Genomic DNA, 144,179 nt, shown 5'->3' with positions numbered 1-144,179 from the left:
GCCGCCAGCCTACACACCATCTTCAGTTCAAGACCAAAGAGACATGTGGGGGGTGGGGATGAGGAGGCAGTGAGGGAGGGTGTCAGGACAAGCACCATAAACAGGGTGAGGTTGCTATGCAGATCTTGGTCCTTGTTTTCTCTAGAGATTTTGTTACTCCTCTTCCAGGTACCCAGAGGGAGACACCCCTGCAAACAGAGACTTTCTTATAAATGTAAATGCCTCTTACAAAAGGGTAGCTTTTACTATTTACTTGGGGTTCAGAGCTTCTCCGTGTCTGCTGTTGTCTTGAAGCTAACCATCCCAATGTCATCCATCAGCCAAAGGGGCATATTTTGGGGTCATATGTTTTGCTCCGCCTTCAACATTAAGAATGAACATTTTGTCATGAAAGAAGAGACCTGTGAGGTTGAGCCCCTGAACTTGAATAATAAGTGTCAGCAGTCCTGTGTGATGTATTTTAACTTAAAATATATTTACTCAAGCAGTGATCAGCCACATGACAATAAACACCCTTAGCATTCAGTTTGGGGTTTTTAAATACGACTTTCCACTGAGAGAACATTTTCCAGTGAGGAAAGTGGCTGTTTCAAGGTGAGGGGCTGATCCTTCTTAGAGCAGATGCCCATAGCAGAGAACACAGCGGTTACCCAAAACGATGGGTCTCAGAAGCTGGAAGCTAAGTGGAGCCCCGTCAGCCAGGGATGGGACAATGTGGGTGTCAGTAGACTGCAAGGGACTGAAACACACAAAATCCATGAGTTTATAATAAGACATTCATGAGTTTACAAATAGAATATTTTATCTTTTTTATGTTTATTTATTTATTTTGAGGTGAGGGAGGGGCAGAAAGAGAGGGAAGGAGGGAATCCCAAGCAGGCTCCTGGCTGTCAGCACAGAGCCCAGTGCTAGGCTGGATCTCATGAACCATGTGACCATGACCTCAGCCGAAATGAAAGCAAGAGTCCAATGCTCAACCGACTGAGCCACTCAGGTGCCCCTATAATAAAATATTTTAAAAGATACCTCACAGCGAACCTTTGGAGGATGCTAAGAAACCAACTCTTTGCTTTTAAAACCTATATAAAGGGAAAGCATCAGCATTTATTCTGCCTTTCTTAGATAAACTATCTTTCAGGCTTGGGGCGCCTGAGTGGCGCAGTCGGTTAAGCGTCCGACTTCAGCCAGGTCACGATCTCGCGGTCCGTGAGTTCGAGCCCCGCGTCAGGCTCTGGGCTGATGGCTCAGAGCCTGGAGCCTGCTTCTTATTCTGTGTCTCCCTCTCTCTCTGCCCCTCCCCCATTAATGCTCTGTCTCTCTCTGTCCCAAAAAATAAATAAACGTTGAAAAAAAAAATTAAAAAAAAAAAAAACTATCTTTCAGGCTAACCAAATGGTTGAGGAGAGGGATTTTCTTCTCGTTTCGTCATTGTTCCAAAGGTAGTAATTGGTATTGTTCCTAGCTAATGAAGAAAAGAGGTCATAGAATTGGAATAATACTGCATTGCAAACTCCAGTGAATTAATGGATCCAGCCAATGATCATCAGTGCTTGTTCATGTTGTAGAAAGAGCCAACTACAAATTTTCATCTCCTAAGGAAAGTATGCATATCATTTATGACATAGTCTTGGAAAAATGAATGAAATCTGGATCTGAGCAAACCTTTAGCTTAAACTACCAATTTCTAACAAACACGGGAGGGGACATAAGTCTGTTAAAGAACACAAATTCAGCTGAGTAAATTCAAAAATCTATATTCAGTGATTGATCAACCCAGGAGCATCCCATCCAGGAAGCAGAGGGGAGCTCAGGAGTTGTAGGAAATGGAAGGTTTTTATGGAAAGGAGGGTGGGGCAAGGAAGTTATTAGCCAAAAGAAAAAAAGGATTGTTGCAGGCAAGGTCACCTACCCTTAGGGGGAGGAGCGGGGGTTCTTACCCTGCAGATGACCTCATCTTCCTTTGGAGGCTTGGAGAGGGCCCCTGTGACAATACCTCACTGGTGCTTCTCAGAAAATGCCAGACTGACCAGTGAAGACTACATTTCTGGGGGTGGTTGTAACTGAAATCAGATTAGGCTTTGAGCCCCAGTTTCGTGATTTGGCCTCAATGACTCCAGTTGGGACCTGTGGTTTTCTTTTTAACACCACCACGGGAATGCCATCAGCAAAATCCAGACGGTGAGAAACTGAGAAAAAAAACCCGGTTTTCTCAACCAATGAAATAAAAAATCGGAAGGGGAACCTATATATTCAAAGAGATAAGAGTCATATTATCTAATCATAATATATGGATCCTGTTTGTTTCTAATTAAAAGAAGTAAAATTAAAATAAAACATATATGCAAGAATTGTGACTATAGAAGGGACACTTGATAACATTAAGGATTTAAAAACTTTTTCTAGTGTGATGATGGTATTGTGGATATCTGAAAAGGACAGTCCTTGGCTTTTAGAGATACTAAAATATTGACGCGTGTACTGACCTGATGTCTGGGGAGGAGGGGGGCCAGTTCTCTTTAGAATAATCCAGGGAAACGAAGTCACTGGTAAGAATATGGACAAAAAGCAAGATTGTCAGACACTGAAAATTACTGAAACCAGGTGATGGGTATTGATGAAGTTCTGGGGTGATGGTGGGGAGGTCTGGAGCCGACGACCAAGAAAGAATTCTTGAAGATGTCTTTAGTGCAAAACGGGGAATTTATTAAAGCATGGGGACAGGACCCATCGGCAGGAAGAGCTGCCCTGGGGTAGAGCCAGGTAACTCATTATATACCCTCAGATTGGGAGCCGGTCAGGGGTAGAGTAGGTCTCTAAGGTATTTTGGAAGCACGGTTTCTAGGACCTTGAGGGGCTAGCTGTCGCTAGGAAAACGTCATTTATTACCGTTTAGTATAACCTCAGTCATGAAACCCCTCGTGTATATGGGGTGGGGGGGAGGCATAAGCTTGGAGTTTGATTGCCAGCATATAACTTGGAGCAGTTGAGGTAAAGGAAGTAGACTTTAGAGGCTCCTCAAGGTTGGGATAATTTTAAGCCAAGATTCTCTTTTGCTCCCAGCCAGGTGTCATCACCGAGGCAGCTGGGCTCCTAGAGGGAGGTCACTCTGCCGGTTTAAAGGACTTGTCAATGGGCTGCAGGCATTAAGGGGATTTAATTTGTCATATGCCTTAGTTTCCCACATTACCGTGGCAAGCACTTAGCCCCCTTCCTTTATTCTTGGGTAGCCAGGAGTGTTAGAGGAACACGCTCCCTCATCAGGTATGTGGGAGTTCGTTACAATATTCTTTCTCTTTCCCGTGTTTGCCATTTCTCATCATGGCAAGTTTAAAAAGAGTATAGTGACCTGAGTTTATGTAAATGTTCCTGTAAACGACTTAATTGGGCTGTCACGAAGCCGTGCAGATGGGTAAAAATCTACCAACCCAGTTTCTTCTCTTCGTCGCTGGAAATGCTGAACAGCGTGGCCGTGCTGCCTTCAGAGTGTAGAGAATCCAGGGAGTCAGGAAGTTGATATCAGACAACCGGATGGCATTTCCGTTTTTATCCTAATGCTAATTTGTGCATTTCCTCCTGGGAGCAGGGCAGTCACCAGGACTGGTATCTTTTCAGTCTGCAGCTGTGTCTGCCTCTTTCCCTCCTCCGAGTCTGCGTGGGCGGAGGGACCACTGGGTGAAGTGGTCTCTGGGTTTCCAGGATCACCAGCACGAGTCTGTGATTTCAGTCTCCATCGGGTACGAGGGTGTGTGTCCCCTACATGTATATAGGGTTTTACGGGGCCCAAGTGCTTTCTAGTACACTCAGTCACTCAGTGAAGATTTATGAAATGCTTCGGTGGCTGGCACGGTGCTAGATGATGAGGCTACAGTTGAAAAGACTAGGTTCTAGTTTATTCTAGTGGAGGGAGACATCGATATGCAGGTGAGGAAGTGAATTACAGGTTTGGAAAAGTCTTATGGGGAATAAAAAAGCAGAGCTGTGGCCAAGACTGATGGGCAGAGGCCCTGTTCTAGAAAAGGAGGGCCTCTCAGAGCAGGCGACACCTCAGCTAAAACCCAAAGGATGAAAAGGGGCCGCTAGCTATGGGAAGAGCTGGGGGAAAAGCATTCCAGGCAGAGGGAACAGCCAGTGCAGAGCTGCTGAGCCGGGAACCAGCTGATCACAGCCTGGAGACCGTCGAGGTCTGTTGTGGTTAGAGTATAATCAGCAAGAGGGAGAGTGGCCCAAGGGATGGGGTCTCCCCTGGACTTCAGAATAACCACGTGGGCTGCTCTCTCGTTCTTCCCGTTTTACGGATGGCGGAAATAAGGCAGCCCTCCCGTGTCCTTGCCAGCACGTCGTAGAACAAAAGCTCGAATCCTTTTCCTCAGACTCCAGAGCTGGTGTTCCTCCCAAACAGTTACAACAAGTCCATTACGGTCTTGGGCTCCTTTGTTTGTCACAGCCAGAGAGGTCAGCTTGAGCTGTGCTTCGCGGGACCAGAGGGAGGCACTCGGGTGGCCCGGAGAAGCCAGGTGCCACGTGTGTGCTCTGCAAGCTGACATCGGGGTTTCTGCACAGGTTTTGCTGCGGGAGGAGGAAACGCGGGCACAACTTTTTAATGTCTTAGGAGTGTCTGTGGGCACATAGCAGAATTTACTGTCACATCCATCTACTGCTGTCCCTCTGTGTTGCTGAGGAACCTGCCACTCGAGACGAAGATCCAAAGACACATGTTGTCATCAAAGCAGAGACGAAGGCATCGCTCTGGTGCCTGTGGAGTCTCAGCTCAGAATACGGAGCAACTTTCATCTTCTAGAGACGCCACCTGTTGATTCCTGGTTCGCTCTCCTTCAAAGAGAAAAGTGATAGAAAGCCTTCTGGAGCAATGTTCCTACTGACATATTGTCTTCATGGTGAACTTGACCCAGGTCAGAGAGTGGGAGAACTGTGATGTTATCACTGAGAGTAGACCCTTCCTTTATGGAGAAGAGGAGGAGGTGGAGGAGAGGGAAGGAGGGGGAAAGAGGAAGAGAAGAAGGAGGAGTAGGGGAGGAGGAGAGGGAGGAAGAAGGAGAAGGAGAGGGAGGAGGAGAAGGAGGAGTGGGGAGGAGAGAGGAGGGGAGGAGGAGAAGGAGGAGTGGGGGAGAGGAGAAGGGGAGGAGGAGAGGGAGGAAGGAGGAGGAAAGCGAGGAGGAGAAGGAGGAGAAGGAGTGGGGGAGAGGAGAAGGGGAGGAGGAGAGTGGGGGGGAAGGAGAAGAGGAGTGATGGAGGAGAGGGAAGGAGGGGGAAAAGAGGAGAAAGAGGAATGGGGGGATGAGGGGTAGGAGGGGGAGGGAGAAGTAGAAGAGGAGGAGAGGGAGGAGGAGGAGGGGGAGGAGTGGGGGGGAAGGAGAGGAGGAGGGGAGGAGGACACTTAGGGAGCACTTTACATACTCCATTCATCCCTACAAAACCCCAGCCAGGCTAGGAATCGGTGCTCACCTTTACAAGCTGAGGCTAAGTGAGGTAGGTGACCTGCCCAAGTTAACACAGCCAGGAGGAGGTCAAGCCTGGCCTCTGCACCTCCGCTCCCTGCAGCACACAGCTTCTCCGTGAGCGCTTTGAGAAGTGAGGGGCTGGTGCTCGGCTTATGCCGTGGCATCATACCATCGTAGAGATGGAGCGTCCGGCGGTCTCGTGTTGCCTGCGGGAAGAGGCTCAGCACGGCGTGGTCAGGCTCCAGGGTCAGCCTCATCGAGGACACCCTGCCTTTCGGAAACGGAAAGCGTTTTCACTTCGCTTGGAGTGGGGACTGAGGCTAAAAGAGGCGTAGAGTCACCGTGGTCTGCTCCGCCAGGGAAAGCCAACCAGCTCTGTGTGTATGTGTGCGTGTGTGCGCGTTGTGTGTGTGTGCGTGCACGTGCAGTGGGGGCAGGGAGGGGACGGGGCACGTTTCCACACATACTAGTTGAGATTCAGAGGCCGGTTTGCCTGGACACGTGCTTGAGTTGGGCCCTCGACGCTCAGCCCGGGCGGGGGCGCCATACTGTGCCCTGAGCACCTGTGTGCCCACCGCTCCCCTTTGCTCTGCCTAGGCGCTCCGGTACACGTGAGAGGCTTCACCTCGCATCTGACAGGTGGCGTGCAATGAACGCAGTTAGTTTTTACCCTAATTTCCCATCCTCACTTTTGGAGTTTAGGAAATTTGAGATTGACAGATTGGGCCAGCCTCCCCAAACCACACAAATTAGCAACTGACAGACCAGGACCCGAACCCAGGTCTGCTTTGCTTTCTGAGACTGGCACCTTGGCCGCCAGCTTCACCTCGAGTGAGGGCCGGGTCACAAATTAGAAATTAATCACGTGATCGATCAATTCGGGAACTGGTTGGGAGTTAATTCGGGAATTAGCTTCCCTCTTTGTTGCTGGAAACAGAAGTAAGCTTGTTTTAAGCTTTCCCTATCAGGCCTCAGACAAAGTTCACTTCCAGCAGGGAGCCGAGCGTCAGCAGGATGAACTCCCGTGTTCCACTCGTGCGGCGGACTTTGCCCACTAAGACCTGGGCCCTGAGATCTCATTCCTCGCCTGATGAATAGTGGCCCGCCGCCCCCCCAGGGATCAGTTCACAAGTCACACCGGCCCAACAGCTTTGGAGGACGTGCATCATTTGCGAGGTTCCTGTGGGGTCTGCCCACCTGAGAGTCCCTTTCTGGAACTGGAGTGGTCACTGCTGGTGTTCTGTAACTCCACTGATGACATCAGTCGTGTTAGGAAGACAGCGCAGACCTGACTCTGAGCATTCTTGGGTACTGACTGCCGCCCACACGCTGCTCCGTGCTCGGGTCTTAATTTATAAAGGGGACCGGGCGACAATGTGGAGAGGCCAATGCCGTTGAAAGAAAATTTTCCTGTTACTTACAGAGAGACACGGCTCACCATGTAGGAGGAAGCCCAGGTTTTCATCAAGAAACAGAAGTAGTTAATTCAGGCTGGAGCTTTTACTGGGGTTTCTGGGAGACAGGCGTGACAGGACGGGGTAAACAGTTTAGGATTGGCTAATTTGAATAATTTCGGTGGCCTCTAAACTGTAGGAGTGGTCCCTAGGTGCCTGGCACCTGGTCCTTGGGTGATTAAGGCAGAGGAATGTTGTGTCCTAGGGCGCCTGGCCAGGTAGAGGAGGTAAAGCTGGACTAAAGATCACAGGTGTGCTCCCACTGAGCCCTTGGTCATCTCCAGGAATTGGCTAGCCCCAGAACGGGCAGTCTTTCCTGAGCTGGAAAGCTTTTTAAGATGTCATTTCTTTTTTTTTTTTTTTTAATTTTTTTTTTCAACGTTTATTTATTTTTGGGACAGAGAAAGACAGAGCATGAACGGGGGAGGGGCAGAGAGAGAGGGAGACACAGAATCGGAAACAGGCTCCAGGCTCTGAGCCATCAGCCCAGAGCCTGACGCGGGGCTCGAACTCACGGATCGCGAGATCGTGACCTGGCTGAAGTCGGACGCTTAACCGACTGCGCCACCCAGGCGCCCCAAGATGTCATTTCTAATATACAGATAAATTAGAAGCATATGCGCTACATGTACCTGACTCTGAGTTGGTTCTGGATCCTCGATCTTGGGGTTTTCTGTTGGCCTCTAAATACCAACTTCAAGGGGGAGTCTTCGGGTTCCCTTACTAATAGGAGGTTGAACAGGTCAGAGGAAGGAGCACTTGGGGGTCTGGCAGTAACTTGTTGTGCGACAGGAGACCAGTTCGTTCCTGCTCTCTGCACGTGTGAGGGAGTTGGGTCACATATGTGTTTCCCAGAATGTGGGATACATCCAGTGAATGAGGTGGTTATGGGTGGTGTGGCCCCAAATGGAAGAACATGAACTCACAGAGCAGGCATGGATCATGCATTAACACTCAGACCTAACAGTTTGTGTCCTTTTTTGTTTTTGTGGCGATTACCTACCTAAGCGATGCAGTCTCCCGTTTATACAAGGTTATCAAATTTACATTAAAATACCTTAATTCGGGGTGCCTGGGTGGCTCGCTTAAGCATCCAACTTCGGCTCAGGTCGTGATCTCACAGTTGGTGAGTTCGAGCCCCGTGTCAGGCTCTGTGCCTACGGCTCAGAGCTTGGAGCCTGCTTCGGATTCTGTGTCTCCCTCTCTCTCTCTCTCTCTCTGCCCTTCTCGTGATCACACTCTGTGTGTGTGTCTCTGTCTCAAAAATAAACAGTAAAAAATTTTTTTTAATTATATTTTAAAAACTGAGTTGATTTGTATACAATAGTAAGTCATTGCAAATATCTGTGATTGACATTGAAGAGAAACTGTGGAGTCGTCTACTTCTCCCTTTAATATTGTCCTACATTCTGGGATTCTGTTATTAAGCGCACACACACTTGTGATTGTGATATCTTCCTGATGAATCGACCCTTTTATCGTTATGCAACATCCCTCTGGTTGTACTCTTTGTCTTGAAGTCTGTTTCATCTGATACAGAGGCTTCAGCCTTCTAGCATTTGCTGGTTGTGCGGCATATCTTGTCCCATTAACTTACTTTCCATCTGTGTGTGTCTCTATATTTAAAGTGCACCTTGGAGAGAGCAAGGAGTTTTTGATCCATTATGATCCATTATGATCATATCTGCCTTTGTAATCCACTGCCATTTAATGTGACTGTTGATGTGTTTGGATTATATATACCATTTTCATGACTTGTTTTCCTTCCTCCCTTCTCCCTGTCCTGCTGCGGTATTTTCTATTGCTGCTGTAACAAATTACCGCAAAAGGTTGCGGGTCTGACGTTGGCACTTATTTGCGGGCTGGGGGCTGGGGACTGGTCCCTGGAGGCTGCCCACCTCCGTCTCAGACTTTCCATGTGGCCCCTCCAACAATGGCGAGTTGTGTTCCTTTCACAAACTGAATCTTTGAAAGGCTCTAGCTTCTCTGCTATATCTCTGCTTCTAGATGGAGAAAATTCTCTGCTTTTAAGGACATGTGTGATTAGATAAGGCACAACAGGATAATCTCCAGTTTTTAAGGTCCTTAGATACATCTGCAGTCTTTTTAAAAAAAAATTTTTTTAATGTTTATTTATTCTTGAGAGAGACAATGAGCAGGGGAAGGGCAGAGAGCGAGGGAGACACAGAATCTGAAGCAGGCTCCAGGCTCTGTGGTGTCAACACAGAGCCTGATGCAGGGCTCGAACTCACAAGCCGTGAGATCATGATCTGAGCCGAAGTCGGACGCTCAACTGACTGAGCCACTCAGGCACCCCTGCAGTCTTTTTTCCATGTAACCGCGTATTTATGAGATCTAGGGATTAGGGTGTGGGTATCTTTGGGGGCTGTTCTATCTACATCGCCTGCCTTTAAAGAAAAAAAATTGTAGGACATTTGAGAATTCCATTTTAACTTATTTATTAGTGTTAGCTACACATCTTGCATTTTTTTAAAGTGATTGCACCGGGGATTCCAATAAACATCCTTAGCTTTTCACAGGCTGTGTAGAGTTAATATTGCACCACTTCATGTGAACTGTGAAAAGTCAAAACCTTTCACTGTATATACCCATTACCACCCTTCCCCATCCTTCAGACGATAGTGTGATCTGTATTGCATCCACATTCATTAAAACCCCAGGAGACAATTTAAGAATTTTTGCTTTAAAAGTTCCTATGCATATGTATTTCTTAAAATCGAGGGCAAATAGTCTTTAACACTCAGATATTTAGCATTTTTAATGCTGTTCATTTGTTCCTGGAAGAATCTGGGTTTCCCTCTGTAATCGTTTCCCTTCAGCATGAAGAACTTCCTTTAGCATTTCTTGGAGTGCTGGTCTGCTGACAATGAATACTCCTCGTTTTCTTTTATCTGAGAAGCCTTTCATTTGTTTTCATTCTTGATGGGCATTTCCACCAGATACAGAATTTGGTTTTCTGTCAGCACTTGAAAGATGTTATTCCACTGTCTCCTGGACCCCATAGTTTCTGGTGTTAAGTCTGTGGAAGCTTTGAACTGTTGCTGTCTTGGTATCACGTGTCCTTTTTCTCTTGCTAGTTTCAAGATTTTCTTTTTTCTTTGGATTTTCATTAGTTTGTTATTTTTTTAATTTTGAGAGAGAGAGAGAGAGAGAGAGAGCACATGAGTTGGGGACAGGGGCAGAGAGAGAAAGAGAGAGCATCCTAAGCAGGCTCCAATGTCACCATGGACGTGGGGCTACCTCCGATGCAGGGCTGGATCCCACAACCCTGGGATCACGATCTGAGCTGAAATCAAGAGTCAGACACTCAACCAACTGAGCCAGCCGGGCGCCCTTGATTTTCATTAGTTTGACTTTGATGTGCCTAGCATGGTTTCCTTCACATAAATTCTTTTTGGGGCTCCCTGAGATGTTTGCAGCTGTAAATTTATGTCTTCCAACAAATTTGGGAAATTTCTAGCCATTATTCTTCAGTATTGTTTTCTACCCCATTCTCTCTCTTTCAGGCACTTTAATCAAAAGTGTTAGGCATCACTCTTAATTTTTAAAAACCCCCTTTTCAGATTGAGTAATTTCTGTTGATCCATCTCCAAGTTCTCTGATTCTTTCTTATGTCATCTTTATTCTCCTACCCAGTAAAATCCTTTATTTCAGATCCCCTTCTATTGGTCCCACAGTCAGAGGGCCAGTTTTAAGAGGAGGAAAGAGAAACCAACCACCTCAGTAGGGAGGCTGGTAAAAATACATGGCCACCTGTAATTCACTCCACTGGATACTGACAGTTCCTCCCTATCCCTGCCACATGGCCTTTGTCCATGTCCTCATCCTCTCTTCACAGGACCCTGAAATACTAACTTGTCCCCTTCCCTCCCTTCCTCTTTGCCTCTCTTAAATGTCTAGCTGCACCACTCCTTGCCTTCTCGAGAAAGCCTTTTCTTTATCACCTAGAGCGAATGAACTTTCCATCTCTCTGTTGTCATCAGAATCCTGAATGTACTTTAGCATTTACCACGTCGTTCTGCAATTATAAGATCTATTTGTCTTCCTCACTAACTGGTCTGACTTTCTCAGGGGAAGGAACCATATTTGATAACATCCAACATTTCTTCAGTTGAGAGTTCACCAGCCTGTAACCTCCCTAAGGCTGGGGACTATGCGTGGTTTGGTGATTATGTCCCCAGTGCCTCGCTTTGTGCTTGGCTCATCAAGATGCTTAATAAACATTTCTTGTCCTAGATCGATTTTTTTTTTAATTCACACAGTCAAGGCAGAACCAGAAGTAGATTCCAGATATGTTTTCCCTCTAAGTTAATTCCTTTTAGGGCTCTCTGGCAGCTGAGTGAGTCTAAACAATCCTCAAGGTCCATTTTCCTTCATGTATCCAGCTTACACCTTTATCCTATTCCTTAAGAGCACCTCCCTTCATGTTTGAAAATATGAACTGAGTTTAATGGGGTGGAGAGGGTTGGGGATTTTCCTTCATTGGTCTCTACCCCAGTCTCTCTAATGAGCAATGCACCAAGCATCTGTTCTCTTTTTGGCTTCACACTTGAAGAAGTCAGCCCTGAGCTCTATGACCAAGAAGCACCGTGTGCATCAAATACCAGTTACCTTGGACCACAAAACTTCCATGTTAATTTCTTCCGGGATAATGATAATAAAGAAAGAGTTAAATTATTCACCTGGAGGCCCAGGAGGTTGAATCCCAAAGGTTGACGTCATGTTCTCCGTCAGATTTTGAATTTGGGCTTCTTTATCTGTATCGCTTTCCTGATGCTGGCCACAGAACAAAACCTCAATAGATGTCTTTGACATCAGGTTGTCTCACCTAAAGGAATGACTCTCAAACTTGAGTAATGCCTAAGAATCACCTGGAGATCTCATTAAAACACTGGTTCTGGGCCCCACTTCAGAGATACCAGTCCAGTATGTCTGGGGTGGAGCCCACGAATAGGCATATCCACTAGGCTCTGATGTGGAGTTCGTCCCTAGGCTACTCTTTGAGTGACAAGGCTTTAAAGCAGTGTTTCTCACCAGTGGAAGTCTTGACATTTTAGGCTGGGTAGTCTTTTGAAATTACTATTATTATGGTAAGAACACTTAACATGAGTGTTAAGTTAGTGTGCTACATAATATTGTTGACTGTAGACATGGTGTTATCCAACAGATCACGAGAATTTATTCATCTTTCATAACAGAATATACCTGTTGAACAGCAACTCCCCGTCTCCCACCATCACCAGGCCCTGGCAACCACCATTCTACTCTCTGCATTTATGAGTTTGACTATTTTAGATTCTTCATTTAAGTGCTATCACGTAGTACTTGCTCTTCTGTGTCCAGCTTATTTCATTCAGCAAAATCCAGGTTCTTCCATGTTGTGGCAAATGGCAGAATTTCCTTTTTTTTTTAAAGGCTGAATAATATTCCACTGTGTATATATCCCACGTTTTCTTTATGTATTCATCTATTAGTGGATATTTAGATTGTTTTCGTATCTTTGCTACTGCGAATGATGCTGCAGTGATCATGGGCTTGCAAATCTCTCTTGTAGACCCTGATTTCAATAGCTTTGTTGAGCTTCCCAGAAGTGGGGTTGCTGGATCAGACAGTAGTTCTCTTTCTGATTTCATTGCAAAACAACCCTAGCGTTTTCCACAGCGGCTGCACCAATTTATGTTTCCATCAACAGTGTGCCAGAGCAAGCGCTCCCTTTTCTCCGCATCCTCGTTAACACTTGCTATCTTTTGTTTTTTTTTTTTTCAGTACTAGTCATGTTAACAAGTGTGAGGTAAATCTCACTGTGGCTTTGATTTGCATTTCCATGATGAATAGTGATGCTGAACATCTTTTTATATACCTGTTGGCCTTTGGAGAAATGTCTTCTTTCGAGAAATGTCTATTCAAGTTCTTTGCCCAGTCTAAAATCAGGTTATTTGGGTTTTTGTTACTGAGTTGTAGGACTTTCTTATATACTTTGGAAATTGACTCTTTATTAGATACATGTTATGCAAATATTTTCTCCCATTCCGGAGATCACCTTTTCGCTCTGCTGATTTTTTTTTCCTTTGCTGTGCAGAAGCTGTTTGGGTTGATGTAGCCCTGCATGTCTATTTTTGTTTTTGTTGCCTGTGCTTTGGTGTCATATCCGAGAAATTACTGCCAAGACTAATGTCATGAAGCTTTTCCCCTTATGTTTTCTTCTAGGAATTTTACAGTTTCAGGTCTTACATTTAAGCCTTTAATCCATTTTGAGTTGATTTTTGCATATGGCATAAGATAAGGACCCAATTTCACCAGATAATTCTTGTCATATGGAGTTTCTTGAGCATTACAGGGTGTTTAGCAGCATCCCTGGTCTTCACCCATTAGTACCAGTGGCACTGCCTCCTTCGAAGCTATGGAAACTAAATATGCCTCTGGATGTCACCAAATGTCCCCATGTGGGGGTAGGGGGCATAATCACTCCCTGCTAAGAACCACACCTTGAGGGTTTCTGGTCTGGATGGCCCATGGATTGATATATCATTCACTGAACAAGTTGGAGTAGTGGATTATAAGGTCAGTTTTAGAGCCTGTTGAGTTCAATTGGCTAATAGGGTACCATGAAAGCCCAGTTATTTGGATATAGAAACCAAGTGAAATGGTCAGGTCTAGTGATACAAATTTGAGATCCATCAGCAAATATTTGAAACCACAAAGAATGAATAAAAATTCCAGGTTAATGTGAACTGAGAGGAGCAATGGGTGGAAAATAGAACCATCAACTTGGGGAACCATCAACTCTTTCAGAGGTGGGTAAAGGAAGAGGTGCCTGCAAGAAGGAATGGTCAGGGATATAGGAGAAGGACAAGGAGAAGAAGTGTCACAGAAAACAATAGAGGAAAATGGGCAAGGAGAAAAAAAAGGGGTAACAGTCAGAAAAAAGATTCACCAACACCAGATCTGAAAAGGGTTCATGGAACATGTCCACCAGGAGATCATCTTGAACATAGAGACTAAAGCTATTTAATGTGATGGCCACTGACCACTTGCGGCTCGTGAACAGTGGAAACGTGGCTAGCCTGAGCTGAGATGTTCTGTAAATAGAAAATTCACATTGGATTTCACATTTGCTAGGAAAAAGAGAGAACATAAAATACCTCCTTAATCATTTTTATGGTGATTGCACATTGAAATGATAATATTTTGGATATACTGGGTTGAATAAGACACATGATTAAAATTGATTCCACCTGTTTGTGCAAAATAATGTAAAATTACATATGTGGCTGGCATTATGTTTTTCTTGTTACCTTACAAGAAAAGGCAGGACTACAGAGTGTATTTTTAGGAAGGGAGGCTTGGGCGGCGTGTTTGAGGCCAAGGGCAAAACAGCCAATAGAGAAGAAGTGGTGGTGAGTCGCGAAGAAAGAACGACGCGAGACAGGCCGAGAAATAGTGTCATTGATCAGATGGGTGGCATCGAGGGGAGATGGTCTTGTCTCTCCGTCTCTCTTCCCAACCTTGTTGAGGCTCATTCTTCTCCCCTGCAAAATGGGGATGAGGAGCCTGTAATAATAATACCTCCCCACAGGGTTATTCTGGGACTCAAATGAAATGATAGCTGAAGATCAGCCTTGTAGGCGCTGAAACACTGGATGAAAGTAGTTCAGCCACAGCCACCAAGTACCTCTGTGCCAGGTTGCTACCTCTACCTCCTGATGGACTCAGTTTATGCTCTTTATTGCCACAGAGTTGCAGGAAGAATTTACCCCAGATTTCACCCCTACTCAACCCAGGCTCTACTGCTGACAGTGTGGAACAGGAGTGATGCTTGAACAGTAATGGATCCTGGGTCACCCGCTTGCAGTGGTTCTCAAGTGTGGTCCCCAGACCGGCAACATCAGCATCACTTGGGGATAGGACCAAAAAGTACACATTCTTGGGCCCATACGAGTCCTACTGAATCCGAAACTCTGGGGGCAGGGCCTGTTGACCTGTGTTTCAACAAGCCTTTCGGGTGATTGTGGTTCAATATAAGCATTTAGAACCCTGTCCTTGTGAAAGCAGTTCACTACCCTTTTAGCACAAAACTAGTTAAAATACAGACCCTGGCCCTATGTGACTACATATTTAAAATGTCCCAAAGTTATTCTGTTGAGCTATAATAATGTATTCTAAAGCAGGGGTCTACACATGTTTTCTGTAAAGGGCCAGACAGTAAATATTTTAGGCTTGGCAGACAAAGAGACCGCATGCTTTGCTGTTGTAGCAGAAAACAAGTACTGACAATGTATTACAGAATGGGTGTGGCTGTGTTTTGGGGGCCATACAAAATAGGCTGGATGGTGGATTTGGCCTGTGGGCCAGATTGTCAACCCCAGCTTTAGAATCTAAGTATCACCCTTGGGTGTGATCCTGGTTTGCTCATCTTTCCATCAGTCATTCTCCACCCACCCATCCATTCATTCTTTAGTTCAACACCTTTTAGTGGGTCCCAGCCATGTGCCTGACACTGAACCAGGCACACAGGGAGATTGGCTGCTGATTCCTGGTGACATCCTTGCTCTCATGGAGCTGGTGGTCTCATCAAGTACGTGTGTGTGTGTTGGGGGGAGACAGTTAAACGGTGTCCAAATCTATGAAAACGTCTGGTTATAATGCAGGGAATAGAGTTTACTAGCTATCCAAAGACCCTCTACTTTGTAGCCCAGCCCAACAGGCTTGTACTCAATTTCTTGGCTTCCTAGCTGCCCAACTTTTAAGGAGGTTGAGGCAATTTGGGGGGACGCATGCTTCATTCCACCCCCCCCCCAGTGGCTGGGGGTTCTTTGCAAATGGCTCACATGGCTCTTGTCACCCACCACCAGGCCATCATCATCTGTGAGTCAGACCAGACCAGCTGGTTGATCCGGCACGGGGAGTGAGGAGAGGAATTTGTTCTTGCTGTTGGTATGGAAATGCTGAAGCACCCTCAGTGTTTGTTCTGCTAGCACATGAGCATGCACTAGATGGTACTGCATGAGAAAGTCTTACTTCAGCAAAAACTTTGTCCAAATGGAAATCCCACATTTGCCCACCTTTTGGAGCCGTTTCTGAAGACCTGAGCACTCCCAGGGTTGACAGCTAGTCTGGTTCAGATTTGCATGCTTACTGGCCCCCGGGGCTCTGGCATTTCTTTCTCCTCCTTCTTTGAGTCTGGTGTCATAATAACGAGAGTAATATCATAGCAACTAACCATTCTCCAGCACATTTTCCAAGCCGGGCGTTGTGCTAAGCGAATATGGTGTGTGGTAGGCACCATAATGGTGTCCAAGCTGTTCGTGTCCTCATCTCCAGATTCTGTGAATTTGTTGCTTTACATGGCAAAAGAGACTTCGCAGTTGTGACTAAGGTTAAGGACCTTGAAATGGAGAGATTAGCCTGGATTTTCCAGGTGGGCCTGATTTAATCACATGGGTCTTTAAAAGCAGAGAACCTTTCCAGGCTGTGGGCAGAGAGAGAGATGAGGACAGATAGGTCAGGAAGGAGCCAGGAGCTGAGGAACGCAGGTGCCTCTAGAGGCTGGAAGGCAAGGGGGTGGATTCTCCCCCAGAGCCTCCAGAAAGGAATGCAACTCTTTGATCGTAGCTCACAGAGACCCTTTAGGGACTCTTGACCTCCAGAACTGTAAGATAACAAACTTGTACTGTTTAAGCCACCAAAGTCCTGGTAGTTTGTTAGAGCAGCAAGAGGAAACGAATACACCGTGGTTGATCTCCCTACATCCTCAGTGGATCCCTGTGAGTTAACTATTAGCATCAGTCACATTTTTGGGAAGCGGAATCCAAGGCCGCGTAATTGCGCGGTTACGTGTTTATCGAGTGGTAGAGCCGAGACTGGACTGTTGGGTTCCAGAGCCTCGCTGGTCCTGAGACTTCATGTTGGTATCAAACTCCGTGTGGACCCCTGAGTGTCCATCCTCCGCCATTTGATTCAAACTGTGCTTTCGCTCTCGGGCCATTGAGGACACTCCCGCCTCCTCCCGAGACCCACCTGGGAGCTCTGCTCAACTCTCAGGCTGTGATGTGTCTCCAGAGTTGCGGTCAGGCCACAGGACCCGTTTCTCCTGTTCATCAGTAGCACCAGAGAAGTCCACACGTCCCATCACAGCACCTGCCACACAGAATGGCATCGCCTGTGTCTGTCTTCCCACCAGACTGAGTTCTCCCAGCTCCTGGATTGCAGTACCTGTCTTTATCAGAACATAGCACTAGATCTGGCCTGCCCATCGTTGCTGGGTTCCAGTGCCTGGAACAGTGCCTGGCACATAGTAGGTACACCGTAAATGTCTGCGGCATGGACGACTTAGTGAGTAGCATGGCTTTAATAAATATACAGAGCATGAGAGTTAGGAAACCTGTGGTAATTGCTTACAATCCTTTTACTTATTTTCTCAATGAGACTTTCTGGAGGTATAATTTACATAGAGTGTAACACAGATCTGAAGCACACGGCTCGTTGAATTTGTGCATGTGTATACAGCTGTAGCATCAGCACCCAGATCAAGACACAGAGCATTCCCAGTGCCCCAGAAAGTTCTCTTTTGCTCCCTTCCCATGAAACCCAAGACAACTACTACTCGGAATTCAATCACCATATATTAACTTTGACCGTTCTTGAACTTTATATAAAATTTTTGTCCTGTTCTGTGATAAATGAGTTATGTAGTATGCATTCTGTTTGTGGCAGGCTTCTTTTACACAGTGGAATGTTTTTGAGGTTCACCCGTAATGTTGAGTGTAGAAAGCTCTTGACTGCTGCTCTCCACCAGGGATCCCCATACTATTAGATGAGTCCCGGTCTGGACGGTGAGCCTCTTACTGGATTATGGCTCCTTACGCACATCTGAATGGCAGCTGGTGATTCAGGCTCAGGATGTCTTGCAAATGGGTGACAGCATCAGTGAGAAAGTGGCTGCTGGTACCTAATTGAGACTTAATGAAGGGGCCACCAAATAAGTGAGTACATTGAACAAGCTCTCACATCTGTGGGGTGTTTATTATACCACGGGCACTGTAGTGCTGCGTATTTTACATTCATTATCTCATGTAAATGGAAATAATGACTTACTCCTATGGTAGATGTTATTATCTCTAGTATGTAAGTCAAGAAATTGAGACCAAGAAAGTGGCAAGTTGGGTCCAGGTCCTGTGTTAAAAAGTGAGAGACGGGTTGATAGCAACGAATATGTTCCCGTCACCTGTCTGAGCTGTCTACTTATATTTACTTACTTATTTATTTTAAAGTTTATTTCAGGTGTATCCTGTAGCAATTCAGCAGTTTATATCTGACTCCGTGCTCCTCACCCTAAGTGTACCCTTAATCCCCATCACCTGTTTCACCCATCCCCCAACCCCCCTTTTTCTTTGTTTTGTTTCTTAAATTCCACATACGAGTGAAATCATATGGTATTTGTCTTTCTCCGACTGACTGACTTAGCATCATACTTTCTGGATCCACTCACGTTGTTGCGGATGGCAAGGTTTCATTCTTTTTTATGGCTGAGGAATATTCCATTGCATATATATCTCACATCTTCATCTGTGGATGGACACTTGGGTTGCTTCCGTAATTTGGCTATTGTAAATGATGCTGCAATAAACATACGGGTGCATGTATCTTTTTGAATTAGTGTTTTCATATTCTTTGGGTAAATATCCAGTAGTCGAATTACTGGATTATGTGCTAATTCTATTACCATACTAGATTCTATGATAATTACATGGTAATTATTTTAATTTCTTGAGGAACGTCCATACTGTTTTCCACAGTGGCTGCACCAATTTGTATTGCCGCCAACAATACACAAGGGTTCCTTTTTTTCCACGTCCTCGTCAACACCTCTTGTTTCTTGTGTTGTTGATGTTAGCCATTCTGACAGGTGTGACGATGGTATCTCATTGTGGTTTTCATTTACATTTCCATGATGATGAGTGACGTTGAGTATATTTTCATGTGTCTGTGGTTCTGTCTCCATGTCTTCTTTTGAGAAATGTCTATTTTTGTCTTCTGCCCATTAAAAAAATTTTTTTAACATTTATTTATTATTGAGAGACAAAAAGAGACAGAGCATGAGCATGGGAGGGGCAGAGAGAGGGGAGACACAGAATCCAATGCAGGCTCCAGGCTCTGAGTGGGCAGCACGGAGCCCGATGCAGGGCATGAACTCACCAATCACGAGATCATGACCTAGCCGATCATGACCGGAGCTGAAGTCGGATGCTTAACCGACTGAGCCACCCAGGCACCCCATCTTCAGCCCATTTTTAATTGGGTTACTTAGGAGGTTTGTTTGTTTGTTTGTTTATTTTGGTGTTTAGTTGTGTAAGTTCTTCATGTATTTTGGATGCTAACACCTTATCAGATATGTTATTTGCATTCAATAGGTTGTCTTTTTGTTTTCTTGGCTGTTTCCTTTGCTGTGCAGAACCTTTTAATTTTGATGAAGTCCCAATAATTTTTGCTTTTGTTTCCCTTTCCATAGGAGACATATTTAGGAAATTGTTGCTATGGCCGATGTCAGAGAAATTACTGCCTGTGCTTTCTTCCAGGATTTCTATGGTTTCATGTCTCACATTTAGGTCTTTAATGCATTTGAAATTTATTTTTGCGTATGGTGTAAGAAAGTGGTCCAGTTTCATTCTTTTCCAAGCGGCTGTCCTGTTTCTCCAACGCCATTTGTTGAAGAGACTGTCTTTTTCCCATTGCATATTCTTACCATCTTTGTGAAAGATTAGGTCGCCGTGTGACTTTATTTCAGAGTTCTGTATTCTGTTTTGTTGATCTATGTGTCTATTTTTGTGCCAGTACCATATTGTATTGATTATTACAGCTTTGTAATACAGCTTGAAATCTGGGATTGTGATACCTCCAGTTTTGTTCTTTTTCAAGATTTCTTTGGCTATTCAGGGTCTTTTGTGATTCCATACAGATTTTAGGATTATTTGTTCCAGTTCTGTGAAATGCGTTGTTGGTATTTTGATAAGGATTGCATTAAATCTATAGATTGCTTTGAGTAGTATGGACATTTTAACAATATTTGTTCTCCCAATCCATGAGCAAAGAATATCTTTCTATTTGTTTTTGTCATCTTCAGTTTCTTTCATGAGTGTTTTCTAGTTTTCAGAGTATAGGTCTTTCACCTCCCTGGTTAAGTTTATTCCTAGGCATTTTATTATTTTTTTGCTGCAATTGTATATGGGATTGTTTTCTTAACTTCCCTTTTTGGTACTTCATTATTGTATAGAAATGAAATGGATTTCTGTATATTGATTTTGTATCTTGTGATCTTACTGAATTCATTTATCAGTTCTAGCAGTTTTTTTGGTGGAGTCTTTAGGGTTTTCTATATATCGTATCATGTCATCGGCAAATAGTGAAAATTTTACTCTTTCCGTAATCATTGTGAATTCCTTCTATTTCTTTTGTTGTCTGACTGCTGTGGCTAGGACTTCCAGTACTATGTTGAATAAATGGTGAGAGTGGACATCCCTGTCTCGTTCCTGACCTTAGGAGAAAAGTTCTGTTTTGCCTCACTGAGTATGATGTTAGTTGTAGCTTCTTAACATATGGCTTTTATCATGTTGAGGTATATTCTATCTAAGCCTACTTTGTTGAGAGTTTTTATCATGAATGGATGTGGTACTTTGTCAAATGCTTTTTCTGCATCTATTGAAATGATCATATGGTTTTTATCCTTTCTCTTGTTGTGATGTATCATGTTGTTTGATTTGCAAATATAGAACTACCCTTGCGTCTCGGGAATAAATTCCACTTGATCATAGTGAATCATTTTTTAAATGGATTGTTGGATTCAGTTTGCTAATATTTTGTTGAGAATTTTCGCATCTATGCTCATCAGAGATATTGGCCTGTAATTCTCTGTCTTTTTTTTTTTTTTTTTTTTTTTTTTTTTGCAGTGTCTTTATCTGGTTTTGGTATCAGGGCAGTGTTGGCCTCATAGAATGAATTTGGAAGTGTTCCTTCCTCTTCTATTTTTTGGAATAGTTTGAGAAGAATAGGCATTAACTCTTCTTTAAATGTTCAGTAGAATTCATCTGTGAAACCATCTGGTCCTGCACTTTTGTTTGTTGGGAGTTTTTTGGTTACTGATTCAATTTCATCATTAGTAATTGATCTGCTAAAATTTTCTATTTCTTTCTGATTCAGTTTTGGAAGGTTATGTGTTTCTAGAAAATTATCCATTTCTTCTAGTTTGTCCAATTTATTGGCATATAATTTTTCATAATGTTCTCTTATAATCCCTTGTATTTCTTTTTCATTTCTGATACTGTTAATTTGAGACCTTTTTTATTTTTTTCGTGGAGTCTGGCTAAAGCTTTATCAATTTTGTTGATCTTTTCAAAGTCCCAGCTCCTGGTTTCATTGATCTGTCCTATTGTTTTTTGTTTTGTTTTTGCTTGTGTTGTTTTAGTTTCTGTTTCATTTATTTCTGCTGTAATCTTTATTATTTTATCTTACTTTTTTATGTAACTTTTTCCTGGGCTGTTATAAAGTCAGTGGCTGTGATGAATTTCATTCAATATTCATTCGACTGCTGTTTGTGGATTACTTACTGTGTGACATTATTTATTGAGCCCCTCCTGTGTACAGGGCACCATGCAAAACTCATGTTCTTCACTATTAGGCTCTATTGTCCCCTACCTGAGCCAGTGTAGTTAGGTCCCAACCGGGAAGCCACACCAGCTCTTGCTTAGGTTGTGGGCATTACTGGATATTGCCTTTAATGGATTCCTAGGTTTGCTGCTGTGTGCTACCTTTTTAATTAATCAGAGAAGTCAACCACAAGAACACCATCACCAATTCCCTGCAGATTCCTTGGGCCCTTTGGTTTGCTCACCCGGAATCCTGAGTAACAAATGGGAGCAGGGACTCCGGAATCCATCATCACAGGTGAGGAGTTCTGATACCACACACCAGGAGCTCGGGTTGCATATTTAAATACTAACAAGGCTTGCTCTGCAAATAGATTGAAGGGATTCCAAACCCCCGAGTGCCTAACTTGTTTTTCAAAATCAGGTGTGACCCGCCAGCCTATTATGAGCTTTTCCTGGGGGAACGCTTGCAGGAGGAATTGAACTAGGGGACAGATGTCAGGTTAATTTCCCCCTTGGTTCAGAGAGGAGCGTTGGTGCGTGGGTGGGGGGCGGGCCGATGAAGTTAGTCTTTTTAGCCCCTAGAGGGTTGAAGGAGCTCTTTTCCAGAGGGCTGTTGAGTCCTGCGAGGCAGATTTCAGGGCGTTGCAGCAGATAAATGCAAATCCAGCCTATTTCTGTGGCCTGGACCGCTACTCATCCTCATGATGCGCAGGACCAAACATTGGAATGGAAACAGGTACTCCTGAGCCTGCAGAGAGGCTCTGTGGCTGTACAAATGTGTGCTGAGGGGCATAACTGAACATTTGTACCAACACAGATTAGTGCTCATTCGCCTCTTTTGGTGCCCTTTCCATACCAGTTCCTCTGTATTCATCCACTCGTTAATTCGTTCGGCAGGTTGCGCTGAACACCTCCCGTATGCCCACACAGCCAGTACAGTTGTGAGCAGCACCATGCCTGGGGACTCTGTAGTCTGTTGGGGTAGAGCCGCCGCCCAAATAAATCCTTGGGATATTTCCTGAGCACCTGATAGATGGGGCTCGGGGGGAAGGGAGACGTAGAAAGCTCTTCAAGTTCTAATCTTGCCCCTCAAGTAGCTCGCAATCTGGTGTGAAAGTTAAGATATGCAACGATGCCCAAGGTGTAGTAAATACTCTTTCCTCACCTCCCTGTAATTCTTGATAGTTCATTTTGGCAAGAAGGTTTCCATCCCCTGGGTCTGTCGTAGGGCCAATTTGAGGACCAGGTGACTGAGAATCTGCTTTTAAAATAAAGATTCCTGGGGTGCCTTGGTGGCTCAGTTGGTTGGGCGACTGATTTCAGCCCAGGTCACGAACTCACGGTTTGTGAGTTCGAGCCCCACGTCGGGCTCTCTGGTGTCAACACAGAACCTGCTTGGGATTCTGTCTCTCCCTCTCTCTCTCTGCCCCTCCCCCACTGATGTTCTGTCACTGTCTCTCAAAGATAAACATTAAAATATTTTATAAAAAAAAAAACCAAAATAAATATTTCTGTGACACACCGCAGGCTCTCATACCAGATAAAATCTATGGGAATAGGTCCCTCGGAGACCACGGGTAAAAATATGGAGGGGCGTGCTGAACTTATGTGCACGAATGCATATATATGCCTGTGTGTGTGTGTGTTTGTGTGTGTGTGTGTGTGTTCGCGCACGTGGCCACCGATAGGTGTGAGGAGTAGTCAGTAATACATTTGGCACCTTGCAATCTGGTGTGGCAACAAAGGTGGCTTTAGAGACCCAACACTGCCCAGTCCAGCAAGGGGAAGCTAGAGTCCCGGGGCAAGTCAGTGTTTAAGGCAGATGGACTTGGTAGGAAGTTCAGGGTAGACTGGATGACATAAGATGGCAGGTATGGTAACAACTAAATGTATTTGGAATTCGTTGCATGCCAGGTGCTTTTGCATCATCGCCACCTTTGATCCTCCTCGTCTCTGATGCAGAATGTATAGTTGTTATCTCCATTTACACAAGAGGAAACCAAGGCACAGAGAGGTGAAGCAAGTTGCTCTCAGTCACCCAGCTTGGAGATCGCAGAGCTGGGATCCTACTATGCTTCCAGTGCAAGCGAGAGAAAAGACTCAAGAGGCACACACCATAAATGTCAAAAACAAGCCAACCTGCCCTTTGGGGAGGACCTTCATCTCACTGGCAAGTGCCTCTCATGAGGGTGACCTGTGTCACGCGCTGGAACCCTAAGAGTGTGGTTGATAGAAACCTCCGGGAAGAGGTTCAGGCGATGTTCTCCTGCCTGGGGCTCTAGAATGGTTCTCAGGCAAGGTTAAGAGAGGTCCAAGAAATACCTCTGTGCGCCACCTAGACCTTCTGAGTTGTCGTTGGTCACCTCGGTGTTGTCAACCTGCCCAGTTAAAGAAGACTTGGAATTGCCCCAACCCTTGCTGCCTTTCCAGTGGCTGGGATTTCTGGCTCCATGTTTGGGCACGATGCACTTGCATCGTTCTAGTAATGTCCTGTCCCGTATCAACTGCCTCTCAGGGTCTGTATTTGCTTCATTTTTGCTGCTCTGGTCGCTCGGTATAAGCAGAGGACAACTGTGGATTGCAGTTTTGTTCCCGATAGGAGGCGTGAAAAAGAAGGTTCCTTGAAGGAAATCACAGTATTGGATCCAAATGCTGAGGAGTGCTTTTAGAAGTGAAAAACCTTGTTCCTCCTTGGATGGCCCGTGAGGCAGGCGGTGGCTGTGCCGTGTGGCCCCAGCAGCCCTGGCTTTTCAGGGCCGGCCTGGATCCACCATTTGTGGGCGGACCCGGGGCAGAGCCTTTGATGTATCTTTCCCACGAGAACCGCGAGGGTCTGGAGCCAGGTAGTTCCGACACTCCTAGCTGAGAACAGGTGCGGGGCAGGGAGCACGCAGGGCCAGAGTGACAAGCCAGTGATACTCCCACGGTGGAGAAAGTTAAGAGCGCTTTGCAATCACAGAGAAGCAGAGTGCTAATAAGGTAATTAGCACCTTTTCTCCGATTAGCCGCCAGGGAATTCTCGAAAGAGATGAAACAGAGCTGTGAGAAGATCGTGGGCAACTGAGAAGTGAGAGAAAGCAAATAGCCTGTACTCTGTGCATAAAGGAATCAATATATGTTTTAAAAGTGGAGAATGGATCTCTCCCACTGCTGCCCTAGTGGCTTCCTTTCAGACCCTCACATTTGCCTCCCACCGCAGGACCTTTGCACACGATGCTCTTTCTTCTCCTCTGTGCCTACATCACTCCTACTCCAGCCTCCCTTCCTCGGGGGTATCACTGACCATCTAGACTGTTCAGTTTCCTTCAGTGTGGGTTCTTCAAGCACCCTAAAGCTTTCCTTCAAATTATGAATGTCAGTACTGATTTTACATTCATGTGACTATTTGATTAATGGTTGTCTCTCCCTTTGAGACCATAAGCTCTGTGGATACAGATTCCATGGCTGGTTTCTTTCTTTTTTTCTTTTTTTTTTTTTTCCACGACGGATCCCCACCCTTTGGCACAGTGCCTGGTACAGAGAGGAACAAATAATGGAATTAATTAGCTAAAGACACAGTTGAGTGATCTTTGAAGTTGGTGAAGCTGTTGCTATTTGTCATTCCCATGAAGAAACTGAGGCTCTGAGGATCAGTGAGATCAGGTGACTTTCCCAAGACACGTACATGCCTTATAAACTGGCATTTGTACAGGACCCTTGAGAATCTGAGATTTTATTCCTCTTTGCTTTAAACACGGGCATCATGTTGCTTTTTGGCGAAAGTAGAAGTTTTAAACGTTTAGACGAAAACAAGCATACAACAACAGAAACAAAAACAAAAGACAGACGACAATGGATTCTGTTCAAGCTCCATACTCCAGGATCAGCTACACGTGAAGCAGGTCTGCCTGTTGCCTTTAACTGGCCTGGTACAAACCTTGGTGTTCTGGCCAGCAGCTCAGAGGGGCTGGTTCCAGCCCCGGGAATAGTTTTGCCTCTTAACCACCACTTTGAGCCAGAAAACCTTCTGAGGATGATGCAACGACTTTCAGGAACGACGTGGAAACGGTGGTAGGAACCAACACCCAGTGGCTGCCCGAGATTCGTGAGCATGATGCATAAGGTGCCGGAACTTTCTGCCCAAAGGCCATGCAGCCTGCTAGGCTTCCTGGCATAGGGAAGTTGGAGGTGGGGAGGGAACCTGAGTTAAGTGTCTTCCTTGGTGCTGTGTGACTTGAGAACCTAATTCACGTTGACCCACCCCGGGCAAGACTCCTCGCCTCATTCAAAACAAGCCAGTCAACCAAAACAAAAGCAAAAATTGAATCAGACCCCTCTGTGTGCTGGGGATACAGTGATTAGTAAGACGAAGTAGAACAGATGAAATAAAACATCACACATGGTGCCTGCCTGTCTGCAGTCAGTGTAAGTTCCAGTGGGGGACAGACGCTCACACACACACTCACACATACTCACACACACTCACACACTCAGTCTCATGCACTCACTCAAAACAGCCTATAAATAAGTGTCAATTAACAGCCACATGACGTGCTATGAAAATACAAGAAAGAGCCTTAGGAGGGAGGACGTTGACCTAACCAAGGAGGTCTGGAAGAGCATCTCTTAACAAGTGAGAATTTGGCAATGAAATAAAGGCTCAGTGAAAATGAGAAGGTGCCACCTGAAAGTGGGTTCGTCTCTTGGCAGAAGTGGGGCCAAAAGACACAACCAAGCCAGACCCTGGGATCAGGAAGTGGTTTGCGTGCAACAAATAGGGAGTCTACTGGGGATTTTTCCCCAAACGGTGCCCTCCCCCCCGAACAAGAAAATTGGGCAAGTTTTAAGCTAAAGATGCATGCACGTTCATGACGGGCTTGGCAAGGGAAGTCTAGAATTGGGGCACAAGTCATCCAGTAAGTTGACAGAGTCCAGGTCCTGATGGATCAAAGTCCCAGGGATCTGGAGGGTCGAAATCCTGGGGTCCTGGTGGATCAAAGTCCTGGGGGCCAGCAAGAATTGGCATCATCAGTTCTCTGGCTCCGTTTGGTCCATTGTTTGCCCAAAGAGGGTTAAATCCTGCAAAAAAAAAAAAAAATGACTGCAAAATGTGTGTTGGGTCAATCTTTACTTTTGAACCAGCATCGCGAGTTTTATCACTGATTTATTGTCTCTGATATGGTTAGGGCATTTCCTGGCTTGGTAGTCCTGTTTGTTTTTACATTTTTCTGTTCCCTTAAAACCATTAATTCCTGAGGTCCATTTTTCTGCAATTGTAACATATCCCAGGAAGTTCCGCAAGAAATGTGCTCAGGCAAGTAGTGCCAGTCGGGCATCAATCACAAAATGTCTGGAGGTCTAAAACGACTTCTCTTATGTTAAGAAAACTGTGTCTCCTCTTTCTTTCTCCGGAAACCCCTGACCCTATCTGCTTACAGAGGGAGCTTTCCAAGGGAAATGGAACAGCATGAGCACGAGGGGATGAGGGGTCATCACTGTAGTGCGAGAGGAGAAAGCAAGGCAGCATGTGGTCTGGGACAAGCCTACAAGGTGACAGGACTCGGACCCTGCTGGCACCTACAGGCCACACTGTAGAGCATTTTGACAGTGAGTGGTCAGTGCCAGAGTGGAGGTAAACTCATGGGGCCAGGAGGGTGAAACTCTCTCCTGATTCAGGCAGTTGGCTGTAGGGATTTGAGTGTCCATAGGATCAACACCAAATCCTTCCCCCATCCCGACCAGACAGCCTGCGGGATAAGGATCTCATGATCCCAGGTGAGGGAAACCACATCCTTCCCCACACTCCCGCATCGGAGTGTCGGGAAGGTAGTGTCCCTTAGAGGCAGAAGGCTCATTAAAACCCCAACTCTTTTTTCGCCCCTGTGGTATCTCTGCTTTTCTGATTCGTGGGCTGAAAGCTTCGCCTGGCCAGGGATGAGCAAAACGAAGACAGTTGGGCTCTAATATCAGAACCGTCCAAACTCAGTCTCACATGAGTTTCAGGAAAGGAGACGCCTTTGCGAGCTGTGAATGAGCCGAGTGTCGGACGGCCCCTCAGTGTTCTGTCTGTCTGTCCTGTTCAGACGAGGAGGTGCTGGCAGCCATCAAGGAGACAGCCCCAGAAAGGTGATGCGGTGTGTGTGAGCTGGAACAAGCCGCCGCCTCTGCCCCCGAGGACGTCTGAGAGGTGGTCCCCCTCTGCAGACCTTCCTCGTGCTCTTGGGAGCAGATCCCAGCTAGGCTGTCTGTTTGCCCTGCAAAGAAAGAGGGATGTCCAGAGCAAAGAGCTAAGGAAGGCCGCTCCTTCAGCATCGAAGGTGTATTGCGAGCGTACATTTCGGAATTAGAGAGAATCATTTGGCGTCCTTCTGCATGGAGGAAGCTACTTTCGGACTTTTTCTGTGTTTCCTTGCGTACGTTGCTTTGCCCAGCACAACAGGAAGGGTGTGGAGGACCTGGCGAACGGGAAGAGAGAACAAGGGCTGGGACAGCCGCCTGGCCCCTGTTTGAACCCCATGATCGAGAGGGCTTTTTCTGTCTCAGAATATCTTCGTGTTTGACAAGAAGCATGGTGCATGGTTCAGTTAGGAGGTGTGGGGGTTTCTTCTGTGGTCTCCTTCCCTCCTGTGGGTCACTCTGAGGCCTGGCTTCTGTCCCCTCCAGTCATGCTCCAGTGAGCCTCTCCCTGCCCCGTGCAGCAGTACCTTCCAGTCTCTGTGCTCCCGGACCCTCGAGACACCTGTCACCCGCTCTCAAACTCATGAACCATGAGATCATGACCTGAGCTGAAATCAAGAGTCAGACACTTAACCGACTGAGCCACCCAGGGACCCCCCCCCCACCCCAGCCTCGGACCCTCTTGGCCCCCTGGCTCACTCCCTCACCGAGCCACCACTCTATGCCTGGCATGGTGCCAGGTGGCAGGGGTGCAACCATGAGGTAGGGAGCAAGGTGCGTCACCTGTTCTCCACATTTCTAAGTGACATTGCCATTCACCCAGCCGGCCCCCTTGAATCCCCCTCTCCTCCACACCCCAGAACCCCCTGCCAGTCCCCTCAGTTGGTTGCCGAAGCCACTGGATGCCACCTGCTTAGGACCCCCGGACTCTTTCTCCTCTGCTTTGTCCCCATCACCACTACCCAAGTTCAGGTGTCTCTCCCTGCCCTGAGATTGCTTCAGTGGCCTCTCCGCATGCTTTTCTGTCTCTATTATTTCGTCCTCAAGCCAGAGCTGTCCTTTCAGACAACAGAAATCTGGTCCCGTCACATCTCTGCTTAAAATTCTGTAAGGATTCTTCTCATCAACCCCAGAAAACCTTAGCTCCTTATCTTCTTTTTCTGCTCCCTTTCTGTGTCTCTCCTCCCCCACCCCTGCCTCCATACTTCTCTCACCTCCCTCCTTCCTTGTTTTCTTCTTCTCTCCTTCTTTTTCTTCTTTCTCTCTCCTTCCCCCACTTTCTCCTTAGCTGACTCCCTCCCCCCCATCTCCTTCCAGCAAGGATTTGAACATCTTCAACTCAGTGCCAAAATATTATCTACTAAGTTCCCTTATATGACAGACTCGACTGCAAATACCTTGGATACATCAACGAGCAAATGATCAGACAAGATATTCCTGACCTCATAGAGCTTATATTCTACCAGGGACAACCAGACAGGAAACAGTAAACATGGTAAGGAAGCCATAGGAGTTATATGGAACGTGAAGGTGTTAAGTGTTTGAAACCAGATCCTATGGTGCTCTACATCTGAGCCAGAAGCACGGGCCTCCCCTTGGGCCCACCTCCCCCCTTGCCCCCCAGCCTCATGCTTCCCCTACTCCAGGCATTTTTGCTCACGTTTCTTTGGCCCCAAGCTGCTTGCTGTTCTCTGTGCACGCCATATGCGTTATACTTCTGCAGTTTGCACACTGTCCCCTTTGCATGGACACTCTCTATGGGCCTCTCTGAACAGCGAAGGGGTCACCTGCTCTGGACCCTTATGCCCCCTCTCGCTGGGTCAGGTGGACTCCCTCTTTCTGGATCCACCCCGGTTCCCTGTTCATTCCCGGGTCTTGGCTGTCAGCCCTTCTGGACTGTGGGCCCCCTGAGGATGGGCCGAGCTCTGTGGCTTTGTCACCGAGTGAGTCTAGAAGGCCAGCGAGCTTCCCTCCCCTATCTCTGGTCTCGATTTTCTCATGTATAAAGTGGGAAGAAAGACAGCCATCCAAGGGTTTCTCATGGTTGCCACAGGGTTGCAGCAAATACCGAATGCCTGAGGGTGATGTGTTGGGGTGCTCCCCGCCTCAGAGACTCTGAAGAAGGGGTCCCTGCCATGCCCAACGACTCTGGAGACGACGAACCAGCCTGAGCCTGCAGAGCTCCACAGCCAACCGGGTCCTGGCCCAACGCCAGCCCTGAGTGTGGCCGGAACTGGAGCCCCCAGGGCTGAGCAGGAACACAAATGGGCCGTCATCGATTGTGTTTTCTTCCTTTCAAACAGTCATTTGGAACCCTTTCCAGAGGCTGCACGTCACTTTGAATCCACATTGAATTGACATTCAATTTTCCCTTTTATGCCAGTTCTTAGGAAAACACTCAAACCATCAATTTTTCTGTTAAAACCTCTCTCTTCCCACTCCCTGTTTACCATTTCCTAATGCCTTTTGAGCGCGGGGTTCAATGTGATGGTGAACTCAGGTCACAATGAGTCCATCCTCTTTTTCTGAGTTTCCAGCGGGTCCTGCTTCCTACTCGTTGGGGGAAACAAACGGACGTAGCCTTTGGATGCGTGCGTGTGCACACAGAGCACAAGCGGACGCGTGAGAATGAAGTGTGTCCTGTTCGAGGGGCCGGTGGCATCCATGTTTGGTCTCCTGGTCTTCAAGAGTATGAGAGATGAACAAGCTTGATGCTCTTAAAATTCCTGGGTCTGTGTATGTTACGGGAAGCTCCACGTGCTGTTAGCTTTGTGGGGGAAGCGATTAGCACGCAGAATGTTATGTCCTAGTGGAATGGGGCCGATGAGAGGTGGCTAAATCTCTTGATGTTGGTCTGGGGCTTGTTCTATCTGGAAACATCCCTTTTAGAGGAAGAAGACAGTGAAGGATGATCTTGGGGCAGTATTTGAATATATGTAACAGGATCCCCTCCCACCCCACCCCCCCACCCACCCCGTTTAACCTAGCAAGCAGGTTAAAATTCATAAAGAGGAGGGGTGCCATTGCTCGGTGGTGGGGAGCGAATGCTTTGGGATCGAACAAAATCCAAATTAATGCCCTCGGACGTGAACACTGTCTCCTGCATGTGTTTGTACCAATGGTTAAATGAGACGCCGTGGGGAAGGCGAGCGCTCTGCAATCAACAATCTGGAGACAGCAGCCAGTGTGGGTCAGGCACGATGCTGACGGGCTGTGCGCAGGGCTCATCTCATCCACGAGGCGGGTAGGTGGCGGTTGCTTTTCCTGTCTCTCCGCGGAGGAAACGGAGGCTTAACGCTGTTGAGTCAGTTTCTCAAGGCCACAGAGCTGCTATGTGGGAGAGCAGAGGTTTGAACTCAGCTCTGTCTCATCGCCAGATCACTGTGCCTGCCACCACACTGACTCCCTTCCCGCGACTGCGGGGTCTACGCTCTTGCAAAGCAGTTACAGCCCCCCTGTTACAGCGTGCGAAAGAACGGGAAGGGCCATGCCTGCTCGGTGGCCCCGTCGGGTAGAAGGTTGTTGTCATAGCCCACTAAGTTGTAGGCTCCGCAGGGTCGGGGGTGACTGATGACCGCAAGGCTGCTCGGGGACTTTGGGTCCCTGGGGAACAGAGAGGTGGGTGGCAGTGTGCTCTCTGAAAGGACCCCCCGCCCCCAGGAGCTTTTTCCTTCCACCTGGTCCAGTGCCTCAGGCCACCATGAGGTCCAAAGGTCCCCCTTCACTCCAGGGAGGAACCTGGGAGAAGCCTCTCTAGCTTCAGCTTCAGGCTCTGCTTGCTTGCTTCATGGATTTTTTTTTTTTTTATTACAGTAAAACCCATATAACGTAAGGTTTACCGTGCAATCCTGTTAAAGCGTACAACTCGGTGGCATTAAGTACACGGCCCGTGTGATGCAACTACCGTCCTATTTCCGGAACTTTTTCATCGCCCCCGAAGGAAACCCAGGGCCCGTCGGCCACGTTTCTCATTTCTGTCTCCGTCCCGGCCCCGGGCAGGCTGCGCGTCCCGCCTCTGCGGTTCGCCTGTTCCGGTCGCGTCGCGCACATGGCGTCACGCGTTTTGCGTCTGGCTTCCTGTGCCGAGGAGAGGTAGCGAGAGGGGCTTGGAAGCGAGGTGTGGACTGGGGAGGGGAGCGAGATGCCTTGTGCTCACGAGAGCCCTGAGCAGTGTGGACGTCGGATCTGTTCCCTGGGTGTGGAGGGGCGGGGCCTCCGTTCTGTGTGAACCTGTTGGAGTCCCGAGCCCTGGACAGCAAGTGGCAAGAGTGGAGACACCGAGGGATGCGAGCCCAGCCTCCCCCGAAGTTGTGCATTTGTTTCCCGCGTTCAGATTGTCAGAGCTCGGGCAGGAGAGGATTCCTGAGATCCGCCTCCGGCTCCTTCGACTTACGCCCGCGTTCGCGCCACACGCAGGCGGCCACACGTCCCCGGCTCCATCCGCGCCCCTAACTCAGCCGCTGCTTCTCTCACTCCTTCCTTCACTCTGTCATTCATTCATTCATGCCTCCGCTTACTCATACCTTCCGCTAACGCGCTCCGAGCTCCACCAGATACGCGGAGCCGGGCTGGGTGCTGTTGCTGCGGAGATGAATTAGCATGAATCTAGTTGCATGGAGACAGATACTTAAATAGACACTCGGAATACCTGCTGACGAGATCGACGGTAGAGGCCCGGACAGCGTGTTCCGCGAGCGCCGTGGGGGTGGAGCGGGAGGGGGGGGGCACAAAAGAGGAGGCGGCCGCTCCACGTGCGGTGGGTGAGCTGGCTCGTTTGTCTGCACTCCGTGGTTCACGGGGCTCTTGCCTGTAGCCAAGTCCTGGGTACCCAGCACCCCTCCAGGTAACCAGAGTCCCACTAGGTCCATTTTACAGATGAAAACGTGGAGGTGCGGAGAGACTCGGCGACTGGCTCCAGCCTGCAGCCGGGCCAGAGAGCAGGAGGGAGGGTGGCTGTGCCCCGTGCAGTCCTTTGTCGCACGGCACACGGGCACGGACACCATCTGGGTGGCGGCCACCACTCCCCTGGTTCCTGGGTGGCTCCAGCTCTCTCCCGGGAGCGGGGACGGTTCACCCTGGGGAAGCCCCTCTTCCTTGGCTTCCCCACGGTACGTTCTGACTCACGGGCCCCCACCGCCCCAAAGCCCTTTGTCAGGTGAGATACAGGGACTGACAGGCTCTGACACGTGGCTGTCTCAGCCGGGGAGGCTGGATGGAAAGAACCCTGCAGCACCACTCCTCCAAGCTCGGTCCGTGGACCGGTATCTTCATTGCCACCGTGTGCTGAATCTGAATCTGAATCTGCCGTGGAGCAAGATCCCCCAGGGATTCCTGGGCTCATTAAAATAAGTAAGGACCTGTCGATAAGCCTCAACTTCCTCACCTGTAAAATGGGAACCGAAACACTTCTCCCGAAAGATCAGTTTGCAGATTAAACGGCCGCAAAGCTCTCTGCTTAGCTGGCGAGCCATCCTGGTTTGCCCAGCCCTGCGGGGCTTGGGGGTGCTAGGCTCTCAGCGTGAGCCCCGGACGGCTTGTCCACCTGCTGTCAGCTCGGTGCCCGGCACACCGTCAGAGCGGCTGCGGAGTCGTATGTCCTTACTGGGACATTTAGGAAACACGTGGGGAGGAGCCACAGGAGGCCTCTTCGCGTTTGCATTAATGCTGCGCTGGCGGGTGGTAGTGCTGTGGGTTTCCTTGTCGCCAGCCCGGTTGATTCTTTCGCGAGGACAACAACCCCCGTAATCCGAGCTCTCATGAATCAAGCTCTTAACGTGCGAGAGCCACACATGCATTATCTCAATCACAACAAGCTCCTTCAAGGAGGGAACAAATTCCCTTCACTTCACGAACGAGAAAATGGAGCCTCGCAGGTACCCCATATCTTGCCCAGGCCTCTGACGTGAGTAAGAGGAAGGGGCCAAGGCTGAGCCCTCTGTGCCTTCAGTCACGCCTACAGACAGACCCCCAAAGGGAGAGGTAATTACCTCCCGAGGTTCAGCTCTCAGAGCTCTTTGTAGACATTTGTTAGAGAACCAGGGGCATTTTGAAGACATTTCTACTCTAAAGTTTACTGCCGGGGCCTGCCCCTCGCAAGGGTTATGGGAAAGCCTGAAATTCTCCTTTTTCCACAAACAAAGCTGCCTCCTTCAGTCCGGCAGTGGCCCTCTGAGTGTGACAGCCAGAGACTAAAGCTTAACAAACAGGACCTGTTTGTGTTTTCTCCTTGCTGCAACAGCATAACGACAAGCGATTATTGTTGGTGGCAACTTGTCCTGTCTTTCGTCTGGGTCATGGCAGCGGTGGCTGTCAGAGTCCCCGAGCCGGAGCCAGTCTCGGTGACATATTAAAGGAAAAACAGAAACAAAGGAAGGATGAAGGGCTCACGCAGGGAGGAGGGAGCTGTGTGGGGAGAGGCAGCTGATCCTGGGGAAAAAGTGCAGGTCAGAGACAGGAAGGGTGACAAGCGGAGGGACAGCGTAGTTTTGTAATCCAAGCTCAGAATGAACGCCGTTACTCTCCCACCTTTTTTTCCTAGCCAACGTGATGTCAGGAATCGTTGTTTGCCAGTGACAGAAAAGCTCATTCAAACGGGGTTAAGCAAAATGAGGTGATTAATTGGGACATGCAGTGACAACGAGGGTGCGATGGCTTCAGGTGTGAGCGGAACAAGATGCTCACCAAGCGTATCAGGACTTGGTAACTATCTTTCCGCCTCGCCTTTGGCGCTCAAGATGGTGCATGGTGGCCAATGGCTGCCAGAAATCCTGGCTGAGCATCCTTCCAGGTTCAAGTGTAACAATAAGAGAAACTGTCTTTGCCCAGTCACTTTTTCCAGAAATCCCAAGAGTCACTCTGATTGGACCTGTTAGGACACATTCCTCCCCCTGAACTGATGGCTGACACTGTGGGGTTTGGATGAGCCAGTGGGTTTGGCTGACGGCTCTCTGTGGAAATTCACTATTAACCAGGAAGGGAAGAGAGGGGATGCTCGGTGGTTGGAATAACAGGTGCCCGTCACGTGTCTCGGAGAGGCTTGTGCTTCTCTAAGAAAACAAACCTGAAAGAAATGGCTTCTGGTGCATAGAGCAAGGCCGGTAGCTCAGTCACGGTTGGGACTGGGAGAAAAAGAAAAAAGATGCCCCATACTTGGGTTTATCGGCAGCTCGGAGACCTGACTCAGTGCTCATTGGTCTCTGGTTAGGTAGAATCTCCCTGTGGCTTTCTATGTGAGAGTGGCTGGACCCAGCCTCAGACAATCCGTCATCACGAACGACCCGGTTTAGGAGCCTTGAGTCAGACACTCACCCGCAGGTTGACAGAGCACCGGGTGAAGCCAGTTTGGGCTTTTGCTGTGTCCTTGCACAGAAATAAGAGCCTCGGTCTCAGCAGGTGTCTCTTCTTGGCCAGGCTGCTAACGATCTAGAAAGCAGGGCTGGGTCCCAGAGCAGCAATCATCGTGTGGTTCTGAAGCACGTAGAGGGTGTTGGGCTATCCCCAACTAGTTGCGGTGGGACTCAAGGAATGCATCTCCCCATGCGTTTGTGTATTCTCTCCTGTGGCATCGCATCCCTTGCTAGAGGAGGAGCCTGGGTCTGGATGACAGACTGGGACTGGGTCTGGAATGCTCAGGCAGACATGGGAGTTCTAGGCACACCATTGGACGTTACGGTCCCAGTTGACTCAACAGTAGATCGTTATGTGCAAACAGTTCTGTGCCTCACTGTACCACCCATGTAGGCTCCTCTCTTGGCACAGCTCAGAATTACAAAGGAAGAAAGAATTGGGCTGCCTCACATGAAACCCCCACACCCCCAGGTCGTCTCCCAGCTTCCCTGCTAGAAGATACTCCTTGGTGCATTTAGTAGATGAATTGTTTGGAGTGAGACTGACCTGGGAATTAAATCAGACCCCTTACCATGATCTTCAGGACATGTGCTGTGCGATATGGTCTCTGCCTTCTGCCCTCATTCATCTCTCACCTTTCTCTCTCTCTGCTTCGCTCATTAAACTATAGCTGTTTTGATCTTCCTTCTGTTCCCTGAACTTGCCAAACCCCTTCCTACCACATGCCGCTCCTTCTTCTCAGATGGCTTTCCTTACCCCGCCCTGGCCCTCAGCTTTGCCTGGCTGACTCCTGCTTCACATTCTTTTGATCGGCTCCAGCGCGGCGGACCGGCAGATCTAAAGTGGTGTTCCTCTCCACTCCTGAACTGTTACATCATCTGAGTTCCTTGAAGTTATTCTGTGTGTCGATGTCATTCTTTCTCTTCTGTCTGTTCCCTTGAGAATGCAGGGACCTTCACTTTTGGTAGCCTCTTTCCCTAGATTCACTCGCCTGGAACAACGCCTGGCACATAGCTGGAGTTTGTTCAATCCGTTGAATGGATGAAAAGCAATCAATAGATGAATGTTTCTGGAGCAGTGGGTTGCTCAAATGCATAAAGCACTAGTCTCTCTCTTTCTACCCACGGGCAGCCTTGCAGATGCAGAATGATGCTTCCAGTTTTATCCCCAAAGTAGCGGCCCAGTGCCCTGAGGGTGTTAAGAGGGACTCGGAAGGACATTGTGCCCTGCCCTTAAAAATTCTAGTCTGAGGAGCCGGGCAAGATGTGTGCCTCCCAGTAACTAGGCAACCACCCACCGGTCAGGGATGAGGAGTGACATGTAAAGGCAGAGATGCTGGAAATTCACAAGTGGGAGTGCTAAGGACTCCATGATGGATGTGGGAGTCGTGGCTTGATGGTCAAGGCCGGCATCTTCACCACAGTCATGGCCAACTCAGCCTGACCGAGCCCTTCCTATATGCCAAGGGCTTTATGTACATCACCTCACAAAATATGTGCAGCAGCCCTTTGGGGTGGTGACCGTTACCGTCATTTTCCATTTCTTGGATGGGGAAACAGAGGCTTGGGTGAAGGAACTTTCTCGCATTAAGAAGCTGTTCCTGGGGCGCCTGGGTGGCGCAGTCGGTTAAGCGTCCGACTTCAGCCAGGTCACGATCTCGCGGTCCGTGAGTTCGAGCCCTGCGTCAGGCTCTGGGCTGATGGCTCGGAGCCTGGAGCCTGTTTCCGATTCTGTGTCTCCCTCTCTCTCTGCCCCTCCCCCGTTCATGCTCTGTCTCTCTCTGTCCCAAAAATAAATAAACGTTGAAAAAAAATTAAAAAAAAAAAAAGAAGCTGTTCCTGGGGTGCCTGGGTGGCTCAGTCAGTTGGGCGTCCGACTTCAGCTTAGGTCATGATCTCGCAGTTCATGAGTTCGAGCCCCGCATCGGGCTCTGTGCTGACGGCTCGGAGCCTGGAGCCTGCTTCGGATTCTGTGTCTCCCTCTCTCTCTGCCCCTCCCCCACTCATGCTCTGGCTCTCTCTGTCTCTCAAAAATGAATAAATGTTAAAAAAAATTAAAAAAAAAAAAAAAAAAGCTGATCCTGCTCAGGCTGTCCGCAAAGCCCCTGTTCCTCCTACACACCCCCTGTTCCTTGTGGTTTCTCTGTGTAGAAAACATTTTCCCCTTGAGGGCATCATGACACAGTAAAGATGGCTCTGAATTAGGAGGTGAGAGACCCTGGGTCTGTTCCTGAGATCCCACTGATTTATGTGAAACTTGAAGCAAGTCATTAAGACTTTAAAGCCTGTTTCCTCCCCTAGAAGATAGAGGAAGTGGACTCAGAGGTACAAAGTCTTGCTGAACATAAGCATATTCTGGAGAAAATACATATATTTTTTTTAAACATTTATTTATTTTTGGGACAGAGAGAGAGCATGAACGGGCGAGGGGCAGAGAGAGAGGGAGACACAGAATCGGAAACAGGCTCCGGGCTCCGAGCCATCAGCCCAGAGCCCCACGCGGGGCTCGAACTCACGGACCGCGAGATCGTGACCTGGCTGAAGTCGGACGCTTAACCGACTGCGCCACCCAGGCGCCCCTCATATGGATCTTAAAAAGCGTGTGCACAACAGGCAGGAAGAGACAGGGAGACAGAGACATCGAGACAGAGAGAGAGGCACTGGGGCTCACTTCTGTGGACCCAGTAGGGACTTAGATGTGCCCAGTGACACAATTACTCGGAATGTTTCAATGAGAACAGCAACGCCATCGTTTAGCAGCTGCTGGGAGTGGTTTTTTTTTTTAATTAACTTAAAAAAAATTTTTTTTTCAACGTTTTTTTATTTATTTTTGGGACAGAGCGAGACAGAGCATGAACGGGGGAGGGGCAGAGAGAGAGGGAGACACAGAATCGGAAACAGGCTCCAGGCTCGGAGCCATCAGCCCAGAGCCCGACGCGGGGCTCGAACTCACGGACCGCGAGATCGTGACCTGGCTGAAGTCGGACGCCCAACCGACTGAGCCACCCAGGCGCCCCAGAAAATACATATTTTAGACAAAGATTCTGATCCAGTGGGGGGTGGCCCAGAGCCCAGAGATCTGAAGGCCTGAGAAATTCCCCAAGGGAGCACAGCTACAAGGTTGGATACCAGACTGAGATTAGCGTCTTCAACCCTGCCTGCACATTACGTTCACCCAGGGAATTAAAAAATCCCAGACCCTATCCCAGACCCTATCCCGGACCAAGTCAGTTGGCATCTTTAGGTGTGGGGCTGGTGGGGGTGGGAGAGCACTAGCTTTGAGATGTGGCTCGTGTGCCTGAGAAGCCATAGTTAATTTTATTCAGTTCTTGTAAAGTAAGGCTGAATACTCACCTGCAGCCAGTAGGTGCTATACTGGAAGCCCAGGCTAGGAAGAGGTTGAAGCCCAGGCTAGGAAGAGGTTGAAGACTTGGTCATTCTAGGAGGGTCCATTCCTTCCTCCATCCCCAACCATAGAGCTCATCTTAGAATTTATCTTATGTGTTCCTCATTTCCTGCAGCCCAGTGTGAGAGCCTAGTGCACAGACTCTGAGTTAAGATTGGAGTGTCTGTCCTGGTCTTCACCCCAGAGCCCAGCAGCCACCCTAGTTGGGAACCCACCAGTCACCAGAAACTTGAGATTCAACTTCTCATTTGAAGAGAGAAGGAGAGAACAGAGAACGGTGGTGTTAGGTCATTTTAGAAGAATCATGGTGGATTGGCTTCTGGGAGAAGCAAAATGGGGGACAGAATGGGAATGGTGCAATGAGCACAGGTTGCTGATAGAGGAGTTCTGTGTTGGTGGGTGATGGGGCGAATGTGCTTTTGGGAAATGATAGTCAGAGGGAGGAAGATTTCCTTTGGTTTTCCTTCCGAGCACGCATTCGTTATCTTCATTAGCTCACTCAGCGATTCGTCTTGTCACGTGCTTATAGGGTACCTGACCTTACTCGGGGTACTCAGATGGATGCTAAGCCCCAGACCTTGAGTCCAAACTGTGATGGGGCTGTGTGTGTGTTTATTTTATCCTGAAGGTTGTGAGAGCTGCTGAAAAAAATTTAAGCAGGAGGACATCATGCTCCAGTTTGAACTTTATAAAAAGTAACTAGAGCAGCAGTGTGGAAGGTGGGTGGGAGAGGGACAGGACTGGGATAGGGACTCCACACAGGAGGTTCTTGCTGTTGTTTGAGAGAGAACCACCGTGGGACTGGAACATGAGCATGTGTAATAGGGAGAGGAAAATGAAATAAACCTGTGGGGTGATAAAGAAATAATGGATGCCTCTAACTTGAATGGTGGTTACCTGTTGTACTAAATGTGGGAAGAGATCCCTCCTATCCTGAAAGGAAAAAAATGAGGGATAAAACACAAATCATGAAACAGTTCAATAAGTAGAGGTTGCTTGGAATGAAATTTTGTGTTTGTGAATCATGAAGCTGATGTGTTTTGGGAAATGGTACCCGGGTATGGTTTCCTCTCTTAGCCCCAGTCTTCTGCACCAACTGATTGCCAGTTGATGTGAGATCATTGACAATGGTTTTCCATTTCTGGGGCATTTTCTTTTCTAGTTGGATGCCTCAAAAATGATTAAGTGGTGGTTATTTACACCCCCCACACACACTCTTCTGTTTCCTATTCTGCACACCTGAAATCAGGGTGTCCTAGTAGCTAAGCTTCCAAATTCTCCATTCAGACTGCCTGGTCTTGAATCCTGGCCCTGCCATGTACCAGCTGTATGAGTTTATGCAAGTTACTTTCTCTCAACCTGAGTTTTAAAAATCTGTAATACAGGGATTATAATAAGACGTTTTACTACATGCTACGTTATCCTACATATTGCATATGCCCAGTGAAGGTTAGCTGTGATGTTGGCCATGATGATGGTAATTCGGGTAAGGAGGAGAGGGAGATGGATAGATGATGTGATGATGGATGATGATGGTGGTGATGGTGGATTATGATGATGGTAGATGATGATGATGGTGAGATGATAGATGGTGGTGGTGGTGATGGAAGAGGAAGAGGAAGAGGAAGAGGAGAATGGCCGATGATGGGATAGAGATCCTCCAGTGGGACAGAGCTTATATGTATGTGAGAGTGCTACTCTTCTGAATCCTCAGGCTTATCACGTCTGGTGCCTTTACAGAAATAAAATATATTTAAAAGCTCAGTCCATACACAGTAAGAGTGGCAGAAAACACATCAAGGCTCACCAGGACAGTCCTCTACCAAGAGAAAGAAAAGCCCCAAGGTGTCCCTCTCAGTGTTTGCTGGGTCACCTACATCATTATATTTTGTTTGTTTTGGTACCCAAAGGAAAATAAACTATGGAAATGTGTGCAGCGTTGACAACAGGTGACCAATTCTCTCATGCCTCCTAGGAATGAACTTCCTGCTCATTTATTTCCTCTCCAAATATATATTGAGCCCCTGCTATGTGTCAAACATTGTTCTAGGCTTTGACGATACTAACTTGGATACTACTCATGCTGCCATTGAGATGAGACCAAGGAAAACAAACCATTGGAGTTCATATACTCAGATCACAGAAATTCAGTTTCATTTGGACTGGCATGGGGCAGAAGCAGTGGTTTTTTGTTTGTTTGTTTTTTTGTAACTCTTAGGTGATTTTGCTATGCAGCCAGGAGTGAGAGCCACTGGTGTGTGTAAGGGAACTTTGAATGACATCTTGCAGTAACAAAGCTGTTGTCAGCATGGCGCCATGTGGATTTGAGGGAAGTCACTTAACCTCTTTTCCTGTGTCTTAATGAGAAACGCCATCCGTGAGGGTTATAACCACTTACAATACCTCATCCCTTGGGTCGTTAGAATCGAACAGCCTTTGTGAGTGGGTAACTGAAATGAAAGTTGGTGTTAGACTCCTATTAAACATCATGCCTTGATACCCACGGTAGTAAGGTCTTCCCCTGAGCACTCAGCAAGCTCTGGAACATTCTAGAACATTAGATCAGGCACTCTCATCTACCACACCCCCTGCCTCCCTCGCTCTGTGTTTAAAACAGTTTGTTCTGTCTTCAGCAGAGCAGTGAGCCTGGGGAGAGAACTGCTTTCGCTTCAGAACCAAAGTGGGTGTCTGAAATCTGTTCCTCTCCCCCCGCTGCACACTGCCGAGGAAGCCGGTGCCAGAGGTGGTCAGAGACGGATCTGTAGAATCCGAAAAGGACAGGCTGAGTGATGGCAGGAGGTGGTAGGAGCAGGAGAGACAGCCTCTGCCGTTCAGGTAGGCAGCGGGAAGAACGTTCAGGGCCTTGAAAAAGAGGGCAGCATTTGGCATATCAGATGCCAGGCCCTGGGAGTGTGGCCAAATTCCTCCATCACCTCCTGCCAATCCATAAAAATACCTTTGAAAAATCCAGAGCCGAACGTGAGCCTCTTCAGTGTCTCGCTGTGCAGTTCTATCTGGCAAATAACTTCTCGCTTACATTCCTCCAAAAGGTATAGGGTGCCTTTGGTCCATAATGCGTTCCGGAGTTTCAGATGCCAGTGGAAACCATAGTGGTGTAGGGTAACTGTGGGAGGTCTATGAAGGACATGAGTGATGGTTTCTCTCCAAAGCATGATTCATCACCGTGAGGAAAGACAGTTCCTTCTCTTCATGCAGCCTCCTTGGGCTCAGAATGAGTGGGCTGGTTTGCGGAGGGGAGGGGCAATGTGAAACGAGCATGTCAGTAGATCCGGACACACCAGTTTCTGAAATAGGATCAGGTCCCCTTAGGTCTCTGGCACAGTCCATGTTGTCTAGAGCACTGAGGACGATGGAGAGGAGTCCCCAGCCTATTGGGGGCCGCCACAGATGAGTCTGTCAGCCTACCAGTTCAGCCCGTTTTCATTCTTCCTGGCAGCCCCCAACCCCACCCTGGGACGGTGCTTATTATACCCACTTTATAGGCAGAGAAACTCGGATGCAGAAAGTTTCAGAATCTACCCACGGTCACATGGTTGGTTAACGCAGAGCTGAGACTTGAATTCAAGTCCAGCAAACCCGGGGGCCCATACTATTTCAGCTATAGAGTTTGACTGTTGTGCATAAAGGGGTAGGCTGGAGGGTCTGTACTTAATGTGATGAAGGGTCTAGGGGAGCCATTGATGACCATAGAGGAGACAAGTGGCGTGATTAAAGCAGCGTTTAGGAATTTCAATCAGGCGGTCATGAATGCGGTGAATTGTTGGGATGTCCAAGTCCAGAGTGGGAAGTGGGTAGCACAAGCCCCTGATGTGAAATACCAAGAGTCCTGACCCACGGGGAGAATAACAGTGACATCTATTTGTTGAGCACTTGACATGTGATGGCTATTGCGCTGGAAGCTTTTATACAAGGAGGTCATTTAATCCTTGCAGCTCAATGGGGAAGTGCTGTTGTCACCAACAGTGTGATGCAGGGGTGAAAAGCTTGCACCCAAAGCAGGCAAGCCCGATTCAATGCCTGTATGACCCTGCAGGACTCCCTCTACTTCTGAGTCTTTCTTCATTTGTATGATGGGCATAATACCATTACCAGTTTAGGAAGGTGGTTGGGGCTAGGATTAAATGAGATACTACATTGAAAGCGTTGAGCCACGTGACTCTCATAGGCTAAGTCCTTCTGGCACGTTAAGTGGTATAATTATTGGCATTGCCACACCCATTATACAGATGTGGAAACTGAGGCTTGGAAAGGTGAAGTGATTTTTCCCAAGGTTACAATTAGAATTGGTGCCTGGACAGCGTGACCCCGGAAGTTAGACTGTTTTCCGTCCTGGGGTGAAGATGTTAATGGGGATCAGAAGAGGGTAACAGGAGAGATTCAGCTTGGACTAAAGCATCACAGGACCGGGGACCGGGGATGCCACAGGCAAAGGAGCCCTCACGTATTTTTACACAGACGGCTATGCCAGGCGAGCTCCCGGCTAATGGACTGCTGTCCTATAATCTCTCTCTTTCATGAAGTTCACAAGGCAGCCATACCCTCCTCTCTACATGGAGAGCCAGATAAGGCTGCATTTGCTCACAGCACATGGAGCAGGGGTGCTGGTGCAACCCCAGCACCACCGGCCCCCCATCTAGCAGGTTCGATCTCCACCTCTCCACCAGTACCGGTTATCCCTAGGAAGTGTGTGTGTACATACGGATCGTCTCAGAGATCCTTTTTACTGGGTTTCAGCCATGCTCTTAGCATATGCCCTCCTGAGATCTTTCTCCATTCCTTGTGTGCTCACAGGAAGGTGCTGATCTCACTGCCTTGTGCAGTCATAGTGTAACCCTGCTGACCAGCGTCCTTGGAGCATCTTGGTTCCATGGGAATTATTACATACCCTTTGTAATTAAGTTTGGGACTTCCCAGTCCCCTCCCAGGAAACACTTGGCAGTGCTAAGTTTGGTGGCTATAACTGCCTTGGGACTTCACTTCTGTGTCTTCTTTTGGTTCTTTATGTTGTCGCTGTCTTTGATATTTAATGAGGTTCCCTGGACAGCTGTTGAGCCTTGTAGGACTTCTCAATTCCTCTTCTGATCAATGAAGGTCACCCTCCACTAATTTCAGACATTGGATGGAGGAGTAGTAGGTTGGTGATGTTGAAAGATTTTAATTTCTGGGCGTGACATTGAAGAGTAAAAAAATGCAAAAGCTCCGACGTGGACTTCTCCCGTCTGGCATTATGTTTAAACCAAGGACATTCCTCTTAGACTCCATTCACACCGTCATCTACTCATGCATTCCTTCATCCTCCATTTACTGATGGGTCATGTGCCAAGTCTTCCACTGGGTGCTGGGGACAGAGAGATGAGGACACAGCAGAATCTCTGCCCTTGAGCCATTCAGTCTTGTTGAAGTGCGATTTAAGATGTTTAATCAATCCACGAACATTGGATTTCTGCAAAAGCTACTGTAGGGAAAAAGATAATTATCCAAAGTCTTTAAATCTGTTACCCACTTTAATTGATTTAATGAGGTAAAATTCATAAAACTGTATTGTTAGAAGGAGCCCAGAGGCATTTATTCCTGTGTTTTTTCTCTCTGCCTTCAGGCCACATTGCACTTGAATTATCCCCCAAACTCATGCATTTTAGAAAAGGGAAGTATTTCGAAGAACTATGTAGCTTTTGGCCTGTTCAGATAAAACTTTCTATTCTGTGGGCACCCAGGGGGAAAACTCTGCAGACTTCTTAAAGGAGTGCCATGCACAGCTACAAGGTATTGTTTGGAAAGACGAATGGAATCATCCACTCTTAATACACTCACGCATGCGCGCACGCACACACACACACACACACACACACACACACACACACACTGGAACCCCTGTATTCATAGTTTTGAGGTTAATGCATATGGTAACTACAGAATGGAAAATGAAAACATGGCTGCAGTATAATAAGGACCCCTTGAGAATCCTTTTAGTTCCCTGGGGTGGGGGAGGGGGAGGAATCTATCTCAGCACTTGTCAAATTGTGTTTTGCTGTGACACACAGGCATACCTTCCGTTTAGCTGGCATCTTTGTGCCAGGCCAGCCAGTCAACAGCATGGTTTCAGCATCTGCTATCTGTAGATCTTCAATGGTCCCAAGAAAGTCGTGGCTGTGTTTCGGAAAGGGGGCTGGCCGTGGAACCAGAACCTGAGTTCATTTTGAGCCTCATTTCCCCCTGCCAATAACACCACCTTCATAGGATCTTGTGGGGGATTTAACGAGTTAAGAGGCATGAAGGTGGTTTGTAAATGACATAACCGTAGGCATCGCCTGCCTTTTCTAAATGGAAGTATGTTCTCATGATCAGATCATGACTTGGGGAGATGCTAGGACTATTAAGGGGCCCTTTAACCCAACACAAATGGCCATGTCACTTTCCAGCAGCTCCCTCTTATGCTTGAATAAGGTCTCAGCCTCTGAACACATCCCTGAAGCCACACATGATGGGATTTCTGCCAAGCCTTTTCACCATCATCTCATCTCCCTCCTACGTCATGAGCCATAATGATTTATCTCCAGCTCTTAGAATAGCCAAGGTGTATCTGCAGGTCTCCGCTGACTCTAATGCCCACTCATTTCCCCTCTTCTTCACCCCGATACTCCTTCGGCATCTCCTTGTGCCTCTCTCAGCCTCTAGTCCCTGGAAATTGTTCTTCCTCAAATTCCCGCCACATGTACAAAGGCAGAGACCCTGTCTTTGTCTGTCTTATATATCATTGTTTCCCCAAGTTCTAAAATGGTGTTGCTGCATAGTTAGGTAAGTGTTCAACAGATACTTGCTGATTCACATAGACATCCAGATAGATGTCCACCTAGCATTTATTATACTTTATATTACACAGGAGTCTAGAGTCCACATGACAGAAATCCTACTCAAAGTGGCTCAGGTGAACTTGGGGACTTGTTGGTTCACACAGCCAACAGGTCTAGAGTGAAAGTCTTTAGGCATAGCAGACTCCAGGTGCTCCAAGTATGTCATCAGGACTGTGTCTCTGTGTCCTGATGTTGTCTCCCCTGAATTCATTTTCCAGTCCAGAGCCTGGGGCCAGATAGAGTTCATTGTGTTGAAGCCACATGGGCCCAAAGGTGGGGGTGGGGGGCAGGTTGTGGAATGAACTAGAGGAAAATGAGCTGGAACAAATAACAGATGTCCTTCAGGCACCAGACTGTGGGCTCCCAAGTTCAGGGTCTCTCTCCTTTGTGTATTCCCGGCATCTGTTCCCAAGTGTGGCATATAGTAGGTGCTCAGGAATGTTTGGGGATGAATACGTGTGTGATATGTTTTCCCTCCCTTCTAAGAAGGCATTTTTAAAGCCTATAAAGACAGATGGTTATATATAATCCACCTTCTGCCTCATCCTCTGTTTTGCTTTTTCTTTTTCTTTCTTTCTTTCTTTCTTTTTTTTTTTTAACCTGTTGGCAGGATCCGACGTCAACCTTCTTCCAATTTGGAGCGTCCATCCAGCAACAAGCCACGGTCATGCTGAAGATCATGCAGGATTACGACTGGCATGTCTTCTCCTTGGTGACCACCATCTTCCCTGGCTACAGGGACTTTATCAGCTTCATCAAGACCACAGTGGACAACAGCTTTGTGGGCTGGGACATGCAGAACGTGATCACCCTGGACACTTCCTTCGAGGACGCAAAGACGCAAGTCCAGTTGAAGAAGATCCACTCTTCTGTCATCCTGCTCTACTGTTCCAAAGATGAGGCCGTTCTCATCCTGAGTGAGGCCCGCTCCCTGGGCCTCACTGGATATGATTTCTTCTGGATCGTCCCCAGCTTGGTTTCTGGGAACACGGAGCTCATCCCCAAAGAGTTTCCATCAGGACTCATTTCAGTCTCCTATGACGACTGGGACTACAGCCTGGAGGCGCGAGTGAGGGACGGCCTGGGCATCCTAACCACTGCTGCGTATTCCATGTTGGAGAGGTTCTCCTATATCCCTGAGGCCAAGGCCAGCTGCTACGGGCAGACGGAGAAGCCGGAGGCCCCACCACACACCCTGCACCAGTAAGAGGGCCGTCTTTGCTTGTGTCCCAGAATGGGACCAGTGTTTTGTTGTCTGTTTGCTTCTTTGGTTGTTGAAATACTCAGAGCAACACATACGTACTTGCTGCTGGAAATGTGCCCTGACGGTAGGGAGTGTTGTGCGTGCGCTTATGGGACTTGCTTTGTTCCATTGATCTTAGTCTCGCCTCCCCTCACCCCCCGGCTCATCTTTCGTTTTTAAGTTCCATCATGCTTCGTTCTCTGCAACCTTCTGTTTTTACTCGGTGATACACCTTGGAAACCTACATACGAGACCTGTCTCCATATCCATCTACGTATCTCTCGATCTATCCATTTTCTATCTATAACCGTATCTCCAGCGTGCGTGTGTGTGTACATATGCATATATTTTTATATATAGATATATACACATATACGAATATATGTACAAAGATATATATATATATATATACACACATACATATGTATGAATGTATGCAGATACATATGTGGGTGTCGATATACATACGTATGGGTGTGTGTGTGTATTCTTTCAAACCTGTGCACATTACCTCTCTCAATAGAGATATACCATGGTTTGTTTATCCAGTCTCCATAATGATAGAAATTCAGGTTGTTTCTGATTTTTCTTTTTCCATCACAAACTAAACCACAGGGATCACCCTCCCACATGTCTCTGTGCACATGTGTCAGGGTTTCTCCAGGGCGGATTCTCAGAAGTAGAACTCTGGGGTCACAGAGCACACGCATTTAAAAATTGAAGTGTCTGTTGCCAATTTGTCCCACAAAGTAACTCTACCAATTTATATCCACGCAAGCAGTTTGTGAAGTCACCAGGCTTCCCACGTCCCCACCAACATGTCACAGTTTGGGAAAACTGCCCACGCTGGGTGTTCCATCCTCTGTTTGAGTCTGTGTCTGAATTTCTTCCCTTCTTGTGTCCTATTTTTGTAGGTCATCGGAAATCTTGGCAGATACCACTTTTGAAGCCTCATTGTATTCCATCACGTGGATGTATCCTAATGTATTCAACCACTCGCATCTTGGTGGACGTTTAAGTTCGGTGTTTCTCAGGAGTGTCATTGTTCTTTGTGACCCATCATTATGGCTTGGCTGTTGACATTTAGAATGATCACCCCTGCACCCATTTTGCATGCTTTTGCCTGACGTCTGGTGATTTAATCCACGCTCCTTCTGTACGTAATGCGTGGTGTAGTTCTGTGGTTAAGGGCCTGGACTCCAGGCCTCGATTTATCAGGGTTCAAATCTTGTCTGGCCCACTTTCTGTTTGCCTTGGATAACCATTTTACCTTTCCGCGCCTCAGTTGTTCATTGCCAAGTGGTGATGGTAGCATTGCTTCCTAGGGGGTGCTCGTCAAATTTGAGCGTGCATCCGAATCACCAGGAGGGCTTGTTAAACCACAGATTTCGGGGCTCCACACTCAGTCTGTAATTCAGTAGCTCCGGGGGCCACGGGAGATGCGGGGACAGAATTTGCAATTGTAGCAGGTTCCTCGGTGCTGCTGATATTGCTGGTCTGGGGACCATGCACTGAGAACCAATGTTCCATGGATTGTCCTGAGTATGAAATGAGGCGATGCGTGAAAAGTACTGCTTAGCGCCGTGCCTGGCCCCCAGTGATTATTGACCACCTGTCAGAATGACCAGTGACGTTGTTTTTGGTCATTAGAAATGACAGTAGGCAGACTAGGTAGGCTTATTACCAGCAGAGTAACACGTCACTCCAAAGTGACTCTGGGAGTTTTTAGGACCTTGAATCTGCTACAGTGCAGGGATTATCTCTGAGTCCAGAGGTGTGCACGTGTGGAAAGATTATACATCTTTAAAATTGGTATACACAGGGGCGCCTGGGTGGCTCAGTCAGTTAAGCATCCGACTTCGGTTCAGGGCATGATCTCACAGTCTGTGAGTTCGAGCCCCATGTTGGGCTCTGTGCTGACAGCTCGGAGCCTGGAGCCTGCTTCGGATTCTGTGTCTCCCTCTCTCTCTGCCCCTCCCCTGCTCATGCTCTGTCTCTCTCTGTCTCAAAAAAATAAAAACATTAAAAAAATTAAAAAAAAATAAAATTGGTATACACATGGAAAATAAACTCTTGAATTAAGAAATTGTGGTCCTTCAGAATTTCCCCTTCCCCTCGGATTCTCTCTTTAGCCATCCTGTTTCTCCATTACCGCTTTGAGCGTTTTGAAGAATTGCCTAAAGATCAGGAGGGAACTCCGGGAAATGAGTATGAGGCCTGGAAGCCTCTTACAGAGGCAGGATTTCTGCCAGCGCAAACACGAGGGCTGGGCTAATGAGTACTCACTTCTCATCAAAAATGCCCTGCAGCTGGAATATTCAGAAATGTATAATTTTGATGAAAACATAACTCAATTTTAGGGCAATTGAAATATAATGTATACAGGAAAAGGCATTGGAGAAGGATAATTGTCAAGACATACAGAGCTCCTTCGAGTGACCATCCCGAATTCTGTTCCTAAAAAAAAAAAAACCCCACTGCTGTGAAATGCTGTCATGCTGTTTCTAGGAGTTATGTTTTGAATGCAGCAATTTTTGTAGATGGTGCTTCAGCCCCAGAGTAGTAATGGATCAAGTGTGGTAAGCCGTCATCCACTGCCTGGTGTTTAATGAAACCTCTCTCCTTCCGTGGACCGCTGGCGATGCTCGCCCTGTGTGCGAGGCTGGAATGTGGTGCAAGCGGTGGCTTCTTACTATACTTGCCCACTGTCACGGTGTTTCTTAAACTCATCCAGGCCAGAGGAGCAGTTTGCCAGGCAAGGGAAGGGCTGGGAGCTGGAGAAAGCCCCCAAATGGCAGTTTTTCAGAAACGCATTAAGGACACCATTCTCTTCTCCTCTATCAGTCATTCCTTCCTTCCAGTGGAACCCATGCTAGCCCCCAAAGTACACACAGGAATGAAGACATAACTTCCGTCCTCAAAGAACGTACAGTGTGCTGAAGAAGGAGGTTTGCATTGCGACAGACTCAGGTAACAAGGGCTTTTTTAAAAATATGAGGGAAGAACAAAAAGCTAGTACAGAGTCTGATGAAACACCCACCCCAATATGTCACATTGGTTTCAAATTTTTAAAAGAAATACACATTACCGACCACGTAGCAGTCCTGATATACCTCTCCCGAGTCCCACTTTCTTCCTTTTCTCTCCCTGAGAGGGAAAAACACTGCCATGAACTTGGTAGGAATCCAGATCTGTGTGCATGTTTTTACTTTTAGTACAGACGTCTCTGCAACCTCAGACCCAAGACACAGTTCTTTCTAATGCACATGAGCGGTGTTTGATACATTCCAGTTTCCTTTACGTCAGCCTTGTGGTTCAAGATCCATCTATGAGGACCCGTGTCCTTCTAGCATATTCATCTTAGGTGCTGTCTTGCGTTCTGTTGTGCATGTAACTATTGCATTGTTTGTTTAACCATCCCCCTCGGATGGACATTTAGGTTGGTAACGTAAGGGATCCTCAGTGTCTGTAGTCGAGTTGGAATCCCAGGACTCTCCAGTTCAGGGTTCCGCAAAGCATCCAGTCACCAAGTAGGTGTCATTACTCCCACCACGTAGTCAGGAGGATGCAAATACCTTGGAAGAAGTTCGGATAAACTCACATGGATGGCTGTAGAGCTACATTGATGTGGGGATCTGGGGTCCCTCTTTGACTGGTGGAGTGTGCCATCTTGGAACCAGTTACACATGTCCCTGTGTGGTCTTCAGGGACGTGACTTGTAATCTCCTACCCAGAGCTTGTGTTATTAGGGCACTGTAACCATGACTTCTTATGACGTGGGACCTGGTAGAAAAGACTGCTTGCTCAGGATGACGTGTTAATGATCTTGCATTGGACCTGTTTCTGTCCCTGGGATTTCAGGGGGAAAAAAAGGTGGGGGAAAGGGGAAAATGTTCTTTATGTTTAATATTCCTGGTTTTACAGAAGGCACTTTGAAAAGAGCAGTCAGCATTTTATAAAGTTCAAAAATAGCTCAGCCATGTTATGTAACCTCCTCCTTGCTACTGCAAAGTTATTAAACATCTGTCCCTTCACCAAGCACAGAGCACGTCACTGGTAATTCCTGGAGCTGTGAAGGTAGAACATTACCTGTTCTGCTGGTGTGGAACCGAGGCTGTTCTGTCCAGTCCTGTCCCAAGAGTCCGTCCAGGCCTCTGGTGGATAGGGCCCTCTGGGAGGCAATGTGGCCTCAGGCTGAAAAGTCTGGCACCAAAGCCTGGGTTTGAATCCCAGATTAGAACTCTTCTAGATCGAAGGCTTTGGACAAGTCCCTTAATTCCTCCAAGGCTGCCTCCTGAGACATAACAGGGGGACAAGAGAAGTATTTGCCTCTTAGCCCAGAGCCTGACATATGGACTGCAATCTATACGTCGTTACTATTATAACATAACTTGTAGATACAGAACAGGTAGCGGAACAGATGGGTCTGTATGCCACAGTCCACAGGATTGCCACTGATTCATTCCCCACGGGGCATTTAGTCCCTCTGTATGCTAGACACCAATTATCCCTGGATGGCGAGACAGAGAAAGCCCCCATATAAATATTGGGTCAGGCAGTGTTCAGTGTTGCCATTTGTGACTTGTCTTTGAGGCCTAAGGGGCAGTGCAATATCTCATAGCGGGGGCTCGTCTCACTAGGTTGGAGGTACAGGAGGAAAGGAAAGGGATGTCCTTCTGGGGAATCATAACACCTAAGGAGAAGTGGATTGGGGTTGAGATGGCTCAATGTTTGCTGACATTTCCCAAACATCTTTCTGGTAGCTTTGTGTTTGTTTTTTTTTTAATTTTTTTAATGTTTATTTTATTTTTGGTGGGGGGAAGGGGCAGAGTGAGAGAGGGGAACACAGAATCCAAAGCAGGCTCCAGGCTCTGAACTGTTACAACAGAGCCCAATGCGGGGCTTGAACTCAGGAACCGTGAGATCATGACCTGAGCCAAAGTCGGACGCTTAACTGACTGAGCCACCCAGGCACCCCAAAAGGTGGATTCTTTTTAGACCTAAACTCTCTTGCTAAAGGCTTACCCTGGGAGGAGCATGGCCAGTGGGAAGAAGGCAGTTCGGTACAGAGAAAAGTCCGTATGGCCAGGTTTGGAATTAGCCACGTACTGCTTACCAAGTTTAAGTTACTAACCATGCTAAACCCATAATTTTTTCTAAAATGCACACACACGTGTGTGTGTGTGTGTGTGTGTGTGTGTGTGTAGGGGGGTAGTCATCTTATTGTACCAAAATTAAGTGAAAGCATATATGTTGAAACACAAGCCTGGCTGGTAGGAGGCATTTCAAAAATTACTGTTGTTATTATTATTGTGGTGATGATTGTCATTGTTGTTTCTATAATTATACTTATTAGACTGCAAGCTATTTACAGGCAGGGAAGTGAGAAATAGATTTCTACCTTGCTTTTTAATGACTGAATTATGACTGTACATCCCGTGGCTTCCATTTTAGTTAAGGAAGCAGGATGTGGACAAGTGTCTTGGAGGTCAGAAGTGTTCAAGTAGATCTTTAGCCCAGATGAGTGGGGAAAGAACATCTTCTCCCAGGAGAGTTAATGGATTCCTATTGAAGAGAAGTTATTTGACTTTAATTGACGATATCTGGCTTGAGCACTTACGTGTTTTAAATTAACTTCGTGATTTATCAGCCTTCTGCTTTAAAAAGCAACGATATTGGGACGTCTCAGTGGCTCAGTCAGTTGAGCATCGGACTCTTGATCTTGGCTCAGGTCATGGTCTCATGGTTCGTGAGTTTGAGCCCCACACGAGGCTCTGTACAGATGGTATGGAGCCCGGTTGTCTCTGCTTCACTCAGCCCCTTCCCAGCTTGTGCTCTCTCTCTTTGTCAAAATAAACAAACAAGCAAACAAAAAATTTAAACGAAAAGAAGCAATAATATTGTAAATTATGACCCTGACAGAAAACGAAATGGAAGGAAGATCTATATGTGTGAGCTTAATTCATTTCCAAGTTACTTTGGTACTTTTATCTTTTTAAAAATTTTTAAATGTTTAATTATTTTTGAAAGAGGGAGAGAGAGAGAGAGAGAGAGAGAGAGAAAGGAGGGGCAGAGAGAGAGAGAAGGAGACACAGAAGCTGAAGCAGGCTCCATGCTCTGAGCTGTCAGCACAGAGCCCAACGCAGGGCTCGAATGTACAAACTGCGAGATCATGACCTGAGCCGAAGTTGGACACTTAACCGACTGAGCCACCCAGGCCCCCCTCCTTGATACTTTTTTCAGTCTTCATTTCTAAAATAACCACAGGAAAAGTTCCTGGCTTAATGACCCATTAACAGACTGCCCTAAGCTGGGCTGCCTTTTTGGTTTTTTTTGTTTGTTTGTTTTTAAGAAGTCAGAATTAACACTGTTGGTTTCTTTTTTTATTGCCAATAAAAGGGCCTACTCCGTTAAGTCTCTGAGCTTGACCGGAGTTAAAACTTCCCTGGGTGAATGTGATAACTCTTTGCAGATATTTATCTGTGGGATTACTGTATGCTCGACAAACATTTCTGGCAATGGCACCAGGCACCCACGAGACCCGGCCGTCCTGTGGGCTTGTGCTGCAAATCTGACTGGGGCTCTGGACTCCGTGATGAGGAAGAAAGGCTGAGCCTCAAAGCACATCAGCAAGAGATATGTAGAAATGAGATTCGAGAGAATCCAGGTGTAAGTGCCAGAGTGAGAACGCAAAGTGCATTCCACCAGACTTTGTGACTTTGTGGAACGTGAGTTCGGAAAGTGCCATGGTTATCTTGGGCAAGTTACTTGATTTCTTTGAGCCTCCACTTCTTGACTGCAAACAGAGATCATTCCAGCCCTAGGGGACTGTGGTGACACTTACATGCGTGTAATACACTCAGCCAAGCATCTAGGCTATAGTTGGCACCCGATCTGTTAATCGTCCTCCTTCCCAGGGCCGGGTGCACAGCTTGAGCTGACCCCGCCTGTGTCCTGACAGACCCATGAGAGGTGGTCTCTGCTCCCTGGGTGTTCAGCCTGACAGCTAAGTCAACAGCCTCTCTTCAGCATCATCTCTGCTTGTAGCATCTCTCCTGGAACACAGCCGTGTCTTTTTTGGCTGGAAGTCAAAGGTACCGTATGCCAACCCTGCAATGCAAGTCAATCATTTCCAACTGGCATCCAATGAATAGCTTGACAAATGGTGGGGACTGGATGCTGGCAACTTGAAAGGACCAGAAATTGGCCATGCCTTTACCTTGAGGGAAAGGTGGTTTCGGGGTCATACATGCAGCACAAATATTGTTCAGATTTGCCCGATGCGAGTCTTTGGATTTGGGGACCCGCATGCCTAACAAGAATATGGATCGATCTGTTTCCCCCAGGGTTGGACGCTGAGACAGTTTTCATTTTGAAACTTGTTAATTTGGTGACGTATACTAATAATTTGCTGCAACTCTCTTCTGTGAGACGATAAAGCAAAGAAAAAGCACCCTCCTCATTACTCTGGTGCCTGCTGACAGACAGTATTTTGGGGGCAGAGGATCTTAATGTGTAAGCACAGGGATCAGTTAGGAGACTGTGGCATAGTCCAGGGGAGAGCAGGCAGAGACTTGTGTGAGAGTAATGGCCGTGTATTCAGAGAGGAGTGAGTGAGCTTAATGTGCGTTGTGCAGTAAAATGAACAAGGCTTCACAGATGAACATAAAGTGATAAAAGATATTAATCAAGAATTTGGCACTTATACGGCTGAGTAGATGGTGGTGCCTTTCACAAAACTGGGGAAGCAGCAGGTGTAGAGAGGAGGGGGTCAGGAAGAGCATCTAATTTCGAGCGTGTTCATGGAACACACGCTGGACACCCGAGTGGAAATCTCACGTAGGCAATTGAAGAAGAGGGTCTCAGTTGACACCGAAATATGCAACACACATTTCAAAGCTTATTGGTGGCGGTTGAAACCCTAGGATTGGGTGACATCACCTAGGGTTGGGTAAGGAAGAATCAGAAGACTAACCGGGCTGAAACCTCGAGGAACTTCAGCATTCCTTGGCAAATAAGCCCCAAGGGAAAGGAGAATCTTGGGGAGAAAGAGTTGGGCTGGGAACTTCGGCCCCCTCTTTTTCCCATGGAGACTGTCTGTGCCCTGCTTCTGTTATGGAGCCTGGTGGGTGTCTTTATGGTGTCTGCTGTATGCTAGACATCATGGCAGGCACTGTGGGCCCTGTGGAGTTCTATAATCTGTGGCCATTGCTAGTATGCCCAGGTTGAGTGCACCCTAGGAGAGTTAGATAATCATACCAGCAGTTTTAATCAATACATGGAGAAAGTAAGACCAATCACACGATGAAGTGCCAGGCAAATCATCCGAGCAGCCAATTCTTGGAGTCAGAAGAAGCCAATACCGTACTCGGCTGGAGTCAGGACACCGATGGCAAGCCAAGCTTTGCATCTGGAGAGATGAGAAAGTGATACTTCAAGAAGGGGGCAAAACCTCTGCTTTTGCTTTATTTAAAAAAGAATTTTTTTAATATTTATTTTTGAGAGAGAGAGAGAGCATGAGTAGGGGAGGGACAGAGAGAGAGAGGAAGACACAGAATCTGAAGCAGGCTCCAGGCTCCAAGCTGTCAGCACAGAACCCAACACGGGGCTGGAAGCCACGAACTGTGAGCTCATGACGTGAGCTGAAGTCGGACGCTTAACTGACTGAGCCACCCAGGCGCCCCTGCTTTTGCTTCATTCTTAACATGATCTGGAAGACATCTGATGCAATACAAAACAATAAGTTAAAAACCCTTTATGCCGCAAGGGGGGCACCTGTGCCACAGTGTAAAGGGCACATGTGAAGGGCCAGTTTATTTACAGGCTGTCTTTTGTTGGCTCTCCTGGAAGAGTGTCTGTCTATGCACCTCCTTGTATATAGGACAGAAGCCCTCCTCGTGCTGGACAGCCAGTATGGGTGGGCATTTCCACCTGTTCTCTGCCTTGGTCCCCTTCTCTTGCCTCCACATAGATGCTGCCTGCCTGCAGTGTGACTGAGCCCCCATGCAGCCTCCTGGTGCCTGACCGCCTGTCATGGATCCCAGGGCTGGAGGAGCCCCTGTTAGGCTAGTTTGCCAGCTAGGTTTGGCATGGGCATGGGGGGAGGCCAGCCATGTTTTTATCCAGGCTTCACAGTTTGGGGACTGAACTGGCTGATCTGCTCATGTCTGGTGTACTCTTGTCCAAATCCCCACCATCAGTTCCGGAGATTTTGCTTCGTTTGGTTAAGTCCTGTCCAAACACAAGGAATAAATACACACGCTACTCAGTTTCCTGTGTGAGGAAGAACAGCTCTCCTGAGATGTGGACTCATTTCCTTTATATTTCCATCACTATTAGTAAAAGGAAGTTTTAGCAAGTTAATTAATACATCAGTGTGTGTGTGTGTGTGTGTGTGTGTGTGTGTGTGTGTGTAACTTCAAGTTTCATAAGTTACCTTATAGAAACATATATATTTTAAAATGTGATGTAATGGAAATTTTAAAGTGCCCTGCCATGTATTAAGTGTCTTTTCTGTGCTAGTCACTTTAAATAAATTATCTATAATCTTTAGATGTGCATCTAGGATATTTTTGCTGCAACTGTCAACTAAATTCGGTATGTGAGTGAATTATTTGATTGGAATTTCATAGGTAGGGTGGACTTCAGAAGCAGTATTATCAAGGCTCTTGTTCTTTTCCCTATGATCTCTTGACTCTGCTCTTTGGTAATTGTAGTCTTTGTTATCAGACCTCTTTCTTTGGGACCTTAAGTTTGCTGTCAGCCACACCTCGGATGACTTCTTTGTTCATGGCCAAATTAGGTCATGTGTCTATATTTGGGCCAATAACAGCCATTTTGAAAATGCCATGTACTCACCTGCTTAATTCTGGATTCCCAGTCCAATCACTGAAAAGGCAAATAGGAATACATTAAACCAATCTAGATTACTCTAAGAATTGGGGATGGGGGAAGTTCCCCCCAAGGTCTATCAAGCTTTATGGCAAACATGATGTTTTAACAAATGTGAATTCTGTTAAGAACAAGGAAGAAGACAATGGATGCTGAATAGACTTATTACCAGCAGGCCAATTATGAATCATAATAACTCATATTTTAGTTGGTGAAACTGAGGACCAGAGAAATTATATAACCGGACAAAAGGCACACAGCTAACATAAAATGAAGCTAGAATTCCAATCAGCTTTGTTTGGTCGAAACCCTGTTACACTACTTTCTGAGGTTGCAAATTGACCTGAAGTTGTATTTTCCTTTTTTTTTTTGACTCAGAATGTTTTTATTGTTTTCAAAACTTGAATAAATCCCAACATTTAAAAATTGAAAGGTGTCACAAAAAATTATATTTTCAGCAAATCTTAAAAAATATGAAACACTGATGACGGTAATTCCACATGCCTATCTGGAAGTTTTAAAGGTTGGAGCTCTAGGTGTTGGGTCCAAACCCTTCACTCCTCAGGAGGAAGCTGGGAGTCGGGAAGTCCCAGCTGTATGTTGCTGTGCAGGTGGTTAGTGTTTATGGCAGAGTATCTCGGCCTTTCCTACCCACTTTGATGTGGGTATTGTTCACTTGATATATAGGAGTCACTGATCTAGTTTCCGGATTTCTTTCGGAGGTAATTGCTGCATGTGTAATTCTAGATTTGGTGTGCGTGAGAGGAGGTAAGTTCAGGAGCCTCCAAGGCTGCCATCTTGTATAGGAACCTTCCTCCTACCTGGAGATGGTCAACTGGGTGTTATCAAGAAGGCCTGCCCAGTTTATTTTCATCCCCTTCTGGGCTACTTACTTGTATTACATCAATGGCCTCTTTATGCATCTTGTATTTTACTATTTTATCATAATCATCATCATTCATAATCATCACCCAAATAAGAACTTGATGAGCCTTAAGAGTGGTAGATAACAGAATGAGTGGTAACAGGAAGTTTGGTACCTCCACCTCCACGGATCTTCCACCTGGGTCCAAACAAGTAGGTCTGTGGACAACATAGGTCTCTGTCGTTCTGTATGCCTTCAACATTATTGGACAGACATTCTAGAGAAGTCATGTAAAAAAATCTGCTAGTCTGTGATTCTCTGCGATGAGACACCCCGTAATATTGGAGAGGAGCCCCTAATCTTTCACTCACGTTTTCTCAAAAACAAACAAACAAACACAGTGTTTTAAAAGTTTCAGCTGGGAGTGTCTAGGACATAGTCATCAGGGGCTAAGTGGTCATTCTCTGTGGCCCTGGGTCCTAAACCTACTTTTCTGTTCAACTTACAGATGGGAATTTGACTTTGCCCAAAGACAAGTACTTCCTGAACTACCCACGGGGAGTTCCCACCCATCAGAGTGGATTAAGTCATAGATGTTCTTCTAAAGCTGGGAAGAGAGATTTGTTCTCAGTGGTGGTGGGGCAGGGATCTAGCCTTTTGCAATATCCTAGAACCTGTCCAATAAACGGCAAACAAGGGAGTCTGATGGAGCCCATGCTGTGTGTTACCGGTCACTGCTGGAAAGGTCCCTTGATCACCTACACCTTGTCAAGTATGTGGTTCTGATCTGATTTTTCCTTGTTTATGGCCCAAATTCGCCAAGTATGTTATTAGTTGTTACAGATTATTTTCAGCTGGTTTTGTAACATCGAGATTGTCCATTGCTTCTCTTTCCTTTTTACAAGTGAGGAAATTGAGGCCTGGAAGACACAGGGTTCATTTTTCACTGATGAGAGACTCGTTAATGGCAGAAACATGGGAGACCCAGATTTTCTTTCTCCCAGAGCTAGATGGGTTGCTTCCACTGCACCTGTATCCTCTTTCCTTCTAGGTCCTTTGTGATGAATAATAATAATGTGGTGGTGCTGCTGGAGATGAAGAAGAACATCTCCAGGGACCTGGCCATCGTTACTGTATACACCACCACCTAGCATGATGTAGACACTTAAATGTGTGTCAGTGGGTGAGTGGTGGTAGTTGCTAACACAGCAGTTGCTCTGGTCTTGATGCTGTGTTAAGGATGTTGACCTGTATTATCTTATTCTGTTCTCACAACAGCTCCATGAGACCCGTGGTATCATTTTTCCTCTTTTTGCATGAGAAAGAAAAATCTCAGGGAGAAAAAGGACTTTCCCAGGGTCATTTAGTGGCACAACCAGGACCACGATGGCCTCTCTGACTTCAGCACCTGCTCCTCTGACCCTCTGGCAGCCCCAGGAAAGAGGACTCTCCAGGTGTGTTTTCATGAGGCCCTAGGAAGTTTCCCAGTGCCCCAAAGCGTGTACAGAGATCTCCCCATTTGGGGCAGGAGTCATTGGCGTGCCTTGCAAGTTGACTTGTCACAGAAATGCAATGCATGGGGTTTCGTTTTATAAATCACAAAACCTCCCTGAAAACGTTAATAGTTTTACTGTCAACATCAATTTATTATTATTGTCATTAGCACAGAGATCAGCGTTGGCATGTTGCCAAGAATGAAGAGAGGAGAGAACAGAGGGTAGAAGTTGACCTTTCCTGGGAGAATTTTTATGAGAATAGTCGAAAGCTCAGTTGCAGAGTCATCAGCTCCCTTTAAATGAGTTCTAGAACGCGTCCCTTCAGACTTTGTGCATCTCTGAGGAGCGCCAGTAAATATTAGCTGGATGCAAAGAATTGAGCAAAAACATCAGCAAGGGAGTCTCAGTAATTCTGACCAGGCAGAAGGAAAGAAATAGAAGGTAAAAAGGAAGAGGGAAGCAATATTTAATCTTGATGCTGGTTGTAGGGCAGGTCCCAGTGGAGTTGTCTGCCTTGATTTTTAACATCTTTTTTTAAAGTTTATTTTTTATTTGAGAGAGAGAGAAAGCAGGGGAGGGACAGAGAGCCAGGGAGATGAGAGGGAATCCCAAGCAGGCTCCACACTGTCAGCGTAGAACCTGACACGGGGCTCGAACTCACAAACTGTGAGATCGTGACCTGAGCCAAGATCGAGAGTCAGATGCTTAACCGACTGAGCCCCCCAGGCGCCTTTGCCTTGGTTTTTAAAGTGTTCTCTTCACACATATGCAGGGAGGCCGAAGCCTTGGCAAACATCTTCCACTCTGTGTAGGAGATGGGGGAGGAAGTCATCATGCCTGCCTCTGAGCCCTTTACAGATCTTGAGTTTAATAAACCTTAAGCTTTCAAAACAGAGCCTTTCTTAAATAGACTCTGAGCTCCAAACACAGAACTAGGAGAAAGTGTTTGTCTTCAGCCGACTAGGTGAAAACAAAACAAAACAAAACAAAACAAAACAAAACACATAGAACAAAAGGAGTCCCTGGTATCTGTTACACGTTTCATCCCTGACTGTCTGCGTTTCATGCTTCCCTTCCTTCCTCCTTCCCTTTTCCCTTGGGCGAAAGCCATGAAAGCCTCCCTCCCTCTTCCTCCTTCTCTCCCTCTTTCCCTCCATCCTCCTCCTTCTCTCCCTCTTTCCCTGCATCCTCCCTCCTTATCTCTCCCCTCCTTCCCTTCTGCTCCCTCCCACCCTTCCTTTAATTCCCACATGCATTTGTTCATGTATTCAACCCTGTGGTAGGTATGGGACACGGGCAGCCACAAACACAACAGACAAAGGTTCCCCTCCCGAAGTTCCCAGGCTGGTGGGAAGACTGAGAATATATGATCAAACGTATAATGTCAGGTTGGTATTGACATGGGATAGGAAGAGAAATAGGGCAGAATAAGGGGACAGAGAATGAAAGGGTGTTGTTTCAGATACAATAATTGGGGAGGTGACATTTAGGCCCGTATCCAAATGAAGCGAATAAGAAAATGATACGAAGATCTGGGGCCAGAATGTTCTGGATGGGGGGCCAGTGCGGGCAAAGGACTGGAGCTGGGAAGTTGCTTGCATGGCTTGAGGCACAGCAGTCAGGTCGGAACAGCAGAAGCAGGATGGGTCGGTCAGTGGAACATGCCTTTGGAGAGGTAGACGGGGGTCTTAGAGGCCACGGTGAAGGTGTTGAGCTTTGTTTCCAGTGCTATGGGAAGGTGTTGGAAAGTGTTAGCAGGGGAGTGGGGTAGGCTTCTGCGGAGACCCCTGAGCTTGGTGTGGAGTGTAAGGCACTTGGCTTCTCCAGATTGCAATCCTCCCTTCTTCCGTTGTGCAGCGTGTGCTGGGCAGGCCCTTGGCCACAGCCAACAGCAACAACAACAAAAAACCATCCATCCGTCTCACCATGCTGATTGCTTGATGAGTAGACACGGGTCTGAGTTGGTCTGATGGGTCGTAGATTGTAGCCATTTGATGTATAGGAAATGTGCAGATTGTGAGGCCTGGAATTTCTGTTGCCAGTTTTCTCCATGAAAGAAATCAGGCTGCAGTTAGAGGTGACTCACACCTGAGACAGAACTAAGAGAAGCATAGCGTGGAGAACAGACCAAAGCCATGATCATACTCTACCTGAAGTCTGCCCTATCACTGATCTTTTCAGATATTAACCACCAGACTCCCTTAGTGGTTTAAGTTGTTTAAGTTTGTTTCCTGCTGCTTTCAACCAAAAGAATTTGATGGATATGCATATTGGCAGCTAATCTGTAGCATTATGCCAACTAACTGATGGATTATACCCTTTAAATTAATGTGGTTGCCTTTGGTAAAGCTGAATTTAACCAACAGTGGATAGTATAAATAAACACTTTTAAAAGGTTATTTTACGCAAGACAACTATGGCTCTGTAATTCCAGACAGAAGACTCCTTGATGGACATAATTTGTGCTCGGTATATATTTGTAGCCTTTGGAGGATTCCAGCCTATAAATCCACAGTCTCTGGAATCAGATTCTAGCTTTTTCTGCCACATGTTAGCTTTGAGAACTTGAGCAAGTAAGTAACTACATCTGGACCTCATTTTGTCATCTATAAAAGGGAGATGATGCTGGTCCCCTCTCACAGTGGGGAGTTTGTAAGAATTCACTAAGGCATGAACAGCACTTAACTCCTTGCCCTGCCCGTGCTATGTGAGCCTCTGAATGTTAGTTCTTGGATACGAATATGATTCTCCGAAAGACCGAAGGAAATGGAATGAAAAATACCTCCTAGGTGGCAGGATTGTTCTGCATGGCTTAATTAAGTGTGTTTCATTATGTGGACTCCCTGGGGCTTTTGAAGGAAAAATGGATTTTTTAAAATTTTGGAAAGTAGTCTCATTAACTAAGAAAGTGGGGAGGAGGCAGTCCTCAGAGAGGAAATGAGGGGGAGGTGATGGGGAAATTGGGGAGTAGAGTGCATCAGCGTTTTTTGTTTACTTGCTCCGTAAATGACAAACACGTACGTGTAGCTACATCGCTGTGGCTTTCCAGAGGACTTCTTTTAAGTCCAAGACCTTGGTCCCTGCCTGAGATATTACTGTATTTTATAGAGTCTTAAGACCCAAGCCATTATAAAATGATCTTTATTTCAAAAAAGGTCAAAATGCAAAAGATGAGTATCTGTACAATTGTTGCTCTAGACTAACAGTATCCAGTGCTCTGTCTATAAGCTGATGGTCCCCTCATGTTATACACAAGAAAACAGAGGTTCAGGAAAGGAAAGGGGCTTTTTCAAGGTCGTATGATGAGCGAGCAAGAGCCATAATTGCATTCGTCCATTTGTTTGAAGAACTTATCTCGTGTTCATTGCCAAGCCTTGCGGGGGACACTGGAGGGAAAACCAGAGTACTGTCCCTACCTTCATGAGATTACGGTCTCCTAGGGAATTTAGACAAAGATGAGAAGGGGATCGAATAAATAAAATAATGGTACTTCGTTATGTCAGCTGAGAAGGAAGGATACAGGGCCCTGAGATGGAAAACTCCAAGGATGGGAGGAAGGCTTCACTTGAGTGGGTGAAGAAAATGCATCTCTCTGGAGGGGCCATCACAACTGAAAGGTGAAAGAGGAACCAGACGTGAGAAAAGGCCGAAACAGTCCCTCCAGGCAAAGGGAACAGAGCGTGCAAAGTCTCTGAGATGGGAAAGCCTTTAGGCTATATAAGGAAATGAAAACCATAAATGTTATGAGGGTAGACTCAGTTTCAGGTCTTTCTGACCATGACGCCACACTGCCTCTACCCAAGGGACTGTTGAGTGACGGTTACGAAAGCACAGAGCAGAGGCTGTCAGAGTAATTCCAGTTGTCTCCTCACATCAAGAACGTCATCCTCCAGATGCGAATTCCTTTCAGACATCCCCTGACCCGCCCCATCCCTGTGCTGTGACAGCAGGAGGAGGTATCTGGAGACCTTCCATAGAAGATGTGCTGGGGGCAGGCGGGAATCTTCCTTGAAGAGTTGGGAACAGAGAAGATGGCAGAAGGAGAGCTGGGGTGAATGATGCTTGTTGACTTGAGCCAACCCCTAGTCAAAGCCACGTCTCAGGCCAGCTCCCAGCTTCCCCCTGGGGCATGAGGTGTCACTGTTAATCCACAGAGCAGGAGGCACATTGCCCCTGTGGCTCTTAAAGTTGGGCCTTTTAGACATCAGGTGGCTTCCTCCAGGGCCTGCATTCCCCACAGGAGGTGCTAAAACTAAGCAAAGAACAAGAAGACCCAGATTAATAAATGGCTGCACGTTCCTGGTGTTGGTAAAGCTCCCACCCTCCACCTCTTGGACCCCTTGAAAGGTTGGGTGGTACCTTAAAGTCACTTTCCTTTTTGCTTTTCCTAAGAAGTCACGTCCTGAAGCTTGGCGCCGTGTGGGAGGATCCGTGATTAACGGGACCATCATTTAGCCCGTCCCCCCTTCTGCAGAGACATAGTCAAATAACTGTCACAATAGTATTACTCAGAGCTTGTTAGATTCAAATACAAAGATCCTTTTATCCTCAACAATTCTGTAAGTCACGTGGCGTATATTCCCACGTAACAGGTGGAGGTGATGAAGTTCACAGGGGCAATGTGATGTCATCTAGACCACACAAAGACAGTGACCGAACTCTCTGCCTCCGAATCCACAAGATACAGGTTGCAAAGCAGTGGAAGCCTGATGTGGTCCCTCCTCTCTCAACAATATGGGTGGGAGGAGGGGGGAGTAAAGATGTCGATTAATAACAAGAACTAACAGAATTCCCACTCGTACAACCATTGGCGTTTATGGAGAGTCTTGAGTGTGCCTGGCATACCGTGCTAGGTTCTTGCTACTAATTAACCAACTCCCTCCCCATCCCACCACCATGAAGTAGATGCTGCTCTGTCCGTTTAACAGATGAGGAAGTTGAGGCTCAGAGAGGTAAAGGGACAACTTATCCCAGTTGACATAACTGGAACGTTGCGGGGACAGTTCAGACTTCAGTTTAATTACACAACAGTACTGTTATCACCACCTATGTTGCTTCTATTCATGCCACGCTCTTTGCTTTATAGGAATCCCACCCGTTCATTGCATTGACCATATTCCTGGTTGTGAATTTCTTCTCTTACTCTTGGTGTAAAAAAAAATAAAAAGTGGGGCGCCTGGGTGGCTCAGTCAGTTGAGTGTCCGACTTCGCCTTGGGTCATGATCTCAGGTTTCGTGGATCCAAGCCCCGCGTCGGGCTCTGTGCTGACAGCTCAGAGCCTGAAACCTGCTTCAGATTCCGTGTCTCCCTCTCTCTCTGCCCCTCCCCTACTTGCACTGTGTCTTCCTCTCTCTCAAAAATAAATCAGCATTAAAAAAAAAAAAGAGGTCAAAGTCTTAGGAACAGGTTGCTCTTATGCTCTTTCCACACAGGCAAATAGAAATAAGTCATTGGAGAAATTGCCTCAATAAATAACCAGACTCTAAAGCTGCCATCATAGAAAAACTTATTCCTGCGTATTTTCTACTTGGATCAGCTCCCTGCCGTTCTTCCTGAGGAAGGGGCTGCTCTTATTAAGGATCGCGACTCGGTGCCAGCCTTCCCTGTTTTGGTGTGTTTCTTAACCAGCGGATTCCTATTTTCCTGACTTGTTTTTGCTGTCAGCTGCTGCTGCTTCCTCCTGCCTTATTAGGAATTCTGCATACTCAATAGGATGCAAATAAATGGAAACATATGCAGCTCCCTGCATGTGGGAAATGTCGCTGTTGGCCGAGGTGCTGCTTAGCTGCCTTCGCGGGGCGAAGCGCTAGCTTCCAGTTGGGTATCTTCATCTCCGGGGCCTGGTCTGAGCGCCACCCTCACATCCAGGTGAGGGAGCTAACGTGGCATTAACGGCAAGTTCGGTTCCTGGCCGCTCCCTCCGCTTTGGGTCCGAAATAGTCTGGGGCCATTTGCACATCTCTGATAAGCCTAAGTTCTGTGCCACAGCCCATCATCGGCACTGAGCTTGCTCCTGAACGCGTACCCCGGGAAATTTTCTACTGTGTTTTAGCATGGTGAGAAGAGCCCGGAATAGACCGTGCTGTTCAGGAGCCGGATCTGACATTGAAAACAGGTGCGGACCTGTCAGCCACACAGCTGGTTGAGTTAACTCTATTAGACCGTGTTGGACAATTTTGTTGTCTGAAATAGAAAGCAGTATGGTGGCAGGGCGGTCCGTTTGCCAAATGGCGCCCCTGCTGGGCCGGTTGGGTCGGCCTTTCTTGCGACTGCAGCTGCCGGGTTCGGCCGCCAGCGTGGTGGAAACTGGCAGTTCTGGGAGTTTTATTGTCTTTCTAGGTGTTCCTGTCAAGGAAAGAGATACTAAGATTTGCCGTTTTTTAATGATGGCTTGGGAGGTCCACTCCAACTAGAAGGAATTACTCTCTGATTCCATGTTAATATTGGAAGTGCATCATCTTTGTGACCAGGAGTGATTTTCTATTTCTCTTTAAGTCACAGCTTCTCAAGAGCCTCTCTGTTCCTAATGGTTTTCTCACACTCGATTTTAATGCCCTCACCTAATGGCTTTTTGTATTTTTTTCTTTCTTCCTTTCTTTCCCTTTTTCTTTTGAAAATTAGCAACAGGTAGAAAGCACCCTTGTGGATGATGAAATGCAGTATCCCTCCCAAAGAAGGGACGGAGGAAAAAAATGTTTTCCCCAACTTCAAGCCCTCATCAATGTGATCTGCCTTCTACATTTTAAGCAGGCTGAGAGCCTTTGAGGATTGAGTCAGAGAATGCAAAACGTGACCTCTTAGTTTAAAGCCAAAAGCTAAAAAAAAAAAAGGGACCTTGTACATCAAATAGCTCTTACCAAAGGGTGTTTTTATGAGTGAAGTGCAAATGAAGCATAGGATAGAGCTGCTTTCCTGGCTACAAGCCCCAATTTCCAAAACACTCTCTCGGTTATGTTAGCTGCTTAGCTACGGGGCTGTTAACATGGAGTAACTCACGTTAAGCATTCAGCACCGTGCCCGGCACATGTTGGACCCTCAACTCAACATCATTTATTAATTTATTAATTTCACCTCGGTAGAGGTGAAAATATAAAGCAGCTCATTTCAGTTACTTCTTTGACCAGAAATGCAAGATGGTGTAATTTCTTGTAATGAATGCCTAATAAATCTTTACCAAAAGGTCCCTGGGATAAGATCTCATTCTGAAAATGTTCTGAAAATTTCGGAGCCTGTCTGGACAAAAGGGAGAAGAACCGACAAGTTTGTTTTCCGAACGGGACGCAGCACTCCATGTCTAATATACATCTGTCCAAGGAAGGGTTGAAGGGCCCCACAGAAGAGCCTCTGAGGGGTGACACGAGCGTCGTCTTCGGAGGGTCAAGGGTTTGTCATCTGGAAACAGGAGTGGAGTACGTGTCCTTTGCTGATAACAGAGAGCTGGAGCCAGTAGGGTGAGTTTCCAAGGAAATCATCCTGGCCCAGCGACAGGAGGTCTTTGCTAAACACTGTGAGCTGTCAGTGAGAGGGACTGTCGTCGCAAGTGGGGGGATATCCCTCGGACCCTGGGAACATCTCAACCGGTGGACCTCTGTCTGTCAGGAAGGGGTTCTGCAGCGTGTGGAGCGAGATTGCTCCTCGGTTTAGATAAATAACCTTAAGACCCCCTCTTTTCGTGTTTGTTTTTGAGAGAGAGAGACAGAGAGGAAGGGGGGGGGAAGAGCAGAGAGAGAGGAGGACAGACGATCCAGAACAGGCTCTGTGCTGACATCACAGAGCGCGATGTGGGCTCAAACTCATGAACCGTGGCTCAGGTAATGACCCGAAGTAGGATGCTTAACTGACTGAGCCACCCGGGCACCCCAAGACCCTTTTATGTGGAGACCGTGTGGGCCCGTTAATTTCTCTGCCTCAGAATCTCCCTCATCCACTTTTGCCGAATAGCATAGCTCCTACCGCTCCTTAGATACTGACAGCTGCCCCCAGAGAGGAGTATTTATTTTTACTTGAGGGATAATTAACATATTCCATTATATTAGAATCAGGTATACAATGGAATGATTTGACATTTATCTATATATTGGGAAATGATCACCACAGTCAGTTTAGTTAATCTGTTACATAGTTACAATTTTTTTTTCTCCTTGTGGTGAGAACTTTGGAGATTTGTTCTCTTAGCAACTTTCCAACATGGAATATGGTGTTGTTAACTCGTCACCATGCTACAGCGTAAGTAAGTCCCCAGGACTTACTGGCTTTATAACTGGAACTCTGTACCTTTGATCCCTTCACCCATTCTGCTATCTCTTACCCTCTACCCCCTGCCTCTGTTCTCTGTATTTATAGGGTTGATTGGTTGGTTTGTTTTTCTAGATTCCATATGTAGGTGAGATCATATGGCATTTGAATTTGTCTGACTTACTTCACTTAGCATAATGCCCTCAAAGCGTATCTGTGTTGTCACAGACGGAAGGATTTTATTCTTTCTTGTGGCTCAATAATATTTGTGTGTGTGTGTGTGACATCTTCTTTATCCATTCATCTGTAGATGGGCACTGACGTTTCCACGTCTTGGCTGTTGTAAATAATGCTGCAGGGAACCTGGGGCTGTGGGATCTCTCTGAGAGTCTCTATTTCCTTCCGATCTGTCCCCAAAAGTGGGATAGTTGTACCAATTACATTTCCACCAGCCGTGCACCAGGGTTCCCTTGTCCCCACATCCTTGACAACACTTACCTCTTGTCTTTTTGGTAGCAGCCATTCTGACAGGTGTGAGGGGATATGTCATCACGGTTTGGATTCATATTTCCCTGACGACAAGGGTTGTTGGGATCTTTCCATGAGCCTGTTAGCCATTTGTATGCCTTCTTGAGAAAAATGAACAAATTCCACTTCTTTTCCCATTTTTAAGTTGGATTATCAATATTTTTGCTCCTGAGTTGTGTGAGTTTCTCATGCTCTGGGTATTAATCCCTTACCTGCTATATGGTTTGCAAAGACTTTTCTCCCATTCTGTAGGCTGCCTCTTCATTTTGTTGTTGTTTTTTTTTTTTTCCTTTTTATGTGCAGAAGCATTTTAGTTTCATGTGGTCCCACTTGTTTATTTTTGCTTCTGTTGCTCGTGCTTTTGGTGTCCAGGCTCACCTTTCTGTCAGAGATATTGTAGAAATGACTCTTGGGTAGAATGTTGACTCTAAAAAACTTGGATCTCTGATAAACCTCATATCCCAATTTAGACAACTATTCTGTCAACTCAAATTGGCTCAGTCTCTTTTCAGCCATCTACATGCTGCTTTCATTGCTTTAAAAAAATTTTTTTTCACTGTGGGAAAATACATATAAAATGAAACTTTCCATTTTCACCATTTCAAACTGTACAATTCATTGGCGGTAAGTACATTGCTAATGTGGTTCAACCATCATGGCTATCTAGTTCCAGGTAGTCGTTTCAAGAGATACCTAGTTTTGCTATCTTTTTCATTACCCCAAAAGTTATATCCCCCAAAGAATTAAAAACAGGCATTCAAACAAAAATTTGGACACAAATCTTTATAGCAGCACTATTCACAATAACCTAATGATGTAAACAACCCAAATGTCTGTCGATAGATGAATGGATAAGCTTAATGTATATCCACCCATGCAATGGAATATTATTTAGCCCTGAAGGAATGGAACATTCATACATGCTCCTACGTGGATGAACCTTGAGGACACGATGCTAAGTGAAAGAAGCCAGACACAAAAAACCACATATCTATGATTCCACTTATATGAAATATGTTCAGTACTTTTTATCATCTCTGTAAGTCCTCTGTAATATTTTTCACATAGTACTTTTTATTTACATTGATTCACTTTTTTGGAGATAGAAAATTTCACCATAGTTTCTTCGTAGATAATGAAGTCTATAAAATAATGGGTTGGATATGCTAGTTCCATTTTTAAATATGCACTAAATAAAGCAAATTTAATTCTAAAACTAAAGGTAACCCATGCGCCATCTAAATGCACCTGTCTGGGGGCGCCTGGGTGGCGCAGTCGGTTAAGCGTCCGACTTCAGCCAGGTCACGATCTCGCGGTCCGTGAGTTCGAGCCCTGCGTCAGGCTCTGGGCTGATGGCTCAGAGCCTGGAGCCTGTTTCCCATTCTGTGTCTCCCTCTCTCTCTGCCCCTCCCCCGTTCATGCTCTATTTCTCTCTGTCCCAAAAATAAATAAACGTTAAATGCACCTGTCTGTGTACCATCTCATATACACTGATGTCATTTGGGAAAACAACCTTTCGGTTCCACTTGGCAATTGGTTCCTTCCTGAATGTGATCTACATAGCTCCTTTTCCTAGATTTAAGCTGTCCAATATGGCGGCCACTAGCCCTATGTGGCTATTTAGATCTAAATTCATTAGAATGAAGTAAGATTTAAAAGTCATTTCCTCAGTCATACCGTTCACATGTCAAGTGTGCAAGACCCACAGGTGACGAGTGGCCACCATCCCTGACATCACAGATATATGACATTTCCATCCTTGGGGAGACGTCAGTTGGACAGTATTATCTAGAGTTGAATTTTCTTCTTCCTTTTTCACTAGGGAAGCACCTTATGCCCAGGTCCCGTGCCGAAGTCAGCCTCTCACTCAGCGTTCTTGCTTCTTGTCACTTGTTCCTGGCTGACCATTCATCCCCCAGCCAGTTCTGAAACTGACCTACTTTTCCAATGTCACCAGGGAGGGCTTGGGGCCAAACCACAGCGTGGGACCTCCTCTTGCCGCTCCCCTTCCTGCTTGTCCTCAGCCAGCTCTGGCCTCACTCCATCCTGCCACTCTCTCACCCTCTCGTGCCACTGACGCGAGGATCTCCTCCCACATAGCACTTTCCAGCTTTCCTGAAGGGCCCCCGCTCGGCTTCACACTCCATTTTGTTTTGTTATTTGAGTGTTAGAAGACATAGCTCCTCCTTTTTCCGCGCTTCCCCCCTACACTGCCGTGTCTGTCTTTCTCTCCCTTTCCCTGGCTTTTCCTTCTCCGTAACTTCTCTTCCTTCTTGGGTCCTTTTACTCCTCTTTGTCCTTCTTCTCCCCTTCATTCTATTCTCCCCACAATTATTTCCCTGTAGTTCGAAAATTAACCCTTAACTATTTGGAAAACAAATAGAAGAGCTCTACAAGAAGGAGAAACAAGCTATATTCTTTCTATAATTTACACACACACAAAAAGCCACCAAATCCTCCTTGATCTAACATTTCTTCTTTGCTCCTTGGCAGGAAAATACATCATTTTCTTCCCCACCAAAGGAAGTGGCTTAGCAATTTTGGGCGAAGATAGGATATCAGGGCACTGGCTGGGATTGCAAAGCGGAGTCTTCTGGGGGACACATTTCCACACCAGAAATCCGTGGCGGGATGTGAGACATTATTATTGCTGAATTTACACAGAGCTGTCAAGTTTCATTACGAGACCGGGTGGCATTTAGACTGCTATTTAGGCCAAGACATATTTAACTCTGTCCTGATGGTTCTGAGGTGCCGTCCAGCACAACGGGACATTCTCCACGCTGCCGAGGACTCCAGCACTGGCCAGATGAAAATCTGCTCCTGTTCATTCAGCGAATGGTCACCGATCCCCTGCCATATGCTGGACGCTGTGCCCAGGGTGCGGGGCGTGTGGAGACAGTTCAGACACGGTCTCTCTGTTCCCCAGGAGTTTAGCCTCCAGCAAAGGACATGGTGTGTGTGTGAAAAACTCGAATCACAGGGTAGAGAGGGGGGTGCAGAGGAAGCCATGGCAGTTCCGAGGCTGGAATGGAGGCTGGAAGCTCAGTGAGCCTCTGGGGAAGAGGTGAACTCACCTGTAGAGGGTCTGAACCTGGGACTACTGAGGGGATAAAAATCTTTGTGTATCAGTTGGGACTTTTGTGATTTTAAGTGATAGAAAACCAACTCTCATTGACTTTAGCAACTCCCCCCCCCCCCAAAAAAAAACCCCACAAAAAACAAAAATAACAACAGAAAGATTTCTCAGGCCATTCACCTACAATGGGTGAGGTGTGTTTGTCCTCCAGTGTATCTAGATCCAGATTCAAATGACGTCTTCGGATCTCTCTCTCTCTCTCTCGTTTATGTTTCTGCCTGAGATGGTTCATTTCCCACCATGAGATGCGGAAAAGCATTATCTGAAATAGGTGTGGGATTCACATACTTTTGTGACCATTTCTCCTTAAGAGACACAGTTTATCCCCTCTACCTGCAACTGGTCCCAGAGAAGGAATCTGATGGGATGACCCTGAGTCACGTACCCACCCCTGAAATCCATCACCTTGGTCTGAGATCCTCCTGTTGGCCAGGTAGGGGAAGTTCCAAGGAGATGAGTAGTAGCCAGAATCAACAGCCTCTGACTGCTTTCCCAGTGTATAGGAGCAAAAGCCAGAGAGTGGGAAATCACAAGGACATGGTGAGTTGTTTGGGTTTGCTCCAATGCAGGATATGTGAGGAATAGTTTTAGGAAGCAAGGTTGGAAGTTAAATTTGGCCAAGGAGTGTGGATTTTATTTCTGGACAATAAGGACCCACTTTAAGCTTTTGAACAGAATTTTACATAATCGGAAGTGAGGTTTTGGAACATTTATGTGGCAGGTGGACTTGATGTGAGTGTGGGGGGATGATATACAGGGAATCTGGAGACCAGGTAAGAAGTTATACCCGTCAGCCAGGAGCAAAGTGAGTACTGTTGAAAGTATTCAGGTGGTAAGCGAGGGAAATAAACTCTGAACGACTTAATTTAAACAAAAGGAGGTAACAAAGAAGGAATAATGGGACTTTAAAGTCGAAGTTGAGCAGCCCAGGTTTGGAAAGGTCAGAAGGTGAGGCATAGTCATTGATGGAGGAAAGTTACTGTTACCTTGTGCCAGATGGGACCATTCCTGGGCTCTGTCTGCATAAAGCCTGACACAGGGCTCAAACCCATGAGCCGTGAGATCTTGACCTGAGCCAAAGTTGGACGCTTAAGGGACTGAGCCACCTAGGCACCCAGTCACATATCAGGTTTCAAATTCCTTAGAAGGAGAATCTGGTGGCTCCAGTTTGGGAAGCCACACCCTCTCTCCCACCATATCTGTTTTCTGTGTCCAAAGGAAGAATAAATGTTCAGGTATATAGAAAGGAGGACTTTGTCAAAGGAGAGGACTCACTGCGTGTCAGTAAGCCACCGTAGGAGGGATGCGATCCTGTGAACCGTACCAGCATAGAAGGAAGCCTGGGTTTTGCTAGGGGAAGGAACATGAATATACTTTTTTTTTAAATGTTTATTTATTTTTGAGACAGAGCATGAACAGGGGAGGGCCAGAGAGAGAAGGAGACACAGAATCCAAAACAGGCTCCAGGCTCTGAGCTGTCAGCAGAGAGCCCGACGCGGGGCTCGAACTCACGGACCGTGAGATCATGACCTGAGCCGAAGTCGGACGCTTAACCGACTGAGCCACCCAGGCGCCCCAGGAACATGAATATTCTTAAGTTTGAAATTAGAACAAAGTTCAAATGAAGGGTCTGCAGATGTGGCTTATTTCATTTAAAGTATTATTTTTAAATGAACTCAAATGCCTCTCGCTAGGATTTTCCCTGCTGTCCATAGGTAATCTTGCACCTGGCCCATTTCACTTGTGGATTTTACCTGCCCTGTCCTAGAAAGCATGAGACTCTGTGCTTCCTCCTGAGAACTCAACTTGGTGTTTTCCCTGAAAACAAAACAAACAAACAAACAAGTAGAAATGGGATAATGGGAGTCTAAGCAGTATTCTGAAAGGTTAGGACTTCCTGCTAATATTCCTACAGTATCAGGGGCTTCAGCTGCAAATATATTACCGTTATTTATATTGTTGTAATTACATCCTGATAATAATTATTTCTCCCTAAACTCTAAGTGACTTTGAAGAAAGGATCCCAAGTTTTTTATTTACCGTCTGATCGCCTGCATGTTGCTGGCATATAGCCGGTACTCACCTAATATTTGTTTGAGTGGATGTGTTTGGTAAGAAATGGATTTGAAGCATTTCAGTTAGGTGTGCTTTGGAGGGTTTAATACTGAGTGTTCCATGCCCCAGGAAAGCCCTTAGTGCTGGGAAAACTGGGAGAATTGTTCACATTTAGTTATGGAAGTCAGTCGAAAAATGTATTAATGATAAGCCCTCATCAAACTGTGACGAGTACTGCCATGAAGTTCTCAGCTACTCTGGGTGGTTCCTTTCCACTGAATGTTTGTGTCCTCCAACAATTCATATGTTGAAACTCCAACCCCCAATGTGATGTTATTTGGAGGTGGGGTCTTTGGGAGCTGATTAGAGTCCCATGAGGTCATGAGGATGGGGCTCTCATGATGGGATGGCTTCTAAGAAGAGGAAGAGAGACCAGAGCATGCTGTCTCGAGCTGCCACGTGAGAACATGGCAAGAAGATGGCCATCTGTAAACCAGGAAGCAGGCTCTTACCAGATGTGGGATCTGCCAGGGCTCCATCATGGACTTCCCGCCTCCAGAACTGTGAGACACAGATTCTCATTATTTCAGCCACAGAGCCTGTGGTAGTTTGTTAGGGCAGCCCGAGCAGCCTCAGACAGCGGTGTTATCCATTTGACACGCGACTGAGCTGGACCCCCGAGGACTTGGGTGGCTTGCTCATGGGGACAGTGCCATAAATGGTGGATTTAAAACTCGACCTCAACTCATTTACCCTACATCTGCTCTTGTGTCTACAGTGTTTCCCGAGTTCAGAGTCCTGGGTTATGACTTCTTGTCTTCAGGAAGGTTATAGTCCAGCAGAGCAGGTAAAGTCATGTAGGTCATGAATGACATCAGGCCAGGAATCTCCCTCCATGTTACATTCATCAAAGACTCATCTTTTATTTTTCCAGCAGATGGTAGTGTAGGGTTGTATTAGCTGGGGTCCTCCAGAGAGGCAAAACCAAGAAGCTGGAAAGTCAGAGATTTATTACGAGGGAGTGGCTCACAGGATTGTGGAGCCAAGAGGTCCCCCAATGTGCTGTAAATTGGAGGCCCCAGAAAGCCAGTGGCATGGTTCCAGGCAGAAGCATAGATGAACAAAGAAGGCATGAGAAAATGCTCTCCAAGCTCGAGGAGAGAGGGCAGATTCCCCTTCCTCTGGCTTTTTGTTCCATTCAGATCCTCAGTGGATTGGATGAGCCCACGCACGTTGGTGAGAACCATCTTCTTTACTCTACCGACAAAAATGCTAATCTCTTCCTGGAGACATTCTCACTGATGCAGCCAGAAATAGTGTTTTACCCACTATCTGGGCATCCTATAGCCCAGTCACATAAAGCTAACCATCCCAAGGGTTTTCCGAAAGAGGTGTCTTTAAAAAATTCCCTCCACGTGGTTGGGACTACACATAAATAATGGGGGTGGCTGGTGCTCTGAGATTCACACCATGTGAACAATCAGTGTTTATCACTGAGAGAGGTTGTATCTGATTTGGAGGTGTCGGGGAAATCTTTGTGGGGGAGGCATTGTTAGAGATGGCCTTGAAGGGTGGCCAAGAAACATGGCGGAGGGGATGAAAAGGAGCTATAGCCACCGAATATTGTGTGGACAAAGACATGTGGCCTGGCTTCTTGTCACCCCTGTCTTGGGTTTGGTGTTAAGGGGGAGAAACATGGTCCTGGCTTGAAGATTAATGTGCTGCTTTTTGAATCAAGACAATAATTGTTGAGCACGCTGTGCCCGATAGCATGATGCTAGACAAACATGAACGACTGAAGCCAAGTCCTTATCTTTGCTTCTGTTGAGAGCAAATGTGTGAACACGAAATTCTTAGGGAACGGTCAGGGACTATGGATTGCTAAGGGCTTATAATGTGAGGTGTGGACTAAAATGAGCTAAGAAAAGGAAAGATTATCAGGAAAGGCCACATGGGAGAAATGGAGCTTGATACTCAGCTTTGTGCACACCCCCGCCCCGCCAAAAAAGATATTGGGTTTGGGTTGAAGTTAGTGGGGAGGGAAGACACTTTGAGTGAGAGGGATCTTGCTCTCCCTCTCGCTCTCCCTCTCTTCCTCGAGAGGAAGAGAGTGAGAGGGAGAGCGAGAGGGAGCAGAGAGAAAGAGAGACAGAGAGACAGAGATAGTAAGAGATGGGGGTAGGACCAAATATGTTGTGTGCTGGGAGGGGGAGCCAGGAGCGAGGATCAGGTAGTGCTGAGCTAGGAAGGAAACGGAGGAATTTGTAGGACCATGCCCGCTTTTTTTCAGAGAAGGTTAACTGAGGTGCAGAGAGGCTAATCGGGAACTGGTACCATGTAAATCAAAGTCTGTGGACTCTACTTTGGTTCACATAATCCCTATAGCACTGAAACCAGCCAGGATTAATTTTGTTTTCAAGCAACAGAAAGCCCAAAACCTAAAAGTCACTTAAACATGAGAAGCATTGGATTTGTCCTTCCTGTAAACAAAATCCAAGGGTTGTCCAAGGCTTCATCATGATGTTCCATGATGTCAGGGACCCGGCCTCCTCTGCCTCTGGCTTTATCATCCTTAGCCGGTGGCTTCCACCTCACAGACCAAACTGGCAGTGAGTGCTCCTGCCATCATGTCTGCATCCCAGCCATCAGGAAGAAGGAAGGAGCAAAGAAGGGTTCATCCCCTCCTTTACATGATACATGTTACCTGGTATATTATGCCTTCTCCCCTGCTTTTGGCCAGAACATAGGCATGGGCATGCCTGGCCACAGGGAAGGCTGGAAAATGTATACTTTATTGTAGAAGGCTGTGTGCACAGCTAAAAATGGGGGTATTGATGACTAAGGCCGGAGAGGAGAGAGGATACTGAAGAACAACCAGAAGTGTCTGACACCCTGTGAGGCCTGTGGCACCGTCGTAAAATTCTCCAAGCCTCTGTACTTTCTCCATGAAAGGAGAAAATCCACACTTAGTTGTTTGGGTAAAATTTCAGGCATATGGAAAGTATCTGGTACAACATTTAACACGTATTAGGTGCTAAATATGTTTTTGTCCCTTTTTTTAAAAAGCGGTTGTTATTACACGTCCAAGGAGATGGGACAAGATCGTTGGCCTCCTGATTTGAAGATCGGGGTCTTTGTATGCAGTGGCACGGAGGGACAGGTTCTTAATTGTTTTCTGGTTTGTTAGTTTAATTGACTGATAGAAGCAGTAGGATTTTTTTTTCCAATAATATTCTCAGGAAGTGCAGTGTGTGTGATTCGAGCAGAGGTGGGTGTCCTAGAAACCCACTGGCTTCCCCCTCCCCCGAACTTCCTCCTGTGCCTTTGGGTTACCTCATCGGATCCCTCGGGATCCACCAAGCACGCGTGGGCACCCACTAGACAGATAGATAGAGGAGGGTCATTGTCAGAAGGCGAGAAAATATGACGAGACCTTTGTTTCCCTCAGTAAGTGGGTGATTAGCATCTCCTTTATGCCGGGAACCATTGCCCATTCTAGAACGGGTTGCAGCAGAGAATGGGCAACAAATGCCCTGCCCCTGTGGGGCTCATGTTCCCGGATGGGGCTTTCCAGACATTCTTGGATGAAATCGCATGTTGAATTGATTCACATCAAGTCATTTTGCATATTGTGTTGGTGGGAGTGGGGTCAGGGGTGCTGAGGAGGCACCTTCCATGCACATCTGCCTGTTCGAGATCCTGAAGACCTGTGCTGCATAGACACAGGTGATCGAGTGAGCTCCTGGAAACTGCTTGCCACCTTACCTGGTTTTGTGGGGTCTCTTGGAATAGAAGCTCATTAGGTGAAATGGCTCCATGAGCCCCGGTGCCAGCCAGTTCCAAATGGTTAGGTGATGCAGAGTCACTAGAGGTTAATGGTGATACGTTTGGTGCTACGTGGGTGGTGTCATAAAATGCGATCCAGCATTTCTAAAACTTCCAGATCCCCCATCAGGTTCCTGAGCGAACCACTCGTATAAGGAACAAGAACACATGTGAGATCCTGAGAACCACGTTATTCGTGGACACTCAAGCTTCTGACGACTCCTGACAAAGTACAATTAGGGCATGTCTCTTAGAGCCTACTGGACATGTCCTGCTGCTCCCCACGTAAGCCTTGGCCAAGTGGTTCGGCTCTGCTGTCTGGCGATGGAGGCAGGGGGACGGTCATATTCACAGAGAAGCTTCTCCGTGACTTACGTACTACGAGTCTTAGACTTGGGGTTGCATTACAAAAGCAGCATGTGGGGCATGTCCCCCAAAACCACCGTCAGCTCAGATGTGCTCACCAAATGGAGACAGGAGTCCGGAGGCATGAAGGGGAGGATGGCAGCCCTTTGTGCATGATAGCCTGGTCCAGGGGTCCCACGGGCTCCGAGCAATCGACCAGCGCCTCTCTTTCCTGGGGTGAGGGACTGAGGCAGCACATCACCTCCCTTGAGGGACTGGGATTAGTAGCCAAAACAGTCCTCCAGCATCTAAAAGATTAAAGCCCCTTAATCTCAAATGTTCGGAGGAGAAAAGATACTTCTGTGAAACCGAGATGCTGGCTGCCATTGCACACCCCTCACTGACCTCATTATGGTCCATCGAAGTTCATCCCTGCAGATACACAGTGGCGTGGCTGTTACAAGCTGATTTCTACGGAAGGGGAAACAGAAGCTCTGAGAATGTAGGATGCTTACCTGGGTTTGGAAGCAACAGCAAGACATCGTAGCCCCGGCCGAGTGGTTGCAAACTCAGCAGTTGCCTCACAGACTCGTCTCTGTGAGGCTGTCGCATAGAAAATAAGCACTGACCGAACAAGGTGCCGGAGGCCTATGTCTGTTCGTTTATTCCACAAATATTTTTAAGCTTGTACTGGAACACACACTGTTGTCGGTGTTTTAGAAGCACGGTGATGAAGCCAGACAAAGATTCCCCGCCTTGATGGAGCTTACCCTCTCCTGTGGCAATTTTTTTTTTGTTTTTTTTTCAATGTTTATTTTTTTTGGGACAGAGAGAGACAGAGCATGAACGGGGGAGGAGCAGAGAGAGAGAGAGACACAGAATCGGAAACAGGCTCCAGGCTCTGAGCCATCAGCCCAGAGCCTGACGCGGGGCTCGAACTCACGGACCGCGAGATCGTGACCTGGCTGAAGTCGGGCGCTTAACCGACTGCGCCACCCAGGCGCCCCGCTCCTGTGGCAATTTTTAAAACTATAGTATTGCTGGGCGCCTGGGTGGCTCCCATCAGTTAAGCGTCCAACTTGTGGTTTCGGCTCAGGTCATGATCTCATGGTTTGTGGGATCAAGCACCACGTGGGGCTCCAATACTGAGTGTGGAGCCTGCTTGGGATTCTTTCCCTCTCCCTCTGCCCCTCTTCCCTGCCTATTCTCTCTCTGTAAATAAATACACATTAAATATATAAAAATGTGTGTACATATACACATATATGTATATGTATATATAATTGCTCAGCCAAGGCAACTGACATTATTATTTTGTAATCAGCCACAAGAGAATTTGAGTTTAAAGAGTAAATACTTCCTGTGCTCGCTTGGGCAGCACATATACTAAATACTTACCTCTTTTTTTTTTTTAACCCAGTAGTTTTTTTTTTTTCCTTCTTGGTCTTTATTCTGTCGTTTCTGAGCCCGTTTGGGATGCTGCCGGCCTAGAATATGGAAATCTGTGTGTTGGAGTGATTACATTTCTGTCCTGACATTTAAGTCATAGCCCTGAGGTCGTGCCTTTTGGTAATTGTTGAGGGGAAATGGGAGGGCACCGATGAGCCTGTGAAATTGAGCACCAGGACAACTGGAGGCTTGCTGGAGAGAAGCAGGGCACGCTGCATGCTGGGAAGGGCTGGCATGCAGGGTGAAAGCGCTATGCGTGGGGCGTAAAGAAGGAAGAGTTTGGTGGCCATCAGGGAGTAGTTAATGGAAGATGAGGGGGCGCTCAGACACGCATCAGAGTTGAAGGGATTTCCGGCCGCCAGGAGGATGCTGCCAAGAACAAAAAACGTTTTCAAGAATCGAGTGTCTTGAGGAGGTTGAAGAAAACAGAGACTCTGTTTTCAGAAACATGTAAATTACATGGCAGACGGAGAAGGGTGATACCCAAAGCAGTTCGAGGAGGCATTGAAGGCAGAGTGTGATTGGGGGTGGAGGGGGGGGGGGAACTAAAGCCCCAGGGGAATGTGGGAAATGGCAAAGCAGATGGAAAATTAACCAAAAATTGAGAAACACTAAATGGGTTATGGTGGCATTTGTGAGACAGTAAGAGAATTAGAGTCTGAAGGCAAATAGTGAATAATAAATATGTCTAGGGAACATTTCAAATAATCAGATTTGGGAAGTTAAAGGAGACTTAGGACTATACAGGCAAAAAAAGAGAAAATAGAAATCAGAGGGAATGAGACATTTTAAGCGATAGTGCGAGGAGCTTCTGCAGCCTATGTATGGGTAGCTTTTGACGGGAGAAGAGAGGGACCCTGGAAGTAAGTGCATTGAGTGGCCACCATAAGCATGGCCTTAAAAAGACCAATGCATTTGGAGTGGGGGTGTTAGAAAATGTGACGGGGTGGAAAACTAGTAAAAAAAAATAGGAAATGTCTGTAAATATTAGCTACTATTTATTAGGTGATAGCTATAAACCAGGCATAGTAAACCCGGAACAGTATTTTAAGGGCGCCATCCCTAATGCTACCCCTAAACCCGGGAGTTAGGTAACTGTTAGCTCAAACCACATGCAGCTGTCTTGGCTAGTTCGTGCAGTGTAACCTGATCCATTTTTTACAAAGAAAGAAATGAAGGCTCAGAGAATTTTAAATACACTGCCGAAAGTGACACAGCCGGGAACACAAAGCCAGGCTTGGATTCCTGTTCTGTTTTCCACAACAGAGAAACAGCAATTCGTCCACATATTTATTCAGCATCGGCTTTGTACCAGGCCCTCTGTTTGGCCCTGGAAATGCGATACTAAAGGCCTTCATGATGCTCACCATCTATTGGTTAAAAAATACCCCAAGACCAAAGACAGTCTAGATAGAGCAGCTGTCTGGTAGAATGTAAGCCTCATGGAATCTTATGTTTTCTAGCAGCACATTAAACAAGGAAAAAGAAGCAGATGAAATTAATTTTAATAATCTGTTTTATTTCACCCAAGCTGTCTAAAACATTTCGATATGAAATCAACGTAAGGTTATTCATGAAATATTTTACATGATTTTTTTATACAGATTCTCCAAATCTTCTGTGTATTATGTCCTTAGGGCTCACCTCTATTCAGACTACTTCAGGTGCTCAATAGCCACCTGTACTTGGTGGCTGTTACAGTAAACAGTTCAGGTCTAGAGAGAACTTGAAATTCAGGCCTAGTTTCTTTGCAGTCATAATACAGGAAAAATGGCCCTCTCTGTTTTTCAGTGTTATTTCTGATCTCTTCGTATCACCCATTCATAGGGCACACAATGCTAGCAGTAGACAAGTGATGATCTGGACTTCAGCCTCATACACCTAAGTAGATACTAAAGGAAACTTGTTCGTATGTATGTCACATAATTTACATGTTTTCTAGTTTAATGTTGTGTATGTCACTGACGATGAAAACCCCAACTAGTTGGCTTTACCATCAGTCGTTGATAATAACACACAAGTGGACCCTCGGGAGACCCCGGGAGCCTCCACCCTGCTCAATTTTGCCAGCATGCTTTCCTGTATTTATTGCTCCTGATGGAAATGTTGAAGATGTAATTTGAAGCTTAGCAGCTGCCAGAATTTCTAATATTTTATCTGATCACCGAAAGTTTATAATCCATTTTAGAGAGATAAACAAAACAATGATAAGATTTTGCTGTTTAATACAAGTACCCAGCAGGTGTTAATGGGGACCAAGCAATGGGGTGTGTAATGGCATTTCCCTAGGTAAAGGGTTTTGCTCTGGAGCTGGTTTAAATGGGAAGAAAGCCTGAGAAAATATGGATTCTCCTTCCTAGAAATTGGATGGGGGAATTGAAGGTAATAGGTGTTTGCATCCTGCCAACTTCATAATGAAATTACCGTTTAACAAAAAATTTTGGTAGAGGTCCCCCCCCCAACCACACACACACAAGGGATTGAAGACTGTTAATAAAATTTAAAAAAAGGAAAAACTAAAGAACCTGTATTAACATTGAGTATACAGACTCATTGGTCCAGAATATTAAATCTTTTTTTTTTTTTATAAATTTTTTTCAACGTTTTTTATTGATTTTTGGGACAGAGAGAGACAGAGCATGAACGGGGGAGGGGCAGAGAGAGAGGGAGACACAGAATCGGAAACAGGCTCCAGGCTCCGAGCCATCAGCCCAGAGCCTGACGCGGGGCTCGAACTCACGGACCGTGAAATCGTGACCTGGCTGAAGTCGGACGCTTAACCGACTGCGCCACCCAGGCGCCCCCAGAATATTAAATCTTAAAGGAACACAGAAAATTAGGGAGTGTGAGAACGTCCGTATGGTTGTTTCCATATAACCTGAAGAAGAGCCATCACATCTAAATAATCACCCTGCTCATTCCATCTGATCTCACTACAAGAGGGGAGAAGAGGAATGGGTGGAAGAAATAATGATGGGGAATCAAAGAGGAGGGAGGCTTAAGTAATTCAGCTGGCATATCAAAAGAAGATATGGATACTCCGTGGTACACGCCAGCTCCGTGGATAAAACAGCGACTGTGGTGTTCAGTCGTGATATGTAATGCTGTGAGTGGCCCTCCCCGGCCTCATGTCTATGTCAGAGCCAAAGGATTTGCTCTCTGGTCTGCCTTTTCCAAAAAGATAACAAACTGGATATTTCTAAACCTCTTGATAATTGACTGAAATTTTCAGTTCATCCACATTTGGGCCATTAGATAGATCCATCCTGAGCTCTTTCCATCCCAAAGGGATGGGCAAATTGAAACCTGGCTTGGTAGCTAATTTGATTCAACAACAACAACAGTGACACTAAAAAAAGACCTTAGTGAATTGGCTGGCCTAACCCTAAGTTTTGGGTAGCAAATACAGAGTGACTTGACAACTGATTTCATACTAGCTCCTACTCACTGGTGGTCTTTGTCTGCAATATTTATATTGAAATTCCATGAACAGTGTTCCATCCTGTTCCATGGTTCTATGCCATTGGCTTTATGGCTTCCTCCATGCAGCGCATCACCACCCCTTTCCCCTGGCCATTCACCTAGCCAGCCCTTATTATCCCTTCCTGACACAATCCAAACGTTTCCACTTTGTTTCCTGATTCCAACTCTGCCATCAGAGCAGAGCCATTCTATTCCTTACGCTCTTCGCCAGCCTACTTAATACAAATCTCTAATTTCATACTTACTGTCTTTATTCCAATTATTTATTGCAGGAATGTATTTGTTTACTTTTGTATCATTTTTCCTATCACATCTCTTGGCACAGGTCATGACACATAGTAGGTACTCAAATATGTCTGTAGGTTGGATGGGTGGGTGGGTGAATGGATCAATACATGGATAGATGGATGGATGGATGGATGGATGGATGGACAGATGGATGGGCAGAAACATGGATGAATGGGTGGGTGGGGATGGATGGATGGATAGATAGATACACGGTGGGTAGGTGGGTGGATGGATGGATATATGCATGGGTAGGTGGATTGACAGAATGATGGGTGGATGGATGGATACAAGGATGGATGGACTGACAGATGCATGGATGGAAGGATGGATAGATACATGGATGGAAGGATGGATAGATGCATGGATGGGTGGATTGATGGATGGATGGATGGATGGATGGATGGATGGACGGACAGATGATACAAGGATGGATGGACTGATGGACGGATGGATGGATGGACAGATTCATGGATGGGTGGATTGACAGAATGATGGATGGATGGACAGATGGACGATAAAAGGATGGATGGATGGAAGGATGAATGGATTGATAGATGGATAGATGCATGGATGGGTGTATTGACAGATGGATGGATGAATGGATAAATGGATGGATGGATAGATGCATGGATGGGTAGATTTACAGAATAATGGATGGGTGGATGGATGGATGGATGGATGGACGATGGACAGATGATATAAGGATGGATGGACTGATGGACGGGCAGATAGATTAATGGATTGATGGATGGATGGATAGATGCATGGATGGACACATTGACAGAATGATGGATGGATGGATGGATGGACAGACGATGGATGGATGGATGTATACACGGATGGATGACACTTGTGGTGATGATCTGTCAACATACTCACCCACCAAATATGAACTCCAATGCTACAATGGGCCACGGCTAAAATTAATCATGGGGAACAAAAGCAAAAGTCAAATTGGAAAAATGCAAACAGAGTAATTTAGGTCCCCCTAGTTAGTGAGAGGTTTTTAGACATAAACAAAAACGTTGGAGTTGTCCTTCAATGCAGAGAAGCATTTTTACTTCTTCTCTTGGCAGGAAATCCGACTGCATGACTGCTTTACTTAAAACCTTTCATGGATCTCCATGGTCTTCTAAACAACATCCAAACCCTTCAGGGCAGTATTCAAAGTCGTTTACGATCTGGCTTCAGGGATTCTCTTCAGACAAATCCCCCTGCCCCTCAGCTTACTAAGCTATTCCTGCTTTCCCTAGCATGTGTCACTGCCTTTGCTGACTCCTCTTTACTCAGGGTGATTCTTTGGCTCAGAACTCTTTTCTCCCACCTCTTCGTAACCCTTTTACTCTCCTAGATTCCCCAGGAAGTGCCACCTGTATCCCTTAGGTTGAGTGAGGGGCCTTCCTCGGCATTCTTACATCTCCCACTCACTGTGCATTTGTGCATGAGTGGTGTTCTACGTGCTGTCATTGTTTATGTGCCTGTGTCACTGAGTGGTAAAGATACCTGTAGGAGGGCGGACAGCCACTGCGGTTTTTATTCCTGTATCTAGAAGACTCCCCGTAGGGTCTGACATATAATAGACATTCAGTAAATAGTTGTTGAATCAACAAAATACCTATGAGGAAATGATCACAGATACCTCGCATGCACAACAAATAGAGTGATTACTCTTTGCTCCTTCTAGAATCGCAGTACTTTATTTTTGTTTTTTAACAAACACTATTTGCAAGAAACTTGGAGAATAAAAAGACACACACACACAAATAAAAGGTACCTGTAATCCCTCTGTGCATAGACAAACCCTATTTTTATTCTCTTCTGTTTAACATTAAATAGTGAGCATTTTCTCTTCACCCTTAACTTGTCATCAAAACACGATTTAGAAAAAAAACCAAATAGTTCATTGAATGGATACACAATATTTTCTTTTTTGCCTTTTCCCCAGTTTCTTCACCTTGTCCTTGGAGACCTGATTCTCCCTCTGCACAACACAGTCTCCACTATGGCTGCCCAGGGGCAGACATGTGACCAGTTAGAACAGTCCCTGGTTTTAGAATTTTTTTCATAGTCTATTTCTCCTCCTTAATATTTTACTTCTTCAGCTGCTTTTGGTGTTAAGGGAATGTGAAGCAAGAAAATGCCATGGCCTTGAGATAGCCTGTCTGTCTGGGATCTCTGAATATTTCAACCTATCATACTACATTAACTGAGTATCTGCCAGGTGGTATCTTCCCATGCAAGTCTGACAGCTTCACCTTTTTCTTAAGCTGCAAGGAGAAGTGGAATCCCTGGGACCCTCCCACCCGAATCATGGGAGTTGACCTCTGCCTCCCTTCCTCCCTGTCTGCATCCATCTTGCCTACAGGCAAGGTGGCTTTGAGGGGTGCTGGAGATAAGAGTATCATAAGGAAGACAGATGTTGTGCAATGAAAACACCTAGGCTAAGGGTTGACCATACGGATGTTATATAAGGCGGATGGTGAGGCGAGGCATTGTCCTTGATGCCTCTCTCTCCCAACCTCCACATCACTAAACACCTGCTAAATATTCTCCACTTGGTCCTATTTGTGGCAGCTGGTATTTCTCCTTCTCCTCCCTTTCTTTTGGGGCCACAACAGTTCCCAGGCCAACATCCTCTCTGACCTGGATAATAAGCACAGTGTAACCAACCCCCATGTCCCCTCCAACTCATTCTGTACACAACACTCAAGTCATATTATACAAGAAAAGTCCGATTGTACCACCTCCTTGATTAAAACCTTCAGTATCTTCCTATTGTTTTAAAACAAAAACAAAAGTCTTTAACATGGCCTGAAAAGTCTTGCTGTATCTCACCGATTCATCTTCTCAGCCATACCACATCCCACATTCTTCTGTCTCTCTCTCTGCTTTGGTCTCGCTGGTTTGCAGTCAATCCCTCATGTGTACCAGTACAGGGCCTTTGCATGTGCTGCTGCCCTTTGCCTGGAATATGCTTATGTCCTTTTTTTTTTAACCTAGTTAATACTGACTCCTTATAGCCTTGCCTGACCCCTGTTTCACTTCCACATGGCACACTCACCTCTCTACTATATCACTTGTCATAGATCTGTAATTAATTAATGCCTGTCCTGTCCTTTAGACTATAAGCTTCATGGGGAGAGGGATCCTATCTGTTTCCTTACTTATCTTCATCCAAGTGGCTGTGTCCTGGCCTGTAGCAAATATCTAATAAGTATTAGTAGAATGAGTAATGAACAGATGGGATACTATTTCTTGGAAGCTGTATACCATGTGGTTTATGAGCAAGCAGCTTCCTTTAGGGAAGCTTATTAAAACATAATAGAACATGCTTTAAGACCCTCCTGTACTATCATTTGAACAGAAGTCTATGGGCATGGCAGGATGGAAGGGTCCATCCCATGTGCTAATTACAATTACTAATGCCTAAACAGGATTGGGGATTCTGAGAGTGATTACAGGTTCATGGAAATGAGTGCCTGGCCAATTAGCAGTGCCCACGCGGGTACTAATACTTCCTTGGATAGAGGCCACCTGTCGTGCATGATGATGGCCACATAAGTCTTCACTTTCTGAGTGTTACGTTGATGGTGGCATCCGCTCATCTGACCTCTTGAATTCTTCCCTAAAAACATGTCTTTCTCTCTTCCTCTCTCTAGATTTATGGTTAACGTGACATGGGATGGCAAAGACTTGTCCTTCACTGAGGAAGGCTATCAGGTGCACCCCAGGCTGGTGGTGATTGTGCTGAACAAGGACAGAGAATGGGAAAAGGTGAGCATCCTTCGGCATGCCGTGTATAGGGGAAGGGTGAAAGCAGGAGCCACAGAGGGGCTCGGCTTACTCCTTTTCCTCACATGTTTTCTGCTGAGCGGCTCCAGATCCCATCCCATGACCAGGACCAGATGTTTCTTGGAACACGGCAGACCAAATATCATAAGGTGCAGACGGAATGCTTTTCCTGGGTAAACTGTGGTGATCGTGTGCTGTTCTGTGTGTCACCTTCTCACATCTCATTAGGAAGGGTCCTTGAAGGACTTAGGATAAATAATGTAAAGACTAAAGTTTGGTTCATGTTGGTACAATAGTACACGTTTGCTACAGAGCAGTGATCACACGAGTCTGCCTAAACCCCATATTATGTACCATAATTACACATTTTGCCATATGGAGGAACCCCTGTATTTTCATCTCTGTAGTCTTTTACTTTAAATCAACCCATTTCCAAAACTTAAGCATGTCACTTCTACAAATCACAGGTTGATTATATTTCTTGTAAAGCACATTTTATAGAACATGTATATTAACTATTAAAAAATGAAAAACACCACTGCAGGGAAAAAAAATCATCACACGTCTTACCCAAGGCCGTGTCCTGAGTCAGAGAGGGGAGATGTCATAGGATTTACAGATGACGCCATGAGAACGATGACAGTATCTGTCCCACTTTCCCACTCTCCCACCAAGTTCCAAGTCAGTGGCCATACTATCACATAAAGAGCAGAATAAAAGAGATCAAAAGGAAGCCTGTGTCTTTATCTTGTCTTTTTTGACAAGCAAGGCATGGCTTCTAAATTGCTTCAGCAGCTTGAGATTTCTTTTCACTTTGCACATCAGATGGGCTTGAGAGATCCTAGGGGTAGGAAGATGCAGGATGTGGTGAGGAACCGTCCTATAATTAACTAGCATCAGAAAAAAGTTCTGTGCAAACAGATGCATTGACTCTGGACGATCAATGATGCATTCCTAGAAGGGAAGATGAAGAGAAAGCTTTGGAAGATTTTGCCTGCTACACCCCACAGCTACAAAAGAAACTTTTCTTCAAGTGCACTTAGGGAACTCACCAAAGTAGACTGTGTTCTCAAGCATAAAACAAGTCTCGATGTATCTAAAAGGATTGAAATAATGCAGAATGCTTTCTTTGACCACACAGTGTTAAAACAAAAGTTAATAATAAAAGTATATCTACAGGATCACCAGATGTTTGGAAATTAGGTCCGGCCTGTGAATAGCCCACGGGTCAAAGAAAAAAAGACATAAGAAAATATTTTGAATGAAATGACCTTGAAAAAGACAGCATGTCAAAATTTGAAGAATAAAATTGAAGATGTGCTAAGGGGGAAATTTATAGCTGTGACAGCTTATAAATAGAAAAAATAAGGGAAGTGTAAAGTCAGTGATTGAACCTTCTACATTAAGAAGCTAGGAAAAGAGCAAAGGGAGCCCAAATGAAGTAGAAGGAAGAAAACAATAAATATAAGAGTAAAAATCAAAGTCAAATACAAATATAGAGAAAAATCAACAAAGCCAAAAGCTAGTTCTTTGAAAAGGTTAATGAAACTCGTAATTTCTAGCAAGTGATCACACAAAAGATAGAAAACACAAATACTAATAATCAGTACTAAAATGTAAGAGGGAATATTAACACAGACATTATAGATCCTGTAGACATTAAAATGATCAAAAAATTGGGAATAATGTATGCCAACAAATTCCACAATGTAGATAAAATGGGCAAAGTTTTTTTGGAAAAAAAAAAACAAACACCCACCAATTTCCAAAACGGACATAAAAAGAAATAGACTGTCTGAATTCCCTAAGTTTCTAAGCTCTAAACTTGCTAAGAAATTGAACTCATAACTAAAATCTTTCCCATTTCAAAAACAAGAAAAACACCTGACCTAGATGGCTTCACTGTGAATTCCATGAGACATTTTAAAAAGAAATGACACCACTCTATGTAATGTTTCAATATAGTAGTAATCAGAACCCAGCAATATATTAAAAAGAATAATATATCATGGATAAAGGATGTTTATCTTATGAACTGGTTTAATGTTCAAAAAAATCAGTCTAACTTACCGTGTTAATATAATAAAGGAATAAATTGCATGGTCTTCTCAACAGATGCCAAAAAAGCATTTGATGAAATCTAATATACCCATTCATGGTAAAGAGGGAGATTTCTCAATCTGATAAAGGTTATCTATGAAAGCCCTATAAGTAACATTTTGCATAGTGATAAAGTGATGAAAATAGATCTATAAACATACATTCAAGTGATTTGTGATGAATAATTATGACAGTGAGGGAAAAGAAAGTCCTTTTAATAAATGTTGCTAGATCAACCAGATATCCATATAGAAAAAAAAATACCTTAACCCATAATTCACATCATACATAAAAATTACTTAACATAAATTTCCAACTTAAATGTAAGTTAAAACTGTCAAGTTCCCAGAAGAAAATTTAGGAGGGTATTGCTGTGATCTGAGAAAGTAGAATGCAAAAGGCATTAAGCATATAGTAAAAATAATAAACTGGACTCCACCAAAATTTAAAAATTTTTAAATTTTGCTCATGTACCAACACGGTTAGAAAATGAAAAGGCAAGCCACAGACTGGGAAAAGAATATTAACTATGGTTTTATTCATATACATACACATACACACACACACACACACACACACACATACACACAAAGAACTCCTATGAATCAATAATAAAAAGAAAAACAACACAGAAGTGTGAAATTAAGTTAGACACTTCACAAAAGATATTACTCAAATGGCCAGTAAGTAAATGAAAACATGCTTAACATTGTCGATCATCAGAGACATACAAACTAAGACCAGAATGATATTTCACTTCACACCCACTGAATGGCTAAAATGAAAGACTGACAATACCAAGTGTTGACAAGGATATGGAGCAACTGAATCTCTTAAATATGGCTGATCACAATGCAAAATTGCAATCACTGTGGAAAAGTGTTTGCCAGTTTCTTACAAAACTAAACATATGCAAACCTTACAACCTAGTAATTCCACTCCTAGGTATTTACTGTAAATAAATATAAGCATATACCCCCAAAGTAATATTTGTATAAGAATGTTCATTGCAACTTGATTTCTTCATAATAGAACATCAGAAGGAATGCCAATGTGCAGCAACAAGAATGGGTAAATAAATTATGGTATATTCACAAAATGGAATGCTACTCATTAATAAGGAATGAACTGGTAATACTTACAACATGCATGAATTGCCAAGCATTATGTTGAACAAAAGAAGGCAGACACAGAGAAATATACTATATAATTCCATCTATGTAAAGTTCAGTAAGAGGCAAAACCAGTCTATGGGGTTAGAAACAGGAATGGTGGTTGCTTTTGTGGAGGAGGGGCATAGGGAGCTTTCTCAAGTTACGGCATTGTTCTCTATCTTGACATTTGTCAAAGTGCATCAGACTTTTACCCAGGATCTGTTTATTTCCTTGCATGTTGTTGTACCTTAATTAACAACAATTTTTGAAACCCTTCATATTGAGATTCCCAGCACAACTAACTACCAGTGTTGCCTAAGTTTTTGTATTTAACCCCCGGAAACAAATACTAATTATATCAACAATAACCATTGTTTATTGAACACCTGCTCTATTTCTCCTGTAGGCGGTACACCCAAGCACCGAATCTCCTCCCTCCCTCCTTCCTTCCTTCCTTCCTTCCTTCCTTCCTTCCTTCCTTCCTTCCTTCCTTCCACAAATACTTATTTAGTGCCTACTACGTGCCAGGCACTATTCTTGATACTTGGAATTTATCAGTGAACAAGACAGACAAAAAAACAACTTCTGTACTCATGGAACTTAGATTCTAGTCTGCATGTGGAGGAGGGTGGGGTGGGAGTCTGTGTACTTTTGTGAGGTTTTAGGAAAGAATTGAATTCTAGTTAACTGGCACCTGGTATACCCTGTGGCCCACATCTCCATCATTGAGCTGGGCTCAATGCATCTGGGACACAGGACATGCCTTTTTATTTTTTTTTCAACCTGTAATGTTTTCCTGGACCCACTCCTTATATCTATCCTTCAAGTTCTGGGTTTTCTTTCCTCTTACAAATGCAAAGCCAACATGCAAATTGCCTTCTTCTTATTCTTAATAGGAGGTAGGGAACGTGGGCCTTTCTGCCTTATGGTGTTGTGTTTTGGGGTTCTTTTTCAACAGTTTGAAGTTACACAACCTGAGGATCCCTTGTGGAGCTGTGAAATCCATCTCCTTGCTTGGATCTCACCTGTCCTGGGTCCAGCTTGGCTCACCCCTGTGAATTTTCAGTGCTGCCCGTGGATCCGGCTCATTTGCCAGAGAGCCTGTGTACAGGGAGGCCACTGCAGCCCAGGTGATAACATTGCATAAAAGAAAGCTGCCCTTGATGTGCTGTTTCCAGACGCAGAAAGTGCCCTTTTAATATTTTGTGTGTTCTCCTTCCAATTCCTGTTGAAATATAACAATTTCTCAAAAAGGCAGCTCGGGGAATTACTGCCGAATGGAGCTTAGACTGTACAACTGCTTCCTGTGGTTGGTCTGTTCTCTCGGCACTCAGGGGATCCAGTGCTTCAGAAAAAACTCCTTGTGCTTCTGTCTTGAAGAAAGAGGAAGCCAGTGGAGCAGCTAAATACCAGTCATGTCATCCTTAAACCTGCCCCCCAGCAGGACACACAGTACAGCAGGTCGTCAAAGGGGACAGGCTGCCGAAGGAGGGAGCTGTTATTCTGGGGCTCGGAGGCGTCTTCTTTTTGTCTCTGAGGTCACCCAGTGGCATCACGGGAGGCAGCCGCATGTAAGGAGGGTGTCTTGGAAATCGTGACAAGCCGTTGGAGGGGCATTGGCTCTCCGCGGGGCCTTTGTGTGTGGCTGGAGGGCATTATTCCAGTGCCGTGCACAGTGCCCACCTGTGTTCAGCAGACCTAGAACTCGGTGCTAAGCAGGCTTTCTTCTTGCCAGTCAGGACTTCCATGCTCCTTGCCTCTCCTTTTCTGCAGTGGTTTTGCTCTTCCTTGGAGCTTGGTGGGTCCAAGGCTTCCCAGAGATATTTGAAAACAGTGCCATAGATACAAGGCAATTGACACCCCAGTGCCCACTACGGGCCAACTCTGTGGCCACCATTCCATCAGGCACCGGGGCCATTCCAAGGATGAGTAAGAAACCATCCCCCTCCTCACATAGCTCATAACCAAGCCTTCACTGGGGTGAGAAGGGTGAACTTGACTTGGCCAGTTGGGGTAGTTTTCAAGAAGTTAGGGGCTTTGGAGCTGGGCTTGAGTATAGACTGCATTTCTCCAAGTGGAATCATTTTCTTCTTAACTACTTGAAAGCAATGCTTTGGGAATAATTGTATTTACCATTTTGGGTTATACTAGCTTTAAAATGAACATATACATGGGAGTGCCTGGGTGGTTTAGTCAGTTAAGCATCTGACTTCAGCTCAGGTCACGATCTCATGGTTCATGGGTTCTAGCCCCGCATTGGGCTCTGTGCTGACAGCTCAGAGCCTGGAGCCTGCTTCAGGATTCTGTCTCCCTCTCTCTCTGCCCCTCCCTGCTCATTCTCTGTCTCTCTGTCTCTGTCTCTCTCTCTCAAGAATAAACATTTAAAATTTTTGTTTTAATTTTAAATTAATGTATATATGTATATGTGCACACACAAATATACACATATGTACAGACTAGCTTTACAATGGAGATAGATTTAGAAAGAGAGACAGAAAGGGAGAGAGAGAGATTCCAAGAAAGATTTTGAAGGCAGTTTGGAATTTTTGACCTCAAGCAGGAATAGGACAAAACCCATACCTGTTGAAGTAAAAGAACCCTCTTGTTTTCCAGAGAAGCACTAATTAAGGATGATAGTAATGCTCCAGAAGACATGAGAGGCACATATCGTGTCTTCCCAAACCCAGAGTCCCACTCTGGTGCTCTGAAGCACCCTCCTCCCCTTCCTTCTCTCCAGTCTGCTTGCGTTCTCATTGGTGCCCTCGGCGCCAACTGCCTTCCGCATAGGATGACTCCCAGATTGTGCACTGCAGCTCAGACCTCCCGATCTCTAGACTTGCTTGCAGAATACCCCCAGGTGGAGAGCTCCCAGGACTCCAGCTTCCATCATGTAGTACCTGGCAGAGGGTGTTGGGACCTGAAACAGGTCACTAACCTGAATTTCTGTTTGGGAGGCAGAGCTAAGAATGCCTCCTTGAGATGAGCTGTTGAAAAAACTAAATGGGATCATGCATGTAAGATTCTCACCCTAGTTCTTGGTACAGGGTAGTCTTTTCCTTTTAATTTCTTTTTTGTTTTTATGTATTTTAGAGAGAGAGCATGCTTAGCACCAAGCCCAACATGGGGCTCGATCCCACCACCCTGAGATCATGACCTGAGCCAAAATCAAGAGTCAACGCTCAACTGACCGAGCCACCCAAGACATGATGTGGCACGTCAGTGTGTCCTCAGACTTAGGGAGGCTTTCATCAATGGTGGTGATGTCCAAACAATTGCCTGTCACATGCACTTGTGACATGATGTCATTTCCAATTATGGAATGCTCCAGCCCTCTCCCTTCTAGATCACTGTATTTTATTACTCCTCCCCACTTTCCCACCTTGCTTAGCCCAGAATGACCCTGTGAGTCTCAGGAACTCTTGAGAATGTGCAGATTTCTAGTGTGTGTTTTTGTCTGATATCAAGAATCTCTGAAAAAGCTCGTTCTGCTGAAAGATTGGAGTATTTATGCAAGCATTGTGTTTGGCCTCTGCAGACACATATTCCAATGATCATGTGACGGAAGTCATGGAGGAAAATTATAATCGAGAGGCGACTAGTAAGTGACAATCAATAGAGCAATTCTGTGCGTTGGTGAAGCGCACCATTTGCACATTCCGCAAGCCGTCACAAGCACGTTTTGACTTCCACCATGTGCCCGCTTCACTTAGAAAACAATGGCAGCCCAATTGATGAAGCCATGCGCTCTGGCTGTGACTAGCACTGAGAGAATGAAGTTGGTTTTCAAGTTTTCACTTGCCCTTTGACCATTCTATGTCTGGTGCTCAACAGCCAAGACTCAGTCAATATTAGTAAAATGGAAGGGTTCCTGGGTGGCTCAGTTGGTCAAGCATCTGACTCTTGATTTCAGCTCAGGTCATGACCTCCTGGATTATGAGTTCGAGCCCCATATCAGGCTCTGTGCTGATTCTCTGTCTCCCTCTGCCCCTCCCCTGCTTGCGCTCGCGCTCTCTCTCTCTCTCTCTCTCTCAAAATAAATAAAATAAACATTAAAATCTTTTTAAAATACCTGTAGAATGGTTTTGAGAATGGATGGAAAAATTGGTTTTCAAGAATTTCACCCCATGTGGAACATCTTTTAGTGTTGGCCAAATCAAGTGTAGTTCTTGGGGCAACTTGTATCACAGTCACCATGGGAACGAGGTAAAGGTCTTATCCCTACCTCAAACCTGTGGAATGATCATTTCTGGTTCTGCTTTTTTCATCAGCTCTTCTCAGGATTCTCATGCCCGTTAAGGATGTGGAGTGCTGCTTTAGGGCATAGATTTACTCTTTATGACAGTGAAGAAATGGTTTCGTCCATGTCGTCCTGGTTGTCAGGACTTTTTGCATCTTAGTTTCTGTGCCTCTTTCTTCCTCTGGAATATAATGCATAGTAGCAATGTTTAAGAGGAATGGTAATGAGGGAAAAGGAAGCAAGGAAATTGGTGTCTTGTTGCCCCTTGAGTCATCTCTGGTGAATGAGACCGTACCGATCGATGCCCAGTGAAATGTTGTTTATGGGTGTAGATCACTTCCTGCCTCTGGTGTGTCCTCCATTTGTATTGTTACTGAATGATTTATTTTTCTGCTAAATCTGTCTCCCATAAGCAGACATGGTTGGATTGGGGGTCTATAACCCTTATTTATCCACACACGTATTCTATCAGACAACATTCCTGAGCGCCTACCGTGTGCAAGTCATTGTTGAGGGTTGCAGTAACATGTAGACCAGCCTTCAATATACTAAAGAGTCTAACAGGGCACTCAGAGAGGCTCATAAATGCAAGATGGTGTGATACGTGCCACAAAAGATGTTCTGATAAAACCCTACAGTATTTAGAGAAGATACACGTTATGTTGTAGGCAGAAGGATCAAAGGCATCTCGGTCAGAGGACTTACCACTTGAACAAGGTGTCACAGAACAGGCATGATCCAGACTTGTGAGTATGTGCGGGAAAGCCATTCCAGGTGCAAGGAACATCGTAAGGTGAAGCCCAGAATCAAGGAGTTCAGTGTGTTTGAAACATAGCTCGTGTGTTGGCAGAATTCTAAAAATGGCCCCCAGTGCCCCTCACCGCCCCCTCCCCCTAATCCTCTCCCCTCGGAGGGTGTGTGGATATGATGAGATAGACCTTCCATGATGCTTAGGTGAGGGAGCCAAAGGGGTTGTCAGCTGACTTTGAGTAAATCAAGAGGAAGATTATCAGGGTAGACCTAAAGGTCATCTTGCGAACCCTTTAAAAGTAGCGATTTTCTGCAACAGCTAGCAGAAGGGAAGGCCAGACAGATTCGAGCGTGGGGAGGATTTAACTGCTAGGCTTGAGGACTGAGGGGCCACATGACAGGGCATGTGGGGGGCCACCTGGAGCTGAGTTTCATCCCTGGCCAACAGCCAGCAGGGACTCAAGGCTGTCGGCTACCAAGCTGAACAAGTTTGGAAGCCGGTTCTTCCCAGATCCCCAAGCCATGACCCCGGGCTGGCTGACACCTTGATTTTGGCCTTGTGTGACCCCAAGCAGAGAACCCAGTTGAGCCCTGCTGGGCTTTGGGCCTACGGAGCTGTGAGGTGCCGTAAAAAGGGGTGCCGTTTCAGGCAGTTGAATTTGGGGCAGTTGCTTACACAATAGAAAATGAATACGGATTGTTGCAAGGGAAATTATGGGAAAGAGGGACCGTGCTGTATTGTGAATTCTGGGCTACGGCACTTTATTCAGTGAAGAAGAAGAGAAAACAGAATAATGATGATAATAATAATAGCTAACATTTGTTTAGTATTGTTGAAGCACCACGTAAGGCGCTAAGCGTTCAAATATATAAACTCATCTCATCCTGATACGAGGACTGTGATACAGAAGCCATGTTACCTTCTCTTATAAGTTAGACAGTGAGGCCCAGACAAATGCGACAATTATCTCAGGCTCACAGAGCTAGAAAGGTGCAAAACCAGGGTACCGACCCCACAGCCAGCTCGCTTACACATGCACTCTGCTGCTGCTTTAAAAATGGTGATTGGCATGGATCTTTGGGGAAATTTCTCAGGGGCTGTTTAAGTCGCTCGGGTTAGAGGGAGTATAGGCAGGAACAGGGACAGTGGTAGTGCCACCTGAGAGGCACCTCAGAAGGGGATTGGAAGCACATGAAATTCACTGGATGATTTGCTGAGAGATTCATGACAGAGCAGAAGCATCAGATTTTTTTTTTTTTTAATTTTTAGGCGTGGGTGTGTGCTTCGGCATTTCTGGATTGAGTACTTCCAGAGCAATCTGTCGTGCCCGTAAATGACATTGTTAGTCTTTCTTCTCTCCCTCCCCCACCCCCTTTCGCTTCCTCCCCACTCTTGCTTTTTTCCTCCGCAGTCTACATCTAAAGACGAAGGCCCCTTTGTAAAATGGGTTTGGTGGTATTGCTACCTTAGCAGAGTTGAAGTGTGAAATTTAGCTTGTTTTCCTTATGTAATGATCATTAAGTTTTTCAAATGATGTGAGCCCTCGAGAGGGAAAGGTAAGGCATCACAAAAGATTTAAAATGATCATCTGACTTCCCTAGAGTCGTGCAGCATGGCTATTTTAAATACCTACACAGTACAATATGTTAGGTCACAGTGGGGAAATATAGTAGGTCTCTAGCAAACTAACACCTCAAACTGAAATAAGTGATACCGTCTCCTTGTGTGTGTGTGTCCTTCTGGCTTACCTTGTTTCTCTCTCTTTTTTCAAACCAACTCCAAAATGAACAGCATTTAAACCAGTACTCTCTCCTGCAAGGCAACATTCTGCTAAAAGTTTTCTTGGTTTCAGAAATTAAAAAACAAACAAACAATTCGCAGACAAGATATCTCTGCGGGAGCATGCATTGATGAGAAAGTTAATAAGGATGATTGTTAATGATGATAGAGGTAGTGGTGATGTTGGTTGATGTGAGGGTCATGATTGTGGCAGATGCCATTCGTTGAGCTCCTGTCGCGTGATGCAGTTAAATGTTTTCAGTGCATTATCTCATTTAAATACCACAACGTTCTCTGCATTTTACCATATCTAAAAGGGATCTGGTAATAGTACCTCCATCATAGGTTGTTGAGAAAATTTAAATATATGTTGATCCAGTACTTAGAACACCGACTGGCACACAGTAGATGGTCAGTAAATACCAGCTTCGGTTATAATTGGGGTTCCATGTCACAGGAGATAAACTGGAAGCCACACGGGATAAATGACCTGCCCAAGGGGTCGGTGAGAAAGGCAGAGTTGGAACCCAAGCAGGAGCTCTCTCAAGAGAGCCAGAGTCGACCATGATGTCATGTAGAGTATCTGTGTCTACGGAACTCCTAAACCCAACTTGATAAGGAAGCTATCTGAGGGCGAGGGGGGCATGAGTAAGCTGACAGATGGTATAAATGTAAGACAAAAGCTGTACCCTTGATAGCGTGCCATTGCCATCAATTATGAAAATGAGTGAATAGATTATTTAAATGATCTCAAATGAGTGAATTATTCAGAGAGCTTCTCAGTCAGAAATATTTCTAGCAACTCCTGAAGAGACAGATGAAAACCATTTTTATTCTCTGACAGGGTCATCAACTCATCTATGCATAGACGAAGGCAAGGCCCTGGGCTCCTCTGACAGAAGGGGGAAGAGAGGGAGAGAGGGAGAGAGGGAGAAGGAGAACAGCATGGTTCCAGCTCGACACTGCACAACGTAGGATGAGACTCCCATGCATCACACAGGACAGAGCTTTATTTTCTCTGTTCCCTGGGCTGCCAGATTCTTTCAGAGTACCACAGTGGTCTCTGAGTGGAGAGGAGCTAATGAGACGGGATCTGGCTTTAACTAGAGATGGTAATGCTTTATCTGTCTAGTATACTGGTGTTCCAAGTGAGCTCTCATTTGGGTAACAGATATGATATTTCTAAAGCATATTTCCAAATCTGAACGTGAATAGACTAGGAGACTGACTCTAGCGACCCTCTGAATATAACGCACATAATCATAAGCGTTGCTGAGCACCTGTTCTATGCCAGACCTTACAATATCAGCTTTCATATTCACAATTTAATTTTAGCTACATGATAACCCTGTGAAGTGGGTGGTATTCTCTGATTTTGGAGTAGGGAATACTTGAAGATATTCAGTGACATTTTTCATCAATAGTGAGAAAAGATTCAAATTTGGGTCTTCTGAGCCTCCACGTCTGGTGCTCATTCCACCATTTTGTACAGTTTCTAGGGTGAAATTTTAGAAAGGGCCAAAAGATTCTTGTGGCTAGTATCTGCCTTGGAAGTTGAGTGGAGGGGAGAAAAGACGATACCTAGCCTTTACATTGGGGTAAGTGACTACTCTTTGGGGTAAAGTGAGTACAAACTACAAGTGTCTGATGCGATTGAACTGTTCATCCATCCATTTATCCACAGGTCCATCTCTCCAGTCATCCAGTGTTCAGTCATGTAATAAACCCTCCGTCTGCCCATTGGCTGTCAACCCTTTGGCCAGCTGTCTTTCATCCATCCATGTGGGGCATCATTCTTGAGCCCACCCAGTCACCCTTACTGATCTGTTTGCCAGGTATTTACAGATTACCTAGCTGTGCCAAGTGTGGTAGGTATGGGTGAAGGAGAGATGAATCACACAATGTCCTTGCCCTCGCAAAGCTCACGGTCTAGAGGGAGAGACAGAGAAATGAACTTGCAGTTGCAACATACTCATAGTAAGTTGAATGCTAATAGTAGAGACAAGCCTTGGGCACTGCAAGACATCTACCAAGCCCGGCTATTAGGAAAATGATAGACAAAGGCTTCCTGAAAGAGCTAACATGTGTCCTGAGTCCTAAAGATCGGGGGCGAGTTATCCAAGGGATGTGGGTCATGTGACCCACTTTCTGAACTGAATCACAAACATTTGAGGCCCCTCCCATTTTTCTCATGTCACAGTTCATGTGGTGGGCAGCAGGTAGACTGTTTCCAAGTCCACCTACAACTACCAGACCTCAGCGGTATGTTGTCTGGACCTGCTCCTGTCTCTCTCCGCGCTGTCTCTGTCGGTCTCTCTTATTTCCCCATGCACATGCTGTTGGTGCAGACAGGGATGACATTTGTCTGTTAGCAAAGAGACAGAACAGTGAAGTGCTCTACCCCAGCAATCTGCTTCTGGCTACAAGTGGCTGTGATGGGCTGCCTTCTGTAGGTGCGGAGTGTGGCTTTCTCATCTGTGCTGTTGGCAGCAGAAGCTTCGCTCCCCACTTAGGCTGTTTGTCTCGCTGTTGGAGCCTGGGTGGGCCAGAGGGAGAGGCAGAGATAGAGAGGGATAGGATATTCCCCGTGGCGAGCTCTAAGCTCTGGAAGACTTACGGTGCTTTCAGACTCTGAAGACAAAGAAATTGGCTATCTGCACATGGAGATAATTCCCCACGTTGTATAAAATATTAATGATAAAAAAAAATACTTCCTGTGTCCTGACTAGAGCCTAGAGGCTTTGTATTGGTGACTTTGATTCTTTTTTTTTTTTAGTTTTTTTTAATTTTTATTTTTTTTGAGAGAGAGAGAGAGAGAGAGGAGAGATGGAGTGCAAGCTGGGGAGGGGCAGAGAGAGAGGGAGACACAGAATCCAAAGCAGGCTCTAGGCGCTGAGCTGTCAGCACAGAGCCGGACATGGGGCTTGAACTCACAAACTGTGAGATCATGACCCAAGCCGAAGTCGGATGCCCAACCGACTGAGCCACCCAGGTGCCCCTGATTGTTCTTTTAGCAGACATTCAACATGAGTACCATCAGCACCCCCTCTAGTTTATGTATAAAGAAACAGAGGCTCTGTGAGATATGGTGGCTTGCTCAAGGTTAGAGAGCAAATAAGTGGCAACTTCTAGATTCTGGCTCGTGTCTGTCAGACGCTAAAGTCCATTTTCCTCTGATGACACCATATGGTAGAGAAGGAGGTTCTTTGTGTATCGGTGGTGAAGGTTGGCCTTGGTTTAATTATGACAAGCTACCCTGGGAGACCCCCATCCCTGCATGGTTGACATGCTCCCAGTGTTTGCAGGAAAAGCTATTACAGGTACAAGGTTCCCTGCTGGACCCGGCGTCTTCCTGAGCTTCGCTCAGAGCGTCCCACTGAGCCACATGCAAATCTGCCACATAATCAGTCTCTTGCATCTTTGTGCACAGGCAGTCAGCATCCCTCTGCAAACCTGAAGATGTAAATTGCCCCCGACTCCCGCAGTGTGCTGCTTGTTCATTTCCCATTACTCCACCATACGGTTCGTTATCTACAGCCACTGTCTTCTGAAAATGTGTTTTAAAACTCACCGCAATCATATCTAGAGAGTTCTCGGAGTCTATTTTCCTTCCATTTGAATTATAATTCTGCAAATTAGACAGACTGAATGGACCTGTTTGAGAAGGAAAGAGGCTGGGGCTGAACCATCTTGGTTGCTCTCAATGTGCAAGTAAAGACTCCATTGGAAATGCGTATGAGGGGGAAAAAATCTGAAACTGAAAGAAGACGAGATAATCAGCTCTTATTCCCTTGAAGGGAGTTTCAGAGTGACGTGAAGAAACCGATGGCCTCTCTCTTATGTTGTGTTTCATTTTCACGTTGAAGCGGGCCGTCTGAGTTGGAAGAATCTGGATTCTTCACGTTATTTCCCGCAGTGCTGGCATCCATGTGCACCAGCAGATTATAGCTGATGGTATGGTTTTTTTCTTTCTGTGATTAAACTGTGTTTGAAGAAAATAGGACAGGCATATATAAGGTGGGAAAGGAGGGCAAGAATCAGATGTGGATATCAGATCCTGACAAGCACCATTTTTGTAAGGAGAGCGGGACCATTTGACTCCTTTTGACAGGTGAGGACACCAAGATTCAGGCAGAATCAGAGACTTGTGCAGGGTTTCTTGGGAAGGACTGAACACATCTGTCTCCCCAAGTAACATTTGAGTTGGTAACTTGAATCATCACCGTGAGATTTGAGCTTCATTACCAAAATGGTACCCGAGGCTTTGCCTTCAGAAATTGTCATGTCTTTGAAAATGGATGAGGCTTCAAAAATATGGAACACTCGTCGAGTCATACTATAAATCAATCTGGACAGAAGTTGGAAACAAAGCCCCAAATCCCAAATCACTGTCAAAAGATAGGGGAGGGGGTCCATGCAGACAAAGAAAGGTTAGTGCCATGGCCAGCAGAAATGGGCTGAGGCTATCTTTTTCCTTCTGCCAAAGCAGGAATTAGAGCATGGCATTGGTTACCAGCTGAGACATTTAGGAAAGGGGGTTCAGTCAACTTTATAGGATTGAGTTTGGCCGTGGGTAACACTTAGTTCTGAGACCCAAACCAACCCTAAAAAGTTGTCATTCTTTGTATTTCTCAGATAATCAGTGTCTACATTAGTCAAATGGAACTAACAGTAACATCCACCCCATGGACTTTCTGTGAGGATATTAATGCTACCATTTATTAAATGATTCCTGTGCATTCTGTGTTCCAGAAAGAGCTTTAAGATTCTCTTAATTCAAACAAAAATTCTAGGAGATTGGTACTATTATTAGCCCGATTTTGTTTGTTTATTTAGAGAGCACAAGCAGGGGAAGGGCAGAGAGAAGGAGAGAGAAACCCAGACAGGCTCTGTGCTGTCAGCGCAGGGGAGGATACAGGGCTTGAACTCACAGACTGCGAGATCATGACCAGAGCTGAATCAAGAGTCAGACGCGTAACCAACTGAGCCCTCTGTGCGCCCCTGTCCCCATTTGATAAATGAGAAAACTAAAGAGTATAGGGGACAAGTTAATTTCCAAGAATGTGAACTGGATTTGAACCCCCATTTGTCTAATTCTGATTCTGACCACTAAGTTCTATTATTTTTCTCAGCCAAATTCTACAGTGCAGGTGACATCACCTAGTGTTACAGGAGACAGAGGATTTGAGTGAGAAAAGCATGGAGTTTGTTTTTCCTATACAGTTCCAAACAGTGAAAACAAAATGCCTAACAGCCTCTGAGCATTGACAGAGACATCAGCTCTGAGCCAAACATATTAGCACGTTACCACATTTTATGTTCACCAGAACACTAAATGGTAAATATTATAATTTTATTTTATAGATGAGGAAATTGAGGACCAGAGAAATTAATCTATTGGAACATGATCACCCAGGCACTTTATAACTTGTGGGGATTATAAATAATGCATGTCAAACATCTGGTATGGGGCCTGGCATATAATAGAAAGAGTTGAGGACATGACAAGTGCAAAGTGCAATATGGATTTTTTTTAATGCTTATTTATTTATTTTTGGGAGAGAGAGCGAGCGAGTGAGCACAAGCTCAGGAGAGGCAGAGAAAGAGGGAGACCAAGAATCCCAAGCAGGCTGTCCAGGCTCCGAGCTGTCAGCCCAGAGCTTGATGCAGGGCTCAAACCCATGAACCGTGAGATTACGACCTGAGCCGAAATCAAGAGTCAAACACTTAATGGAATGAGCCACCTGGGCACGCCTGCAATATGGATTTTTAAATGGCAATTATCAGGATTTTATTATTATTATTATTATTATTATTATTATTATTAGCATTTTGAGTGGATTTCTAGAAGCCTGTTGCTGGCATTCTGTTTTCTCAAAGGAGCTGGGCTCAGACTTTGAAGATGAACATATTCAAGCATCACCATCCCCTTGTTTTGTCTTTGCCTCCCACACGAGGAGATAACTCGGGAACACACACTCCCACGGGTCCTGGTCTGGCGGTCACAGAACCGCCTCCAGCCCTTTCACATATGTGTTGAACTTTCTGGTCCCCATTCCTTGAATGAACGTTAGTGCTACCACTCTGAATACGTGGTAAAAAACATCTTCCTCACCTTTATGTGACCATCTACCATGAGCGTCAAATGAAATGAGATCATAAACACCAACTGGTAGCCCATAAAGGCCTCTGTAAACTCAGGGTTTTATATTATTATCCCTGTAATGACGTGGAGCATTTAGCCAGGACGCCCTTCCAAGTGTATCTATTATCTGAAATTTCCCTTTTCTGTTTCTTTCCTCTTTTATCCCCCCAATACAGCTTCTTAGCCAGTGGAGCTAACAAGTACATTCAGAAGGTTGCGCTTTTTGGCATAAGGCTCCATGGAAGCTGGGGTTGTATTTATAGTTATGAAATTAATGGTATGGATTAATTGCGCAGCTCCTCAAACTAGCAAATGGAATTAAAAGTAATTGTCAGGCCTTTGGATTTATGGATAGAGCTAAAATAACACCAAGCTGTTCTTGGCAGGACCTTCTTCTCTGTGCACAGAATTTTATTAATAGATAATATCAGTTCCATCTAAAAAAGAGAGCAGTGAGGGACGATCATATCTGTCTCCCCTCGCGGGGAAGAAAGCAAACGCATTTCCTAAGTGTCATCTTGGTACATAAGCCTTCAGCCTAGAGTTTTGATCAAATTAATGCCTTGCTCTTTTCTGTTCTGGAGTTACATTCAGGGGTTAACTTCAACCTCAGGAAGACGTGCCCGTCGTGGATGGGATGGCCCTAACCTTGACTGAATACCTGTGATGGGCCAGGCTGGGAGGTTCGTATGAATGAATTAAGAGCCCTGTATGTAATAAAACAGCTGACACTGGTTGAGCCGTGACCATGAGGCTAACAGGATAATAAGGGCTTTGCAGGCATTATTTTATTTAATTCTTACAATAATTAGAGGATATGATTACTTGTATTATGCCCACTTTACAGAGGGGGAAACTTCCTGGTATTCAGGTTCAGCCAACTCTAGAACCCACATTATTCTCAGTACATTTTACCAGCAGAGCCCAAAAGAAGTTGATAATTGATTGCAGGAAGATCAGGGTTATGGAGGTCACATTGGTACATTTATTTACTCAGTTGCTTATGTACTAACCATTTATGTGTCTATTCTGTAAGAGGCTCTGGGCTGGGTAAAAGGGACACTAAAGCACAGAACACAGTCCCCACCCTCAGTGGGTCTTCTGGGGCAGGCAGGTGATGTACTCAGAGGCTGTGGTTACTCCTGTAGGATTCTAGAGCCCCTATATAGGGGGTGGGGGCAGAACAGGGATTTGGTTGTCAGAAATGAGGTTGGCGTGGATGCAGACAGCTACAGAGACCTGGGAACAGGCTGGGTCGTTAAGACTGTGGTCAGGCATTTCCCCTTGATTCCCAGTGTAGTGAGAAGCCATCAAAAGGCTCTAAGGGGGAGGGGCACCTGGGTGGCTCGGTCAATTGAGCGTCAGACTCTTGATTTCAGCTCAGGTCATGATCTCATGGTTCATGAGTCTGAGCCCCACGTCGAGCTCTGTGCTGATAGCATGGAGCCTGCTTGGGATTCTCTCTCTCTCTCTCTCTCTCTCTCTCTCTCTCTCTCTCTGTCTCTCTCTCTCTCGCTCTCTCTCTCTCTCTGTCTCTCCCTCTCTCTCTCTCTTTCTCTCTAAATAAATAAATAAACTTTAAAAAATGGGCTCTAAGGGAGAGAATGGAACAATTACATGTGCAGAGATATTTAGAGTGCTGGCTTGGGGGACAGGCTGAGAGGCACTGTCTGGGGCAGGGAGACCAGTGTGGAGGCTGTGGCAGAAACTTGTGAGCAGTGCAGGCCAGGGCTGAGTGGTGATCTTGAGTTAGGAAAGAAATGGACAAGGAAAAATTCAAACATTAGAACTTTCAAAGATGGGTGATTGATTTAACATGTATATGGGGGTGCAGGGAGACGGATGAATTGAGGAGTATTTCCAGGGTTGGGGTTTCAAGAACTCATATTTGACCCATGGGAGAGAAGTTGTGCATTTTATTTTTTTACTCAAGGTACCATGGTGACTTTTACTCTAAGTCTATTGAGTTTGAGGTTTCCTAAGGCAGGTGAGAGTAGCTGGTGGAAGACAGATCTGAAGGTGGTCAACATAAAGGTAATACTTGAAGAGTGGGCAGTAGGAGACACATGAGTGTGGAGGTCTGAGGCCAGGAGAGGGGGCAGGGCATGTAAACTGTGCAGAGAAAGAGGAACTTGCATTTTGGCAGAGCTAGAAAAGTCCAAAAAGTGAGAAATAACCTGGAAAGGGTAGGGTTGTGACAGCACAGAGCAGGGAGACTCATGAAAGATGGGAGGGGCTCTCAGAGCCACATGAGATGCACCTGCTGGGTTTGGTGAATGAGAAAGCCACTGGTGGTCTTGGTTGCAGAAGAGGACTGTGTCCGGAGCACAGATGATGGTGTTAGGCTAAAGGAGAGAGGGAGGCCTCTTGCATTCCTAGAGGAGAGAAGAAGGAAGACATGTGTGCAGGGGCAGGTAAGTCTGTGGGCTATGTGGGTTGTCCCTAAGACTCTATGAAATAAGAGACAGATCCATCATCTGGGCGCCGGCATGGGGGTGGTGGAGCTTCGGTCTCATGGGCAGGTGTTAAGGTTTGAAATAGTTTCCAGGGAATTGGAGAGAGGAAAGGGGAGAAGGATTTCTGGCCAGAGAGGGAGTCCTTGCATTGGGATGGTATTGATCTATGTGGTTGTGTGATGTCTCTGCCTGTACTCAGTGGCTTACTGGTAAGGTAGTGGTTGGATTGATGACCTGGGTTTGGTGCCAGGAGGGTGTGACTGGAGGACAAAGCGGGCTGGGATACTTGTGGGCATATGGCACAACATCGGGTGATGTGATGGACAAAGAGGTCTAGGCTGGAACAGGGAGGGGGTGAGGGTGTGAGTGATGAGCAGACCAACTGGGGGAAGACAGCGTGTCCCAGGGACCCATGGCCAGGGGGATATTGGGGAAGAGAGATGAGAATAGCCGAAAGAGAGCACTGTGGATTTTCTAAATTTAAAACCATCAAAGTCAAGCAATTCTAAGTGAATTTTCCCCCATGAGAAAGGGTGGTTAACGTGCCCTGGAGGGGGGCAATGGAGAGAAGTTTAAAAACCCACCTCTAACTGTGTCCATGTGTTCTGACGAGTATGAATGTGTTTATGAAGGAAATGACACAATTATTGGAAAATAGGGCAATCCCAAAAGAGGTAGGAGATGACAAATACCAGCCAGACATGGATGAAATCACCAGAGTCTCCCCGGGTGTTGAGTAAATCATTCAGGGACCCCAAGGCGAATTGCCAGTTTGAACTCCTATGCAACCAAATTCTGATGTGTGCGTATTTCAGCCCAACACCCAAGAGCTTCTGTGATCCTGTCCCGATGTTTCCTTTTATCTATCCCTCTCGCTCTTCCCCTTTGTATATTGTGTGTGTTTTATCCAATACGGGCAACTTCCTTCATCCAGTTTGTTGAACTGCCTTCAACAAACATGTCCCTTGAGCTCAACTTTGGTGCATTTGTCTACACAATTCATTCAATCTAGAAGTCACATCTCCCAGTCTGGTTTTCCAACCCCTGTGCCTCCTCAGCAGCTCCCCCCTGATTCTACCCCTGTAATTTCTCACCTCTCCTGGCAGATCTGCTCCCCCACCTGTGATGCCCACTCCAATGTATTCCACCTTTCTGCCTCTGGTACTTATCATTCTCTATTTTATTTTACAACTAATTCTTTGGAGCTTTAATTTCATTTTTCTGGTTAGTCAGTGGGTCCCGTATAGACAGGATCTCAGATCAGGGGTTGGCAAACACATAAAAGGCAGCTAGTAAATACTGTAAGCTTTGTGGGCCACTTGTCTATATGGCAAGTATTCAGTTCTGCTGTTTTAGCGTGAACACAACCGTAAACAACAGACAAGGAAATGAGCATGGCTGTGTTCCAATCAAACTTTATTTATGGACACAAACTCAAATCTCATATAATTTTCCCATGTGACAGGATATGATTCTTTTGATGCTTTTCAACCACTTAAAAACGTAAAATCCAGGGGCACCTGGGTGGCTCAGTCAGTTGAGCATCCGACTTTGGCTCAGGTCATGATCTCACAGTTCGTGGGTTCGAGCCCCACATAGGGCTCTGTGCTGACAGTTCAGAGCTTGGAGCCTGCTTCGGATTCTGTGTCTCCCTCTCTCTCTGCCCCTCCACCACACACGCTCTGTCTCTCTGTTTCTCAAAAAAAAAAAAAAAAAAAAAGTTAAAAATAAAATAAAAATGTAAAATCCATCAGGATGCTTGAGGGCTCAGTTCATCAAGCGCCCAACTCTTGATTTTGGCTCAGGTCATGATCTCGAGGTTTGTGAGTTTAAGCCCAGGGTCGGGCTCTATGCTGACATTGTGGACACCGCTTAGGATTCTCTCTCTCCCTAGCTCTCTGCCCTCTGCCCCTCCACCACTCATTTTCATTCTCTCTCTCTCTCAAAATAAATAAATAAACTTAAAAAATATATAAATAAAAATGTAAAATCCATTCTTAGGTCATGGGCTGTACAAGTACTTTTGGCCCTTTGGCTGAAGTTTGCTGACCCCCAGTGTTGAGTCTACTTACTACTGTATCACCAGTGTTAGAACAGTTTATGGCACATAGTAGGCATGCAGTAAACATTTATTGAATGAATTTATCTATGCATCCATGTAATCCAACCCTGAGTGGCTTAAAGCCTAGAGACTAGCTTTGCCGATCAGTTGTTAATGCTCAGAATCATTGGAAACAGGGGTGCCTGGGTAACTCAGTTGGTTGAACATCTGACTCTTGATTTCAGCTCAGGTCCTGATCCCAAGGTTGTGGGATTGAGCCCTGCATTGGGCTCCATATTGAGCGTGGAGTCTACTTAAGATTCTCTCTCCCCCCCCTTCTGTCCCTCTCCCTGCTTGCACATGCTCTCTCTCTCTTTCTCTCTCCTAAATAAAATTAAAAAAAAAAAGAATCATTGGAAGCAACTTGTGCAGATCTGGAAAGCTTTAAGTTAGGTGACACAGCTTGTAGGCCCTGTAGTTGAACTTGAACTTGGGTCTTCTGACTCCAAGAGTCTTTTAAAATACGAGTTTGCCAGTATAATTCAATGGAAAATGCCAAGTAGCTGCCTGGTTGGTCACCAAGATCTGAATTTCATCTGAGTAACTCCAGGGCTCTGGAATTGTTCATTAGCGTCCAAGATGAGAATAATCGGTTTGGGTGAAATTGGATTGACAGTGGAGGGTTGCTTAGGCTCAGTGTTCTGCAATAGTGAGTCTCATCTAGCCCATCCTAAGGGGATCCTCCTCTCCCCCACTGCCTCCTACTAATCATGAGTTTAATAGTGGGCAAAGCTGTGGATAAGCTTATTACGTTTCCTCCCCGTTAAATCTTCTGTTGGCTTTAGTATTTCAAAGGATCCTCTCACTGGAATACTTTAGGGCTCAGACAAGCCTGGAGCTATGTAGTTTGGGGCCAGAGCTGAGCAAAGAAAAATGATTGTCAAAATACCGTCTTACCTAAGGAGAATTGGAAGTGTGATCAGTGCATTTCATCAGAGCAATGGATTTCAGCCATTCACAGGGGCTTTGGTTAGTGTCCTCATGATAACCAGCAGGGCCTCACATATCAACCCCTGGTTCGCCCTTTTTGTTTGGAAGAAGGAAACCGTGCAGCTCAAAGGTTTAAATGTATTATTTTGCCCCAGATACTGAAGAACAAATGCCCAGCAGAGACCTGACACCAAGCTCCAAACACCCCACTTTGACGACCCAGGAACCTCTCAGGCAAGGGGCTGAAATGCCTTGCAGTGAATCGATACCCTCAGGTCTTTTAACCGCATTTTAAAACTCTGCAGACGCCGTCAATGAGGTTAACTTCGTTCAGGGCAGAGGTCCAACTGGAATTGGCTTTTTTACATAATGCTGAGTGGGGAAAACCATCAGCTTCTGGCCTGTTCCATCCCTCCAGACAGGTTGATGCATTGAAGTCTCTTGCTTCCCTGGTCTGCAATTTAATTACCTGGAACTTATCTCCTTTTATAAACTGTTACACGCTCGGTCCCAAATTTTTGCCACTTTTCAAGGTTTTCATTAAAAAGAAGAAGAAGAAGTTGCCCAAGAGTAAAAAGGAAGAGTCCCATCCATAGTCATGCCCAGTCCTGTCCGAATCTGCAGGCTGATAAGAGTGAAGAATGACTTGATAATCCTGACCAACGAGGGGTCCCCCCAGGTATCAGCCCAGACTTCACCCTAACGTTTGCTGACAATGCTAAATACCATTCCGGTAAGCAATCAACAGAGAGTTCTTTACTCTGCCAGATCACAAGTGGCATTTCATTCACTTACAAGCAGAAGCCACACTGATCTTTCAAAGTTGCCCGGAAAAAAGTACACTGGAAGGTCAAAAGGGAAACCTTGAGCGTATTTCAAAACTGTCTTGGCGAAGGGGTTAAAAATGACCGCGGTTACCGCTATTAGTGTTATAGAGGTCCGACCATGGGTCAGGTTCTCATTCTGTGTTTTGTGCCTTCCCCCCCCCCACCCGATCCCCCCCCACTCCATTCCAAACCCTGTGATTGTCTCATTTCCGTTCACATCTCTGCCTGGGCTCTTTCTGCAGACCTGCATCCACTCTGGTTTTCTTGTCCAAGGCAACAGCCTTTTGAAGAGCTCAGCCAAGTTCTTGTTCGAGTTATGATAGCCACACGTGCAGCAATGTAAACAGAGTCGCTCGGTCTTGACCGTCACCATCTCAAGCACACCGTGATACAAAGGGACAATGGAACCCTCCCTTCCGTGGCCCCTTATGTAATGGTTGGAGATTACCACAGAGGCGAAGAAGTCTAATCAGCTGTTAGAGCCTTAATTACATTCCTCTTGGTTGAAATCCCCAAATTACCTAATTGTCACTCAGTTCACATTTGAGAGGTTGATTTTTTTCCCCCCTGATCTATTATTATTCTAATCGCCTTTTGGATGGGTGTTAGTAGCAGTAGGATTCAACGTCAAGGGCTGACTGCAGTCCTGTGGTAAGAGCCTTTCCCGTGGAGGAATCCAAAGCCCTCAGAAGCATCAGCTCACAGGTAAACTGAGGAAACAAAGCAGGCGTACGTGAAAGAGACCTATGAGGCCACCACCTCTAGCTGTTCTTTCCCCTCCTCCCATGCCTCCGGAGTCCCATCTCCCCAGGACATGACTCTTTCTGCGGCAGGATCTTTCAGACTAATCCATGGAATGTTCCCTCAGCACAGCACCCTGTTCTGGGCTTCTCATCTCAGGCTGAGATGACAAAAGACATGTCAGGTGATGACAGCACCTCCAGACAGTGGTTATTATAGTTATTAATTATCTAATCGTCATCACTGCAGCGGGGAGCAGGACCGACCAATACATCCCGAGAGCATGTGCAAAAAGTTAATTACTAATTATGAGAGAGCTCTTTTTAATGTTTTGCTGATTTTTCAAGTTTCTAATGTTGTACCATTCCAATGTGGAGCCAAAGAAGAGAAAGAAAACGCTATTAACTGTTGAGCTAATTACCAGGACCCATCACTTTTAAGAGCCCGCAAAAAAAATTAAAAGTAAACCAAAGAAATAGAACTTCTATCCATCCCTGGGGACCTGGGAACAGAGGGACTCTGGAGGCCTGAAGATTATAAATGAACTTCGCAAGAACATGGCAGCTCATTGTTCCAGAGACTTTCACTTTTAAATGTGAGACTGAACAAACATTGCGCTCTTCTCCTGAATCTCAAGAGAAGGGGAGCAGATAACGTGGGTTGTTGTTGGAGGTAGCAGCCATCAAAGCATGTCTCCATGAATGACCAGATCAGTGCTGGATTTTCAGACAGTTGATGCTGTTATCCGTAAAGTTATTAGATGATCCTGAGAGCGGTTATCCTGGGAGAAAAAAAAAAAAAAATCAACTCCTCCAATGTGAGCTGTGTAACAATTAGGCAATTCTGAAATTTCAACTGAGAGGAATTTAATTAAGGCTCTAATAGCTGATTAAACTCATTTTAGATCTGCTGGCAATTGCCACTGGTTACGTAAGTAACCTGAGAAAAAAGATCCCGTCTTTTACTTACTTCTGTTTTTAATCCTGCTGGTAGCCGGAGGTCTGATCCTTTTAGGTGCTTCCCAACATATGGTCCTCACAGCACCCCGAGCCGAGTGACCTAGGATCCCGGCTGAAAAGGCAGATTCCCAGGCCTCCTCCCAGACCTACTGATGCAAGCCTTCCAGAGATCTAGGAGGCCGCATTCTTAATCGGCCCCCAAGAAGGTCTTGTTCACACCCAAGGCTCATGGTCCCCCCCCCTTGAATACTTGCATTTAAAAGAAGCAGACCCTGGGCCTCATTATGCAAAAGCAGCTCTCTCTATTTCACTCTGCCAGCGGCCATCTGAGGCCCCATGGCCTCGAAGACAAAGTGACCCACACTGCTCTTGAGTGGTTTCTTTCTTTTTTTAAATTTTATTTTATTTTTAATGTTTATTTATTTTGAGAGAAGAGAGAGCATGAGTAGGGGAAGGGCAGAGAGAGGGGGAGACAGAGGGTCTGAAGCAGGCTCTGGGCTCTGAGCTGTCAGCACAGAGCCCATCATGGGGCTCAAACTCACAAACCGGGAGATCATGACCTGAGCCGAAGTCGGACGCTTAACCCACTGGGCCACCCAAGCGCCCCTTGAGCAATTTCTGTGTAGAAGCTTGTTCGTGTATACGGGGCAGGAGAAAGCTGGGGTCAGTGTGACCTCTGGTTTCAGCAGACTGTAACCATCTGGGATGAGCTTTAGATTGGGTCTTGGTTGAAAACGAAAACCACTGGGCTCAACTGCGATGTACTCCAGGTAGAACACATTTCAACTTCCTATCAGGCCACGGTCGTGACTCAGACACCCTTATTGTGGCTTCCAGATCAATCGAATTCAGATCCGCTTTTGCTTTCAAGCATCAGCCCAAGACACAAAATTACTCGTGTGTAAAGCTGCCATCAGCTTGTTTTTGTGTAGATTTGCATGCCGAGGCAAGAAGTGATGCTAATCGATGATGCTGTTTATGCTAAGTATGGACATTAAATCATTTTAAATTCCCTTCACGGCCATTTATCTCATGTCCTTTGGAAGACTTTATATTTCAGGTGGAGAGAAATTGGCCTCCTGTTTGTTTTGTTTTTCTCCTTAAATTCATCTTCCTGAAGAGTTAATTACTCATATTTTCTCCAGCTTGGGAGTAAATCACTGCTTATTATCTGGAGTGAAATGCGTTGCGATGTTTCGCACACGCCAAGTGTTTGTTTTAAGGCCTCTTTGCCCTTTGGTTATGAAATGAGCTAAGCAGGGCCGGTCAACCTGGAGCAGAGGCAGTGTGAACTCTGCTTCCATTGTCGGTTTTAATAAATTTCCTCTCTGATTTTTAATTTAGCAATCCCTATTGTCTTGTCTCCGAGGAGAGGAGCTGGGTAAACAGGCTACTCTCCTCTTTTAACTTTGAATTCTAAGTGAAAAAGGACAGTATGCTACAGTCTGAATCGAGTTCCATTCAGCAAATACTTATTGAACTGGCTGGTGGGTGAGCCCTGTGCTGCGGCCGAAGTGGGTTGTGTGGTTGTAGAAGCTGGGCCAGGACGGACTGTTCAACAGAATTACCAGTCAAGACAACCTGGGTCTCAGCTCCCGCCCCCAGCCATTCAGTCAGTCTCTAAGTTGTGTTGGTTGTTCCCCCTGCAGATCTCAAGTTCATTCCGGCCTCACCAGGGGGTCCTGTGTCCCAGATCAATGCAGCTGCCTCCCAGCCCATCTGCATCCAGAAACTTTGAGCCCCAAACCGTTTCTCTGCACTGCGTTGGGAAGAAGTGTTCTAATACGTCAGACCAATTTTATCCCTCCCCTGATTAAAAGTATTCAAGAATCCCTGCCCCCACCCCTCCACACACTTCACTCGCCCTGCGGATAAAGACGGAACCCCTTAACAAGCCACCTACCGGCCCTGCTGGTCTGGCTCAGAGTTGGAAGTCACTTCCTGTTGGAAGCATTTTTTGGTTCCCTCCAGAGCAGGAAGCTGTGTCTTCGGTAGCATCCTGTGCTCACTCCCAGCGTGACCATTATCTCCCTTTGTTGCCATTGAGCTTTGACTCCTCTTCTCCAGCCAGATTGGCAACTCTGGGGATGGGGGCCGGGCCTGCCCTGTTCACGGTTGTGGTCCCAGAGCCTCCTGCGGTGCCTGGAAGAGTATACAGCAGTAAAGCACCAGATGCACCTATCGAGCCACGCATGAAGAAGTGAGAGCATTCAAAGGCGGGAGGGGATGTTCCAAAGGCACAGGAAATGCAGAAAGGCATTCCAGCTGGAGGATTAGGCTCCATGCAAGAGCTGGAAAGCATGGGCAGGATTTCAATCTGTGGAGGTGACAAGGGGAGGGATTTCAGGTAGAAGAAACAGTGCAGGCAAAGGCAGGAAAGTAGGTGTCGATCGGGGTGTTTACGAGAAGGGAAAAGTAGGTGTCGATCGGGGAGTGTTTACGAGAAGGGAAAAGTGTATGCGTTGTTGCGGGTGCGTAGAGGTGTGCGTGTGTGTGCAGGGTATGTGTATATGGGTCGTCGTGCATGTATGGGTGGATATGAGTGTATATATGCCTGCATTGGGAATTTGGGTAGGTGTGAGTGTGTGTATAGGTGTGGGTTTGTCTTTGGGTTTATGTGTAGATGTTTAGGTAGACTGATATATATCCGAATATGTATACATATATGAGTAGTGTAGGTGCGAGTGTATCTGTGTTTGGAGGTGTACATGCAAATGTCCTAGCATGAGGGTATGTCTAGGGTGTCTGAGAGAGAGGAAAAGGACAGAAAGCAGAGAGCAGGGAAATTGGTGAGATTGATTGATTGTTGTAGGGTCCATTAATGTTAAGGGGAGTCTGCATTTGATTGTGTAAGCAGTCCGAGTCATGGAAGGACTTTGAGTAAAGGTAGATGTATGATTTTGGCATTTTGATATGTTCTTAGGGGGTGGCTTGGGAGCCCAGAAACCAGTTATGAGGAGATTTTAATTGTCTCTTGTAAGCATTTCGTGAACAGATCAAATAAGATCAAACATATCACTTTGAAAGGAGAGCCACAAACATCTTTTCATCACCTAATTTCTTCCAGCCACTGTGGCCTCTGTGTACATCTCTCCAAATTTACCCAGACACGAAGGGGGTGAATGCTAACTTATGACAGTTTCTGGAGATGAAATTGTCTCTGCCCTGAGAAAATAGCAGCTGAACATTTTGATAAGTAATCGGTGCCCTTTCACAAAACATTTTCCAAGAGCTGAAGAGAGATTAGCTTTCTAAAGGCACTGTATTTAAATTTTATTAATAAAAATGGAATAAAAAAAAATCATTACAAAGTTAATTTCCCTCTTTATGGTTTCTTTTACAGAACACTTTTCTCCATCAGAGGTCAATTATTTTTCTTTGTCCTCAAAACCTTAGTATATTTGCAGGAAAACACTCAAAGGTTTATCACCAAAATTCAGTTTATTTTGAAGGTAAAGATTCTTTTTCTCCTCCCACACAGTCTATTTGGGTGAGTTTGGGACTGTTTTTAATTATAAAAAAATTCATGATAGAGATTAAAAAAAATTGCCTGCCTGTGCCTATTTGTTGTATATAGAGTGTTTATAAGAATTAAATAGTGCTAAGAATAGTGCCTATACATACTAAGTGCCCAGTGAATGTCAACTTTTATTATTATAAGAGCTCAAGCAATGCCATCCAGACTTTATTGCTGTCTTCTCTATTTCTTAGTTCTGTAGTCTCTGATAGGTTCTTCTGTCACCACCACCCTATGCTAATCATCCCAGTACAAGTCCCAGGAAAAAACTCCCATGGCTCAGCTTAGGTCACATGCACATTCATGAGCCAATCACTGTGGCTCAGGCACCAAGTGTACTGATTTGCCAAGTAAGGGCCATGTGCCTATTCTTTTTTTTTAAGTTTATTTTTGAGAGAGAGAGAGAGCGTGCGCACACTCATGAGCAGGGGAGGGGCAGAGAGAGAGGGGACACAGAATCTGTAACAGGCTCCAGGCTCTGAGCTGTCAGCACAGAGCCCGACGAAGGGCTCAAACTCAAAAACTGCAAGATCATGCCCTGAGCCAAAGGCAGACACTTAATGGACTGAGCCACCCAGGCCCCTCCCTAGTTTTTATCTAATGTCTTTTTTCCTGTTCCATCCCCTCACCTCATCCGGGGCACCCCACGATATTTAATCACAAGGTCTCCCCAGGCTCCTCTTGGCTGTGGCGGTTTTCTCGGCCTTCCTTGTATTTGATGACCTCCACAGTTTTGAGGAGTGTCGGTCAGCTATTTTTAAGGATGTCCTTACACTGGGATTTTTGTGATATTTTTCTTATCATTGGACTGAGTTACGTGTCTTGGGAAGAAAGACCACAGAGGGTGGGCACCACTGCCCTCATGTCGTATCGAGGGGACCTACTACCAAACTGGCCCCACCCTGTTGATACTTATCTTAATCATCTGGCTGAGGAGGTGTTTATTGGGTTCTCCACTATCAAAATTTTCTTTTCTCTCTCTCTCTCTCTCTCTCTCTCTTTCTCTTTCTTTCTTTTTTTTTCTCCAGCAAAAACTTCTAGTTGACATTTCTTCCCTGATTTAAAAGTGAGTCCTGGGTTCAGATCCTGATTATCCCACTCTCAGGCCGTAGATAGTGAACAAGCTGCTTAAGCCCTGTGCCCGTGCCTCGGTCCCGTCATCGATGACCCAGAGATAACAGTAGTAGCATCTTGTTCATGTGTCTATTTTTAGAATTACGCGAATTAATATGTATAGCTCCCCAGACTGGTGGAAACGGGAAGTCTATTTTTATCATCTTGTGTGATCCTCACAGCCAGTCTGTAAGGAGGGCACTATTAATTACCTTTAAAATATAAAGAAAGCTCAGGTGAGCTAGAGCCCCGCTTCAGGTAAAACATGAGCCTCGCTTCAGGTGACCCCGCCTTCTCTCTTTCTCTCTCTCTCTGTCTCTCTCTCTGTCTCTCTCTCTGTTCTCTGTCTCTCTTTCTTTCATCTCACTCGTGCCCTGTCTCTCTCAAAAAAATAAAAATAGAGAACCAAATTTCATAGAGATTAAGCAGCACGCTGGGTTTTACCGACAGAGTTTCACTTTCTTGCTTTGCCATTTACGTTTGTGACCTGCACAAAACAGGTCTCTTTGAGCTTCAGTTTACCTACCGAGCAATGAGGACAATCATCCTTCCTCACCTTCTGGAGTTGTTCTGAGAACTGAGTCAGATAATGCATGGGAAATTCTCAGCACTGTGCTGGAAACACACAGTAAAACCCCTAATAAATGTTAACGATTGGCTTTATCAAACCCCCCAGTAAATGTTAATGATTGGCTGTATCATCATCGTCCAAGTTCCCACAGCTGGGGCTTGGCCACGTCAGGGTTTGAACCCCACGCCCCTCTGCAGAGAACCAGCAAGAGCCAGCTTTGAGCGAAGCTTCAGATTTGGGCACCGCTGGCTTCTGTGCAGCAGACAACTCCCAACCAAGAAGGCTCTGGTGACTTCGTTCTTTCTTCTCCGCCTTCCAGCTTGGTTCTCCGAGCCATCCTGTCTTCTTCAGAGTTGGGCATGTCACCTGGGCCTCTGCAGGGACAGGGCCACTGTTTAGAATTCTCCGTAATTAAACATCAAGTTGCAAGCTGCACAGCCTTCATTCACCCCTTTCTAATTCTCTGTCACCCTGATCCCGATAAGGAGGGAGCTGGAGGGCAACTTCTCCCGTGCTTTGCATGGAGCTTTAGATCCGAAAGACCTTAGAGATCATCGGGTCCACCCTCACTCGCCATCTCTGTCACAGGGGAAGAGACTGAGACCCAATGAGATCAAAGGTCAAGGGCGTGTTGTCAAGGGAAGTCGGGTCTCTGCCTCCTCAGCCGGCGCTTCTGCTGCAGAGGCTCACTGTTTCCCCAAAGAGAGGCTTAAGAAAGGTTGGATTAACGATAACAGAGCCACATAGGGAGAACTTGCTGTGGATCCAGAGACATTTGCCACCATCATCTCGCTGCTAATCCTCAAGGCACCATAATGAAATTGAAATATTTTCATTTGGTGGTTGATGGAACTGAAGTTCAGAAAGATGCTGTGGCTTGCACAGGGTCACAGGGATTTGAGCCTGTCTCTCTGACCCCAAGGCTCATGGTATTAATTACTCTGTCTCCTCTCCCTCTGTGCCATGTGAGGGAGAGAAAAGAACGGTCCCTGTGGGGATGAGGCTGATCCCTGGGAAGTTGATGGGTCGGTATGTGCGCGTCCACGTGGGTGTATCCAACACAGACATACACAAGTGTGGCTTCCTGTCCCGATCGTGTGTAGATCTAACTGGAAGTTTGGCAAGGCCTCGTGGAACTTCATTTTCCCTTTGGGCTCCAAAGACAGGACCATGGCTTCCACGGTGACTGTATCACTTCAGTTGCTCTGATGCCTTGAGAACTTACACCAGGGGGACTGTCACGGCCAGGAAATGTACGGAGTCCAGGTCAGGCAGGACTGCTGACCTAAAGTTATGGACTCTGCCATGTGGGGTGTGCACGACCCTGGAGCAAGGAAAAGGTCCAGTTAGAGAATAGCAGGACAGTCACCCTCAGCACAAAGACGGGAGCCGGGGAGAGTGCTGGGTCACTACTGTCCTCAGGGTACACGGGGTCCTTCCGTTTGGGATACGACTGTTAGAGAAGGGCACGTGCGGAATTCATATTCTGTGCCCATTTAGTGCCTGTGGACACTGAGGCAAGCATAGGTGATGTGAGTGAAGGTTCCTCTCAATTCAGGGTTTATTCCTTTGACTGTTGACGTCCTGTCGAACACTTGAGAGCGGCCAGAGCCCCTTTTAAATTGGCATTGGCATGATGGTCTTGGATGTGTCTGGAAAATGTAATACACAGAGGCTTTTCGGCAGCCTCTCTCAGTGGCTCTGCGTGTGGGGGACTGAAGTCGATGTGAAGCGTGAGTGAAGGGGAGAATATAGGTTTCAGTACCTCAGTGTTTTGCTGAGGGTGCAAGATTCCATAGCTGAGGCGAACGTGCACACACTGATCAGTCTACTAGTAGTTTCCGACTCACGGACATTTTTAAGAATTCAGGTCAGGTGCTCATTGATTCGATCAGCAGCTGTCCATTAACTCCCTCCTTCGCCAGGCCCTGAGTTTAGAAGCTGTGATCCTCAAAATCCATCAGTGTGTATTTGAAATCCCTCCTAGCCTGGAAATTGTCATCTCATCAGAGAACACATAGCTTATTGAGGTATAATATTATTACGCAAACAGAAATTGGATATTTAAATCGAATTAAGGATTTGTGAATGAAATGTTACCATGTCTGGGAGTTCCTTCAGTGTAATACAGGGGAAGTGGGTGGCAGTATAAATGAAACAAGATTGGCCATGAGTTAGTAATTATTGCCACTAGAGAATGGGAAGATGGTGATTCATTACCCTAGTCCACTTTTGCATAAGTTTAAAATTTCCCATCAAGAAAAAGAAAACAAGGATGGGGGCACTTGGGTGATTCAGTCGGTTAAGCTCCCGACTTTGGCTCAGCTCATGATCTCACGGTTTGTGGGTTCGAGCCCCGCATCGGGCTCTGGGCTGACAGTTTGGAATCTGCTTTGGATTCTGTGTCTCCCTCTCTCTCTCTCTGCCCCTCCCCTACTTGCACTCTGTCTTTCAAAAATAAATAAACATTCTAAAAAAAGAAAAGAAAACAAGGATGAATTGAGGGGTCATAGAACTCCCACCTTCATCCAGGTTACAGAGGGACATATATCCCCAGTGACTTCCATTCATCTTTTCCCTCCTGGCGAACAGAGAACTCTTGAGGTAAATCTCAGCTCCTCACGGGGACCTGCAGGGCTTTGCATCATCTGGCCCCTGCGTGTGTGGAGTGCTTTCCCTTCCTTCCTTCGCTCCCCCAAACCAGCCCCCCACCACTCATCTTGGACTTCCAATCTTGGTTTCAGTGCCACCTCCTCAGGGAACCCCTTTGGGATTTCTTCCCCCCCATTTGCTCTCTTAGACCCAATTTTCTTTCTTCCTCCCAGTTCGTATGGTGTATGTTTTTGTGTGATTATTTGACTCATGTCTGTCTTCCCAATTAGCATAAAAATTCCATGCAGGTAGAAACTTCACTGCATGCCTGACATTCTCCTTGGTGTCTAGTGTAGTGCTTGATACCCGAAGGGCCACTCCATAAATACTTATGGAGTGAAAAAAATCTCTGTTAATCCCGTCTACAAACACTGGACTGACTCCGTTCAAATCCCTTGTGAAAATGCATATAGGAGGGTAAAGTGAAGACACTCTGTTTTCTCCTATGTGGTATATAGAATCCTGGGGCCAGGATTTGGGGATCTGGGGAGCCTACCAGAGCAGCCTGTCAGACTCAGAGGAGAAGGGGGCTCTCAAGATGTAGGGCAGCATGGAAACAGCAGCTTCGGCCCTGATCAAGTTTTTTCAACCACCACCTGCTCCCACCCTCCTTGGCTGACCGGTGGGTGCTTACGTAGACATGGGAAGGGAGAGACTAACTTAGGGAGATCTGGGGAGTTACTGCACTCCAGGAAACCTTCGCCACCTCTCTCCCCAGCAGTCAGCCTTGGGCGGGGACCTTTGTCTGACTCCACGGTGTAGGGGACAAGATGTGGTCAATGACATCACCAAGGATTCTGCTGGCTAAACAGTCTTTGCGTTAATTTATGTTTCTTGGGACATCCGGGGCTGTCTCTGCTGGGAAGGAAGGGTCTTGGAGCTATACTACGGTTACCACGGATCACTTAATAGAAGCACGTTTGGATTCACACAGCCCCATGGTAGGGTTCTGGTTCCCTCGCTTCCCAGCTGCTTGAGTTTGGGCAGGTTACACAACGTCTCTGTGCTTCAGTTCTCTGAACTGTAAAGTTGGAATAATAATCCTTACCCTGTAGGATTTGTGGGGATCAGAGTAGCGGGCAACATTGATACATTTCCTGCCTACACAGGAGTGCTCAAAAGTGACACCCTTATGAGACGGCATGAAAGAGCTGCCGTGGAGAGGTGCAAAGTTCTGTGTTAGTGGGGAGAGCAGGAATGCCCTTCCCGATTAGTGATAATTGAGCCAAGTCTTGAACGCTAACTACAACAATAAAAACGTGGTGGCAGCCACCATGTACGTTACATGCTGAGTTCTGTGCTCAGTGCTTCGTGTTCATTTTGGCTCATCCAGAGCTCCCCACAGTCCTGAAAGGCATAACCTGGTGCCATCTGCATTTTGCAGATAAAGCTCAGAGAGGTTAAGTGACTTTCCCAAGGCAAGCCAGCTCATGGGTGAAGCCGGGATCAACACTTAGTTCTGTTTGACTGCCGTAAGCCATTCTCTTACCAACTAAACTACTCAGCTGCTCTTGAAGGTTTGCGTTTTCCAAGAGAAGTGGAAAGAAAAGGGATTGATGGAACTTGTCCCAAAAGAAAAAGCTTGGAGATCTCCTATTTGCTTATGTATTGGTATTAGTTCCGTCTTTGCCCTACAGCCAATGGATAGGTTTATCCATCATTGTTTCCTGGCTGGTGCCAGGACATAGTCAGTGCTCAATAAATCTGTGTTGAGTGAATGAAGAACGTGATGGGCTCAACATTCTCCCCAGCCTGTGTTACACATAGCAGCACAGGCAGATGAACAAGTGTGTTTGCCCAGATTACCTTACTGCTTATGCTACTGTCGTAAAACAGAAGGTATCACCGAAGCTGGACAGTTTTGCCATTGGCCGCATGGAACATTGTGCTCTAAGCAGCAAACATTTTCCAGTCCAAATGATGAGGCGATCTGAGGGCGCTCCGCCTGCCTTATCTCCTTCCACGCCGTCACCCCTTTCGGCGTCCGACGTGTTTGAATTCTCTTTATGGGCCTGCAATTCGTTTCTGGCGACACTCAGGTTACAGGAGGGGAGGTGAGCAGGTCACGTCAATGCAGACAAGCCTGGACTTGGCACTTAGCATCTCAGACAAGGTGTTTCCTTGAGGTTGATATTACAAACGAAGCTGTGACCCGCGGTGTCAAGCAATTGCGTGTGGGAGCGAGAGGAAGAAGGAAAAAGCGTGATACCGGGAGCGGCTTCTTCCCGGTGCATGTCTGAATAATGCCAATAAGCTGTCAAATAAAATTAAGGTTCAAAACATACAGGCTTCAGTTTGATTTCACTAACATGCCGGCTGCCGCTTAGAGAGGGAACAGGTCAGTGCTGTTTTGACGGGTCTTGGTGCTAAGCGCTGAAAGTCTCCTCTCCAGGTCGAATTAATAGCAGTTCACCTTAATTTGCAACTTAAGTAGAACGATATCTGAGGTTGAAATGAAGCCCTTCATTTCCTCTCCTCCTCACCCTCCTTGTGTTGACTTTCCTGTCCGTCCTCCTTCCTTCTAGCTCTCCCGCATCATCTCCCTGTCTCCTCACCCTTTCTTTTGGCACCTTCTAAAAGTTTCTCCCTGTCCTTGTCTCTCTCCTGTACTTCAAAGAAAAAGTGTGGAGTCCCTACTACGTGCCGGGCTCTGCGCTGCCTGCTCGTCACAGACGGCCTTGTTTAATTGCCACAACATCCTTGTACAGTAGGTGGAGTTGTGCTATTTATAGGTGACACACAGAGGTTCACAATGACTCAGAGCTTAACTAGGGTTGTGCAGCTGGTACATGGCAGAGGTGGGAATCCAAGCCTAGATTTCTCTGATGCTAAAGGTCCATGCTGTTCTCCCGCCGCCAGTGGTCCCGAAATCTGCCAGAACCTTGGAATCTCCTGGGGAGATCTCGCAATCTCAGTGCTTGGGTACCACCGCCGTATTAATTAGCCTGGGAGAGGCGGGCCTGGGGGCCGTCCAGGATTCTTCTTCTCCTTTATGTCTGTTTTTCTTAGCATCTACACCAAAGTGTATGTTGAAGTATATAGCAGAAAAGCCCTCAGGATGGGTAGGGTTCTTGTCCCAGACCTCTTATGGGGAAGGACTTGCCTTTCTAGAAGGTGCTGCAAGAAATCACAGGTGTGCCTTTGCCTTCCTGATGCAGGTGGGCAAGTGGGAGAACCAGAGCCTGAGCCTCAGGCATGCCGTGTGGCCGAGGTACAAGTCCTTCTCAGACTGCGAGCCGGACGACAATCATCTGAGCATCGTCACCCTGGAGGAGGCCCCCTTTGTCATCGTGGAAGACATCGACCCGCTGACCGAGACGTGCGTGAGGAACACTGTGCCGTGTCGGAAGTTCGTCAAGATCAAGTGAGTCCGGGGATGCTGTCGGTTGGATGTGCCCTGTCCTTTAACACAGCCTGTGTCATCGACAACAGTGGTATCTGTAATATAGTGTAAATTTATACACAATAGGCTTATTATAATAGTACATCATAACCTGTGATACTAGATTTTTTAAAGACTTCAGATAAATAGCTGGACTATGCCAGCTGGTCTGCATTCACTTACTTCCGGCAACGGCAATTGCAGGTAGGTGGTATTACCCGTCTTAGAGATTTAAACTGAGTTATGGGCAGATTAGAAACATGTTCAGGGCCATCCAGCTTGGTAAATGGAGGACCTAGGACCCAGACGCCGTCTAACCTGCTTCACTGCCAGTCCTTAACCTCTCTGCCAACTGATCCTCCCCTTTGGTCTTTCCTTAAAAAAAATTTTCATGTTTATTTATTTTTGAGAGAGAGACAGAGACAGAGTGCGAGCAGAGGAGGGGCAGAGAGAGGGATTCACAGAAGCCAAAGCAGGCTCCAGGCTCTGAGCTGTCAGCACAGAGCCCGAGGTGGGGCTTGAACCCATGAGCCGCAAGATCATGACCTGAGCCGAAGTGGGAAGCTTAACCGACTGAGCCACCCAGGCGCCCCCCAAAAATTATGTTTTAATTTTTTCTGGCTGCTCCCTCCTCCAGCCCTGCACATCTGCTTCCTTCCGTCTCTTGTATGTATCCCAGACACAAACTTTTCAAAAACTTTGAAAACTTCCCTCTGTGTGGAGGTCATGATACGCTGTACCCCTCACATATGACCTTTTGATGTGATCAGCGTGGAACTGACCTTCTGGAAGTGTCCCAGCTCACCGACAGCAAGCCCACATCACCTCTGGGCCGTTTCCTCATTTATTAACAATCAAAGGAAGAACTGACCATTTTTGTGAGAGCTCTGGTAGGTTCTCCCTAATAGTAGGCCCTTTGGAGAAGCATAAAGCTTTATGACCAGGTCTAAGGCCCTGGTTATAGTTTTCTGGTGCAAACACAAAGACACGGCCCTTGTGGTGGATTTCACCAACAGAAAGGCCTACCATTGGAATATTTCTGTGAGTATTTTCTGAGTGTGTCCTTCATCTGGATAATTCTCTTGTGTCTTTAAGTCTTAACCACTCCCCTCCCCAAGTTGGGTTTGTTCCTCCTCCTTCCAAAGAAACCCGGAGTGTTCTCTGTACCTTGGTCTGTTCAGGGCACTGTGACAAGTCACCACAGACTGCATGGCTTAAACACAGACACTTCTCATAATTCTGGAGGGTGGAGTCCACGGTCAAGGTGTCCAACCAGGGCCCTCTGTTTGAGAAGGCCATCCTCTCACGGTAGCATCACATGGTGGAGAACGGACAGAAGAGAAGCAAGGTCTCCTGTGTCTGTTTCCAAGGATGCTAATCCCATTCATGAGGCCTTCACCCTCTGACCTAATGACCTCCCAAAGGCCCCACCTCCTGACCCCATCACATTGGAGTTGAGAGTGTCAACACATGAATTTGAAGGAACTCAAACATGGAGTCCCTACCACTCGATCTCTTTATCACCCGATTTTATGGCTTATAGTTGTCCTTCTCCCTGGAGGGTAAGCTGCCTAAATACAGGAAACATGGCTTCTTAGTCTTTGTACAGCCAGGGACCCACAAAACATGACACGGTAATGTTGATAATGATTGAACAGATGAGCACCTGGATACTTTTTGTCCCACTCTGCAGATTCTGACCGAAGCCTTCATTACACAAGGTGCAAATCCCCAGGGCTCAGCGCTTGGGGACAAAGATTTTTTTTTAATATGATTGTTAAATGTATATGAAGGCAGATTCTGGTTTGGAGGGAAAAAAATTTTTTTTATCAACGAGAAGCTTCTTTGGAGTTAAAATTCTGAATAGATTAGTCAATAAATAAATATACTTGAAGCACAGTTCTTGTGTGAGGCATAGAGCTGTGCTGAGCTGGGACGACAAAGGACGGGATCTTACGGTATAGCGTGTACACAGCTCAAAAACAAGTCAGCCCGGAAAGGAAGGACAGATTCGTGTTACGATACGCCTGGTGAAGGATATAAATAAGGCGGTGTGATAAGAGACTAACTTGAGGTGAGATGCAAGATGACCCAGAAAAGGATGACGAACGTGTGAAAAAGCTGGGGGGCTGGCGGGGAGGAGCCTTCCAGGTACAGGGAACAGCAGCTGCAAAGTCCCCGAGGGAGGAGAGAGATTAGCAAGTTTGGGCAACAGAAGGAAGCCCAGTGCAGGGCTAGAGAGTGATGAGCTGGCAGGGGGGTCGGGGGGGAGATGGAAGGGGTAAATGTGGGAACGTTGTCCCAGGAGATTTTGATTTGGACAGGTGTTCCTGGAGTACAACGTGGTCCGATGGAGAAGGCAGAGTGTTGGGTGTGAGGCCAAGACTGTAACCTCAGTAGGGCACCCCCTTTATGACAGCAATGCCTGCTTTGTCTCAGTAGGGCCAATCCAGTAGGGCCTCTTGGGATCCACAGTCAATAACAGGAGCTTCAAATCTTTAAAATCAGAGCCTTGGAGTTGACGACGGTAGGTCACCGAGTCCTGAGCCACATTCGTATGGAGAAAATGAACCCCCCAATGAATTACTCTCTTTAATAGAACTGACTTTTTTTTTACCGGACAATATAAACAGATTAACAGGTTCAAATTCACCTTTTTGGTTCCTGTGGGAGGTGGCAGCTTGCGGCTTCCCTTTTCCCACTTGGCGACAGGACAAGTTTACTGAACATCGAGGTGAAATCGAAGTGTCTGAAAGCCATAGACAATTACTGGGACCCGTTCGTCCCAACATTAACACATAGCAGATCAATTGCCTTCCTAAGGTAATATCTCTGAGGCAGGCCGGTTGGTTCTAAGAAGGATTCTGTGAGGTAACATGATTATATTTTTTCTGGGTGATAATCTCCCAGGGTAAAGCGTTTGTCTCTCACTTCTGGCAAATGGTGGGGTCTTGAGGACACAAATCAATCTTCTAAAAACATAGGTGACAGGAAATGAGCTGAGAAACCAAGCGTTTCTTTTCATCTGTTAGTTGGGTGTTAGGGCATAAAGAGAGAATTGAGGAAAAATTAGCTGGCTTGATATTTTGGGGAAAAAACGGCCATACTGCCAGTGAATCCCCAAACTGTCAAATTGTTGGTAAGAAGAGAGGATATGTATTCTTAAGCACTTACCTGAGAGGCACTTTGCATATTTGTTTTCATCTTCCCAACTATCCCACAAGGTAAGCCCTCACCTTTTCACTTTGCAGTAAACTGAGGCTTACGAGTGAGGAGACTTATCTGCATCTTCCTGGTTGTTAGGGGCAAACCTAGGACCTGAAAAATGGCTCCATCTGACTTGCATGGCTGTGATCCTGTCCACTCGCCACACTGGGAAACTGCAGACTGGAGAGCTGGGTCACTCATTGGATCCCTTTCCCCACATTGGCTTCTATGGGTCATCCTTTCTTTGGATGAGGGTGGGGAGCAGGGAAAGATTGCATTGGGCACATTTTTTAGATGGCTGTGTAGTTAAGTCACGCCCCCCCCCCCACGCACGTATACAAGGGCTGTGATGGGAACCAATTGAAAATTTCTACTTACAAGCGGGTCTGTGTTTCCAGAATCCCCATGATAAATTCATCTGTTGCATTCGCTGCATGTGTCTTTTTCACCCTGTGTCCTTAGGGTTTAATTCCATGTCTTATACACAGTAGGTACTCAGTGGGTGCTTGTTGGGTGAAAATGCATTAATGACCATGGGTATCTATAAATATACCTAGTATTAGGAGACATAGGTGGGATAATTAACTCATTAACTGGCCGAGGTTCCCAGCAATGCCAAAGAATACCACCGTATGCCTGTGACCCTGAATCTTAAGCCTGGGGCATTCATAACTCCTGTCCCAGACTCTCCCAGGAATCCTGACCAGGGAAGGAAGACCCTATGATAGACGAAGAGAGGGGGAAGAGAGAGAAGGAGACACAGGTGGGAAGAGGGAGGAGAAGAAGCATTGATGCATGGCCATGGTGGCCAGGAAGAAAAAGAGAATTGGATCTGACCATGTTTTTCAAAGAGCCACAGATCAATACCCAGCAGAAATTGTTATTTGGACATGCCATTGATTTAATGTACCTAGGACACATTTCTATCATGTTTATGGCATTTTGCAACCCGCTTCCATTACTCAAAGTCACATTGTCAAAAGAACCCATGTTCATGGACAAAGATATGCATCAATGGTGCTTGATGTATGTGTATATCTGATTATATATGTAGTATATACTCACTGCAGTTGTTCTTGGGGGGGGGAGGACTAAAAATATGAAAAAGAGAAAAAGTTATTTCTCGCCATTCAAAAATAGCTTTGCTTCATATTTCATTGTTTTTTCCATCCAGATATGGTTTATAAGCTCATCTGTTTTTATATAGCCAGGACTGTTCTGTATACATCACTGTGTAACCTACTTTTTTTTCTATGATATGGAATGGAAGTGATTTCCTATTGTGATGTTGGATTTCCACAAACATCACTGTGGTGCTTAGGTAACAGTCTGCTGTGTAGATGAGCCAGCAACAGAATATTCAGACAGAGCACGTATATCGTGACATGCATAAGTCAGAGAGCTGAGCCAATGGGATGCCCCATCACAAGATAGCCCAAGTGTATTGCCCAGAGAGCTGTTCATCGTCCTACACGAACTGTCTAACTGGGAAAACCCTGTTTCCTTCCTTTTTTAAGGCATTTCTGATTTGTATGGGTGTCCTTTGAATATGACTCGGCCAGGTTAATAAAGCAAGGTGGCTGGTGCAAAGCAACATATGTCACCTTGGTAGTTGGATGATAGCTTTTAAGAAAGCAGTACCCTGTGTATTTTAACAGGGCTTTTTCCTGATCAAGGACACTGCTATTTAGTATGTCACCTTTTACACTCCTGCTATGTAGGGAGGGAGGGAAAATGAAATGAACGAGCCCGCATTTGACAGATGACTCTATCAAGACACATTAAGTCCGTGGACTCAGGCACAAGGTGGACCCCAAGTCTTCTGATTCTCAGCCAAGTTTTCCTCAGTAAGGAAAGTGCCCCTTCCTACGTAAGGCAACCGTTATTTCTTCTCTTTGGTTGCAAACCTTTATCTGCAGTGGTAGGATAAAGCAAACTCTCCTCCCACTGAGAGTTTTATGTCTTCCTTCCTTCTTCTCTTTTCCTGTAAGCGTTTATAGTGTGGCTTAGGTCATGTTACTGAACTCTGGTCAAAAGAGGTTGTATGTGTTATAAACTTATTCTTATAAGTCAGTTAAGTGTCTGACTTCAGCTCAGGTCATGATCTGAATGTTGTATGTGTTATAAACTTATTCTTATAAGTCAGTTAAGTGTCTGACTTCAGCTCAGGTCATGATCTCACAGGGTGTGAGTGTGAGCCCCGTGTCAGGCTCTGTGCTAAGAGCTCAGAGCCTGGAGCCTGCTTCGGATTCTGTGTCTCCCTCTATGCCTCTCTGTCCTTTCCCTGCTCACGCTATGTTTCTCTCTCTCTCTCTGTCTCTCTCTCTCTCTCCCTCCCTCCCCCTTTCTATCTCTCTCAAAAATTAAGCGTTAAAAAATTTTAAAAAAGAATAAGAGGCAGTAACTCTTATCAGTGTAATGGGGGAGACAAATACTACCTAAGAGAAATGTCATGAAGGGTAATCCAACAATTAGTAGAAAGCATGGTACATGGTACAAATAATAATCACTCAATAAAAGTTAGCCATTGTCATGGTTACGCTCATCCTTAAGAACACCTTCTACCTGTGCTGTTGTAAACTACTGCATGTCCTTGGAAAAGCCACGTTCTCATTTTTGAGCCTCTATTTCCCACATGGATATAGTGGAAGCGTATAGGTAATGACTGCCAACAAATCTTCCGGCGCTAATATTCTACGGTCTCGCGGTGTTTTCCTACAGCAATTCAACTAACGAGGGGATGAATGTTAAAAAGTGCTGCAAGGGGGTTCTGCATCGATATCCTGAAGAAGCTCTCCCGTACCGTGAAGTTCACCTATGACCTCTACCTGGTGACCAACGGGAAGCACGGCAAGAAAGTTAACAACGTGTGGAACGGAATGAGCGGTGAGGTAAGTGGTCTTCCTCCCCCTAGGGCTGTCATCCAGACTGGGGCCCGCAGTGCTCAGGGGCGGTGGGAAGGAGGAATAAAGGCGCTGTGCTCCTTTGCCTCGTGTGCAGGTGGTCTATCAACGGGCGGTCATGGCGGTCGGCTCGCTCACCATCAATGAGGAGCGTTCTGAGGTGGTGGACTTCTCTGTGCCCTTCGTGGAGACGGGGATCAGCGTCATGGTTTCAAGAAGCACGGCACGGTCTCACCTTCTGCTTTTCTAGGTATGTGAACGCCATGGTCGCGTGCCATTTACCTATAAGGAATTATAGGTATTTGTCTTGTTGGCTCAAAGGATGGAACCAAGGAGGACCTTGCTCACTTCCATTTAACAACATCAGTGTGTTCCAGAGTGTGTCGTATTTGGTGTGTTTCTTTTTCTTAGGTTTATTTTTGAGAAGGAGAGACAGAGACAGAGCGTGAATGTGGGAGGGGCAGAGAGAGGGAGACAGAGAACCTGAAGCAGGGCTCCAGGCTCTGAGCTGTTAGCCCAGAGCCTGACGCGGGGCGCGAAGCCACGAACTGTGAGATCATGACCTGAGCTGAAGTCAGACTCTCAACCAGCTGAGCCACCCAGGCGCCCCCAAAGTGTGTCATATTTTAATGATCCCAATTCACATCCCCCCTGTTCACCCCATTAACATCTTTCATTTATCTCTAACTTGGAACTATTGGCTGAAAATACAAGCATGTATTCAGATACTGGTCTTGATTGTGTGCAATGTAGATTAGTAGATATATGTCTTAGAGCCTTGAAAACATTTAAAAAATAAATCTTCTGTCCGTAGTTCATTTAAATCAGCCCATAAGCCTTTATATGGTATCCTCATTCCCATCTTCCACCCCTCGCTGATGTGACAGCCGTTATTTACTGGCTGTAAAGGTGAAATAATGATGAACGTGCCGTGATTTATACCAGCACTCTGATAAACAAAATAGAAGTAGCTGGAAGAGCATACACTGATTGAAAATTAATGGAATCGTATTTTAAATGTGACTGTCCTTCAAGCTGAATGGTTTGGAAGGGAGGAAATTCCTTACTCTTAACTATTCCATAAATGTATGTTTTGAACATAAGTTTTGTTTTGTTTTGTTTGCTTTTTGTCATTTGTGTTGTGTTTTTGTTTTGGTTTGTCTTAGAGCAAGGTAGATCTCTATTTTCTATCTTGTTTTCCTTAGCAGTGTCAGTATTTGTGCATTAAGTAGCCTGGCTACAGGTGTAGAAACTGCGTGGACATACCCAGTGTTATTTTTTTTTTCTTTAAAGGATGGTATTGTGTGGAGTGTTTGGTTACCATCAGTGGTTTTTGACAGTAGCTATCTTGGAGATGGTGGGATTTAAATTCCCTTTTCCTTGGCACCCCCATCAGTGGGTTTGTCCCAGATTTGGGAAGGTGAAATTGAACATTGACCCCAAAAGCAAACTGCATGACAGAGGGAACTATTAAAGTCACTGAAATTTGTTACATTTTTCCAGACACACACACACACACACACACACACACACACACACACACACACCCCCTTGTCTGGTAGAGAGCTAAACTTGCAGACGAGAGCCAGTCTGTGGACACTGGGCTCCAAGCCCATAGTCTTACTTGTCCACCATCTTCTTTATATGTCATGGTGCATCCGGTGAAACCGTCTGTGTTTCATTCCCTTCAGTGGAACACTGGCTAACAGGATTTTGGGGTGCCGCCTCACTCACAGAGACCTATGGATTTGCCATTTTCGTTTCTGATAATCCATTTAAGCTGTTGAAATCCTTACCACTCCCTGGATTTGATTTTGCACTCCTTGCTTCCATTCTCCTAACCTTTGTTGGAGTAACATGGACCTTGACACACACACACCTCATTATGTTCCTTTTGTGCCTTTGTCTGATATGGATAATGGACCCATATCTTAACAACAGAGCCTCACTACACCAGGAGAAATGCAGCCGCCCGATAGAGACACACGGGCAGAATCTTAACGATGATCGGGAGACCCTCATGCACAAGCCACTGCTTATCACCATCTCCCATTACCTGGCAGACTCTGTAACGGAGCTCTTTGCCCTGGGGGTTAAGAAAAGGTTGGAGGAAGTGAGTTCATGGAAAGAATGGAAAGACATGTGTTTCCTTTCACAGTTGTTGACATACCTCCATAGTGACATAGTGAGAGAACGTTTTTTCCAATTCAATCAGAGAAGAAAAAAAATGCCAACAACTGGCTTGTCTCATAAAAAAAAAAAAAAAGAAATGGGTTGCTGATATCAAATCTGGCCTCACCCAGTTTCACCTAGATTTCTATCTTACCTGCATTAGTTGAACATTTCCATAAAAGTCAAGCATTTTTGCTAAGTTTAGCCAAGCCTCCTACCTGCCCCGCCTTATTCTTCCTCCTGTATCTTTAAAAATAAAGTAAAATAAATTGCAGCCAGAGGAAACTATTTTCAAAGCAGTTTTACACAGTAGGCTTAATATGTTTTCTAGTCACTAAATTACATCCCTGTTCGATTCACTGTGCACCCCCTTATTACGGCCATTATCTGCAGGTTTTGAAAGTCATAATGAGCCATGCTAAGCTACATTTTTCCATTCACTGGCTCAGTCTTCTGGAAGAGCCCAAACATTCAAAATCTGATTGCACTGCTCTTCATTACTTCCTGTCCTCTCATTCTCCGCTAACTCCATTAACTCACGTCGGAAAACGCTTGCAGGTAAAGCCTCCCAGGCTTTGTGTGCAAACGTAACCAGCCACTCTTCAAGGACAGAGGTGGCCTCTGGTGCAGTATTTCCATTCATTTACTTTCCAAAGACTTTCCAAGCAGGTTGGATTGTTTGAGCCAAAGAAATGCTGATCTGGAGCCTCCTAGATGGAAGCCAGCTTCACGGACAAATGTTGAATCTGTTTTAAGCCAGTCGAGGATGTATCAGGAGCTATCCCAAATGTTTCTGGGTCATTCCTTAGACACTATAGATGGTGCTTCACCATTATTCCAGTGCTTTTATGTTGTGGTGGTGGTGGTGGCGGTGGTGTATTAACAGCAATCCTTAAGGCACTTCATAGGCACCTAACTTATCAAAACCAGAACACTGGGGGCGCCTAGGTGGCTCAGTCGGTTAGCAGCCTACTTCAGCTCAGGTCATGAACCTCGCGGTTTGTGGGTTCAAGCCCCACGTCGGGCTCTGTGCTGACAGCTCAGAGCCTGGAGCCTGCTTCTGCTTCTGTGTCTCCCTCGCTATCTGCCCCTCCCCGCTCATCCTCTGTCTCTGTCCATCTCAAAAATAAACAAACATTTAAAAAAAAATTTTTTTTAATAAACATTAAAAAAAAAAAACTTTTTTAAAACCAGAACACTATAGCAGGATCCTTTATCTCCTGCCATGCTCACGAGCCAAGGGGCAGGTGTCGCTTCCAAGTGGGGAAACGTCTGGGATCAGTTGCTTGATCAGGCCTCCACCTTATTTTTGGAACAGTTAGTGTCAGCATTAGGATGCATCAACTGCCAAATGAAGCCATGTGCGTGAAGTATTCAGTAAGGATGGCCCCTAATATGTTGTATCATGTCACTGCCACCTGCACTGGCAGTGAAGTTATCCGATGAATAAACGCGCATGTTTGAAACCAGGACACCTTTTTCAGGACCACGAACAGCACACCGCTACCCGCCATTGCCACTGCTGGTTCTGGCTTTACCCGCGGAATCAAATAGCGCTTCCACTGGATGTACTGTGTGTGTGTGTGCACAGCAAACATCACACACCATCAAGTGCTTTCCGCTGTATTGTGCTCTTTTACTCATCATGGTGACCCTCCTCCCGTCAGACGCACCATGCCGTTAACATACCCAGCTTGGAGAATTAGTTCACCATTTTCTCTTCTTGAATATTGAGTGTGTTTAATCTCCTAATTATTTTCTTTATTTCTTCTCCCTTTTGGGCACACCTCAATACCCAATTGCAATGATTTCAGGGATATAATATTGTTATTACCCAAGCTAATTTCAACTAAGATATATCATGGTTGCAACCTCATTGATTTCTTCCAACTCACCATGTGTTATTTAACCTAAGTAGCCTGTGCTGGTACCTGATCCTTTTAACATATCTGCACCATGGAAACTGCATTGCAAAGCATTCCTGCCAGTTTTTAAATTATCCATGTAGTTAAAGATTCGGACGTATTAGTTTCTTGTTATATAGTAAGCTCATTAAACTGGAATTTATGATGACCCCTAGCTGTGTTAGGTAGTCACAGGCTTTAATGATAGAGTGGCTTGCTACCAGCCTAGTTCTTTATGATTATTACCAGCTTCAATCAGAAAAACAATTTAAAAATAATAAAATGCCTACTATTCAGGGTGTTATTGGGCTTCTTATATTTTACCCTCAGAAAATGTTTGCTTGTGATGAAAAGGATTATAACTTATTGGTACCCAAGGGCAGTTTCTTCCCAATGATGCATTAGGTGGAGATATGTTCATTTTCCAAAATTTTTGTCTGTGTTGATTTTCTAGCAAATCTGTGACCTGTGTGAATACAATGGCTCCATTCAGCCCATTTCATATCCTCAATCAGACTGAATATAAGCGTTAATTCATTTTACATAAAATCTCTTAACTTTCTAGAGCATTCTAAGATTTAGAACCTTGTGACTTGGCCTGCCCTTCTGAGACATCCATATGAAAATGAGCTGATGTAAACTACTTTTAGGGGAAATTACCATCTCTCCAAATACTCCTTCATTGTCTCTCTTCTTTGAGCAATGCTTTTTTTCACCCAATTACCATGCGAATATGATATCCTCAGTTGACTTTTCAAATGCATTCAAGCCCATTTACAGCATCAACAAGATTTTAAAATTGTAGAGATCTCATCTGTCTGGAGCAGACGGCAGAGAGGAGAGTGTGGTAGTCCGAGCAGTGGTGGCAGGACGTTGACCTTCCAATATTGATTGCTGTCAGCCCCCTGATTTTACGATCCTTTTCTACCAGGTCGTAGTGTGCCCTTTCCTTCTGGAATTCCCCACACATCGTCCCTCCAGCATGTAATAATCCAAGTGAAAATAAGAATAAAACCCATGCTGGTCAGCAGAAGCCTTAGAATTGACTCTTTGGGCCGGGTCTTGCTTCCCCATAGCATTGGTCCCCAGGATGATGCTATAATCCTATCGGACCCGACGAACTCTCTATTTGCATTCTTTTTCCCGTTTGTTTTTACTTTCCTTGACCCGATTTGGACGATGTCCTATGCTCTTCTCTATTTTTACCCTGTTATGTACAGTCTTGTAAAATGCCTCAAATGTTCTGCAGCATGAAGAAGGGTGGAGACGTATGAACCGACAGGGATTCATAGCTTCTTTTGAATGATCAGATGCTCATGAGGGAGGGGTGAGCCTGCCAACGGACCTCTGGGCTTCCCGCTGGCCCTGGTTGTGAGATCCGCAAACTGACCGTGTTCCACTCCTCTGGCCTGTTCATCCGCAGAACCGTTCAGCGCCTCCGTGTGGGTGATGATGTTTGTGATGCTGCTTATCGTGTCCGCCATAGCTGTTTTCGTCTTCGAGTACTTCAGTCCCGTTGGATACAACAGGAGCTTAGCCAAAGGGAAAGGTGAGACCTCCCTCACACTGACCCTGTTTCATTGACTTTCGACAAAGATTTCAGGTGGAGAGCACATCCTCCTGTGTGGGCTTGCTCTTGGGTTCCATGAACGGTGCCAGGTCACCGATGCTACTGGTAACCCTGTACACTTACAGGTTATTTGCTTCAACTAAAGAGGGGATCAAACAAAACGGAACACTTTTAATCGTGTTATCCTGTGGCAGTCTGTCGCCGTTAGGTGGAAACCACTGGCGATTTGTTGAGAAAGTAGATTTGAAGAAGTTTTCTGGCAATTAACATTTAAAATCTGTGTCAGAAGAAATGTTCAGGTTGTTTTGAGTCTCGACTTCAGTCCAGGCAGAGGAAATGGCTTTTATGATACTAGTTTAAGAACATTCTCCAGACTACTGAATCACACTTGAATTCATTTGACGGTAAAAATAGTTATAAAGTGGTATTTTCCCCCAAAGAATTACATTTCCTCTTGATAGTGCCTGACCTTAGTGCATTGTACTTGATAAAGCTGCCATCAGTAGATAGAAAATCGCACTGGGAGACATTCATTGGCTATAACTTATTAAGAGGCCCCTGTGCAAACCAATATTCATGTTAGAGACATAACACATTACATCACTCTGAGTGACTCTTCCTCAGTGCACAGCACGTTCTAAGTGGATGGCCTCGGGAAGGCTGCTTGGACCAAATCCCTTTCCTGAAAAAGACTTAGGTTGGTGGAAGACAGTAGGCATACAGCCATTCAAAATCAGGGTGCTTCAACTTGCCACATATTCTTATCCGGAAGATTCACTATTGGAAACAGTCAGCAGGTCATGGGAATCTGCTAGGAACTTAGTTTTTCTTGAAATCCTCCCACTTCTTAACCACTGAAGAGTGGTGGTAACTGCATGAACCATCTCCAGTCAAGCTAACATAGTGAAAATGCCGTAAGTAATCATAAATTGTGTTTTAAATGGGAGAATCACCAGCCTCCACTAAAATGGCAACGTAAGTAACCAGTACAGAGGTTCCAACAGAGTGGGGTCTGGGAGGGTTTTCTGGGAGTGATCGCACCACCGTGGAGTCTGTAGTTACATTCATAGAATCAAAGTTTGTGCTGTTTTGTGAATTCACGCATTTCTCTGACGAGTATTTATTGAGGAGGTACCATGTCCCAGGCACTGTGCTAGCACAGAGGGACAACATGATAATCTGGGTGGAGACTTCCTGATTTCCCCCCTCCCCCTGCCAGGGAGCTGAGAATTTACTTGTGAAGATAACACATGAACACGTAACATTAATAATCACAGATGGTAATAAGTGTCAAGAGAAGGGGAGTAAAAGACAAAGTGAGGTGACGGGTGGGGGCACTGCTTTAGATAAGATGGCCTAGCAGGGAAGAACTTCCGGAAGACAGGACATTGGAGCTGAGGACCCGAAGGAACGAGAAGTCATGTGAAAAATGGAGGGACAAGCATTTTGTGCAGATGGAACAGCAAATACAAAGAAAGACCTTGACGGTGAATCAATCTGGATGAAACAGAAAAGACGTGAGTGAGAGCGGTGGACAGTGATACAAGATGGCGGGAAAGGCGGGACGAAGCATGTACAGCGTAGGAGGATCACGGGGGCTGCTCTCTTGGGATAATGAGAAGGGCAGGCAGGAGTGGAAGGAAGGTGCTAGTTTTCTGAGAGAAAGGATTACAGTGGTTTGGACTTGGCTGGAGATTAGTGGATAATCAGGTATATATCTTTCAAGACAAAAAACAATCCAGAGGCCATCACATGCAACAACTCCTTCTCTGGCCAAAGCTCACACTTGGAAGACTATTGTAAAGCAAGGAATTGAGCAAGCAAACTCCCCAGCCCTTCCGTCGCCTCGAGGCTTTTTGTTTCCTGCTCATCTGCTTGTGGAAACTCCAGACATGACAGCTACAGGTTTCTTTGTGCAAAATGGCTTTCTGTTACATTTCCCGGCACGTTATGGGGAGGGTTTTATGTCCGGCTCCGTAATAGTATTCGTGAATCAGGAGTTCACAAAAGTCTTGGACAGAAACCCTGCAGCTGCCTATTCTGATTCCCAATAGCCATCACTTCTGGTCAGCCTCATTCCCTAATAAAATTAAGTAGTTCGTGAAGTTAACTGATTGACTCTAATTATTATTTTTTTTTCCTAAGACTTCTTGGCATCTTGGGAATAAGTCCAGAAGATTATAAAACTAGGCAAAGAGAAACAGAAGCGCTTGAGATTGAGAATAACAAAATTAATTGCCTTCCCTTTGATGTGCTGTATAGGGTTATTATAAATATTGCTGCAGCCTGGGTTTGGCCTCCAGTGTGCAGAAAGCCTGCTTCTCCCAGGCTCCCTGCCCAGAACTTCATACCACCCGTCAATGATTCACTTCTGCTACTTTATTTATTGCCCACTCTGCTGCTGTTGCCAACCGAAGTCTGAGTAGATCATTTTTTCATATCTTCATTTACTTAAATGACATAAAAATTAACCTTCTGTTAAAGGAAGTCCTTTTTTCCCATGAAATGAGGGCATAAATTGATTTTTCTCCCCCTTGTGCAAAACAGACATGAAAGCCGAAAGGCTTGCATTTTACAGCCCGTAGATCCCACCCCCACCCCAATATATTGTGCCATGTTGTTCTGCCTCTTTAGTGAAGATTGCTACAAAGAACATTTAAGAATCTTAAAAGGGACACGTAGCTGTTGCGGGGATACACCGAGGAAGAAAAAGTGCTGTGATATCAGAGTTCATTTTCCGTGACCTGCAACCAAATGTCTTTCATCTGTGAAGTGGTGGGAGAATTCAGCTGTTATTCGGGTTCCTTGATGTCTCCAATTGCAGACAACTGAAAAGTTGGGTTTAATTCCTATATTGTGCACACTTTACGTCCTGAGTTTGAACACGAGCAGTTGCGAGGGACAATTGGATTAGACTGCCACACGTCAGTCCCACTGGACCGCATGGTTCTTACCAGTAGCACGGCCTGTGAGAACTGAAGCGACCTCACACATGCATTTCTGCAAGCCTCGCTAGGCTGATTAGGAGATTGGCTCCCCCAGATGGAAATCGAATCCAAATTTAAAACCACATTTTGCAGAGGCCATTTTCTTTTCCTTTCTCCCTTTTTTTTTTATTATTTATTTCGCCTTCTTTAAGAAATGTGGCAGAAAAAAAAAATCCAGCTAGATAGAAATGTGGGGGAAATGCTCATTTTAAAGATGCAGGGAGTGTGGTGGCTGTAGTTCTGGGACAATGAAGTACCACTGTGAGACGGTCCCATCTTCCGGCACCCGGCAGGATTGCTGGCAGCCGCCGCATTGCCCTTTCGAGAAAGTTCTGAGAATGTCCTTCCTGTTATTCGCAGCACCCCATGGCCTTCTTTCACGATTGGAAAAGCTATATGGCTCCTCTGGGGCCTGGTGTTTCAACAACTCCGTGCCCGTCCAGAACCCCAAAGGTACCACCAGCAAGATCATGGTGTCCGTGTGGGCCTTCTTCGCCGTCATCTTCCTGGCCAGCTACACGGCCAACCTGGCCGCTTTCATGATCCAGGAGGAGTTTGTGGACCAAGTGACCGGCCTCAGTGACAAAAAGGTAAGGTCACCTTACTTCCCTCACTGCCCCAGGGGCTGATCTTAAATGCTCTCTTCTCAGAAGGGCCCATCCAAACCCATCAACTCTAAGCACAAAGCCAGAGGGTTGGGTTTTTTTTTTCTTTTAACTTGAATTGGCATCTTTCTAAAAATTTTAGAAACAGAACCTGAGGCTTAGCCCTCCCAGATCTAAAAGATTCCGGGTCTAATTTGGAAGCACCGTTTCCCCAAACGGTCGTCTGTCATATTTAGAGAACGATGACGGTGGCACTGTGTTCCAGCTCAGGCTGGAGTTCTCCCCCGTAAGACAGCGCGTGGTGTTGGAGGAGACCTACGAGCCTGGACAAGGAGAAACTTGGGCGGGGTGGAAGTGGGGTGCTCTGAGCCTGTAGCGACGTCCCCGTTCTCTGGCATTGGTTGAGTCTCTAATGTGCCCCCACGCCCGGATTTCTCATTTCTGACACGAAAGAAAGTCATCTCTAAGGCCTGCCCAGAGACAAACTAACAGCGCCTTTGTACCCGTGTACCCGGCCAGCCCCACCGTCTGCATTCCTGACTCACCTGAAATTTCCTCAAGGGCACAAAAGGAGCAGAGAGGCTTTCATTCGCCACCGCCACCGGCTCCTTTGTACTCAGACACCTCTCCAGCCCTCCCTCTCGGGGCGGGGCCGTGCTTCCAATATCACACCTGCTGTCTCCATTCTCTGCTAGAATGTCACAAGGGAGGGCGGGTGTGAGTGGCTGTTCAGAAAGGCACCCAGAGGAAGAAAAGAGGTAAACCGGGTGCAGCCTTCCGTTGAAATTTTAGGTTCAGGAAGCAAATCCTGACTTGCTAAGCTCAGCAGTGTGGGGATTGCTGCCTCGCAAAGATTTTCTGTCTCGCGTACGTGGATAATTGTCTCTCTTCATAAAATCTCACCAGCATGTCTTGCTGACTTAAGTCTACATGTATCCTTTTGGCATTCGTCAACAAACCGCTGAATAGAAAATCAACCATGAAAGGCCCTAACAGCTTATCTGTGACATATGCTGTGGTTGAAAGAGGTAGAGAGAAGGCCTGTCATCAGAAGATGATGAGTGGCAGGGGTGAGTGGTTGGCCTCTCTCTGAACGCTTCCCACTGTGGCTGGAGTAAATGCCACTCTACCATGGCGACAGAGCCCTCTATTTATCTGGTGCACCCCTCAAGTGTTCCCTCCCTCTTGCTCGCACAGCCCCCCTCCTGTACCCTCAGTACCGCAAGCAGATTTCCACCACAGTGCCCTTGCACTTGCTCTGCCCTCTGCCTTGAATGTTCTTCCCCATCATTCATGGCTGGCTCCTCCTTGACTTTCAGGTCTTTTAGGGAAAATGTCACCTCTTGGGAGGGGTGTTCCCAGCCACTGTGGCGAACTTGGCAGCTTGCGCTCATACTCCCACGATACTTCAGTTCTAGTAGAGAGAAATAAACAACACACGCATGAATGTAAACGGGAACAAGATTCCAGTCAGGAACAAGTATTATCAAGGAGCTAAAACCTGTGAGATTACGTTGACATGGCTGGAGGGGCTATCAGGGGAATGCTTAGGAGAGAGTTCTCTGGCACTTAGCAGGTGCTCAGGATATGTTTGTTGGGTGACAAATGCATGCTGTGTAGGACACTGTAGGCATCTCACCTGGGTCTCCTGGGATCCGTCTTCCAGCTCCGTGTACCCATCCCACTTTTGCTGACAAAGGCTCATGAGGGGGATCTTCACAGGAGGATCACCTTGGGGCACAAGAACGGTAAACTTCTGGAAAGGTTAAGTTCCCCCAATCCCTTCGGTTACCTCTAAACAACAGCTAACCAGTGTGGGAGCACAAAACCCCAGCCGTTCCTTTGCTTCTGGGCAGGGCAAACTCAGAGGTGCGATTTACTCCATGCTTTCATAGTCACGGAACCTGGCCGTGCCTCCTCATTCCTCCCTGACGTTTAGGAGAAGAGATTGTAGCAAGAGAGGCAGACAGCAGTCGTGAATGTGCCTTGTAGTCCATAGAATCCCCCACGGCCACCGGCACCGGTACGTGCCTCCCGTCACATCAGGGGAACGAAAATACGGTTCCTCGAAGAGGCAGGTTGAGGTACAGCAGAAGCATCGGGAACCAGGATTTTTCAAGAAAGTAGTTCACAGCCTATTTTGCTTTTTGTTGCTCTTTTCAAAGGCAAGGGTGAGAAAAAAAAAATCCCTTGCTACGTAGTTTTGGGTCTAAATAACATGGCCGCTTGTGGGAAAACTAATTAGAACCACTAATAATTTGACTGACCTTCTCTGGCTTTGAGACACCTCGTAACAGATACCACATCGTCATGGGACACAGCTCAGCTCCCAAGCTCAGAGCATTAGTGGCACGCAGATAGTTCGTTTAATTAAATGTTTGCTACAATTAGATAAACAGCAAAATTCTTGGAGTAAATAAGCTAAATGCTCCCAGAAGAGTAATAGCAGATACACCGAGAAAGTTTACAAAATAAAAAAATCTATATGGAATCAATTTATTTTAATACTGTACACACTCAGGGGTTTTTTTTTCCTTTTTTTTCCTTTTTTTTTTTTTTAAATCATGATTACCTGTGTAACAACTCAGGTTTATGATGCTTTTAAAGCATTTTGCAGTCTTAGTGCTTGCTGGGAAAAGCACCGTTGAAGCCCGTGGCGCACTCAGATGAGCTCGGGCTTCGGTTCTAAATAGGCAGATTCATAGGTAGATGTTCCCCTAGGAAATACTAAAGAAAAGTTGAAATGTTGATGGGGAAGCTTCCCAAAAAGGGTGGGGGAGCTCCAAGGTGAATGTAGTGGCGAGAGCAACGCCAGGTTTGGGGTCAAATGAACCTGCGTTCCACCCTCGACCTTGCCATAAAACGGTTGTATGGCCTTCGGTATGTCCGTGTCCCCAAGGCTTAATTACCTAATAGGAGTGGGGGCGGGTATTAATACCTTTCTGGCAAGGTTAATATGAGTATTAGCAATAATCCTCACACCGTGCCCGGCACTTGGTAGGTTGTCCTGTTAGAACTGCTACTTCCTCCTTCCAGCCTCCTCCTCCTCCTCCTCCTCCTCCTCCTCCTCCTCCTCCTCCTCCTCCTCAGCCTCGCTGCCTCATGAGCTGTTCCGCACCTCTGGGGGCTGGGAGCGTCGCTGCACCAGCTGGCCTCTTGTGACAATGGGGAGAATTCAGGAGGCTGGCCTCCGTAGCGGAGCCCACGAATGTGTCCCCGTGGAGTTGTGCTGTCCCCGAGTGCTGCGGTTCTGCTGCTGGGTGGGCACCGGCTGCACAGAGGCCTCTGAGCCTCTCCTCCCTTCTAAGGGCCCCAGTCGGTTGATGCTGACCTCCAGAAGCTCGTGGGGCGTCACCAGCAGGAGCAGACCGTACTCGAAATACAGCTCCACGTGCTAGTGACCCTTATCTGTAGTCACAGAAGACAGACATATTTTTAATTTTTTTTTAGTCTTTATTTATTTTGAGAGAGAGCGAGAGCTCAGTGCAGGGTGGGGAAGTGGGAGGGGCAGAGATTGGGGGGGGGGGGGGTGGAGATGGAGAATCGGAAGCAGGCTCCAGGCTCCCAGCTGTCAGCACAGAACCTGACGTGGGGCTCGAACCCACAAACTGCAAGATCATGACCTGAGCAGAAGTCAGACGCTCAACCAACTGAGCCACCCAGGCGCCCCTAGTTATTTTTAATAAATGTGTAGTTTGGATGTGTAAGAGGAATAAAGAAATGTCCTGGTCCATTGCCACATTTGCCCTAAGCATTTTATTCCCCAGATCTGCATCTGTACTTGCTCTGTCCTGAAGGGCTTGCCGTGTCTTGCCCTCTTGGATGACTTCCAGACTTGTTCACATACTGGATGGGAGAAAAGTTTAGAATATAACCTCCTAATCCTTTGTTCTCCATATTAGAAGGAAACTGGCTCCATTATTTGGCTAAAGTCACTTTGGGTGACAGCAGGTGATGAGGCAATGTGTATCAAGCCACGTATTCTTTGAAGGACCAAATGATTAATTGCAAAATCGGTCCCCAGTTTACACATAGAGAAACTGAGGCTTGGAGAACTTAGGCAGCTGCCCCAAATGACTCAGTTCCTAAGGGGCAGATGAGGAGCTGAATTGTCTAAGCCTAAGACCAAGTGAAGGCAATGAACTTGACCAGGGAGTATAGTCTTCAGAGAGAGAAGCCCCAGGGAGTTCCACTGACTCCCTCCACCCCCGGCATCGTGATTACATTGCTCTGTGGTCTTGCTGACCATGGACATCTCTGTACCACGCTTTCCTCTGCTACAGCCCACATCTGTTTTGTTCTCTTTGGACACAGAACTCTCTGGGAGAAAGTTGCACAAGAAATCATTTCTGAAAACTACACGGACGATGTCCTCAGTGGGAGGCCCCGGATTTAAGAGATGACCCACACTTGCCTCGTGTGCCTACGGTCTATTTTTCACACTGTAGGTCCTAGCTTTTTAGTGAGCCCTGAAATTAATATAAGGGTTGTGGCCATTAAAGAAATAGAACATCTCAGTGACATCAGAATAGATCACATGTAGAAAGAGTGCAGGGAAGTGGCACGTGTGTGTGTGTGTGTGTGTGTGTGTGTGTGTGTGTGGACAGGGTATACGTGAAGAATGTCCTGGTCCATAGAGTGTGTTTTGAGAGTCATGCTGTAAAAAGTTTGACAGCCTTGGGGCACCTGGGTGGCTCAGTCGGTTAAGCATCCAACTTCAGCGCAGGTCATGATCTCACCGTTCGTGGGTTTGAGCCCCACGTCAGGCTCTGTGCTGACAGCTCAGAGCCTGGAGCCTTCTTTGGATTCTGTGTCTCCCTCTCTCTGCCCCTCCCCTGCTTGTTCTCTCTCTCTCTCTCTCCTCTCTCATCTCTCTCCTCTCTCTCTCTCTCTCAAAGTAAATAAGCATAATGAACATAAAAAAAAATTTTTTTAAGTTTGACAGCCTTTACTCTAGTGGGAAAGGTTTTTGGATCTCGGTGCTGGGCTGAATTTTGTGGGGGTGATGGTACAGTTAAGGCCTGAGAAGTGTGGAAGTTCACCACTGAGGCTGAACATCTGCCTCTGTCACTGTGCAAACCCAAGGTAGGGACCAAAGCAAACCTGTAAAGAGCTACGTGGCCCCTCTGCTGCAGACGGGGAGTGAAGGGGACGACATCTGGTCAGTGGACCATCTCCCATGCCTCTGGAGATCAGAAGCAGCTGACACAGCACCTAGATTTCTACAGCGTACTTACCTGTGTCCCCAGAGCAGGCAGCTGCTGTGCCCACGAGCGGGGCTGGTGCCTCTTCCTCTTTTGGTGATGAATTGAGGCACTGCCCGCCAGAGGGAGTGCAAAGAGCATTTTGTTGTTCATGTGCGCACACACACACGCACACACACACACACACACGCACACAACACTCAACCAACGCAAGGCACCCAGCAGGAAGATCTCATTTGGCCAATGTATGGCCACTTCCCCCCAAATGCAGTGGTGGCTGCTTATTACACAGCGGCTTGCCTAATTCAGGGGACAACGATTTTCAAGTGGAAATTTAAATTAACGGTGAAATGAAGTGTGAGTCTGGAAGGAAGAATGATGGTTGTGGTTGGTCTGGCTTGGGTGAACTTGGATGCCTTCTCCAGCAGTTCTTAGCTGCGTGTAAGACATGCTGACCTAGAAGTCTCAGATGCCTCTGAATCCTAGCCCTGGTCCCGCCATGGGTTTGCTGGGTGTCCTTCCCTTCTGTGGGTCGCACGGTCCTCCCTCTAAAAGAGGAGTGGTTACTAGCGATGGACTTTGTGGAAGGACAGAGTTCAGACTTAACCTGAGGTCAGGCATAGGTGCGATGGAATTCTGGACTGCTGCTTGCAAGCAGTGTGATCCTAAATAGGTCGTGTAACCTCCCTCAGCCTCAGTTTCCCCATCTGTAAAATGGAGCCTCTAAGATTTGTTACCTGGCGATTCGTTGTGCAGATTAAATGCTCCAGCATCTGTAAAGTCCTTGGCACAATGCTGGCCCTAAGCAGTCCTCAAAAAGTGCCAGTCATTATCATTACTGTATAGTTGCAGAATTTCCTATTTCACGGAAAAATGAAGCCCAGGTTACTTTTTTTTTTTGTCCATGCTGATAATAAAATTGAAAAGTAATAATAACTATTTTTGAGTGCTCATTCTGTTGCAGGCACTATTTTAATTACTTGACAAATTTTAACAATTTTAGAATGCCCCACTAAGCCCTACAAGAGGAGTACTGATCTGGAAAATAATTGGAGGCAGTATAAAGTGACTTATCTAAGGTCTCATAGTTCATAAATGATAGAACCTGATTTTTTAACTTTTGAACCTGAGCTCACACTTGTACCTATTGCCCTCTGCTGACTCTAGATTTTAATTCTGTTTCTGGGACTCAGACCTAGTACTCTTGACTCCTAATCTCACTGGGCTGTCCCCAGGCACTGCACTTATGAACACAATATCAGTCAATCACGGAAGACAAGTGAGCATGGACAGCCAACCTTAATGGAGGCTTGAGAGCCATTCAAGATATGGGCATCCCCAAGAAGCTAATGGTTCCAGCTCAAGAAACGTTCATGGAGGCTGCCATTATGCCTGGAATATATTAGGTCCCCAATAAGTGGGCCATGCATGAATGAGCGAGTGGGGAATGAGTAAATGGCAAACACAGTTACTGTAGCGGAGGAAACATAATTTTCCTCTACCCTTGTAGGTTCTTGGCTGAGACACCTCTATAACAAAGACAGATGAACAGGAGAAAAACAACAAAAGTTTAATAGCATGGATACATTCTGTAGACGTGGGACATGCCCAGGAAAGCCAAGTAACTCTTTGTGATGGCCCAAGCCACCAACTTGACCACTGTCCACCAGCTAAGGACAAAAGAGAGACACGGGGGGCGGGGGTGAGGAGTCCTGTTAGGGGAGCTTGTCAGGAAAAGCACAGTAAACAAGGATGAGGGCTGTTCTATAGACTTAAGTTGGTGCCTTCAACAATAAGAGTTTCTAGAGATGAGCCATCTTCCTTCTCTAGGTGCTGAGAGGCAGACCCCCTACCAATATCAGTGTGTCCTCTTACAAAGGGCTTTACTCTTCAGACCTTGTCCTGTGTCTGCTGTTTGTAAAAATAACCAGCCGAAGAGAATCCTTAGGCCAAGGAGGCTATCCTGGCGTGATACTTGTGTTGTTCATCATTGCCCAGGAGCGGTCATGGTAATTGTGAATGAGGTTCAGACAAAGGGAGTGATTGGTGGGGAAAACAGAGAAATTTCATGAGAAGGTAGATAAAATGAACCGAGTTAAAGTAACACCTTCATTTCGGCGCAGTTAGTGTTTCCTGAGCACGGCCCGTGTGCCCACCGCAAGGCCCGTCTATAATTGGGGCCGAAAAAAGTTAATGCAACAAATGCCTGTCGCACACGCAGC

General features: G+C 46.0%; 1 protein-coding gene and 1 non-coding gene across 2 annotated transcripts; one reads left to right on the top strand and one right to left on the bottom strand.

The window, feature by feature from the left end:
* The first annotated feature begins 45,970 nt into the window (after window positions 1-45,970).
* Window positions 45,971-127,759, top strand: LOC115504318 (glutamate receptor ionotropic, NMDA 2A). Its single transcript, XM_032591634.1, has 5 exons — window positions 45,971-46,559; window positions 85,858-85,972; window positions 121,182-121,387; window positions 127,334-127,503; window positions 127,613-127,759. The coding sequence occupies exons 1-4, from the start codon at window positions 46,024-46,026 to the stop codon at window positions 127,431-127,433; spliced, it is 957 nt and encodes a 318-aa protein (XP_032447525.1). The 5' UTR covers window positions 45,971-46,023; the 3' UTR covers window positions 127,434-127,503; window positions 127,613-127,759.
* A 12,574-nt stretch (window positions 127,760-140,333) lies between these two features.
* TRNAR-UCU lies at window positions 140,334-140,418 on the bottom strand. The gene has a single exon. It is a non-coding gene; the product is annotated as a tRNA-Arg (tRNA).
* Window positions 140,419-144,179: the final 3,761 nt, after the last annotated feature.

The sequence above is a fragment of the Lynx canadensis genome, chromosome E3, assembly GCF_007474595.2.
Source record: "Lynx canadensis isolate LIC74 chromosome E3, mLynCan4.pri.v2, whole genome shotgun sequence".
Taxonomy (NCBI): Eukaryota; Metazoa; Chordata; class Mammalia; order Carnivora; family Felidae; genus Lynx; species Lynx canadensis.
The sequence above is the reverse complement of the archived record's forward strand: the minus strand, read 5'-3'. Positions and strand labels throughout refer to the sequence as shown.

Excerpts from the sequence above, each read along its gene's own strand:
- LOC115504318 (XM_032591634.1), top strand. The coding sequence starts at position 46,024 with ATGCTGAAGATCATGCAGGATTACGACTGGCATGTCTTCTCCTTGGTG. Across the intron at positions 85,973-121,181 it reads AGGACAGAGAATGGGAAAAG|GTGGGCAAGTGGGAGAACCA; the intron begins GTGAGCATCCTT and ends TTCCTGATGCAG. Across the intron at positions 121,388-127,333 it reads CGGAAGTTCGTCAAGATCAA|CAATTCAACTAACGAGGGGA; the intron begins GTGAGTCCGGGG and ends GTTTTCCTACAG.